General features: G+C 52.7%; 2 protein-coding genes across 4 annotated transcripts; one reads left to right on the top strand and one right to left on the bottom strand.

The window, feature by feature from the left end:
* Positions 1–38,789: 38,789 nt before the first annotated feature.
* Reep1 (receptor accessory protein 1) lies at positions 38,790–127,119 on the top strand. Of its 3 annotated transcripts, XM_046455923.2 has the most exons (9): positions 38,790–38,920; positions 87,715–87,787; positions 95,268–95,344; positions 98,374–98,494; positions 101,472–101,585; positions 113,892–114,069; positions 117,668–117,703; positions 122,564–122,715; positions 124,500–127,119. In XM_046455923.2, the coding sequence occupies exons 1-9, from the start codon at positions 38,889–38,891 to the stop codon at positions 124,569–124,571; spliced, it is 855 nt and encodes a 284-aa protein (XP_046311879.1). In that variant the 5' UTR covers positions 38,790–38,888; the 3' UTR covers positions 124,572–127,119. The 3 variants fall into 3 exon arrangements, with proteins under 3 accessions (XP_046311879.1, XP_046311880.1, XP_046311882.1); XM_046455924.2 differs by lacking the exon at positions 122,564–122,715 and having other exon boundaries at positions 38,791–38,920; XM_046455926.2 differs by lacking the exons at positions 117,668–117,703; positions 122,564–122,715 and having other exon boundaries at positions 38,792–38,920.
* A 3,620-nt stretch (positions 127,120–130,739) lies between these two features.
* Positions 130,740–137,532, bottom strand: Mrpl35 (mitochondrial ribosomal protein L35). The gene is made up of 4 exons (XM_046455979.2): positions 137,378–137,532; positions 133,758–133,935; positions 132,501–132,645; positions 130,740–131,066 (listed from the first exon to the last, which is right to left on the bottom strand). Exons 1-4 carry the CDS (start codon positions 137,418–137,420, stop codon positions 130,878–130,880), a joined length of 555 nt encoding a protein of 184 aa, XP_046311935.1. The 5' UTR covers positions 137,421–137,532; the 3' UTR covers positions 130,740–130,877.
* Between the last annotated feature and the right edge of the window lie 3,688 nt (positions 137,533–141,220).

Here is a 141,220-nt window from a genome sequence, read left to right as displayed (position 1 = left end):
CTTGTCTCCTCTTAGGAACACAATGATCCCAGACTGCAGCCCCATGACCCACCCCGAGGCCCCACCTCGGAACACTCTTGTGTGGGTGCCGGGGCTGGGGTGCACTTTCAGTCCACCACACCAAGCCAGCAGAGCCACTCAGAGAACCTCCTGGGCCTCCCCAGGCCACAGCTGCCATTCCTGCAGCCCTTGATCCTGTGATGGCTGCTGGGGCCTCCACTTCCTCCCCGGCGCCCTCTCTGTTCTCTTCTTGGCTCCCATTACTCCCCAGAGTCTGCAGGTCTGCTGTTCCCTGCACGGTAGCCCCTCAACCGTCACCTCCTGTGGGGCAGGCCCCAGAATCCCCCTCTCCTGAGTTTCAGTGCAGCTCCCCCGCTGCTCCCTACACATCTGCACACACACACACACACACACACATCTCCCAGATCTGTGGACAGCCCCCACCCTGCTGGCCTCGCTCCAGGCTGTCCCCTCTGGTCTGTCCCCCTGCTCTAAGCGCTTGCCTAGGCCTATTGGTGCTGCCTCCCAAGTTTTGCCTCAGCGTCCCTGCTCCCAACCCCATCCCTGCTGAGGATTGTGGCCATTTCTGGTCCTATCCCAGGACACCACAGAAGTCAGGAAGGATTGCAGTCCCAAGGTTCCCTCTGAAAACATCACTAATGAATTTTGTGGCCGTCACATCAGTGTGTCTCTAGTAGAGCCACATTTTGGTGTCGGTGTCAGCAGGTATTACTCTTGGGGTCGTGGGCCTCTGTGGTCATGGAACAAAGACTCACCCATTCTGTGGAGCTGAGGAGAGGTGACTCTGCTCTGCCATGGCTAACCGGCCTTCCAGATTACTACTGTGCAGATGAGGCAGCTGTGTGTCCTGGAAGTCCAGTAGGCTGTAGACCAAGGTGATTTGCTGAAAATCACTGGATCAAAGTGCTTTTGTTCTCTGACCCTTTGAATTAAGTGGTTTATTTGTTTATATCAAAAGGCAAACAGACTGTTGTAATTGGAAAAAGACATGACACCATCAAGACAGAGTTTTGGTGCTTTCTAATTATTTTACTGTCTTGTGTGTTTTTTCCAAAGCAACATGTGGTCAGCCTCTGAGAGGCAGAGAGCTATTTGCCCCACCTGCCTCTGCCACAGCCTCCTTCACCTGGGAAATGAGTCTGCCAGCAGGATACCTGCACACCGGCCCCCATGGCTATAGGTGGCATAAGTGGGACACTGATTCCCAAGGGCTTGGTCACCAGTCGGGACAGACATGTGACCTTGGCTTGGCCAATCAGAGCTTTCCTTGGGAGCTCTCCATTGGAACTGGGAGAGTAGCTCAGCTTGCTCTCTGGTCACACTGTAAGGATATATAGCTGGACTGCTCACATCCATGTGCCCTCACCATGAAGGAGCCAGAGCAGCCAGCAAGGAGACCAGAACCGACTCGAGTGCAGGAATAGTCCTAACAAAGCATGAACCTGATCCAGCCAAACCTGAGGCCACCCTTGCCTCCCCTTTCTGCAGTCTTGCCCGCTGTGTGCCTTGGCCAAATTGAAGAGATTTAACTGATAATCCTTGTAAGCAGAGCCATGTCTATATCGACTTGTTTCCTGTGGCACCTAGAGTGAGCCCAGGGAGGTTTTAATGAAGACCTGCTAATGGATTAAAACTACTCTGTGAGATACCTGAATCAAAGTCGACTGATTCCCTTTCTCAAAATCCCCAGAACAGGTGTGCAGACACACACGCGCAGACCCACATCACACACTGCCAACACCCAGACCTGCTTTGGTATTCCCCAGGCCAGCGGCCTGGATATGTGTGCAGACGCACTCAGACACACACACAATCAAGTACCACTTTCTGGGGCACAGAAACTCTTCACAGATCAAATTGCCCCAAGCCAAGCTCTTTGGGGAATGTATCTGGCATCATGTCCAAGATGGGGGAGAGAAACAGGTGTTTCCCAGCTCTTCAAACAGACATTTGTCCCAGGGATTGTGCTCTGTGTTGTAATCTGCTTGCACTTGCTTCCCACAAAACACCAGATAGATACTATTACCCCCTTACATCAAAGAAAATATTCAGCATTTGTTTTATTGGGATTGGCTAACTTCACTTAGCATTATTTTCTCTAACTCCATCCATTTACCTGCAAATGCCATGATTTTATGGATGATTCATAGTGGGGTAGGGAGTGGGATCATGGGAGGAATAGGCGAACACTGGATAGGGCAGAGGGGTTGGAGGGGAAGGGAGGAGGCGTGGGGTTATTAATGATGGTGGAATGTGATGATCATTACTGTCCAAAATACATGTATGAGGACACGAATTGGTGTGAATATACTATGTATACAACCAGAGACATGAAAAATTGTGCTCTATATGTGTAATAAGAATTGAAATGCATTCGACTGTTATATATAAATTTAAAAATTACATAAAAAGATACTATTATCCCCATTTCACAGATGAGGGAGCTGGAGGAGCAGGTCCAGGAAGGCATCTGCAGCCCAGCCAGGCCCCAGGCCCCTCCTACCAGGTGCTTACTCGTGGACTGTTGTATGCTCCTGCAGCAAATGGCCACAACAACCCGTTTCCTGGAACACACACATGGTTTCTGGGACCAGGAAGGATGCTTGGCTGCTTAGCAGGCAGATCTGTCTTCTTGGGGCTCATTTGCATGGAGGCAGAGGACCCCCTGTTTATGGCAGAAGACAGTTCTGGTGACCTTGAGACTCATTTGCTAAGCTCAGACAGGAAGGCAATGTCAGGGATGGTGGGAATACAAGGTCATAAAGGCTCGGCGGGCCTCAGAGGATTGCCGAAGCCCTAACCGCAGTCTAGGGCCCTCCACCGTGTCTTCCTGTTCCTGGGCCCTGGGGCCTCCCTGATCCTGTCCTTGGCACAGTAACTGAGATTTATAGATAGTGGCAGAAGAAGTAGTAGTCCACAAGACACCAGCCACTCTTCAACCTCACACAGATGCCCAGGAAGATGAAGAAAATAACCAGATCTTGCAGCAGCTCTGAAAACTAAAACAGCAGGCCGGGGGCTGAGGATGTCGCTCAAGCGGTAGCACGCTCATCTGGCATGCGTGCGGCCCGGGTTCGATCCTCAGCACCACACACAAACAAAGATGTTGTGTCCCCTGAAAAGCTAAAAAATAAATATTAAAAAAATTCTCTCTCTCTCTCTCTCTCCACTCTCTCTTTTTAAAATAAAAAATAAAAAAAAATAAAAAATGTTGAGAGCCACAGCCGAAGGGGCCCCAGCAAACTTCCAGCTGCCGGCTGATGATTGGCTCACAGCGGCCCCAGCAACATCTAGCTGATTGGCTCCTCTGCGGTGATGCTCATTGGGCTGTTTCCCTGACCTTTCAGACCACGGAGCTGCTCATTGGGGGACTTTTTTGGCTCCGCCCACGTGACCCAGCCAATCGGCCTCAAGAGCAGGAGGATTCTGGGAGGTGGAGAGAAGCTTGTGTGGGAGAGAGAGGCTTGTGGAAAGCCGGTGGTGGCAGTTGAGGCTCTGAGGGTTTTTCCTGAGAGGCTGTTTTGTTTGGCGTGTGTGTGGTTCTAAAAATAAAGTTAGTTTCTTTTGACAAGTGGCTCCTGATTGTGCCCAGCCAGACTGCGGCATTTGGTGGCTCGCACGGGGAGCGACTGAGGGCAGGGCAAGAGGATGGGTAGCCATTTTAAGATTCTTCTTTTGTTATTTTGTTTCACTTTTGTTTTAAGTTGTCTGTCCCTGGAGATGTGTAAGATGGAAGAAAAACCGCTCACATCTGAGGAACAGATAGGGAGAAAGGACGGATGGACATTTCAGGAGGCTATTATAATGATTTTGTGTTGTTCCAATTTTGTTTCACTCTGTTTCAGTTTTGTTAGGCGTTATCTTGTTGGGTTGTATTATAGTAGAAATACGGGATCAGAAATTAGTAAAAAACAAACTGAAAGAGTGTTAAGTAAATTGTTAGAGGAAGGAGGCATCTCAGTAAAATCAAGAACAATCAGGGCATACGTTGATACAATACAAAAATGTAGCCCATGGCTTTTTAAGGAGGAGTTGTTAAATATATCACAATGGAACCATCATGGTGAAGATTTAAAAAGAATAGAAAAGAAAAGCCCAGGGACTCTGCCAGTTGGCACATTGCCATTGTGGACGTTCATATCTTGTTTGCTTAGTCCAAAGCCTTCAGTTCAGACAATGGTAGAGGAAGAAGAAGACATAATGATTCAAGTAAAAGAGAAGGTCTCTCAAGTTAGTCAGACAGAGGAAAAGTTTCAAGTAAAAGAGAAGGCCTCTCGAGCTAGTCAGACAGAGAAAGAAAGTGTAAAACAGAAAAAGCCATCAGGGGGAAAGTTACAACAGGAGACTGCTACTAACACCTTTCTATCACCAGAGGGTGTAAGTGTCCAACCAACAGCACCACCTCTACAGGAGACTGCTACTAACACCTTTCTATCACCAGAGGACGTAAGTGTCCAACTAACAAGGCCACCTCCATATGCTGGGAGGCCCCCAACCCCCGCAGTTGATAGTTGGGATCCTGAGACAAGATCTCAAATATTAACATGCCCTGTATTTGAGGCAGGAGGGCAGCGATTTTACCAAGTTTTAAATTTCAAAACAGTGAAGCAGCTAAAAGAGGCTGTAACAACCTATGGTCCTCAAGCACCCTTCACTGTAAGCATGGTCGAATCCATTAACAACTTGAACATGACGCCAGCAGATTGGGCTAATATGTGTAAAGCTGTGCTAAATGGAGGACAATACCTGTTATGGAAGGTTGCCAATAAGGAATTTTGCAAGGAGACGGCTAGGCGAAATGCAGCAGCTGGTTATCCTCAGAGAAATCTAGATATGTTGTTAGGAAAGGGACCTTATGAGGATCAGCAGCAACAAATTGCATATGATCCTGGTGTATATGCACAAATTGCTGTAGATGCAATTAAGGCATGGAAGACTTTACAAGGACATGGAGGTTTACAAGGTCAATTATCTAAGGTAATACAAGGAGCTAATGAACCTTATGCTGAATTTGTAGATAGGCTTATTCAAACAGCTACCAGAGATTTTGGGAATACAGAACAAGCAATGCCATTACTAAAACAACTGGCTTATGAGCAAGCGAATCGTTGGTGCAGAGATATCATTAGACCATGGAAACATGAAGATTTAAACACATATATTAAATTATGTAGAGACATTAATGAACAAGGGCAAATTGTGGCAGCTGCAGTAAAACAGGCTTTAGATGCCAGGCCAAGAACATGCTACAATTGTGAACAAACAGGACATTTTAAAAGGAATTGCCCCATTGGAGGAGGGTTTAACAAAACTAGGTATCAAAGGAGTAGAATACCAGGTATTTGCCCACGATGCCGTAGAGGGAGACATTGGGCTAATGAATGCCGTTCTCAAACCACCATAGAGGGTACTCCATTATCAAAAAATGAACAAGGACCAGGTGTTTATCCACGATATCGTGGAGAAAGGCATCGGGCTCCGTTGCCAAAAAATGGACAGGGGGGACCAATGCTCCGGGGCCCAAAACCACAAATATACGGAGCACTGGAGGAACCCAGCAACCCCATCAGGGTAGTGCCCAGGACACATTGTCCATCAGATCCCTCATCAGACAAACCAGAGGGAGCGCAGGGTTGGACATCTGCGCCTCCGCCAGAGCAGTACTAACTCCAGAGATGGGAGTTCAAATCATTCCCACAGGGGTGAAAGGACCTCTTCCCAAAGGAACAGTAGGCTTATTATTGGGACGCAGCTCTTCTACTCTAAAAGGACTTATGATAAGTCCTGGGGTAATTGATCCCGATTATGAAGGTGAAATAAAAATTATAGCCAGTTCTCCAAAGGGTATATCAGTAATTTCACCAGGAGATAGAATAGCACAGTTACTAATAATACCCAGCCTACATGATAAATTTTCCAGTCGTACTGTAGAAAGAGGTTCCAAGGGATTAGGCTCCACAGGTGTAGATTGGGCTATGCTTTCTTTAAATTTAGATTCTCGCCCCATGCTAAAACTAAATATTCAAGGACATGAATTTAATGGGCTACTGGATACAGGTGCAGACCTTAGCATCATCTCTCGTCAAGAATGGCCAAAACATTGGCCATTACAACAAGCCACTCAAACGCTTCGAGGCCTAGGAGTGGCAACTAATCCCCATAGAAGTGCAATGGTATTAGATTAGAAGGATCCTGAAGAATGTGAAGGAACTATACAGCCATATGTATTGGATCATCTTCCCGTAAATTTATGGGGATGAGATGTCCTAGATCAATTAGGTTTGACATTAACAAATAACATCAACCAAAATGCACCCACTATTATGACTAGACAAGGTTTTAGGAAAGGAAAAAGATTAGAAAAACAAGAACAAGGTATAGCAGCACCAATACAAATAGATCAAGGAACAGACAGACATGGGTTGGATTTTCAGAAAGGGCCACTGAGATAATCAAAATTACTTGGAAATCAGAAAGACCAGTATGGGTTCCTCAGTGGCCCCTGACTAAAGAAAAGATACAAGCAGCCCATGACCTGGTCAAACAACAATTAGCAAAAGGACATATACAACCTTCTGTATCTCCCCATAATACTCCCATTTTTGTCATCAAAAAGAAATCTGGTAAATGGAGATTATTGCAAGATTTAAGAGCCATTAATAATGAGATGGTTATTATGGGACCTGCTCAATCAGGGATTCCTCAGTTGTCTGCTTTGCCAAAAACCTGGTATGTTTTAGTTATAGATATTAAAGATTGTTTTTTTTCAATTCCAATTCATCCTGAGGATAGTCCACGTTTTGCATTTACTATCCCTGCACTGAATCATGAAGGTCCTGATCAGAGATATGAATGGAAAGTACTCCCTCAAGGGATGGCTAACAGCCCAACTATGTGTCAAATTTATGTTAACAAAGTAATCCAGCCACTTAGAAATCAAAATCCTGAACTACAAATATTTCACTATATGGATGATGTATTATTAGCACACAAATCTAAAAACACATTGCTAGAATGTTATGCCACACTTACAAACTTATTAAAAAATTATAATCTAGAGATAGCAATAGATAAAGTACAATTAAATTTTCCAATTAATTATTTAGGAGTTCTATTATCCTCAACCATGGTCCGTCCACCAAAAATTCAAATACGAGTAGATCAACTCAAATCACTTAATGACTTTCAAAAGTTATTAGGAGACATAAATTGGATAAGGCCTTATTTAGGTATACCAACAGGAGAGTTGGGACCTTTATTTGATATCCTAAAAGGTCCATCAGAACCAAATTCACCCCGCATGTTAACGCCTGAAGCAAGAAAGGCATTAAAAATCATTGAAACATATATGGAAAATATGCATTTGGATAGAATTGATATAAGTTTGCCTTTATTATTTATTGTAATACCAACAAAAAATATTCCTACAGGAGTATTTTGGCAAGAAGGTCCATTATTATGGATTCATTTATCTTATTCTCCTAACACTATTCTTACTAGGTATCCTGAGGCTGTAGGACAATTAATACTCAAAGGAATAAAAGCAGCAAAGGGAGTGTTTGGAATTTCTCCCAATAAAATTATTACTCCATATACTATGAATCAAATTGATGAGTTAGCTAATGAGTTAAATACTTGGGCAATAATCATGTGCAAATCTAATGTTTCATTTGATAACCACTTACCATCTAATCCTTTATTGTCTTTTTGGTCATTGCATCCTGTAATTTTTCCAAAAATGACAAGAAAAACACCTATCATGAATGCTCCAAATATATTCACTGATGGATCAAATAATGGTACAGCAGCAGTAGTTACCCCTGATCAAACTCTTACATTTTTAGTACCCAAACAATCAGCTCAAAAGGTAGAGCTTAATGCAGTTTTACAAGCTTTTGTGATGTTTAAAGATTCCGTATTTAATTTATTTTCTGATAGTCAGTATGTAGTTAATGCTATAGTATCTCTTGAGGATGCTGGTAGGATTTCCCCTTCTTCTACTGTTTTCTCTTTGCTTTCCACTATACAAAGTCTAATCTGGGACAGAAAAGATCCATTCTTTATAGGACATATCAGGGCACATACAGGATTGCCTGGAGCCCCTAGTTTGGGCAATGATTTAGCAGATAAAACTACACATGACATACATATTTTCTCTACACTAGAAGAAGCTATAAATTTTCATAAAAAGTTCCATGTCAATGCTAATACTTTACAAAAGCGTTTTAAAATAACTAAGGAACAAGCTAGACAAATAATAAAACAATGTCAAAATTGTGTGACCTTTTTACCACAAGTTAAACTTGGAGTCAATCCTAGAGGATTGATACCTAACCATATTTGGCAGATGGACGTCACACACTTGCCAGAATTTGGAAAATTAAAATATTTGCATGTTACAGTTGATACTTCTTCTGGATTTTTGATGGGCTCCCTTCATGCCGGAGAAAAAACTAAAGATGTTATAGCTCATTGCTTACAAAATTTTGCCACTGTGGGTGTTCCAAAACAGTTAAAAACAGATAATGCCCCTGGTTATACTTCTACCTCTTTTAAACAATTTTGCTCAACATTTGGCATTACTCATATAACAGGAATCCCATACAATCCACAGGGACAAGGCATAGTTGAAAGAGCTCATCAAACTATTAAAATGTACTTATTAAAGCAAAAAGATGGAATTGGGAAGGGGTATATATTCCCCAAAGATAAACTTAAAATAACCCTTTTTACTCTAAACTTTTTAAATTTGGATTCATCAGGACTTAGTGCTGCGGAAAGGCATATGTGTCCAAAAAATGTACATAAGCCCAAGGTACTTTGGATGGATATTCTAACAGGACAATGGAAAGGTCCTGACCCAGTAATTGTCTGGAGTCGGGGGTCTGTTTGTGTGTTTCCACAGGGAGAACAGCAGCCGATTTGGATTCCAGAGAGATTAACCAAGGTCCTGACCCAGTGATTGTCTGGAGTCGGGGGTCTGTTTATGTGTTTCCACAGGGAGAACAGCAGCCGATTTGGATTCCAGAAAGATTAACTAAAGCGATTTCTACAGACCAAAAAGAAGATGATTTGGCTCAAATCCATAACAACTGATATCCAAAACTCCAGTTTGGCTATTCTTACATCTGCAACAGAACCAGGATGCTTTTTTCAATATCTATTTTATTATTGCCCTTTGCCATATCATGAAGTTCTATTTTGTTTTTTGAGCTCATACAGACCTAGGTTAATGTTTTGCTGATCAGTTCTATTTTTTGACTATAGAGTTTTTAAACATTGCAATGGAGATTTCACCTGTAAAAAGTTATAAGGCCTTTACTATAATGTTATGTGTTGTATGTATTATATTATGTGTGCACACTTGTGTTTTGTGTTATATGTTTGAATGTACGTATGTCCATATATCATATATGATGAGCGCTCATGATAAAATGGATCCAAATATTTTTTTCACGTGATTTATATGGTTTAATTTAAATTGGGTAAACAACTGTTGAGGATTGTTTTAATATGTAAACAAAAAAGAAGGTTAACAGATCTGTTTGTTTACTTTCACCTTTCCTTTTCATTATATTTAATAATTCTCTTAAAGATAATGTAAATTGTTAAGAAAATTGTTTTCTTTTAGTGCCTTCTGTAATGTTACATAATTTTTTCTTTAGCCATTATTGCCAGAATTCCTATCTTCATCCCAGTGCCGGTGAAGACAATGTAAATTGTTAAGAAAATTGTTAAGAAAAACAGCAGGCCGTCAGTGCACAGGGACCTGCCAGTAGACAGGAGGCAAGTGCAGCGTTGAGAGAAGGACACCCAGGCCACCTGGTGTCCCCTGCCTTGCCCCACGGACACTGGCTGTGGGAAAGCAGGTTGGGTTCTTCCATCCAGGTGTTGTCCCTGACAGAGGAAAACAGATCTGGCATCGAATCTGCCTGTTGGGAGCCCAGCACGCCCTGTGCATGCATCATCTAGGGCCCTTCCTCTCGGCCACATCCTCCACGCTTACATCCTCTGTGGCAGAGGCTCCCAGTGAGCGAAGCTGTGTGTGCGTTGGGAACGGAGCTGGGCAGCAAGTGTGCACGGAGCATATCCTGGAAACCCAGCTCCAGGCTAAAGAGCAGTCTGCAGGGAGCCCAAGGAGCCAGCAAGAGTTCAGGCAGGAGATATCCATCACTCCAAGAAACAGGAAACTATAGACAGGGAGCCCGAGGGGCTGCTGCCTCAGTGCGGATTCCCTGGCACAGGGAGGATCAGACATGGAGCTAAGAAATCAAGCAGCAGATGTAGAAAAGAAAGCAAGTGCCCAAGAGCCACCAACTCTCAGACGGTCCGTGTGATCACATGGTGTTTGTTGGATGTGGAGTAAGGAGAGAAATGGAATGAGATTCACAACAAATAACGACGAGCAGGGGAAATGAGGGGCCTTGGGTAGGATCAGAAAACCTCTGAAGGACCCAGAAGACAACGTCAAGAGACTGTAATCCCACTCTGGTCCCTGGCATAGGGCGGAATCCACATGCTGTAGGCGGCAACCCTGCCTCCCAGCCATCCACAGACCATCCCACTATTAAATCCAACTGGCTAATCCTGGGGGACTGTGGCACAGGTCACAACCAGCGAGTTCTGTGGACATGCGCCATGGCCCCACTTCCTTCACCATAAAACCTGCACTTTGGTCACGGGCAACTTGGTGTGAGTTTCCAGGGTGATGAGTCAGACATGCAGCCAGTCCACAGACAGGCTGCCAAGTCCCTGCCTGGAATGAGCCTCTGTCCCCATGAGACAAGGCACTGTCTCCTCCAGGCAGACAGGTTCCAAAGTCATCTCCCTGAGAAGGGGCTCAGTCCTCCAAGGACAGGAGTCGTAATAGGGCCTCAGTGTTCCTATCTGCTTCTGGGACATCATGACAGACCCCACGGACAGGAAAGGAATGATGAAGGAATGTAGGAATTACTCTGTGCCTGTAAATTTTATAACCTAAATGAAATGGACCAGTTCCTTGGAGGGCACTGTCTGCCAAAACTCATGCAAAAGGAAATAGACCATCTAAACAGGCCTATGACAGTAAAGAAATCAAATCAATAATTAATAAGCTACCAAGATAGAGAGTGCCCAGTCCAAATGAATTCATTGGTAAATTCTACCAAATATTGAAGGAAAAAAACTATGCCAATTTTCTATGATTTTTTTCCAGAATACAGACTCAGAGGGAATACTTTCTAACTCAGTCTTTGAGGCCAGAATCAATGCAATAACAAAATGAGACAAAGACATTAAAAGAAGATAAAACTATAGACTAGTACCTCTCATTAACATAGATGCAAAAATCCTCAACAAAGTATTATCTATTTTAATTGAACAGAGTATGAAAACATTATACATCATGGCCACATGGGATTGATACCAGGTATGCAAGACTAATTTAACATTAAAAATCAATTAATGCAATCCATTACATCAACAGGCTAATGAAGCAAAATGACACAATTCTATCAGTTGTTGGAGAAAAAGCATTTGGCAAATTTCAACACTTATTCATAAGACCTCTCTGCAAACTAGAAATAAAGGGGAACACCCTCAATTTGATAAAAGACATGTATGAGTACCATACAATAACATCATCGTTAATGTGAAAAGCCATTGGTACCAGCTACAAAAACCATACAACCATCATATTTATGGGGAAGCTTTTCTTGGGATCAGGAACAAGATAAGGATGTCTCTCTTACTACTCTTTTTCCATACTGGATTGGAATTTCTAGGTTATTCAATAAGTCAAGAAATATAAATATCAGAGGTATACATAGTGGGATGGAAGAAGTAAAATTGTCTTTGTTTGCAGATGACTCGATCATCTATAAATAAAATCCAAAAGAATAAGCAAAATCTCCCCTGGGACTAAGAAGGAGTTGCAGGACATGAGGTTCAAGTACCAGGCAATAGCTTTCCTTTGTGTTGCTAATGAACAAAAGGAATCGGAAGTTAAAAGCACATTGCTATTTGCATCAGCACTCCCCTCAAATGAAATACTTATGTATAAAACTAAAAAAAAAAAATGAACAGGATCTATATCAGCAAAGATACAAAATTTGATTAAAGACATCAAAGAAGTAAGTAACTGGATAGATGTTCATGGGTAGGAAGACTCCATTGTTCGGATGTCAGTTCTTCCCAGCCTGACCCATGGACTGACACAATCCAGATCCAAACCCCAGCAGGCTGTTTTTTGGATATTAACAAACTAATTCTAAAATTTTTATAGGGGGACAAAAACCCAGAAGGACCAACTCAACATTGAAAGGGAAGAAAGTCAGGAGATTGCCCTACACAACTTGAGGAGTTAATATAAAGCTACAGTGATCAAAACAGTGTCAAGTGGTGAAAGAATAGGAAAATAGGGCAGTGGGGGAGAATAGGGAGATCAAAGGCAGACACACACGAATACGGTTATTTATCATGGAGTAAAGACAGTCCTTGCAACTGCAGGTAATGGAACAACTAGATGTTAACATGCAAAAAACTTAATCTAGATACAGACTTTGTGTCCTCATGAGACTTAACTCAGAATGGATCATAGATCGAAATGTGAAATGCAAGACTATAAACTCTGAGAAGATAACCTGGGAGGAAATCTTTGTGGCCTTGGGCTGGCATGACACTTTAGTTACAAGCCAATGTATAGCCCACGAAAGAAAGAATTAGTCAGATGGACCTTTATTTAATTAATTAATTCCTGAAAACTAAGAAATTCTGCTCTGTGAAAAACCACGCTGAGAGAACAAGCAGACAAGCCACAGACATGCCAAAGGCAGACATGCCTTTGCCAAAGACATGTCTGATAAAAGACCATTATCCACCGGGTGCAGTGGTGCACGCCTGTAATCCCAGCAGCTTGGGAGGCTGGAGGCAGGAGGATTGCAAGTTCAAAACCAGCCTCAGCAAAAGTGAGGTGCTATGCAATTCGGTAAGACCCTGTCTCTAAACAAAATACAAAACAAACTGCTCTAAGAAATAAAGTATATCTATATTATCTTATGTAAACAGTAATCAGCTTAAAAAAATTTTTTAGTTGGCAATGGACTTTTATTTAATTAATTTATTTATGTATTTGTCTGTGGTACTGAGGATGGAACCCAGTGCCTCACATATGCTAGGCAAGTGCTCTTCCACTGAGCCCAGGCCCAGTCCCAGGAATCGACTTTAAGAGAGGGGAGGTAGGAGATCGGGTTCTGCATACTCAAATAAACATAAGTCTTGGTGTGCTGAAGCGACTTTCCTTAAGTCAGCCTGATTCTGGCTCCTCACCTCGTCCCTCCTGTGTAATGCACCTTGGGCTCCGTTGGGCACCTCTTCCTGCTGGGTATCACAGATGCTGCTACAGAGCCCAGAGAATCTGAGGACGGTCCCTGTGCTGCCACCCATCACAGTGGCCACTGCCTTCCTCATCGTCCAGGCCTGTAGCATTTCCAGGTATGTGCCTTTGGCTTCGAGGTCACATGTGGGGCACAGGGATCCCTGCTGGGGTCTCACCTCCCTCTTCTCCTTCGCCCCTTGCTCCATCTCCAGAGCCTGGTTGCCATCTCAGTGAGCTGGAGCTGAGTGGTGACCACAGTTCACAGGCCCCAGACCTCCTCCCTTCCCATCCAGGGGCGTGTGTGTGTGAGGGGACGGATCCACAGAGGCCCTGCCCTTGTGCACACCCATCTCGAGCCCTTCCATGCTGACCTGTGCTAGGACAGCAGACAGCCTCTTTCTTAACCCACGTGGGTCCTGTGCTCCAGGACATTGAGGTGGGAGGGACCACTCACCTGAGATCAGGGGAAAGCGGGCCGGCAAGCATGGGAGAAGCAAGCCTGGCCACAGCAGTGCCCGGGAACTCAGGACAGGAGGTGGGTGGGAGCCTCTGTGGGCTCCAGGAGGGCCCTGGCCTCACAGGGCCATGCCCCAATCACAGCACTCTGTGCCTGTGGCCCCGGCTGGCCTCGGTCCTTCTTGCTTGGCCTTAAGGGACAATAGTGACTTTCCTGCCACCTCTGCTACAGACTGTGAGCTTCCGCAAGTTTCTCAGGCTGGAAGCTGCCCTGGCTCCTGGCACATGTGGGAAGGGCACCCTGCCTGCTCCTGCCCAGCCCCACATGACAGCCAGGGGCACAGTTCTACCTGACCTGCTGCATGGTTGGTTGTGAGGTGTCCCCCAAAAGCTCAGGTGTAAGACAGTGCAAGGAAGTCTGGAGGTGAAGTGATGGGTGATGAGAGCCTGCACCCCATCAGTGCCTCCCTGATCTGGATTAGCTGGGGGGTTACTGCAGGCAGGCGGGTGTGGCCCGAGGAGGTGAGTCGTAGGACGTGCCTTGGGGTTTAAATTTTGTCCCTGGTGAGCAGTGCTCGCTCTGCTTCCTGCTGCCAGTTCCTGGGCTGCTTTCCCCCAAGTCCTTCCTCCTGGACGTTCTGCCTCACCTCTTGCCCAGAGTTACTGAGTTAGCCCACCATGGATGAAGTGAAACCCTGAGCCACAATAACCTTGTCCTCCTCTACATTGTTACTGGGAGGTCTTCCTCACGGCCATAAAAAGGCTGACTGAAACACCTGCCCTGCCCGGAGGCCCCAGGGGCAGAGGTCAGAGGCCCTGGCTTCCCCAGTGAGGCTGCCCTGCCAGACACTTCCCTCCTGACCCATTCTGAGGAAGTCCCTCTTCCCAGGTTCCCACCTGCACCACAGCAGCAGGCGCCAAGGCAACTGGAGAGAAAGGGGTGACCCCAGGGCACTAAAACTCCGTGGCCTCCAGGTCTCTCTTGCTGTAACTACCCGAACCGGCCCCCGCGGCTCTCCCGGAGCAGCTGGGCAGCGGGGCGGCGTGGCCTGCGGGAGCGGCCTTCCCGGAGGCCTCCAGCCTGCAGCCGCGACAGGGCGAGGCGTGCTCCTGCCCTGGAGGAGGGCGACTCAGGCAGCGGGGCTGAGCTGCCCCCTTCCCGCCCGCAGTCCCCGCAGGTGCACAGCCTCCTGGCCGGGCTCACCCCTCCCGCACCTCTGCCGCAGTGGTCGCACCTTCCGCGGGCCGCGTTAGGGCAGCCGAGGCGGGAGGCTGCAGCCCCGCGCCCGCCCCCCGGATCCCGCAGCGCAGCGCAGACCTGAACTTCCTGGGGCCTGCACACCTTCTCCCCGTGCCTCACTGATGTTCTGCCCACATTAACATCAACTCCCACAAACAGAGCTACTGGCCGCCGTAGGTCCGGCAGCGCCTCCCTCTTCAGAGCAGATCGGCCAGCCCTGGGGTGGACGCGAGAGTCGAGGTGCCCCTGGCGGCTCGGGCGGCCTCGAGGTGTGGAGCTCTGTCGCTCCAACAGCCCGCCGTCCAGTCAGCCTACCGGCCAGCAGTGCAAGAACGTGGCTTGGCCAGGGCGGAGCAAGCCTGCCGTGGCCACCTGGGCAGACTCCGCCTCCCCGATGCTGTGAGCCGAGCTCTGAACCCGGTGCCGGGCTCGCCCTGGTCCTCCGCGCAGGGTTCTCGGCAGCCGGGGCGCCCCGCCTGCGCACCTCACCAGGTAGGTCCAAGGTGAGGTTCACAAACCTCTGTTAAGCTAGACTCTGCGGGACCTGGCGGGGCCCTAATGAGGGGAAGCAGACAGCAGCAGGGACGCTCTGATTTTCTACAGGGCTGGCTGGGCTCAGTTGTAGCTCTGGCTGCCAGGCCAGGGGTTCAATCCCAGCACAAACCCTCAGGCATGTGAGTACATAATAGAATTTCATGAAAACTGCCACGCATCCCCCCCTTCTCTGGCAAAGTTAATTTTCTTTATTTTAGTGTATTTTAATTCTTTAAAAAAAAAGAAAAAGAAAAACAGGAAACAAAAGGAAATTTACCCATAAACTCCTGTTTTGAAACACAAAAGGATCTTAAATATTCCTCTTTCTGACAGCTCCAATTCTAGCTCCCAGAAGTAACTCCATCTAGCTTATAGTGTATCCTTTCCTAACTTTATAACTGCTTATAAAGATACATTGTTTCAAAAATATTTACAATTTCTGGGTGGGGTGGCACATGCCTGTAATCCCAGTTACAAAATTGTAGGAGGCTGAGGCAGGAGGGATCTTGAGTTCAAAGTCAGCCTCAACAAAAGCGAGGTGCTAAGCAACTCAGTGAGACCCGTCTCTAAGCAAAATAAAAAATAGGGCTGGGGATGTGGCTTAGTAGTTGAGTGCCCTGAGTTCAATCCCAAGTACCCTCCCCCACCCCAAAATACATACAATGTTACACTCACTTAATAGAATACTACACAGCAATAAAAAGGAATAAGCTATTGATCCAACCTGGACCTCAAGGGCAATCTGGTGAAAAGAAACAATCTCAAAGTTCCCAGGCCTTGTTATCCCCCTTCTACAGCACTCTTGAAACAGCAAAATCATAGTACAGGGGGCAGATTTATGCCACCAGGGCACATGGAGTGAAGTGGCGGTAACAAGGATTTGTGTGAAACGGTGTGCCCCTGCGCTGTGGCAGTGGCTCCGTGGACTTGTCTGGAACACAGTGGCCTAGAATCGCACGCCCACATTAATACACAGAACCTGACAGAATCTGAGAAGCTCCTCCTTGGCATGGTGAGAACGGCGAGTTCCCCGTGTCTGCATTCCATCACAGATATGTGAGATTTTACCACCAGGGAAACTGAATGAAGGGGACAGTCTTCAGTGAACTATTTGGGAAACTTCCTCTGAGCATATAACTATTCCAAAACTTAAAAATATGGAGTCTTTTTTTAACCTAAACTGGGAAATATTTATATACTCTGTCTGTTAACCTCTTTCCAGGTCAGTATCTATGGCTTTTATATCATTCTTTTAACATCAAAATAGGACTATCCATGTAGATATGTCATTTATCCATTTATGGTTTTTTTTTTTTTTTTGGTGTGTGTGTGTGGGGGGGGTGGTTTGTGGGGATTTTGTTGTTGTTTTGGTAACCAAGGATGAGGGATTGAACCCAGGGCATTTAAACACTGAGCCACATTCCAACCCTTTTTATTTTTTATTTAGAGACAGGGTCTCATTGAGTTGCTTAGGGCCTCGCTAAGTTGCTGAGGCTGGCTTTGAACTTGGGATCCTCCTGCCCCAGCCTCCTGAGCTGCTGGGATTACAGGTGGGCACCAGGGTGCCTGCCTAGCTATATATGTTTTGATGAGGTTTTAGATTGCTTTAATGTTAAAAAAAAATCACATGACAAATGCTACTTGTTAATATGACTTTCTGGACACTAAAAGTGGGGTGCTGGCTCTAAGTTAAACACGGGGCAAGTCCCCCCCCCCCGGCCCCCCCCCCCCCGGCCCCCCCCCCCCCCCCCCCCCCCCCCCCCCCCCCCCCCGTGCCTCTGACCTACTGGCCCTCGCTGCCCTGGGTGCTGTCCTACCTGGTCCTGAATGATCCATGGTGAAGTGTTTCTGGTTTCACTTCACATCTGCCTGTGTGAGGTGCTGCAGTCTGGCTGGGTATAAATAACTGAGCCGCCACAAAGCCTTGTAGATTCAAACAGCAACTCTGTATTCCCCAACTCTCACGGCACTGCATACACCACACTGGAACCACACTCCCTCCACTGGGCTCTGTCCAATCTCTGAACCCGGGAGAACTCACGGGAACGCCAAAGTAGCGCCAAGAGCTGCCCTATAGCCCGACAGTAAAGGTCAAATATACAATACAATCAATCCAGCATCACAGCAATTATATATAGCTTAACTCAAATCATCATCTCAATGGTTCGCTGGCGTCACCTTACAACCATTTCCTGTGGCAAATGCCAGGCATCATTCTGACTGGGCTGTGGCTCTCAACAGTGAGGATCCTATTTCTTTGTGGCCACCAGTATTTTGGTGTCTGTGAGTGGCCTGGGTGTGGTTCTGCCTATCACCCTGTCACTGATCACCAGCCTCCAAGGTGCCAGGGGTTTGGTTTAGCTTCTTGGCCACCCTGTCCTCAGCCCACACAATCTGGACCTCACTCAATACGTGGAGGAAGACGGCGTTAAGAGCTTGAATCTTGAGTGTCTTCTAGAGCCCATGTTCCCAGGAGGTGGGCAGTGGGGAGGTTGTAAGAGGTGGGCACGGGGAGGCCTTCAGGTCACTGTGCTGCCACTGGGGGCCAGAGTGTACCCCAGTCTCTTTCTTTGCTCCCTGACTATGAGGCAGGTTGCTTCTCCCCACCTGGCCCCAAGATGCTGCTCACCACAGGCCCAGAGCAACCCCATCTACTGGTCAAGGGCTGAAACTTCCAAAACTGGGCCAAACAAACCTCTTCTCTTTGTAAGTTGATTATCACAGTAATTATCATAGTAACAAAAGCTGAAACAGACAAATAGATGAATACTGTTTTCTATTAACTGTTTATCTTTTTCTTGTGGACCTATAAACAATATTGACACAACGGAGACATCAGTATTAATTTTTGTACTGCAAATACTCCCATTTTGATTGTTTATCTTTAAAAAAGATTTGCCAATCCTGTCATTATGTACAATTATAATGCACAATAAAATGTATGGGGAAAATATCTGTTTACCTATTGGAAAGGCAGTAAGACCACAGGGCACCGATGTGCGACATGTGATGAAGGTACTTTGAAGAGCGACCCCCCCCATGGTCTCTTGGCTGCCTGCCTCTGGCCAGCGCACACAGATGCCAGCTTCTTGTGTAATTTTCTGAGCTGTTCTAGGCTTAAACACATATGTCACCAAACCTGCTTACTGTATCTTCCATATTTCACAATACGCCCAGATGTTCAACAAGCCTGGTCTCTGTCCCTGCAGGATTTCTCCCTGCCTGGCATTTGCCCACAGCTCCCTATGTGGTCTTTCTAAACACTCCCCTCTCCACTGTGTCCCCTGTGGTTGAGTGAGGTCCAGCCACGCCCTGCCCAGGGACCCTCACTGGTTTCCTTACACATTCCTGGAAGGTCCTCCGGTCTGTCCTCTGGGTCTGCCCTCCAGGTCTGCCTCCGTGTGCTCAGGGGCCTTGTCCAGTGCTCCATGTTTTTGTCCCAAGCATACACTCAGTCATCGGTTCTGGGGTCTTCATTGCCATGAGCCAGCAGCTGGTCCAAAACCCATTCTTGAGTCAGATTCCTGGGACCACTCCTGGCCTCAGCTGTCCCCAGCCTGAGATGGAGCCGTGCACAAAGAGGGTCTGTGTCCATGAGAGCCCCACAGAAGGCAGGAAGGCAGGGCTGGTAGCCACCGAGGCCTTGGCACATTCCAAGGGACTGCTGGCTGGAACACCCCTCAGAGTTGTCCCAAACTAAATCAAGGGAGGCTGATGTCCACTGGTCATTGATGTGTGAGGCCTCCCCCACCCCAGGGCAATCCCACAGCTAGGGCACTTCCCAGGTAACACTGGTCAGCTAACAGCCCTTCCAGCAGCTGAGGATGGCTGTGCCCACTCTGGAGGCAAGGCCTCCTGGGTTGTGTCATCAGATGGCTGTGGCCATGCAGCTCGCCGACTGTCTTTTACCTACAGCATCTCCTCTTTATGACTAGGGGCACTGGAGTCTCCCCGGCCCCCTCCGTGACTTCTGCAGAGCCTCAGGAGGGTAGATAGGCTCCCAGGACCTCTTTGTCCTGGCATGTCATTCACCCATCATGACTCTCTGTCCCCCACTGCACAAGGGCACGGGACTCTCCAGCAAGGATAGCAGAGTGCCCTAGAGAAGGAGGGGACGGAGCTCCTGGGCGCTCTAGTTCTCCCAGCTTGGATACCTCTGTGTGCTGTCCAAACGGCAGCCTTGGCCAAGGGTGGGTATTTCAGCTTAAATTAATGTAAGCTCTGGCCTCCAGGGAGTTTCCGTGTGTGTGTGAGAGAGAGAGAGAGAGAGAGAGAGAGAGAGAGAGAAGAGACAGAGAGAGCGCCACACCCGGACAGGAGCCTAGCATGCCGTTCTGGCAGGTGGAAGGTGGAGGAAAGGGACCTGTCTTATCTGGTGACTGTTTGGGAGGGGACATCAACTAGGAATGAACCGGGCAGGGAGGCTGCGGGAAGGTGGGGGCTCTGTGTCGTGACCTCTGCAGTGAGTTGGCTGCTGCATCAGGACGTCTCTCAGGACTGAGTCACAGCCGCGCTGTGCGCTGCGGGGTTTTGTTCTCTTTCTGTTCTTGCGCGGGGGAAGGGCAGCATAATGATTCAAGAGATCATAGGCGAGGAGATGAAGTGGGCAGAAAAGCCCCTCCTCTTCTCCCCAGGGGCACCGCCCATAGGCACTTAAGGTCTGTGCTCCCAGGGAGGACTCCCCTCTTGAGCGTGAGCTTCCAGAAGCAATTGTGATATCCGGCTTGTCTCCTGCTGCTGAACACAGAGATGCACAGCCTCCTCAAGATGCCTGTGAGTGTGTGTGTGAATCCCAGGGCCTCAAGCGTGCAGGCAAACGCTCTGCCACTGAGCCTCCTCCCAGGCCTTTACAATGTCTTCTAATTATAAAGATAACATATGCTCGGTCCAGAAAACATGGAAAATATAGACAAATAGGAAGAAAATGAGAAAAATTAATCACCATCCAGAGACGGATTACCACATCCTTTTGGATTGTTATACGTGTCAGATCAGGCGGGGCGGGCAGCAACCAAAGGACACAGATTTAAAAGGGCCGCTGAACAGGCTTTATTGAGATATCACTCCCGGGCAGAACTCGATCAGTCCCACAAAGGGGACTGGAGAAGGGTCTGAGGAGAAACCGCGTGGAAGCTCGACCGGACTGGACTTTTATGGGGCTTACAGCAGGAAGGGAAGGGCTTGGGACAGGAAAAGGTGTTCTTAGAGTCCCTTGCCCCCTTGGAGTTGGTCAGGGGAGTTGGCTGAACTCCAGGATTGGCCAGGGAGGTCCTGTTGATTGACAGGCGTTAGTCAGGAGATCTGGCTGATTGACAGGCGTTTCCGCCGGCATCTGATTGATGTTCTTTTCCTGCACGGGCTACTTTGTTCTAAGTTGCCACTAAGTCGCCACCACCGACCTAACAATACGCACATCCATTTTTGATTATTTCAGCTTAGTTGGGAATATACAATGGACACATTTTTGTTCCTTTTTCCTTTTTACATTGCATCTTGAATATATTTCTGTTCCATTAGAATTATTTTAAATGTCCCTTCCATGAGCACACAATACTCTGTCTTATAAATATACCCTGATTTATTTTACTATTCCCCCCGGCCCCCGCCGCCGCCCAGGGTCAGACTTTGAACAGTTCTTTGCCTCTCTTACAAATATCCTGGCAATGAATAATTGGTGGCATCTGCTTCTTGTGAGTTCCTAGGATGGAAGTCCAAGTGGAAGGGAAGGAACATCTAGAAATATTTGACACACACATGGCGGGTGCCCATGGGGTGAGCCTCTGCCTGCTAACCTGCACCTGTAGCCCAGCCAAGCGGTCTCCTACCAGAAGGTGGGTCCCACACAAATCAAAGGATACCCTTTCTTAGTGTCTGGAACCTTGAAGGTGGTTGGTTATAGAGAATGTCATTTATCAATTTATCATTTTTCAGCTCCAACTTCACCCTTTTTTGCCTGCTCTATGAAAGCAGGGCTGGGACCCTCAGATACTCTCCTTTTCCAGGGCCACTAAAGCTCTGTTAGCAGAGGAGGCTGGGGAGGCTCCACAGGTGGGAGGTTCTGCTCTGGGTCCGGGTGGTTCTTCCTCAGCAGTGGCTTCTCTGCCCAGGCTCCGGTGGCACCCAGTGGCGGTTTCACAGTGGAGAGCCTCCAGCAACACTCCTCTGAGCAGCTGGTCTGCTCAAGGGGCTGGTCTCCAGCAAGATCTGCAAGCACGGGCCTCAGCAAGTCTGCCGTCCTGTTGGCCACCGCAGCCCCAAGATGTGATTGCTCCTCGAATATCCGCCATGCCTATAACCTATTTATTTATTTTGTGCTGGGGATGGAACCCAGGGCCTCGTGCATGGTACACAAGCACTGTACCACTGAGCCACATCCTTAGCCTGCCGCTCCTGTATTCTTTGGAACTATCTTTGCTTTTTATGAGTGAACCCCTTGTGATTCAAACCAAATTAATTTAACTAATTCTTAGTTAGACTTTCCTTGTTCAAATCACTGTGTGGTTTCCCTCTTCTGCTGGACCCTGCAACTCCAGAGACCTGAGCTCAGAGATCTCTCTCACTGGGTATTTCTCTTTTCTGTGTATTGCTCCTACTCAGAACCAGTGACATGTGGGACAATCTCCAGCCATAATCTTTGGTGGCTAGTGACCTTGTGCACAAATAAGGATCATTTATTTTCCCTTTCCTGTTATTATTGAGGGCAACCAGCTAATGAACCTGCCCCATGTGTCCAGTGAATTAAACAATATCCAGGATGACCACTATTCTGTTCTGGTCAGTGTCAGGGACCCCAGGTTGAAGTGACAATAAGTGCCTCCTTCTCTGCTTGCTGGACTTCGCACACATCTTTCAAGATCCAAATCACGCATCGCATCGCCGTCGTCAGTGCTCATGACCTCATCTTCCTCCCAGCTGTGGTGCTTGGCTTTGGCTGGACTGCAGGTCACCTGGGCCAGGCTAGCCCTTGCCTTCTGTGCTCTTGTGTCCTGGAGAGAAGGTGCAACATTCTTTTCATTTTTGTGGGGCTTCCCAGTAAATGCCTCATAGTGAGCTCGCTATAGTGAGACCATTACTGTTTTACTCTTGATTAACAAACAGGGGAAAACAGACCTGGTAACAACCCCTGGAGGTGAGTGGTTTTCAAATTTTTCTCTCGTCAGAGTCCTGGGAGGAGCCTGGGGACAGTTTCTCATTGAGCAGGTCTGGGGTGGGGAGTCCTAATTCTTTTTACCAAGGTCCTGGGCAGTGCCGAAGCTGCTGGCTGGGCCCATGCTTCGAGACCCACGAGGCTAGTGCACCCCTGTCCATCTCAGACGCCCCCACGTGCACTCTGCCACCCTCAGGTGCACCAGGCCTGAGCAGGTCCCCACAGCTCCCTCTCCCCAGAGCCGTCTGTCACTGTCCCAGAGCCCTGGCATGACCACCTCAGCCCGGACACATCAGGGCTTTTCTTAATTTTAACTTCACACCCAAATTGGGGATTCCTTTGGCCCCAGTGGCCCCAGTTGTCCCGTTTCTGTCAGGTGGGACCCTCTCAGGGCTAGACAGGAATAGTTCCTGCCTCACCCATCTGCCCCCCGTGGACCCAGGCTGAACGTGGTGCTGGGGTGCCAGTTGGGCAGCACCAGCCTGTCCTGCCATGCCAGTGCCATGGGGCCTCAGCTGCTAGTTTTACCCACCTGCTCCCGGCGCCCTCCATGCCTCACAGTCAGGCGAACACCACCAAACTATCCTCCCTCCCTGTGGATCTCCCAAGGCCCTGAGCCCTCACTCAGCTGCTGTGGGGGCCTTTCTGCCAACTCCCCCAGAGGGCATACAAGTCCCAGGCCAGGTCCCCAAGGAGTCCCTTCTCTGGACTGCAGAACCCAAGCCTTCCCTTGGCTTCCTGAAGGTCTAGTGGCCCAGGTTGGCTTCTCAGGGAAACAGATGGCAGGAGGCAGGTGAGTGGGGGCTGGTGGGGGCAGCTGTCAGCCCGGGTTGGGGTGCAGGTCTAAATCCTGCTCTGACACTACATGCCTGTGACCTGAGGCAAGTTACTCCCTGTCTCTGAAACCTTGGGAGGTGGCAGGCCTCGGGTGAAGATGTGGCAAGAAGCCACTTGAGGTGCTTCCCAGCAGCCCGGGACACACACTGCTGTGCTGGTTGCTGTGATTACATGTGGCCCGACTGATTTCCACTTGAGTTTGTGTTTTGCCATTGGACGGGCCTGCAGCTAGAGGGAAAGTGGGGTGGCTGAGGATGGGGAGAGCAGCCTGAGGGTGTGGGGGACAAAGCAAACTGAGGGACTATAGTGTGACACTTGTTAGGCACACGGTTCTGTATGATCCTTAGAGTAAAGGAAGCCACGGAGGCACATGAAACCATGCCTGTTGGGGGCGGGGGTGGAGTGCAGAGAGGCCAAGCTGCTGCCCAGGGCAGCAGGGGGCGAAGCCGGGGCTAGAGCCCAGAGCTGAAAGGCTATGCTGATTGGGTCCCCAACCATGTGGGAAGCCAGACACCCAGGAAGTTCAAGGTGGAGGCAGCTGGGGAAGCCCCCAAGGGGGCTCAGAAAGGAGAGGGCACTGTCCTCCGTGGCTACTCTGGGGGCTCTCCTGGAGCCCATGACGAAGGCCAAGTCCCCCACACAGCCTGGCGCCATGGAAATCACATCCGAGCCTCCTGCCTTTGTACTCTTACCAGCTGTCTCTCAGACTGTCTGTGAATGAACATGTCACCTGATTGAGGCAAAGTCCAACAGCCTAATGAGAAACGCCTGGGCCCTGCCACTAAGCAGCTCTGCAGCCTGGAGCAGGCCGCTTAGCTGCCTGGCCTCAGCCTCCTCATCTGCACAGTGGGGAGCTCACAGGTCACTCCCAGACTCTCAGGACATTACAGATTGTACCTGTGAGGCCCTCACACAGTGTCTGGCATACAGGAGATGCAGGTCAGCATGTGTAGTGGGTCAGCTGCTGTCCTGTCTTGGTTCTGCGACTCCTTGGCCTGGACCTCAAGGAGTTGTTCCTGTCCCTGGACAGCAGTGTCCTCTTCTACGTGACAGCAGAGCCCTTGGCTAGTGCTAGGTGTCTGCACATTCTTTGCTCTCGACACCCACTGATGGCTATGAGGCTCCTGACCACCCTCGGAGAGGGGTGCTACATTATCCCCATTTCTTGGTGGGGACACCGAGGCTCAGAGGGTGGGGAGATGTGGCCAATATCATGGGACTACAGAGAATCAAGTCTAGGGACCAGGGGTCTTTCTTCAGACTTAGTCCCATGATAAACTCCTGTGGGTAAAACAGCTTCACAGGGTCTGCTGGGGGGTGGGTGCTCCAACAAAAGACCCCCGCGCCAGGTGCAGCCTGCCTCCTCCTGCAGCTCAGGAGACCACGGGACACTTTCAAATGCCCTGTACAGTGGCTTATTAAGACACTCTTGTACAATTGTCCCTCTCTACCATGAGGGAGTAGTACTGGACACCCAGATCTGCGATGACCGTGTCCCTTATATAGAATGCTGTGGTATTCACATAGGACCTATGCACAGCCCCCGGGTGACTTATCGGACCTAATACAATGTAAAAGCTATGTGACTAGCTGCTATACCATGTTGTGTAGGAGTCACATGAGGGGAGAGAGCTGTGCATGTTCCGCACAGACGCAGCTTTTTTCCAGGATTCCATCCCCAGGGTGGCTAAGTCTATGGATGGGAACCGCAGAGACCAGGGCTGCTGCTCTCTTTCCCTTTCTCTGCTCAATGGCAGCACCTGGCTGTAGGATAAGTCTTGGAGCAGTCCTTCCATCTGGAAGGCTCTGGATCTCCACTCCACTCATTTAAAAAATAATTGCAACGGTTTTTTGTCTCCGGAGGGTTGTGGACGTGTTAGGAAGAGCCTGGGGAACGTGCTGTCCTTTGGCTTCAGAAGGACTCGGCTGGAACCACCTCCACCTGTTTTACAGGTTTCCCCCACTGCGCACTTGGCTTCTCCTGAGGATCGTGTTTGAAGCCCGTGCTATCTTCAGCTCTGGGGTTTTACCCTCTTTCTAGTACACACATCTTATCTGCTGTCTTTGTTACTTACTAGCTCTTTGACCCTGGACACATTGCTTATGTCAAAAGGCCTGACGTGAGGCTAAAACAGGACATGCTTACAAAGCATTCAGCACAGCACCTGGTAGGCAGGGCGCTCGGTGGACGGCACCATTATTAATGAGGTCTGTATCACAGCACCAAACGCTCTGGCCTCCTGGTTGTCGCCTGCACCCAGCTTTGCAGATATTATGCAGAATTCTGCTCATTCATGAGCACCACCTGCATACTTGGGCTCTGTGGTAGAGATGTCCCCTTCTGGGAAGGATGTCCCTGAGCTGACATAACCAACCCTTAAGCCAGTCTCGTGGGGTTAGCAAAGATGCGTGGATGCCAGGCTCACCCTTGGGGTCCAGGGCAGCTTCCTGTTCCCTAGAAAAGAAATGCAACCTGTCCCTTACCCCCTGCAGTCCCCCTTCTCCTGAATCCATCCTGGAACACCCAGCAGCTCTGTGGGTGCATCAGAGCCAGCATGCTGGCCGGGACAGAGCCTGGAGCCCTGAACCCAGAGCCCTGAGCCCAGCCTGTGCGGGGAAACACAATCCTGGTCCACAATAGGGTGCAGAGGGCCCCTAGCGGCACCGCCCAGCATGTCATTGGGCCTTGGTTGTACCCAGGGTCACCCATTTTAAGGATCCCAACAGCAAAAACACACAAAGCAACCTTCTCTGGGCCCTTTCTTGGGGCTCTGGCTCTGGGTTCCCAGGATTCTCTCCTGAATCCAGCTGTTCCCCAGCATAGCGGTTCAGTGCAGGGGGCAGCACCCACACAGCCTGGGCCTGCACCCACACAGCCTGAGCCTGCACCCAGCACCTCAGCACAACTGCTGTTCAGGGCCAGCCTGTTCAGGGCCAGCCAGCACGTACAACGGCTCCAGGTGGGTTAGAGTTCATGGTGGCCACTCACCTAGCTCCACAGAAGCATGTAGACAAAAGGGAAAGGCTGTGATTAATTCTGAATTAAAATAAATAACTAGAAAAAAACCTAAACTCTGGATCTCATCTACCCATCAGAGAAAAGAAATGACAGTGAGTCCAGCCACTGAAGCCAGAAGTCCTGCTCACAGTCAGCTCAAAGTCTCCATGTTGACCTTGTCTTAAATGACCATTTAACTAAATCAATTAAAAGATAAAAGCAAAAGATGATTTGGTTAAAATAATGGCACCTGGTTATTGAAAGGAAAGTATATAAACAGCAGTATAAATAAACATGTATGTGTGTATATGAAACCTGACTACGTGCATGAGGTACTTACACAACATTTATATCCTATGCAGATCGTATTGTATTATGAATGTAGGTGTCACTTATGTTTATTTATGTATCTATGGGCACACTCTCCTCACTTAGTGGCCTGCTACTGTCCTTTCTGTGTTGCTGGGCTGGCCAGGGCCTCATGTGTGCTGACCAACGCTCTGCCCTGAGCCACCCCCAGCCCTCAGGTGCCTTCATTTTATTAAAGCGAGGGTGCTGCTGTTTTGCTTCTGTGGCTGGGAAGCACTGAGATTGGGGGGGGGGCTTCCCCTGTCCACCCAGTGCCACCTGCTGCACCCTGGTGCTCCCTGTGTCACGCACTGGATTTGTCTTACCGTGGACATTCTGTGTGGACGAGCACAGGAGGTGGGAACGCTCGTTGACTATTATTACTAATCTTCAGGGACGGACTCTCCTTCCTGGAAACCTCAGTCCTGCTCCTGGAGGGCGTAACCAGCTTCCCTCTGGCGGGAAACCTGACTGCAGGAGGCAAAGCTCTCCCGTTTGCAGGGAGAACAGCGTGTTTTTCCGGACTTCTCAGCCAGTTCTGCGGAACAATGTGCGGCAGGGAAGTGTGGATTTCCTGCACCTCTCAGCGGGCCTTGCCCAGAGCACACCTCCTGGCCTGGGAGGAGGACCAGCCTCGCCCAACCAGCGTTGTGGAGGGTTGCCATGGAGGCTGCAGCTGCTGTTGAAGGATGCAGGAAGCTAAAGGGAGGCTGGCCGAAGCCGGCTGGGGCGAGAAGCCCATCACCCTGCTCCGGGCTTGATTTGCGCTCTGGGAACACAGTTCTCTTTCTGGGGCTGCCAACCTTGGGGATCAAGTCTGGGGCTGCGGGGGCCATCTTGTCTTTGGCCTTCTGTGCAGCTAACATAAATATCAGAGAGACAGAGAGAGAAGGAGCTACCAAGTTGACCTGGTGAAGAAGCCCAGGGTGAAAAGGCGGCATGCCCCACCCGGGAGCAAGCTCACAGGGAATGGGTGCCTGCCAAGGGCCGCGCGAGCAAGGAGCCAGAAACCACAGGCCACCAGGATTCCCCAGGCCCCTGGAGTCAAAAGCTGTGCGACCAGAGAGGAGCTGTTGCCACTGTGACCTGTGTGTTCTGGGAACAGCAGTCCTGAAGAAGCAAGTGCAGAGTGGCCAGGGACCTTGCAAGAGGCCGGGGAGGTGGGAGAAGCATCCTTCGGCCTTGAGCATGGCCAGGATAAGGCCCCAGTGGACACTGCTATGCCAGGTGACCCGGGGCTCTCGGGCTGTGCAGTCCAACCCTCTCCTCCCTTGCTCCTCCTCATATACCTGCTGAGGGCCTGCTGGGAGCCACTTTTCTAGGAACCAGGACTCGAACACACCAGAGGAAAAGGTAGGAATGTCTGTGCCTGTGAGTGCACATTCTAGTGGGGGACACCCAGCAACAGAGTCCAGCCCTTCTCCTGTGCCAGTGGCCTGTTCTGCGAGGTCACAGGGGACACGGAATTCGAGAACACTGAAACTTTGCTCCGAGGGCAGGTGCAGAGTGAGGTTCCCGCCAGCCTCTGAGGGACCCGTGATTGATGTGCAGTGTTGATTCATCTTCGCAGCTTTGGCTTTACAACGCTTGCAGGAAGCCAGACTAACTCACGGATTTTCCGCTTGAGGCGCATCAATCACAGTCTTCTTGCACCTAGAGTCACCGCACTTTGGCACTCAGCATGCGGCCAGTGTCAAGAGCAGACCCACCAACAGAGCTGAAGCACTCAGCCAAGCATAGAAGGGTCAGCAGAGAGGACCCTGCCAAGATGGGGACGCGGCTAGAGTGCATCTGTGACGTACTGTCGAGGGACTGTGGGTGACTCCAGGCATGCCTGTGCCCACCCTGCTGAATAGAGGCTGGAGTGGCCCCCAAACCACCCAGAGATGGGCTCTGGTGGGATCCCAAAGGAGGAGGCTCTAACCAGCAGGAACAGTCCAGAGCACTGTGGTGGGCCCCGGGGGCAGTGAGGGATGGGGGCATCCTGCCCAGGGTGTCTGTAGTGAGAGGCAGGGGTGGCATTTATACGTGCAGAAGGGAGGGTAGTGTTTCAGGGGAAAAATCTAAAAGCCACTCCAGAGTCTGGGAATTCAGGACCCTGCTTGGGCTCAAGCCTGCAGGACCTGCAGCCAGTGGTCATAGCGCAGCCGAGGCACTGTCCTCTCATTCGGGATGAGAGGCAAAGCCGGGACTGGGGGGCTGAGTGTGCAAGTAGCCATGAGGTCCCGGGTGTGTTGATGGGGGGTTCAGAGGAATTTTCACCACGAAGGCAGAAGGAGAAATGAGGATCTGCCAATCGTGAGGCTGGCTTAGGAGGCTGCAGAAGGAAAGGCCAAGTGGTCCAAGGGGAAGGAGGCCCAGGGAGGCCTCTGAGCTGTGGTGTGGGCTGGGCTGTGGGCATCAGGGCTGCTGCCCTGAGGGCCACCAAAGGGGTGTGCTCGGCCATCCTTGTCCCTTAGCCTCCAGGGTAGAACCCTGGTGCCCAGGGTCCTCTCACAGTCCCTCATTAAATAGGCCCTTCCTCATGTTCCCAGGAGCCCCCAGACCCTGTGAGCAGCACACCCCTGTCCACCACCCCACCCCACCCCACGGCAAGAGGCAACGTCTGAGGCAGAACCCCTTCTCTGACCATCCATGCCAGATGCCATGTGCACACACTCACGCCTTAAAATTAAGGATAAGCAGAGAGATGGAGGGGAGGCTGGAGCCCCCAGCTACAGGGGCTCTTCCCAGCAGGCTCTTTGTGCTGGGTCCATGTGACAGCGGTGTCCACATCTTCCCCAGAACAACATGTGCACAGGCTCTCCACTTGAAGGAGGGACAGTCATCCTGGCGATCTTCGTCAAGTCATGAAACTGTTCCCAAAGGCTGCATTCACTCGGCTTGTATCCCGTGAGCCTTGAGGCATGGGGTAAGACCAACCAAGAGCCCTGCCCCCAAGCGGGAGACCAGGGCCTCTCACAACTGTAAAAGGATGGCTTTCTCCTTTACTCCACATGGTGTCTTCCTTTGAGAACTCCAGAAACATTTTGTAGCCCAGGTTTTAGGCAGAGCATCAAGTTACATATAAACAGAAAATTTTTAAATCAATTTTATGAAATTATATTTTCACATAATAAAAGTCACAGAATTTCAAGTGCACAGTTTTTAGTTTTAAGAAAGTGTCTGTGTCATGAAACTGCCACCACAATCAGGATGTAGAAAAGTCACCCCATAATACTCCCTGCACATCTGCCCAGTCTTCTCACTCCATCCAAACGCCAGTCAGCTTCCTGTCCTTCTAGATTAGAGCTGTCCTCCTGGAGTTTCACGTAAATGGAATCAGACATTAGGGACTCTTTCATCACTGTCGTGGTGGCTGGGAAGGAGAGAGAGAGGACAGCCAGGGACAAGACACACTTTTCAAAGACATGCCCCTGACGAACTTCCTGCAATTACACTTGTTCCTGAAGCTTCTGTCTCCCCCCATAGGGCCATCAAATTGTGAATCTGTCATTGTATTGATCCACTGAGGAGCTCAGACCCTCAAGGGGCAATCCCTCCCTGAGAGCCCCACCTCTGAGCATTGCTGCATGGGGACCGAGCCTTTGAAGACATTCCAAGTCTAAACCCTAACAGTGGCCTCAGCAAAGCAGCACTCCTCTTAGCCTGGTGGTGCAAAGCTCTGAGAATGAATAGCAGCTAAGGTGGGAGCTGCGCCCTTTACGACCTCACCTGGGAATTCCTGCGAACCACTTCCCTGTGCAATAGGCCATGACATCCTCACCCAGATCCAGGGTACAGGGACAGACCCACCTCCCTCAGGGCAGGGTCAATGCATTGCAGCTGGTGTGTGAGACACCTGCATTGTGAGTGCCGCTCCACGTCAGTCTGCACAGAGCATGAGATGTGTATCACTAGCCCCACTCTGAAAATGAAGAAAACCAGGATCATGAAGGCCGAGAAATTCACCCCAAACTAGTAAGGCCCTGTGCTTGGTATCTGCTTCCCTGTGTGTTCTTGTGCTCAGGACTCTCAACCCAGGCCTTTAGGTCAGGGGCCCACAGCCTCCCCCACACACCTCCCTTCCCCTACACCTCCCCTACCCCACACCTCCCCCCTACCCCACACCTCCCTCTTACCCCACACCTGCCCAAGTTGTTGAAGACGGTGGGTGGGGCCTGCCTCCCCCTGCAGCTGGCTGTCCCACAGCCCAGCGTCTCAGCCTCCAGCTCTCCTGCCTGCTCTTGGGTTCTCACTGTTCCCTTCGTGCTCAAGGCTGGGCTCTGCCTCCCTGGATTTAACTGTCCGTCTTCCAGGATGCAGCCCTTGTTGTCCCTTTCCATTTTTCAGGCCAGCCTGACAGTATGGATACACTTGGCCCATGCTGGCCTGGCCTGTGGCCAGAGGACTTGGACCACCTAAGACGTCCACACCTCACCCAGTGCCTGTTTGATGGGAGTGAGTAGTGACACCAAGGTCTCGAAGAGGGCTGCCAGGGGACAGTGCGTTATTTTTCAGGACTCTTGCTTGCAAGTGCCAGAAGCTTTGGGATCACCTGTGCCCAAAGGAGGGATATGCTGGGGACACTTACATAGCACAGGTAAGACAGCAGGGACGCGGGCCCAGAGTCAAGAACCAAGGATAGAATACTGCTCTCCTTCTTCCCTTCGCTGTATCTGTGTCCACTTACATCCCTCCTAACCTTGAAGACCTTTCGCATGAAGAGGAGAGCAAGAGCAGCAGCCTGACCCAGACCTTCTCCATCCGAAGGGGATTGTCACAGTTCCCGGATGGCAACTGACAACTCTCAGGGGAGGGTTCTGATGGACATGCATGAGGAGGCATCACCCTGGACCAGGGAAGCCAGTGTCCACAACCAGACTGGACAGCTCCAGCCCCATCCTCAGACCTCTGGACTGGACTGCTCCAGCCTTTAACACACCGAGTATTAAAATGGCTTAGTTACAGATTTTAATTAAATGTTTTACTTTTGCACACGTGTCATGATGGGTAAAATTGTGACATATGCAGTCGGGGGGAGAAATAAAGAATGTCCGCACGCTTCTGCCCCTGTTCAATGCTTTATTCACTCAAATTACTCCATACATTTTCACTCTATAGGTTCTTAATCAAGAAAATGACAATCCTTAATGCTAGGCACTGCAATAGACATAATCAATTCACAGCAAACAATTCTAGATTAATTAATTCACAGCAAACAATTCTAGATTAATTCTAATCACTGAAAAACACCCTTAATCATTGATAGGCTAATGACAGGCATTCCCTCTGCATGCTAAGTTCAAAAGTCTTAAACCTTAAGCTTTATGTCCAGCAGATGCACACTCATTCAGACTGTGGTGACCAGGTCTGGAACCAAGGCAGGCTTTTCTTGGCGTGGAGTGGACGACCGGTTGAGGAGAGGGACATAGGGAGAAGTTGCAGTTCTCTCCAAGGTCCAGGCGAGGCGGTAGAGTTTGAGAGCAGTAGAGCGAGGATCACGCAGCGGATCTGGAAATGACGACAAGTGATGGGATGTCAGGTCCTCATCAGGCTCTCCAGCTCCAGTGCATCCTTGTTCCGGCTGCTGAATCCCTGTTCACTTGCTCTATTATTTATACTAATAATATACTTATCAGGGGAGGACAGCCTGCCTGAGGCTACACTCTGTTTATCAGGGTGAGGGGAAGTGACTTATCTGAGGCCACACAGGAGGGCTCCGTGGGTGTGCCTGGTGAGACTGCAGGTTTCAAACTGGAGTTTTTAAAATGGAGTTGCTTAGGCTCAGGCCTAAGGCCATTCTCACAACGTGATATTCACATCTGATCATGTGACCATAAGACAGGGTCTTACCCAGGGCCCTTAAGTAAGCACCCTGAAACTTCACCTTCATCTCTGGGTGTACCTGGACCTTATGTTGGGTTTCTGTATTAATATCAATATTTAAGGCAAAAGTCTGTTTGCCATCAAAATTCTTTATTCAGCCCCGAATGGACCAATACGGCCGGTTCTTCAAGGGTGGATCAATCTCTTCATATTTTTGTTCATTTGCAGCTGAAACACTGAAACCCCTTAGGATCACATCATACAAAAGATACAAATATGCAGGATGCCCCCCCCTCGGGATGTGAGAGCCCCATAGGATCAGGGCCTGAGGGAACAGCAGAACCTGGTCACACCATCCTGCAGGGCACCTTCCTACCAAGCCACTGGAGGAGGTCTGTACCCTCTGCTGCTTCCCCTCCCCCAGGGTACCTGCAGTTAAGTTACAGATATTAGTCATTATATGGTGAGGCCCATATTACTACAGGAAGCCCATTCAATTTTCAAAAATTGAAGGAACGTTTTTTGGAAACTTTTTGATAATATTATTTAGCACCAGGCATCAAAAGCTATAAAAAACGTGCATACCCCTAAACATTCGGTTTCTGGGAATTTATCCTAACAAAATCATCATAGATACACTAAAATAAATAGCTACCAATGTGTTCATTGCTAGGTTATTTTTTAATTGATAGAAATTGGAGCTAGGATTAGGTTTGCTGGTGCACATCTGTAATCCCAAAGTCTTGGGAGGCTGAGGAAGGAGGATTGGAAGTTCAAGGCTAGCCTCAACAACTCAGTGATATGCTCAGCACTTTAGTGGGACCATGCTCAAAAGTTTTATAAAGGGCTGGGAGTGTGGTTAGAGGCAAAGTGACCTTGGTGTTCAACCCTCTGTACTCCCCCACCTCCACAAAGGGGGTGGGGGGAAGAAACAGAAAGAAAGAAGGAAAGAAGTTAAGAATAGGATGGGGACATGGCTCAGCAAGAGAATGCTTGCCTAGCACCTGCAGGCCCTGGCTTCAATTCCCAGTGCCACCAAAATAAAATCAAATAAATAAAAATGGAGCTAACCTACGTGTCCACTGAGGACACTGGTTAAATAAATGATGACTTAGTTATGAAACTCAGTACAACACACTGATCAGAGCGGCAAGGTGAAGAACTGTGCAGGATCTACTTTAAGAGAAAAAAATTAAATACTCTTAAGGACACAGAAGAAGATCTGAGTGAATGAAAACAAAGAACCTGCTCTTGAATAGAAATCATATGTCACACCAACACCAATTCTTTTATATATGTTTAGTTGTCAGTGGACACTACACCTTTATTTTTTATTAATTTATTTATATGTGGTGCTGAGGGTCGAACCCAGTGCCTCACACAGGCGAGGCAAACACTCTGCCTCTGAGCCGCAGCCCATCTCCTGCTAATACCAACTCTATATTGATCTACAAATTCAGTGTCATTCCGACCAAGAAGAGAACAGTAGGACAGAGTGCAGAGGGCAGGGAGGCCTCTCAGGACAGCCAGCTGACTCCTCTAACATGAACCACAGGGTGTAACACTGCAACCATAAAAGCAGAAAAATGGGGAGTTTTGAATTTTAAACTATCAAAAAAAAAAAAAACATACAGTTTTAGTGTGGGAAAGGCCCCTGCAAAACACGATCTGTGTAATCCCAAAATTATGAAAATATGACTACATAAAATTTTGACAGGAAGAAATACCATGAGCCATCTGACGAAGAAAGTGACCAGCTGAGAATGACATCGGAGTGTGGATGACAAAGCCTCATTTCTCAATATGTAAACATTTAAAAATGAATCAATAAGGAAAACACCCCTAAGAATATGGGCATCTACCGTTACAGAGCTTCACGTCCCACGTGTTGGAACAATGTTTTTAAAACACTTGTACTTAGCTTCACTGAGGGGTGAGCTTCATCTACGGCTGCCTGTGCCAGCAGCTTGTGCCCTTCCCCTGCTGCCCTGTGTCCCTTGGTGGAGGGGAGGGAGAATACTGGGGACTGGATGGAGCGCATTGTGTTCCCTACAAGCCTGGTCCTGTCAAAATGAGCCCCACTACTACGTATGACTCTAATGCTCTAATAAACACACAAAAGGAGTCATTTCTGTTTATATAAAAACCCTACCTGACCATTTTCCAAACGTCGGTGTGCCACTCCGCCTTCCCACTGTGGCCAAGACACAGGCCTGAGATGGCCAACTTATGGCCACTTGACCACAGTTTGGAGGTTTGGTCCACCCTGCTGCTTTGGGGCCCCTGCTGAGGCAGCACCTCACAGCAGGGCCAGTGGCAGAACAAAGCCAGTCACCCCTGGCCAGAAAGCAAAAGAAAAGGGGAGGACTGGCTCCTCCTGGGGAGCTCCCACTGGACCCCACCTCTGAGGCTCCATCTGTGGACCGCCCACGCTGGGAACAAACCTTTAATACACAGGCCTGCAGGGGACAGTCGGGACCCTGCACCAGCAGCGGAGAATTCCAGCTGCTAGGTCAGTCCTTGTTATTGTAGCCATTCTTCGGTATCTGCAGAGAGGGACGCCTCAGGGTTCCCATTTTTATTTCCCTAATAATGGATAGTGCTAAACATCTTTTCATGCATTTTTATTTTGCCATTTTTATTTTTTTCTCGGTGAAATGTCTGTTCAAACATTACATAATCTAAGGACCCTGCCTTCTTAGTCCACCATTTCTGGGCCTGTCTCAGTTGACTGATTTCTCGTCTGATTGGAGTCAGGATCTCCACCTGATGATTCTTGTTTGTGTGTCACACTTTGGCTTAGCCTGTTTTCCTGCTGTTATGACAGAACATCACAGACTCCATCATTTATTTGAAAAGGAAATGTGTTTCTCAGAGCTCTGGAGATTGGGCAGCCCAAGGCTGAAGGGTCACATCGGGGGCCGGTCTTCCTGTGGCATGGTAACCCAGCAAGGGCCTCGCCTGGTGAGAGCAAGGGGACTGGGGCCAGAGAAAGCAGAAGAAGCTGCGTTCCCTATGGCTAACCCTCCTGGGGAGATCCACCTCAACTCTCTCGGGGCCCCACCTCCCCAAACAGCATGCGGCCAGGTAAATTTCCACCCACCTTCTAGAGGGATGTTTGAGCCATAGCAGAGCTGTGGATTTTATTTTAGTGGGTGCTCAATTTCTTTAAGGTGTATGCCTAAGCACATGTAAGGTGCTTGGGATCAGTTTGAGCCTTTTGAGGCTTGATTTTAAATTTTAAGGAAGGTCAGTATTTCAAGACTCATTTAGTCCCACAAGTAAGATGGTATCCTGGGGACTCTGTGTGCTGCATGCGTGGTGTGTGTAAGAGGCCTCTCTGTTTCGGCTGGTGTGAAGATAACCACCCGTGTTGCGTGGCCTCCTTCTTCCCAGTAGATCCCCCCCCCCCCCCCCCCCCCCCCCCCCCCCCCCCGCCAGTGGAATTTCATCCTGTGCCTGCTCAGGACTGGATTAGTTTAGCCCTGCTCAGGACTGGATTAGTTCGGCCCCTACCCTGTGCTCTGGGGGTCTAGCCACTTTGGCTTCTCTAAGCCCTGGTCTCTGCCTCCCCTGCTCTGGGCTCTGGGTTCTCCACCTGAGTCCAAGACTCTCCTCATTTCCACCTCCCTGATTTCTACTTGTTACAATAGGAGGGCCTTTCCCCTGGCGATTGGAGCTTCATCGGGAAGCAGAAGTCTTTTTCCCGTTTTCCATTTAAAGAATCCTAGCCGAGAACTTCACCCAGTTTGTCTGGTGACCCTCCTGCTTCCATGAGCCAATCAAGGTGGGGACGGCAAAGGGCGCAGAGTCAGAATTTCTAAGGTTGGAATGTGGGAGAATCAGTCCCCAGTAAAAAGTGGAGAGCCCTTTTCAGAAGCGGGAAGGGCGGGCGCGGGGGTGGCAGAAAGAAAGAAGATGCAGGTTCATACAAAAAGGATCTCAGAGTGGAGCAGGAGACGGGCTGTAGGAGCCCCATGGTCCAGAAGGCTGAGTTCATTCCCAGCCCACGTTTTCCAGGGTCAAGGACAACACAGAGGGCCCAGTGTGCAGAGATGCCTTGTGCAACAGTTGCACTGAGACAGATAGAGGGCTACACGGCTCTCCTCTGCCTCCCCTCCTCTGCCCCTCAGCCCTGGGCCGGGAGGAGCCCTCTCCCACCTCTCAGAGGAGAGCTGGGGCTGGTCTATTCTTCCAGACTACACACATTTGAACCCCATGAAGAATTTTATTTTGGTAACTGAAACTTCTGTTCTTTGCAACAGTTGAACCTGAGAATTCCACCTGAAGTATGGAGTGTGCTCTGGGAAGGAGGCAGTGTGGGTTCCATCCTTTTCTGATAATGCCCATAACCCATCTTCCAATCTCTCCAGGGTGTGTGGAGGGCCCAGGAAGGGCGTCTCAGGAGGCCACCTTGGTGCCTGCTCTCCTGGTCTGGTTTTGGCATTCCATCTGCCTAGTGAGTGTTCCAAACCTTCCTCTGCGGAGACTTGTTTAACTCTTTCCCCTTGAGTGAGGTATGGTGAGGCCAGAGGCAGACCAGGAGAGAGAAACTGGAGTTCCACATTTCTGTTCTCCCAGTTCCCTGGGGGATCAGGGCTCAAGCAGGGTCACAGTCAGAGGAAGGGAGGACCTGTCAGCAAACACCACCCTGTGGTTTAGGAGGGCAGAAAAGCGGCAGGAGGAATACCAGGTTCAGGAAGGATGGTTCTAGTGAGCTCTGGCCAGAGCTGTCTCCAGTGTCTGGTCCTTGACCCTGGGGTGTCTAGAGTGGCCGCATAGTGGCCTGGAGCGTGAGAATGTGATAAGAAGGGAACTGACTAGTCTCCAGCCAGGACCTTGAAACTGAGTCAAACAGCATTTACAAACCTCACATCTCAGGTGGGTTGTGGGTTCCCTGGAGACGCCTGGCCACAGAGGACACCAAGGTGCACCAGTCTGTCTCCAGCCTCTCTCCAGCATGTGCGTATATACACCTCCACCTCTATACAGCCTCTATCTGTCTGGCCCTTTTCTGCCAAGGTCTGAGTTCACCTTGCCTCTTCCCCAAAGCCCTCCTGGGCGGATTCCTTACAGAAGGCTCACACTGGGTCTCTCCTATGCTGCAGAATGCTACAGGCTGTGAGCATCAGCAAGAGAACAGGCGCAGAGACAGCACCACAGAGGACCGGGCTGCTGCAGGGTGGGAAGCTGGCAAAGCTCAGGACGAGGACACAGCTCTCCTGTGTACCAGAGGGCCATCCAGGCCCGCCACAGGGGTGAGCAAAACCCGGCTCCCGACTGGAGTGCAAAATCTAGGGGCACCACGAAATTCAGTGGTCAAGACAAATACTATTTAAAGCAGTGTTCTTAAAGTACATCAAAATGTTTACATCGGGTGTAAAGTACATTAAAATGTTTATGTTGGAGCCAGTGTGGCTCCCGACAGGGGTAGCGGCTTCCAGCTCACCCAGCCCTTCAGCAGAGGCTTGAAGAAACTAAAGCCAGCAGTGAGGCCCCGAGAGCATGGTGGCGGGAGGAGACAGCTCATAGGAAAGTCCGGAGCACCTGCGGCAACAGAGCTAGGGGCAATTTGGGAACCTATGGTGGCGATCCGGTTGTAGGCAGGGACGGGACTGAATGGGGATTCAGGAATTGTCTAGGGAGACACAAGCCTAGGGTTGTTTCTTACACAGTAATGGCCTCTGGGGGACAGAACGAAGAGGTCAGGTCTGGGTACAGGCCAGTCCCTCAGGAGACTAGCGCATTATCCGAGTGAGCGGTGACAGCATCCCATCCAGACAGGTGCAAATGGACTCCCAAAGACCCCGTGCGGACCTGGGTTTCTCGGGTGACACCAGGGTGGGCGGCTCCCGGTCTCCCGCAGGGTGCCCAGGGCGCTGATCCGCCCGAACTCGGCGGGGGCTGGGGCCAGCGGGCGGGGCGGTCCCGCCGGCGGCCTGACCGCGCGCCGCCCAATCGCTGCGGGCGCGGAGCCGGGGGCTGGGGCCGCCGCCCGGACGTGCCGCGGCTGCGCCGACTGCGCGAGAGCCGGGCAGGCAGAGCGCGCTCAGTCCGCCCGCGGCGGCCGTGAGCGCACTGACGTGCCGAGCGCCGCACCGCCCGCACCGAGCAGCGCCGCCACCGGGCCGCGCCGCCGCCCGCCATGGTGTCATGGATCATCTCCAGGCTGGTGGTGTAAGTGGCCTTCGCCCCCTCCCCTTCGTGCCCCCTCCTGTCCAGCCCCGGCCGCGCGCCCCTGCTGCGCCGGCCCCGGCGCCTGGCTATTAATACCCCGCGCCGCTAAATTTAGCAGGTACAGTAGCTGCCCCGGGCCCCGCGGGCCGGCAGGGGCGCGGGTACCCGCGTGCAGAGTCGCCGCGGCCGAGGCGGGGGCTGCGGGGCTGCGGGGCTGCGCCTTGCCGCGCCCCAGCCGCTTTGTTCCCGGTGGACAGACTGGCAGAGGCCCCGAGGGGCGCGCCGCGGTGACACACACGTTTCTGGGGGAGATGCCGGGGTCGATGGGCACCCGCCCCGGCGCCACGCTTTTGTCGGGTGGAGGCGACAGAGCCCAGACGCGCGAGGGGCGCTGCCTGGAGGGTCAGCACGGAGACAGTGGGGAGACGGAGGCGGGGCCCCCGGAGGTCGGAAAATACTCCTTTTTAGGTTTCTCAGATCGACAGCAGCAAATGCAGGTGGGACACAGGAGGACGGCTGTGAATCTTGGGGTAGACACCTGCGTCCCCCAGGTCTGATTTCTATTGCAGTGGGTGGGAGACGGGGCAGGCGTCTTCAGGAATGCTCAGGAAGTCTCCAGGTGACAGACGGCCCCCAGGGCGGTAGCACTGACACCTCCGGGCGCAGGAGAGCAGAGTCATCTGGGGTGAGGCCCGTGAAGTCCTTGGGGATGGGCGTGGGGGACGTTTTTATCCTAACCTTCCCCGCAGGGGGCAGGAGAGATGTGCCACCTGCTCAGAGCAGCCAGGGCTGGCATGGGCCTGGGGTGGCTGAGGGGCACGGGCCTCGGCTTTTCTTTGTCTGAAAAAGAGGGGTCTAGAGGATTGTGCCTCATCACTGCCTGCCTTTGACACATGGTCGCGTCCCCTCCTTCACTGATTCCAGAGCAGCAGCCGGGCAGCGCTCTCAGGTCCTTCCCAGCATTGTCTCGGGCACCTCCCCGCTCTCTTCCAAAGCCAGTGCCTTGCCTCTTGCCCCCTAGTCAGTCCCTCAAGGCCCCTCCACAGCTGCCGCCAACTGTCGTTTGGCTTGAGCTGTACCTTGAGAGGGCATGCTGAATGTTTAGAGGATTCCTGCAGGCAGAGCCCCATGAATGACACCGGAAAGCCTGGCAGCCCTTGCCACGCCTCAAGCCTGGCCAAGGCCCTTCTTGCCTTCAGGGTGGACCGTGATCTCTACATTTACCAGTGGCTGCTGCAGGACCCTCAGGGTGGGGCAGCAGAGGTTAGTGGGCCTGACTGGTGCTCTCTACAGGTCCACTGGGCTGGGGTGAGAGCTGAATGGGAACAGGAGACCACCTTCAGTTTTATCAGCACCACCTCCCAAAGAAGGGGGCGACCTTGCAGAGTAAAAAGCAGAGGCGGATGTGGGAGGGGTCTCTGTGACCTTTCTTTTCTCAAACAACCACACTCTGCAGAACCAGACTTCAGAGAATTTAAATGACCCTGAGAATTGCCACCCCCTCAGGTCAGGGGAGGGTTGGTGGGATTTGGGCTGTTGGTCCCACTGGACTCCAAAAGGTCAAGATGGGTATCACCTGTCCCCCAGTCCCCGGTTCACTATTTAAGCCCAGCATGAAGTATGAATTATTAGCTCCACTTTTAACAAGCAATAACACCTGTTTTACATAAGTAATACCTGCTCATTATAGGGTAACTAGAAAATGTGCATGGAAATCATGCACAGTAGCACTACACAGAGATAACTAACAATGATTTTGAGGGGCCTATTCTTTTTTTTAAATTTTTTTTGGTTGTGGTTAGACACAATACCTTTATTTTATTTATTTATATTATATGGTGCTGAGGATGGAACCCAGAGTCTCGAATGCGCTAGGCCAGTGCTCTGCTGCTGAGCCACAGCCCAGCCCTGAGGGGCCTATTCTTATGCATATATGCCCTTGTATTGACATTTACCATTCAAGGGAATGGTTGATGGCCCAGGACTACACACATCTAGGGGAGCATCTTAGGAAGGGGGAGGGATATTATGTTTGGACTCAGAAAACCCATGGTTCAAATCCTACTTCTACCTCTTGCCAGTGGTCCCAGGTCCTAGCCCAGATCACCACAGAGCTTAGTTCACAAGCTAATTAGCCCCATGTTGCTGTTGCATTGATTTCAGTGACACACAATGGGTGAACTCCCCAGCACCTGGAGAGTCCCAAGTCATTGGTGACTCCTTTTGTTCTCCTAGGTACACCACAAGAGCATGGAAGAGCTCTGGAAGGGCTTTTTCGAGCTGGATTCCCTAAGGGCCAGTAGCCTGAGTAGGTGGGCTCTGGCTCCAAGCCCCGGTTTGGCATGAACAGCTCTCCTTTGGCTCAATTTATATATTGGGGTTTTAGGTTGACTATGATGAGGAAGATATCTGGGTCTAACTGCTAATAAAAACCACTGGTCTAGTCTGCCCCATTTCTCTGTCCAACTGCGGAGGGAAGGAATGTCCCTTGCCCAGAGACAGAGCTGAGCTGGTGGAGAGGAAAGAAACTCTGGACTTTTTATTCAAAACCCCTTCCACCTTGGGCACCCGGGGGTCATGCTGAACTGAGCTCTGTCCGGCTCCTGAGCTCTCTGGGAGAGCAGCCTACGGTTCTGTCTCTAGTCCCATTTCCTGTGAGCAGTCTTTTCAAGGTTGTGTCAGCCCTTGTCACATCAAAGAACATTAAAGGAAGAGCTATCGCTGTGTTCTGAGGATGGAGAGGGAGTGCCTTCCTGTCTTTGTGGTCCCAGGCACCCCCTCCCCCCCCCAGGGGCCTAGAGAGGAGCAGATGGCCCCCGGGGACAGCTGCCTGAGTGTCCAAGGGCAGCCGTGGCTTGTCTCCCTCTCCAACCCCTCACCCCTCTGGGGGCTCTTTTTAAGGCACCTATGCCACCCAGCAAAGGTGGTTGCTTTGAAGAGATCAGAGGCCCTCGGGATAAGGAGGGACACCGTCTGGTGCTGTTCCCTGGGGATGGAGTCCCTGGGTGGGCATCATGACAGGCCTGTACCCACTGGGCACAGTTCACTGAGTGGGCATCAGTTTGAGATACTCCTTTCTTGCCAGTTACTATCCTCCTTGGCATACCTGGGAAGAATTAATAAAGAACTCTTCAGGTGGGCCCTGCAGACAGACAGTGGGATGTCTGCTCAGACAGGAGGCTCGGGGCTTGCTGCTCACCTTGTATAAAAATACTTTGTTTTCTTTACAAACAGTTCAAGGCCTAAGCTGCGTATGTTTCACCCTGGGGAGGATATGTTCACATGTACCTTGAGGGAGGGGGACACAGACGTTCTGTGACTTGGGAGAATGTGCCCTTTTGTAGCATTTGCTCCAAGAATCAAATGTTACTTCATTGTCTCTGGACCCAGTTTTGGCCAAGGTCCAGGTGGTTGGCTGAACAGAGCTTCCCAGCCCAAACCCCACTGACTGTGCAGGGAAACAGGCTTACCTCAATTAGGTTTTCTGAATGACCCACGGCTGGGCAGGAAAAGAATTCCTTCCACCCTGAACATCTTTTTAGTTTTAGGAAAGCACAGTGTGGTGCTCAAGACAGAAGCTTAGCTTAATGGCTGATTATCTGGCCACGTCCCAGGAGAGCACTGTGGGGGGCTCCTCCTGGGTCAGGATGTGAACGTGCAGGAGAGGAAGGAATGTGGGTTGTTCTCAAGACGTCCCGATCACAGCAAAGCAAGCAGAAAAACACAAACCCTTAAACATAGGCTTGGCCCCTTGGGGGCGCTGCCGTGTGGCCCCCACAGGAGCTGGGTCAGAGGAAAAGCTTGGGAGGGAGCGCAAGGGGCTCTGGGCCTCCCGCTCTTTCCTGGTCAGAGTCTAAGGGCACCGCCCACCTGCCCACCTGGGGACCAGGTCCCAGGAGTCCTCCTGGCTCTAGGGTTCCTGCTCTTCCAGGCCCCTTCCCCCACCTGGCCTGGCTGCACCACATCTATTCCTAAGCAGGAGGTGTCCTCAAGGAAGTGACAAACGCCAGCTTGGGCTTCACTGCGGTTCAGCTGCCTCATCGTTGCCCGCCTGCTGGGAAGTGGCTGCTGAGGCTTGTCCCCACTGACAAGGGGCCTCACCTGCTGGTTACCGGTCCTCCCTCCTTCCTTCTGAAAAGGGCATCTTCCTTGCAGGTGTATTATTAGGGGTGGAAGTTCATTGCCGAGGATGAGGACGAGCCTCACATGTGCCCTGGTCACCAGCCACCAACAAGAGCTGTAGGTGCCTGCCGTTTAGCTCTGAGATTGCTCTCCTCTGCTTCTGGGCTTTCGAAGGCCCTGAGGGATTGGTGGATGGATAATTATATACGAATCATTTGTTCCAAACCTTCAGATCTTGTCTGTCTTCACACAGAATTACATTGTTGACCCTTTGGGGAGTTTTAGTGACTCCTTAGAAAAAGGGAATGTTGATAAAGGACAGAATGTTTGGTGCATGGTGGAGGGGTTGGGAGGAGCCTCGATGGGCAATCAGGGCAGCCCTTCAGGCGTGGCGCGGGTGCTCAGGGCAGAGGTAGCACACCCGCTTCATCTCTAGCAGCGGCATGAGCTGCCTGGGAGGAGCACGAGGCTGGGCTGGGCTCAGTGGGGAAGAAGTCCCAGATCCTGCAGGGAAGGGGGCTTTCTTCCTGCATGCTGGTCCAGGGTGGGCTCTCCCAGGCCTAGCCCATCCCCAATCAGGAGAAGTGTGCCCACTGTGAGAGGTACCCAACTGATAACCAGAGTACCCGCTGCCCTGTTCCTATCCCTTCCCGTCCTGCCCCGGCCACACCTTCAGACACCTGGCTCCTCGGGTCCCAGAGGCTGCAGCCAGCACAGGGAGCTGTCTAGCCAGTGCTCTCCACGCCACCTCCTTCCTCTTAGGATCATGGTACAACTGAGTCCCCTCTCCTTTGTTCTCTTGACACTGAGAGCTGGGTTTCAGTCGGTGGCACTGCCCTGCGCACATTTGCAGGTGTGCTCTTTCTGGCTCCTCGTTGGGGACTGTGAATAGTACTTCAGGCTGCAGAGCAGTCCTGTTCTCTCTGGTCGTACACCCGTCCACTCCTGCTTAGTGGGAGGGGCAGGCAGGGGCTCAGGCCCAGGAGTGCACTTCCCTGGACACGGCATTGGTCCAGAGGTGGGCATGTGACTGGACTGAGCCAGCAGAGCTTCCCAGGGCTTCTTGATTTGGAGCTGGGAGAAGAGCTGTACCTACAGGGCACGGAGTTGGAAAGATGTGGCCGTGGGTGCTGGCACCTGCTGAGCCCCAGCCCCCGGGGTGGGCGGGTGGGCCAGAGTGGAGAGGGTGGGAAAGCAGAGGCGGGCAGAGGGACATGGCCGAGGGAGGAAGGGGCATGTCCACTGGTTCCCCAGGTCCCGTTCCTGTCCTTGCGTGGCTCAGTGTCTGTCCTAGGGCTGGGATGGAGTGGGCTGGGTGGTGGTGTGACTCCCACCTATGTGGCTCGAGATACAGAGGTTCCTTCTGTGCTCTGTGCTCTCTGTTCACCGTGGGCTGGCCAAAGCTCTGCCCGTGGTAACCTCGAGACCCAGGTGACGCCATCGCATTCTCTCGGGTGTTACTGCCACATTGGACACAGGATAGACCGTGGACTCTTAAGTACCTCCACTGGGAAGTGGAAGCGGAAGCCTGTTACCTCTGCTCTGGCCGTGCCTGAACTTGAGCAGTGGAGGGTCTTGTGGTCACCCAGGTGTCCATGAACAGCCGGGAACCTCCAGAGGTGAGCAGTGAAGGACCCCACCAGCTCTGCACACCTGGACCTGTCCTTGGCACCAACAGGCTGTCTGCCCCGCTCTGGGGCCCTGGCACTGCCTTTACCTTTACCTTGGAAATCTCTCGCTCCCTCCCTTTCGTTTCCTTTTCTTTGTTCTGTTTTGAAGTCAAAACAGGAGGAGGAAGCCTTGGTGGTCTTCATGGTTTTCTTATTCTTTTTAGCCATACATGACAGTAGGATGTATTGGAAATTCCACAGTATGACTTACTCTATGGCAGATCCCAGTCTGTGGCTAGGCCCTGATTTTTGGAGAGAGATCAGGGAGTTTAAGGGCTGATGCCGCCCATGGCCAGCGTGCTGGCCCCCCACCGCCACTGCGTGCCTTCTCGTGTCCCCAGCTGCCTTTCTCCAGGAGGCCCCGCTTGCTCTCCTAACTGGAGGAAGAGTCCTGTCTTCTGGGTCCCCAGAGGGCCTTTGGCACTTTGCACCTTGTGATATGGTGGTCTGTGCACTGTCTCCCCTTATGGGCCATTTTTTCCTCTCCCTCTTCTCTCTTTGCATACAGTAGGTGCCTAACATGTGCCTGTGGCTCACAAGTGAGTTACAGATTCCCTATTCAAGGTGTGGCCTGGACACAGGGTGTGGTCACCTGGAGTTCCAGGCGAGGGTGTGTTGGGGTTGGGGTACATGTCACCCACCCACATGAGGGTGCCCTCATTGGCTGCAGAGCTGGGGCATGACCTGTCCTCTCTAGCTTCCCTAACACGTGATTTCTTCCTCCCCATGTCTCACCCCATTGCCATTCACCAGGAAGTCACACAGCCAAGGGGCCCTCATCAAAAACCTGTGCAATGCTTTTTGGACTTTCAGCCTCTAGACCCTGAGCTCAGTAAACTCTTTTCCTTTTAAAGTGAGCCTGCCTCTGGTATTTTGTTATAGTAGTTGAAACAGACTAATGCAAAATGTAAGATGGGTCACCTCTTTCCCCTGCTGTTGAATAGCTGTCTGTAAAGTCCCACCCCGTGGAGAACCCAGCTCGGATTCCTTACCATTTTCAACAGGCCGGGCTCCTGTCCCCTCTGACCTCACCTTGGGCTGCTCTTCTGGGAAGGTGAACCATGTCCACCCAGCAGGCTTTGCCCTGGCTTCTCCCTCTGCCCCCAGTGCTGCCTCGGGCTGTCCATGCCCTCCCCTGTCCAGTTAGGGCTCCGCTCACGTCCCCTCCCCCAGAGGTCTCTACCATGATCACCTTCTCAGAACCCCCTCCCCTGGGGTTCGTGGAACTGCCCTTTTGATTCATTTTCTTGTTCACATCCCTCTCCCCCAGCATTGGTCTCCACCACTGTCCACACGCATCTTGTTCACAGCTGTTTTCCCAGGCCTGGAGCAGTCCTGAGCACACAGTAGGTCTTTAGAAATATTTATGACTATGAAGAATGGTTCAATATTTTCTTTGGGGTGAGAAGATCATTTTCAACACACAGTTTATAGAAATTTGATCTGTGATGGTGTCAGGAACTTAATCGCTCTACGCCTGGTTTTCTCATCTGTAAAAATGAAAGATTTGATTTCTGTTCCTAGAAATATGTAAAAATAAATAGTCTGCAAACCCTCCCTAAAGCTGAAGTTAAAATGTGTAAAAAACTTGGATGAAATATCACAGCAGCCCTCGTACAAGCTTAGCTGGACTTTTAAGTAATGACGGGTGGTTTCCAGGATACAGAGAAGAACCACTGAAGTTAGAAACCCAGAGGACAGGTTACAGTGATGAAGGACTTGGTGGCCAGGTGTGTGAATGTCATGTCCTTCCGCCCAGTGACCTCCTAGTGACTTGCCAGGATGGCAGCTTGAGCAGCTAGTCCCAGTTGGGGGCCAGGGCTCCACTTTCTGAAAATGTTTTAGTGTGGGAAAAGGAGAGCTGTGCTTTGTGGCCAGGACGTGGGCCAGGGGGCACTAGAAGGCTTGACAGAAAGAAAAGGTACCATTGATGGGCACTAACCATGCCTTGGGCTGCCTCACAAGGCAAGGCCTTCCGACCCGCAAGACTGTTCTGAATACTTCCTTTGTAGTGGTAGGTAGTGGTGCAGGGAGAGAGAAGAGTTATGGGGAAGATCTTGCTGGTTAGGACTCCACTCCTGCCCAGGAGTGATGATTGATTGATTCGCTCATTGCTGGGCTGATGGATTCATTGATTTGCTGCCCTTTTATTGACCATTTGCTATGTGCCAGGCACTACTCTGGGCACCAGGGATATAAAGATGAATGAGTTATGGTCCGCCTCTGAAGAGCCAGTTTCTGGACATGGGACCTGATCTCATGGGTACGTCCTGCCTGGCCAGGGCTCTTTTTACTATATGTACCTAAAATACGAACATAGGTATGTAACCTTCATTGTAAGAATGTATGCACTTACTTATCCTTGAGCTCTTCTGGTACTGGGGATTGAACCCAGGGTGCTTAATCACGGAGTCACATCTCCAGCTCTATTTTATTTAGAGACAGGGCTTTGCTGAACTGCTTAGGTCCTCACTAAGTTGTTGAGGCTGATTTTGAACTTGGGATCCTCCTGCCTCAGCCTCCTGAGCTGCTGAGATTACAGGCGTGCCCCACTGCACCCGGCTCCATTGAATTCTTGACCGACATTTGGGTAGTTTCTAGATTTTCCTTTCCCCCTTTGCTCTTGGAAAGAATGGTGCAGTGAGCTCGCTCATGTGTTCCGGGCTGCACAGGTGCCTTGGGATTGGAATGGCCGAGGCATGGGGCATCTGCATCTTCCCTCAACTGACTATGTAGCCCGGGAAGCCTTCCCTCCCTGGAATTGTGAGGATGTTCTTCTGTGTTACTCCTAATGGCTTTGCAGTTTTCCTGGCCCATCTGGAGTTGATGTCTGTAAATGACGTGAAACTGCAGCCAAAATTCTTTCTTTTCCATATGAGACCATTTGTCCATCAGCAGGTTCATCTGCATGGCAGGCCCCGCCCTGGCATCTTGAGTTGTGTGGTCCTGGGTCTGTTCCTTCTCTTCATGCTGTACACAGAGCCACCTGCCTGGCCCGCTCTAGCACCTGTCCTGATCACCAGTGCTCTGGAGGGGTCTCTGGATTATTGAGAGTTGGTGTTGAATTATGTGCTTCATTCGACACACACACAGCTTCCCAAACCTGTTGGTATTTGATTGGAATAGCATGGAAGGCACAGAGCGACAGAGAACTGACAGACAGGGGCACGCCAGTCCACAGTGTGGCATCCATTTATGTAAGTCTTCTCTGTCAACCTGCAATAAAATTTTGTAATTGTTGCTATAAACATCAGCCAGGCTATTCTTTAGATTTATTTTCAGGTGTGTGATGTCCGTCAGTGCCATCATATTTAGCATCTTTTTTTGGGGGGGGGTGTTACTGGGGATTGAACTCAGGGGCACTCGACCACTGAGCCACACCCCAGCCCTATCTTGTATTTTATTTAGAGACAGTGTCTCACTGAGTTGCTTGGTGCCTTACTTTTGCTGAGGCTGGCTTTGAACGCGTGATCCTCCTGCCTCAGCCTCCTGAGCTGCTGGGATTATGGGTGAGGCCACCACATTTACGGCTTGTATTTTGGATCTTTCCATGTGCAGCTGCCTATTGGTGAAGTGGCCTTCCAGGCCTTGGGTTCTCCTGGATTCTCCTTGGTCACACCCTCTAGGGTGTGTCTTTGCAGTCACACCGGCTGCCCTGCCCTTGGTCCCCAGCCCCTGGTGACTGCAGGTGGCGAACCCAGAGCCCCAGAAGGGCTGGGGTGACTTCTGGGGTTTCGAGGGTGAGCATCATTACTTGAGAGCCAGTTTGCTAAGAAAACTTTTATAAGGAATGGTGTTGTGTCGGGTGCTCCTCGTGAGATTGCTGTCGGCCTGTCAAGAGGCAAACTGTGCAAATAATCTTACCGTTAGCTCCACCCAGCCCTCCTGGATAGACTCTGGATAGTTTGTGGAGATTGGGTTGCTTTCTCCAATAGAACTGGCCAGTTGGATCATCAGGGCCATCTTGAGTTGGTTTTCATAAATGATGTGAAGCAGAAGCCCCCAATTTTTGTTCTTTTTTTAATATGAAAAACAATTGTCCAATTTGTAATGAATTTATTTATTTTATAACCATTTATGATTTCTTTTTCTATGGAAAGATTTTAAACTACGAATTCAGTTTCCTTAATGGCTGTAGATTTCCTGTTTCTTCTTGGGTCAACATTGTTTTAGGACTTAATCTGAGTAGATTTTTCAAATTTGCTGACGGATGAGAAAGCTGTGTCTCCAGCTGCTCCTCCTTCCGTGCTCGCGGTGGGCATGTGTCAGACCCGTTCCTGGGGCTCCGTCTGACATCTTTCTTTGCTACTGTTGCATTATGGACCCTGCATGTCCTCAGCCATGGCCAGTCAGCTGCTGAACACATCCATCCGTGTTGAAATCTCAATTGTCGTATTTTAGAAATCCTGTTTAGTTCAGTTCTAGACAGCGTGACTGCATCATATACTGCCTGTTCTTTTTATATATCTTAAATTCACTTTCGTTCCTCTAAACATATTTGACATGTTTATGTTGGGTTTGGGGGTCTCATTGTTCTGGCATCCCAAATTGTCTTTGAAGGGCAGTTCAGCCATCCCATCTCTGCTTCTGTTGGCTATGTGTGTGTGTGTGTGTGTGTGCGTGCACGTGTGTGTGCATGTGTGTGCATGTGTATGTGTGTGTATGCACCTTACTTTTGCTGAGGCTGGCTTTGAACGTGTGATCCTCCTACCCCAGCCTCCCAAGCTGCTAGGATTATGGGTGAGGCCACCACATTTACTGCTTGAGCTGTGTATGCATGTACATGTGTGCATGTGTGTGTGCACGTGTATGTGCATGTGTGTATGAGCGTGTGTGCATGTGTGTGCATGTATGTGCGTGTGCGTGTGTGGGGGGGAGGTGTGCTGCTGGAGATGGAACCCGGGCCGTGCATGCCAGGCAGGTGCTCTGCCACCGAGCTGCCCCCAGCCCCTCAGAGTCAAGGTAGGCTATGAGTTCTGTACATCCTTTCCCCTGTGAGCTGGTGTTCCTCAGGACTTCATCCCTGGGAGTCCTTAGAGGCCTGGGATAGAGGCCAGTTCTTCAGAGGAGTTTCGCTTTGGCTTCCGCTGGGTGTCCAGGAACACTTCCCATATTGGACCACTGGAAAGCAAATTCCTGAAAAAAAATATTTTTTAAAAGTTTTTTTAAAAAACTTGGGCATGTAAATTGGGGCTGCTAACGTATATGAGGGAGACTGCTGGGTGCAGATTCTCGGGAAGTCTTCTCTCTGCTACTGTGGGACCTTCCTTTCCTGGACCTCCAGGCAGGTCATGGGCTCTTCTCTCTTCCCCCTTCACTGATGGTGTAGATCTTTGGAGTCAGTATTAGTCCCCTAGAGCAAAGGCCACAAACTGGTGGCCTAAAAAGGCAGAAATGTGTTCCCTCCCAGTTCTTGAGGAGGCTGGACATGAGCATGTCGCAGGGCCGTGCTCTCCGAGGCTCTGGGGAGTATAGGACTTTGGCTTTGCTTCTGGGGCTGTCAGCAGCCTGGCCTCCCTGGCCTGCTGACACATCCCTCTGAGGGCTGCCTTTGTCATCACATTCTTCCCGGGTCTTGTGTCTCCTGCCCCCTTTCCTAAGGACACCAGGCTACCGGGTTACAGCCTACCCAGCGACTTCCTCTTCACTTGATTACAACTGTGGGGACCCTGTTCCCAAGTCAGGTCACATTCACAAGTGCTGGGGCTGGAACTTTGACGTGTCTCCTCAAGGGATGCAGGTCCAGCCTTACAGAGGGACATCCTGAGCCAGCATTGCCCTGTGTTCTGGGGACCCACAGCCTTACCTCGTGAACCGGGAGCTCCTTAGAACCGCACATTCCCAGGCTCCACACCTATGAAGGAGGACACCAAGGTGGCCCAGGACCCAGCGTGTTGATCCCCTCTCCTGACTAAAGCCTTGCCGCGGTGGCGTCTCTGCACCCAGTGGTCATGCCTGCAGTCTCTAGTTCAGCACGTCACCTCAGCGGGAGCCTCACTTTCCTGGGGCTCTCCTTGGACCTGGTTTGCTTCTCGGCATCCTGGCGTTGATAATAGTATGTTGAGTTATTTACATTGCTTCCATTTTCAACTGTGAAAACCTTTGGCTCTCACAAGGAGTTGAAGGCTCGGCATCAAGCGCACCTGTTGGTTCTTACCTGGTGTGCTCCCTCTTCTGCATAACCCACCCCTCCTGCTGACCTGGGCCCCCCAGCACTGCCACTTGTCACTCAAGGATGAGATTATTCCCTGAACCCAGGCTTTCAGACGTGTTGGTCTCAGGACCCCTTTACCATCCTAAAAACAAGATGTCCCTCAAAAGCTTTTGTTTATGGGGCTTATACCTTTTCAATATTTACCATGTTAAAACCTAAGATGGAGACATTTCAGATATTTATTTATTAGTTGAAAATAATAAAAACCTATTTATTTTACACATTAAAATAAATAACACATGTTTATGAAAAATAGTTACATTTTCTGGAATGAAACAGAGTGGCAGGAAGAGGGCATTGTGCCTTTTGCAGGTGTCTTTTGGTTGAGGGCCTCGTGGAGTGGCAGGCCAGTCCCAATTGCTCATACCATCCCAGCATCTACACCTCCAGAGAGCCAGCTGCTTTGAGCTAGGCAGACCCTCCTCAACTCCCCCCGAGTCTTAGGACACTGCAGTCTTTGAGGTTTATGAGGAGGGGCTGCAGGGTCAGGAGAACATAGTAGACACTGATACTGGCTCGTTGTGCACTCCCCAGGGAGAAAGAGCAGCTGAGGAGGGCAGGATGGGCTTCCAACCATGTGGGGCCAAGAAAGTGAATTGAAGGAGCCGTTAAGGATGCCCTTATCTGTCCACCTGTGCAACAGGTGAGCACTGTGGCTAGGCTTCCTGTCCTGGCCAGCAGGTGCCCCCAGCTTGCTCAGCCCGCCTGTCTCAGGAGAGGCTGGATCCACAGTCTGAGGCCAAGGTGGGCCAGCCCCGCCCCACAGCGCCCTGGGGAGCCACAGGCTCAGCCCCTGCCTGGAGGCACTCATCCAGTCTAAGCAGGCTCCGGGTTGGGAGGTGGTTTTCCTGCAGTGGGTGGATACCAAGGCCGCAGAGCCCATGCCCTGGGCTGGCAGCAGAGTGAAGTCACCTGGGGTTCTGCATTCCTAGCACCAGGCGAGGAGCCATGTGGCTGGGTGACATCGCTTGGGGTGGGAGCTCTGATCCCAGAAGGAGAACCAGAAACTGTGCCCGTCACAGTGGGCCGGTCTCCCTACCTCAGCACTCTACTTGGAAGTTTGCGACCTGCTCTCTGGTGTTATCGTGGGATCCAGGGTCACAGTGTGGTGGCTCCTGGGCTGAAACCAGCCCGAAGATGCCCATTTGGCTTGCAGTGCTTAGATTTGAACAGTTCCCAACATTTCAGCGGCAGAGGTGCACCTAGGCCAGATTTCTGACTTCCCCTGAAGACTCCGCAGACCTGGCACTGCAGGACGGCTCCTGGTGGGCACCATCAGCAGGCGAGGGCTGGCTCCCTGGGTGCCTGCTCCCACTCCCTCAGCCCCCGGGGCCCAGGCTGTGAGGTCACTGTCTTACCTTCTGCTGGTCTCTCTGTCCCTGGCTGGGAACTCACCGGGCATCTCCAGGGCAGCCCCGGAGGCCGTGTTCCCACCCCTGTTCTGCTGTTGAGGTGACCAACAGTCACACTGGCTCCACGGAGTTATGCAGGAAAGCAGTCCTAGCTCTCGTAATGGAACACCTGTTCGGGGACACCTGTGGAGGAGGGGCACAAAGCACAGACACACACACAGGGAAGGTGCAGACAGAGGATGGCAGACAAAAGGGGTGCCTCCCCATCTCTGCTGTCATCTTTAATAACCCCAAAAGTTACATAGTGCCCCCACCAGTGACTACTTCAGCCAGTGTTCCTCTAACCCTGAGTGCTGGCTAACTGAGATAAGGTCCAGGTGGATGCAGAGCCCCTCTCCTTCAAAGGATGTCACTGTGTAAACCAGGTAGTGCATCCACACAGTTATCCTAATAGCCTCAGCAGGGAATCGCTGGGCATTCCAATCCTGGAAATCAGGGTGCCCTTTACCCCCTGGGAGTTTGCTCACTAGGGGACACTTCCCTGTCTATTTCCATGGTCAGAATACCTACAGGCTCTGCCACTGAAGAGCCCCGTGGCCTGTGTGAGTGACTTGTCCTGTCTGGGTCCCAGTCTCCCTACTCAGAACAAGGGGGTTGGGTGCTACTTATCACACTGCTTAGCTCAAGAAATGGGGGGAATCCAACAGAGCTGCGAGAAGAGAGGGGAAAGAGGAGGGGTGATGGGGCAGAGAGGCCAAGCCCTCTCCAAAGGGTCTCTGATATTCTGCTTTAATCCGTTTGCTTTGCTGTGATATCAACTCTTCTCCCAGAACTTTCCATCAAATTGACTATTGGCACTAAGGCAAAAGGGAAAGGGCTAAATGCTCACCGGGCTTTACACCTGTGCTGACGCCTGTCACTCCTGAGTGGTCCCCGCAGCATGCAGGGAGCGGCCAGTGTCACAGTATCTGTGCCTCATTCCCCTGACCTAAAGGCACACTTTGGTGTATTTTCCACAATGAAATCAAGGTGTACTCTGTGGACAGGGACCTGCATTGTCCCGAAGCAGTCCCTGGGCTGTCTGTGCACATGGTCTCACTTGACCCTGGCAGCGGCCCATGGGGTGGGTGAGCAGTCTGAATTTAGAACAGGTAAGGGATGTTCCCAGCTCTTAATCTCAGAGCCAGGACCCCAGTGTGAACCCGTCTGCAGCCTGTGTTCTCCTTGCCTGAGCGGTGCTGCCAGTCCGTTGCCCCGTGAGGAGGAGGAGCCCTGGGAATGCAGGAAGACTGCAGGCCAGACTGCTGGTCTGCTGTGGGAAGGGGGTACATGCTCTTCCACATGTTGGGGTCCTATTCTCCAGCGAGGGAGGCATTAGCCAGGTGGTTTGAGAGGAGATGCAGGGAATGTGGTGGGTGTGTCTGAGAGACCAGGCTGGCTTGGGAATTCCTGTGGGGTCTTCTGGGAGCTGGAAGGAAAGGTAGCCCCTGCGGTCAAAGCAGAGCCTTGTGTATAGGGAGAGGCCAGCAGTGAGGAGGAGAGTGGGAAAGCCGTGTGTCTGTGTCAAACTTGAAGCAAGAGTTGACCCAGGGTCTTGGCAGAAGGAATGGACAGAGGCTGAGTTGGCAAAAAGTAGGGCAGAAACAATGGCAGGACTTGAGCCACAGATGTATACAGGGGAAGGCATGTTGGAAGTTGCAGCAGAGTGCAAGGGCAGGCACCTGCCCTTGGTCCTGGAGCCGGTGACAGAGGGGCGACAGGCACCAGCATCTGCCCTGGCTGGAGAGTGCCCCGTTCATGTCCACCTAGTCTCCGAATGTGCCCTTATTTGGAAAAAAAGTCTTTGCAAGTATGGACCTAGTTAGGGTGCGTTCATACTGGATTGGGGTTCTTCCTGATCCAATGACTGGTGTCTTCATAGGAAGGAAATTTGGGCACAGTCTGAGACATGCAGGAGAACACCTGAGACACCTGGGCCAGATTGGAGGGAGCCACCCCAGGCCAGGGCATGCTCTGCAGCCGCCAGAGGAACATGGCCTGCTGCCACCTGATTTCACACTCCCAGCCTGAAGAAGTGTGAGAATAAATGCCACCAAGTTTGTGGTGCTTTGTTATGGCAGCCCCAGGAAGTAAATGCAGTGTCCCTCGTCCTGAAACACCCCTGAGCCCTGGCCTTCCTATTGCAGGAGACAAGGACCACTCAGCACAGCTGTCCTTGCAGAACCATCGCAGGCCCCGGGACTGTCCCTCTTCTTCCCAGTCCTCTTAATGAGGATCTAGAACTCTGCCTTGGTGTGCGGGACCCTTCATGGTGGGACCCTAGAGGACCTTATTCTCACTGTTCCTGTGACTATCCCTGCCTTGCCTGAACTTCCCACACCTTGACTGGGGTCACTGCTGCCCCTTCCTGATTGCCATTCCCCATGCCCCTCCGCAGCTCTATCCATCCCCCTTTGCCGCCTGCCTTCCTCCCCTGGACCCTTCTGGTTAACATGGATTCTTTGTTCTGCAACCTCCGCACACACACCAGGTGCTGAGCAAGCAGCCCCCACACAACTCTGGAGACAGTCTGCAGCTTCCCCATTTCCTAACTCGTGGATTAATTCCTTAAATTTCTCTCTGGCCTCTGGGGCTCAGGGCTTGGTTGCCTGAGGGCAGACAGCTTGTGTCTGCTTGCTTTCCTTATCTACACGCTGTGCACACTGTGATGACTTAACAGGTGGAGATAAGAGAGGCGGCTCAGCAGTGGCCAAAGATAATCTTCCTGGTCTGGGAAGATTAGAAAGAGGAAAGGTCAGCTGGGCACAGCGGTGCACCTCATTCCTGCTACTCGGGTGGCTGAGACAGGAGGATCCCACGCTCAAGGCCAGCCTGGGCAACTAGCCAGACCCTGTTGAGATAAATAAATAAATAAACAGGACCGGTGTAGCTCAGGGGTAGAGTGCCCCCCATGTTGATCCCCAGAATTTTACCCCAAAGAAAGCAGAAAGGAACTTGATAGACTCCTTCTTGACCGTTGGGGTAGATGGCATATCTGTGTCCATCCCTGGACCACAAGTTCCCATCCTTCTGGAATTCCAGGCCGCTTATCTGTGATGCAGCAACGGTGTCCTTGAGCACCTTCCCTGTACCCGGTGCTATGATGGGCCCAGGGGAAGCCCAGGCCAACACCGCAGCCTGACTCCTACTCTCCACATGCTGGCCTTGTTGGAGGTAGGCCAGGAGCCAGTGGATACTTCCTGACCCGCTTCCCAAGCCGCTCCCAGGCGGCAGAGAGCAGGCAGTCCTGGAGGGGAAGAGGGCCCCGGCAACCACGTGTGTGACGAGTGGTGGGGAGTGGGGGAGGCCGACCCACCAGCCAGGCCAGTCCTGTCTCCCTTCCCTGGACGCAGACCTGGATGCAGAGGTCTGCTGTGGACCCAGGTCATGTTTGGGACCCTGGCTCCTCTGTGAGGGTGTTTGCAGGTGGAGCCTGTGGGCATGGAGGAGAGGTGGTCGGAGCTCTGGGGATGGCTTTGCCACAGGAGGACACCTAGGCCAATCCTAGCCCAAGAGTCCTCAGCACAGGCATAGCCCAGGGGTGAGGGGAAGTAACCTGTGCTGCAGAGGAAGCCTTGGGTCCTATTCTGCCCTGGTGCCTGAGCTGCCCAGCTCAGCGGCCACGTTCTGGGTAAAGGCCGCTGCGCAGCACACGCCTGCCCAGTGTCTTTCTCTTTGGGTCTCTCTGCAGAGTGGCCCTCGGCCAAGATAGCCTCTAGGACAGCCTCGGCAGGCCAGTTGAAGCCCAAGGCAGGCGCAAGGCCTGGGGGGCAGGGCCTGGGCTCGGCTGGGACCTGCAGGAGGCCCAGAGCTACAGCGAAGGTGGGCGAAGGGGCGGGCGGGGGAAGAGAGGGTCTGTGGGGCTCCCCTAAAGGAGGTGCTGAGGGGAGCTCACCGCAGGCCTGGGTGTCGTGCTGGTCAGCAGCTGAGGGGTCTGTTGGGTGTAGGTCAGTGGGAGGAGCCGACTGCGTTAGGGAAGGAACTTGAACCAGGCCACCTTGAAAGTGCAACAGGCTTGACTGGGTCCTAGCTTGCAGATGCCCAGGCAGCAGCCGTGCTGAACATATTTATGGCAATGGGGCAGCAGGGACAGGGGGATGGCCGAGACGTCCTGAGAATATCCAGGCTGCAGGGGGCCTGTGTACGCTCCCCAGGACTCTCTGGTCCTGGGTTCTGGACATCAGAAGGCCCGCTGCCCGTGGGTCCACTCCACAGTTTCCCTCGCTGACACCAGCTCCAGTTCTGTTGCTTCCAACCTAAAGACCCCTCCCAGGCCCTCCCATTCTACCTGGGAGGAGGGAGGGCAAGGGCTGGCCCTGGCCATCAGGGAGGGACCTGCAAGCTGCAGCCTGTCCTAGGGCAGCTCCTGCCCCAGGCCATGACTGCAGCCCCGGGGCAGTTGCAAAGCCTGTCATCCTGTGCCACAGGAATCCCTCTCCTATGTCAGTTGTGCCACGCAGTGGAGACCCACGGCCATCCTGGCTGCTGGTCCATCTAAGAGGCCAGGCGGTGTGCACTGGCCACAACCAAGGGCTCCCTCTTTGCATTTCTCTCCCTCCTGTTCTTGTGATGTGACCCACAGTGACATACCAAGAGCAGGGGACCTGAGCCCTATCATAGGGAACACTTAACACCTGAGCCCCATTTGGTTCCCGTGGTTGTTTTAAGGTATATTTTTAGATGAGTTCATTAATTGGAATCTGTGTAAAAATGGGGAAAATCACCACCATTTCCACCTTGCCTCAACTGCAGGGACCAAAGGGAGCCTTCCTGGGCTGTTCTACTTGTGAGTTAATTCATAAAAACATATCGTTGTCACCATACACATTAAGATTCTATATTCCACTGTCCCCTTAACATGGTCACAGCAACAGTGTCATATGTCTCATGAATCTCTCTGTTTTTTGGAGGTCCAGGAACTTGCCCTGGGTTTTGACCACTGAGCTGCTCCCCAGCCCTTTGTTTTCATCTTTATTTTTAGCTCTTCAGGCATATGCAGCAGTAGGCAGAAGCCATGTGTTTGAGCCTAGTCCTCATTTGAATTTTAGGAAACCCCAAATGTCAGTGACCTGCAACTGTGACAATATACACACTGCCTCCTTACGCAGACGCCCAGGCAGTGCAAACCTGAGCCAGTGGACACTGTTACGTTGATGTGCAGAGTGATGACCTTAAGCCAGTTTCTGTGCACACACTCTGATACTTCTTCAAATCTGTTTCAGTCAAGAGTATGAAAATGGCTAGATCTGGGCTAAAAATAATTCCTGTAACCAAAAATAACAGCCTGGTGTTAATTCCAGCTGAGCTCCTTACTAGACCACCGTATTTTCCACCTACTGAGTAGCACCTTGACACACAGGTGTTTGCATCAAAAAGGCCACATGCACAGTGGTGTGTCCTGGCTTGTTAGGTACAAGCTGTGCCCAGGGGTTTAAACTGGACCCTGTTTGCACTTCCACATGCTCCAACCTTCTAACAAGTACTTTCAAAGAGGGCAGAACCGTTTGGAGTCACGGCTGTCATTCATTTCCCTTCGGACCAAGGATGTGACCAATGACCTAGTGAGAGGACTTGGCTCAGCTTAAGGCAGTCCTGTCCATCTGTATGTGCCCTCTTCACAGTGACAGTCCCCTGGCATATACCAGTGTTGATCCAGGGCCTCTGCATCCACGGCAGTGCGCTATCTCGTCCTCGTGCTGTGTGGGTGGAGCGCAGGGCTCCATCCTCATGGCTACCTGCATGCTGCTGGCCCTGCCATGGGCTTGTTTGGCCCCACTATTCAGGGCCGTCACCAATGACCTCAAGTTGAACATCCTTCCCAGGTCTTCATTGTGAAGGCATTGATCCCTGGGGTGTGGTCCCGAGGGAAGTCACCCACTGGAAGCCGGGCGCTGTTTCTCATTCCAGTTCTGACATCATCTCTTGATTGTCAGCTGCTTCTCTCCTCTTGAGGACCTAGGGCTGCCCCTTTCATATCTTCGGTTTGGACGTCTGGGCTACTGTAGCAAATCTCTCACCATCTTATCCTGCAGGGTGAGGATGGTTACCTGGCGGATGTTCAGCCATGCAGTCTGAGTGTGTGACGGGGGCTAGGAGGGTCCAGTGCACAGGGCACAGGGGCTTCTTTCTTGGGTTTGGTTCTTTATCTTCCCTGACAAAACCTTTGGCCCCTCCCCTACCGTCAGCAGGGCAGCCACCAGGAGCAGTAGTGACAGCAGGAATCACATCCCTGCCATTGACTTCACATCACATCTGCTCTTTATATTCATGCTGAAAATGTGCTTCCTGAGGTTTGCAGAGGAAGTGACAGAATCCACTGTGGGTGGGCTGGGCTGTCGTGTCCCAGAGGAGCACAGCTCCATCCCCGGTACTGCTACACAGACTCCCACCCTCTGTGGTCTCTGGAAAGACTCTTTAAGACCTAGAACCCTGGTCCTTCCGACCCAGCTGGCTTGTCCATCTGCTGCCTGGGATTCTTGCCGCTGCGCTCCGCCCAGTACCCGGACCAGGAGGCTCCCCACTGTCGATAGATCCCTGATCTCATCCTTAACAAGCTTGGTGAAGAGTTTCACTGGATCCGTCCTGGTTGACGTTGCCCATTCCTCTGTGGAGATGGGTTTGATGTCACCATCTTCGTTAGAGGATTGAGCGCTGGCTCCAGCTGCTGTTGGTCAGCGGTCGGGTGACACTCCCCAGCAGCATCTTCCTGGCCAAACAAACGCTCTGCCCAGGCAACACAAGGAACAGGCTCTGAAGGGGTGTTGGGAACCTACAGCCAGGAAGGGTTTCTCGGTTGGCTAGGGCAGCTTTGTGACACTCAGTCCCTCCCTCCTGGACGGCAGTTCTTATCCAGGATGACCACACTCCCCCCTCAGAAAGAGGGACACAGCTGCCAGATGCGTCCCACTCACGTGGCTGTGCAGCTCTGTGGTCTGATGCGTTAGAAGCTGGACATTCTCTAGTCGGGGCCATGTTGCTGTCCTGGCAAGCTCCACGTTCACTTTCTCTGGCCACCTGTGCCTTCGACCTTCCAACAAGTCTCCTTCGAAATAAAGGCTGCCCGTGGAGACTGCTGGCATCAGTGGTGTCCAGATCAATCAGGGGAAGAATGTATGAACCCTTCTCCACAGCATCCCTTATTCAGGCTCTGCTGTCACTCATACATTCATTAGGAAGCTGTCTGTCACCCCACGTGTCCAGGACACCTTCACACACTTGAAACTCACATCCAAGCTCCAGGTGGATGAGGGAGAAGTGGTGACCACAGGTTCATCAGACTCACAGCTGATATCACCTCTGCCCACCAGCACCGGGCCCTGCCACAGCCTCAGCCAGGCCCCTGGGCAGCCCCTGGGATGGTGCCATGGTGGCCACCCACGAGCCATGGCAGAGGCCTTATTTTTTGAGCTGGATCTCACTAATTTCTTAGGGCCTCACCAAGTTGCTGAGACTGGCCTTGAACTTGGCCAGCCCCAACTGAGTCGCTGGGATTACGGGTGGTTATTTCCATTCTAGAAGGCTGAGCACAGTTGACTCAGCTGTCACACAAGCCCCTCGGTGTGGGAGAACCATGAAGGAGCACAGGAGATGTCAGATTCGAGTGTCAATTGTGGCCGTCGATTGTTGTCTTGCTCTGTGTGTGTGACTGCACGTGTAACGGTCAGCTCTCAGGTTTGCCTGGGGTCTTTTCTCCATGCTGGAGTCCATGCAGTGGAGTTGTGGATAGACACATGTGGCTCTTTCAAGGGCTTCTGGTGCATGTCATTGAATTCTTCTCAAGCAGAGCTGGTTTTCCCACTGCCCGCCCCCCCAGGCCCCAGCCACAGAGAGGCTGTCAGAATCTCACTGTGGGTCTTCTCGCCGAGAACCTGCATAAGTGATGTGTGGGATGAAGACATGGGTTCTGTTGGCATCCTCTGAGGTTGGGTAGCAGAACTGCTCCCAGCTACCAAGGTGTGGCTCAAGTGACACTCCACAGGGAAGGAAAACGCACCTGATAAGGTTCCAGGAGCTGTCCCTGCTGGTGGGAACACAGTGCTGGTGTGAACTGGAGTGGAGAGTTTCTCTTGGAAATCATTCAGTGGATAGTGTTAATTGTTTTGGGTGATGAGTAGACCAGGTGACAGGCTGGGACTAGGTTACTACAATCACATTTCTCTGCTCAGATGTTTGTGTGTCCTGGGTTTGGGGAGAGGGAGGTTGGGGTTTGACTTAGGAGACCTGAGGATGCAGGGTGCACATGGGAGACTTGGCCAGGACTCGCGCCCTCTGCAGGATCTGGCTGCACAGGTAGGTGTGGGCCAGGTTGTGGGATCCGGAGCAGCCAAGCTGGGGTCCAGAAGGCGTTTGCTCCTCTGTGGAATTATTCAGCAGCTAAGAGCAGAAAATACGGTAATTTTAAAAGCTGTGGGCAGGAAGGGAATGCCAAACTGAACAGCTAATTTAGAAAATAGTCGGGCAGGGCTTTTCATTAAGTAAAATGTATACATATGACACGTTTGGCATATGACCTGAGCACCTGGCCAGGAGGAACGAGAACATGTCCACGAGGCACAGGATGCCGCTCGCGTGGCCTCAGCATCCTATCTGTCATGGTCAAGGGTTGGAGTGGGAGTGGCCTGAGGACAAGGCACTCAGGCAGAGGACTCTGGCAGTGAGGGGCAAGCTGGTCACAGGTTCTCACGGTCCCCCAGAAGTGGCAGGAGGAGGCCAGGGCTGTGGAGGACCAAGGGCTGGCTCCAAGAGAGGTGGCCACAGAGGGAAAGTTCAAGGTGTGGAACCTGCTGGATGGCACTGCTGAGGGAGAGAAGTAGGGGTCACACTGGACAGGAGGCAGATGGGCACCACAGATGGACGGGCAGCGGGCTCTCAGGTGGGGTCCCTGTGCCCAGCTCAGACACGCAGAGGGAGAGAGCCAGGGGTCACACCAGACAGGAGGCAGAGGAGTACTACAGGTGGACGGGCAGTGGGCGCCCATGTGCCCAGCTCAGACCTGCTGAATGGTGGCCCAGAGGTCTGTTCCACAGGCTCTCCTGGTGAGCCACGCATGTCCTCGTGGGCAGTTGTTGAAGATGGAGAACTGGGTGGAGGTGAGGGTGTGCTATCCGAGGAGATGCTGGAGATGGGAGAGAGCAGGGGGCCAGTGTGGACGCTGGCCATGCCCAGGTGACAGAGAGGGCAGGAGTGCCCTGAGAGGGGACTTGGGCAGAGAGGGACTGAGGCCCTGGAGGCTCCATGGGTCAGCTCTGTGAGTAGCACCAACCTGCATCAGACCATCTTGGGCAGAGGGGACATGCATAGGAGGGGCTGGGACCAAGAGCTGCCCAGGTCTCGAGGAAGCTCTCTGCCCTGCCCCTTTTTCTCCCCTGGGCCAGTGTCCACTCAGCTTCCCACCCTGTGCCTGCCTTAGGCACCAGTGAGGGCTGGGGCAGACTTGTCTGTGTCCTTCTTCTTCCCTCCTGCCCATCTGTCATAGCACAAAGGGGGACCCTGGTGTCAGTTCTGCTCTCCTCTGCAGACACCTTCCTCTGCTCTGGGGAGTGCATGTCCAGGTGCGGCCACCCCACAGCTGCTCAGGTTCACACTGGGGAGTGCGTGTCCAGATGCAGCCACCCCACAGCTGCTCAGGTTCACACTGGGGAGTGCATGTCCAGGTGTGGCCACCCCACATCTACTGAGTTCACAGTCTTTATTTTCAGCAACCCTCAGCTGTCTCCACCCTGATCCTGAGTTCCCGGGGGTGGGGGACCCTAGGGGCCCAGCTTGGGCTCCACCGTGTCCACAGTGCCTCTGGCTGGTCCCTGGTAGCCCCTGGCTGGGTGGGAGGAGGTAGTCGTCATGGGAGGAGATGGTTGTCGTGGGAAGAGGTGGTCGTCACAGGAGATGCGTGCCAGGAAGTTCTGTTGTAGGCGTCTGGCCCATCCTTGCCAGCACAGGCTGCGGGAGGAGATGGTGGGCGTTTGTCCTGAGAACAGAGCCGCTCGGCGCCTGGAGCAGGCCCGGGGCTAACCGGCTCCTAACCCTTGGCCTGGGTGCATGGGGGGCACTGGGGGGAGAATTGGATCCCTGTTCATCTCCTGGGTGCAGCCCCCCTCCCCTGAGGGTCTGTGACTCAGTGGGAGCACCTCGGCAGTGGACGGGGTGGACAGTGGACGCCTGAGCCTACGTTCTTGGCCAGGGGAGAGGATGCTGCTGGCTCTCTGCCCTGCTAGGCTCAGCTTGCTGCTGGCTTAGTGCTGCGCTGAGTCTGGGCACGTTCTTCAGGGCAGCGTCCAGGAGCCGTTCCTTGGATTTGCCGAGGGGGAGGGTTCGCTGGCCCCTCTCTGGATTGTGGTGACCTACTGCCCTCGCTCATCCATCTGTCTGTCCACTCATTCACATTCACTGCAGCCCTACTGTGTGTGCCTGTGGGTCCACCTGCTGGTCATCCAGCTCCACCTGAGGTCAGTGAGGTCCAGGGCCATTCCAATTATCCCCAAGTCTTGCTGGTGATGGATGGGCAGTGAGTGTGGCCAACAGGAAGGGGAAGGAAAGGAAAGGATTTTAAACAAGTAAAAACCACAATTCCAGGGCTGGGGATGTGGCTCACGCGGTAGCGCGCTCGCCTGGCATGCGTGCGGCCCAGGTTCGGTCCTCAGCACCACATACAAACAAAGATGTTGTGTCCGCCGAGAACTAAAAAATAAATATTAAAAAATTCTCTCTCTCTCTCTCTCTCTCTCTCTCTCTCCCACTCTCTCTTTAAAAAAAAATCACAATTCCACTACTCGGGTATGTTTTGGAGGGGCCCTTATGAAATTTTGAAATTACCGTGTCTTGCTTTTCCACTGAACATTAATACATTAATACTGTTCATTGTCCACAGGGTTCCAGGATAAGATTCTAGTGACCTTTTCATGTCCTATGGCTGATTCCGTCTTTCTTGTTGGATGATACTCAATTTTCAACATGGAAAACATTTATCCCTTAATCTCTGTTTGCCTCTGATGGTTTCTTTTGGATGAATTCCCAGGAGTGCAGTACTGGCCAGAGGAAGGCAGCGCTGTGACGGTTGAGAAGGACCTGCCTCTCCAGGACGCTCTGCCAGCCCTTCCCCCTGTGGGGTCTGAGGACTGGCTTTGTGGGGTCTCTGTGTGTTAGGTGCTGGGGTGGAGCCCACCGAGCCACACCCAGCCAGGTTGGTGGGTTTTAGAGAAGACAGGGAGTAAGGAGCTGAGCAACGAGGGCCTCCTGACTGGCCCTGGCTTCAATTTGGAGGAAGGGGCCGCGATTCTCATGATGGGAGCCGGGGGTGGAGGAAGGCCTGTCCTGCCCCGGCCAGAGGCCTTGGGTGACAGGGACACTACTGCTCTGCGCCTTTCCAGGCAGGGCTGGGCCAGGCGCCCTCTGCAGCCCTCAGCCGCGTGAAGTGGCCGCACGTCCATTCAGGTGGAACCTGGGCTCTGGAAGCCCAACTGGGTTTGGAGACCCTCTGGGAGCTAGAGAAAAGGGGTGTGGGTGAGGCGCAGGCAGCTTTCCCTGTTGGAGAGGCCACGCTATGTTCGATTGCATGGGCCTCCTGGCCGCGAGGGTCCAGCAGCAAGTGTGGGCTCTGAGGCTGAGTCACTTGCCCGCCACTGGCCTGGGAACTCCGCTGCTGGCCTCTTGGGTGTGCATGTTTGTCCAGGCACCAACAATGCCCTTGCTTAGTCTTCCGATGTGGGTCGGAAGGAATGGGTGCCTTTCAGAGGACACTGAGAAACACAATGAGCTCTGACCAAGCTTCATTTCTAGCTGGTCACTTATAGTGACGCCTTTCATGAATCATGTTTTTAGATGACATTATGTTGTTGTCACTCGGTAAATTAAGAAGTGAATTAAGGGCTGCACATGAGTAAGACCGAGAGGAAGCCGCCGGCTGGTGAGCGCCCTCATGCAGGTCCTTTTAAGACTCTTGCTGCATGTGGTCCTTGAAGTGGGGATCACTGTCATTTCTTGTTTTGAAGAGAAGGGGATTGAAACTAAGAGAAGTTTAATGACCTCATGTCATCAAGCCCACATGTGGTAGACGTGAGACGGGCTCTTCCCCCAGTGCCATGCCTGCCTGGTGTGCAGGGGCTCTCCTGCCACCCCCTCTGCTCCCAGGGTGGTGGGGCCAGTGCTCTGGAGAGCCTGCCGAGGCATCTGCCATGCTGCTCTCTGCTGAGCGCATGGAGCCGGCCCCACGGAGCTTCAGAGAGGAGCCCGTGGACAGCACCCAGCTTCTCTGATCTCAGCTCTTGTGCAGGGAAATGGAAAAAGGAGGTCGTTTTAGCTAAAGAGGTGAAGTCTGCACTGGATGAAGGAGAGAAAGCTGCAGGTAGCAGACTCAGGTCAGGGGATTGGTCTGCGGGGGCTGGCCTGCTGGGCCATGGCGCTTCTGTATCAGTAGGGTCCAGCGTCCTCCAGGGCCTGAGCTTCAGCTGGGTGGGCCGGCGGGACTTCCTGTGGCCATGCCAGCCTGGTCCTGGTGCCACCTCTGCTGCAGATGCTTCCGAGCTTTGGAGGAAAGATGGGAGCGGAGAGTACCCAGGCATACTGGTGGGCTGTGCTGGAGGGACACGCCCCATGTCCAACAATCTGACTGCCATCTCTGCTTTGTGGTAGAATTGCGGGGTCGCTTATCTTTGTATTTTTCTTGTCCATATTTAATTCTTTCTGCAGTGCACACAAGTGAAGTATGTTTATGTTAACTCTGAGCAGGTTGAGTCCAGCGGTTGGCTTTGCCTAGGTCAGTATCCATTGGAGGTCTGCTCTGGGTGGCCCTGGGCTCAGTCCTTGCCCTTGAGGAACGTGCAGCCCCACGTGGAGGGACAGTGTGACTACAGGGCCAGCAGGCTGTGTTAAAGGCTGGGTGGGGCGTGACCCTCCTGGGGCATCCCCGAAAGGCAACACTGGACCCTGGCATAGTGAGAGGTCCTCAAGCAAGGGCTGTTTCATCCTCGGGACACATCTTGTTCATTGCCACTAATATGGGTGAAGGAAAGGCCATGTCCTCTAGTGGGTAGAGCCTGGAACAGCTGTAAGTGTCCCACCAGGCACAGGGCAGAACGCTGCCTGGCCTGGATGTCAGAGGGCCACTGCTCTGACCCATACTCCGGAAGCACACACAGGACTTTGTCAGACAGAGGTAGAGAAAGAGCTCTCGAGGTCTGGAAGACAGTGGCCAAGCCCAGTGGCAGACACACGTGTGGACCTGGGGGTTGGTGGAGGGCAAATGAGGCTGGTGGAGCAGCTGCAGCTGTGGGGTGGAGGCCTTTGGTGCCACGATGAGCAGTTTGGACCTTCTACTTCGGGCGCTGGGCCCCTGGCAGTTCAAGCAGCGGGATTTCTTCATCAAGAGTGCTGTCCCTGGCTTTACTGTGGCTCGCTCCTCTGCACGGTCTGGAAGCTCCCAGGCCAGGCTTCCGGTTTGCCTCCCTGTCTATCCATCCAGAGGACAGCTCCGTCAGCAGTGCGCCCTGCTGACCCGGGATCCCGTCTGCTGGTGACAAGGGTGCAGGACACCTGATCCCTCTGAGCACTGTGCTTCCTGCTGGATTCCCAGGAGCACACCCCAGGGCGGGTGGCTGTCCAGAGCTCCTCCCGTGACCTCGGCACTGAGCTTGGTTGTGCCAGTGTTGGCAATGTCTTCTCGCCACCTCAGGGTGCAGTGTGGAACGTGGGGGGCCAGTTCATGTCCAGCGATGTCCCCGCAGTGGAAGCCAGTGCAGAGGCCAAGGCTGGACCTAAGTCCAGTGGAAGAGCTGGGAGTTGGATGCCTGTGCTGGGGAGGCCCTGACCTGCACTGGGTGCACCCGTGGTAGCACCTTACCAGCTCCCACTGTAGCTCACCCAGTGTCCCTATCGGCCACACCTGGGACCACAGTGTTTTAGAGTGAGGGTTTCTTCAGATTTTGGAATGTTTGCATATATTTAATGAGCTATCTTGGGGACAGGACTCAAGTCTAAACACAAAGCTCATTTATGTTTTGCAGACACCTTATATACACAGCCCAAGGCAATTTTGTTTGGGGGGGGGTACCAGGAATTGAACCCGGGGGGCACTTAACCACTGAAACGCAACCTTAGCACTTTTTATGTTTTACTTAGAGACAGGGTCTCACTAAGTTGCCATCCTCCTGCCTCAGCCTCTGGAGCCACTGGAGTCATGGGGGTGGCCACCGCTCCGAAGGCAGTCTATACGTTGTCAGACCGTCTGCATTTTGACGGCGCCCGTCATGTGAGGTCAGATAAGGTGTCGTGCACCTGTGGTGTCATGCACCTGTGGCGTCATGCTGGTGCTCAAGGAGTCCTGGATCTTGGGGAGTTTCAGATTGGGGGTACTCGGCCAGTAGTTTTCAGATGTTTTCTGAATGAAAGAAGAAGGGGGTCAAGGTGCGGGGAGAGTGTGATGGCCTGGGATCACCCAGCCCTTGGGGTCAGGGCTGAGCCTAGAACCAGGGTCCTTAACCCCTGTTGCCCTTCCCTGGGCCACATTTCCCTCCATGACAGGGACCCAGTGCCGCCTCCTAGGCCCTGACCAGGCACTGGCTCTGCCCTCTGGGCCCCTCCTGTTTTTTGCTCCCCAGACCAACCAACTAACCTAAAAATACCCTGCCTTCTGTGCCTGCTGCTGGATTGCTCTGAAGGTGGGGACCTCTGGCTACCTTAGCTACGCCCCCCAGGTGTCCTTAGTGGAGTCTCTGCCCAGGTACTGATTGGCAGGCCAGGGAGGATGGGCTGGGAGGTGGGATGCTTCAGGGTGCTGAAGTTTGGACCAGCCACATACAGGGAAAGGGCGTGGTATGGACTTGTTGGTTGTCTTCTATTTGGGGAGGGACCCAGGCTAGATCCCAAGTGTCCTTGGGACACTCCAGAGCCTTCTAGAAAGAGGTTCCTCCCTGAGAGCAGACGGCAGAACCAGTGGATGGGAGGAGGGTGCTTCTGGTTCCATGGAGACCCTCCCCACACCTGCAGAAATACCAATGGAAAATACATTCTCCTCCCTGCCTGACCCCAGGGAGGCTCTGTCCTGCAGGCAGTGCTGTCCTGGTCTCCAGCCATGTGGCTCTCCTGGGTCTTAACAGGTGCACGGGCTGACAGCGCCCCCACAGGACTTGTTGAGGAGCTCCCACCCTGGCTCCGTGCCATGTCCCCTGGTGCTGGGGCATCGGAGTGCATGTGCTGTGCTGGAACCTCCAGCCTCCCGGCCTCCCGGGAGGAAGGGCTTACAGATGTTTGTTGCATTTCCAGCTACTTTAGGGCATGTCATCCGCTTGACCCTCCCACCCTCACCTGCAGGGACAGCAGGTGAGCTCCTGGCTGGTGTCCAGGGTCCAGGTCTGCTCAGCCCTCAGCAGGCTCATTGGGCCCCCACACTCCACGGTCTCTGAGGTTGTCCCACTTCCTGGGCTGTGGCTGAGAGTTCAGAGGCTCACAGCCGGGCAGGAGGCCGCCACATCCCCCTCCTGTGTGCAGGCCACTCTGGGGCAGGGAGCCTGGAGCATGGGCAGGTGGAAAGAGACCAGGTGGTGGCTGGAGCAGGACCCAGGGAAGTGCGCTGGGGCTGCCTGTCAGCTGGGCACCAGGCTTGTGGCTTGCACCCCGGCAGGAGGTCCCCAGGGGTGGGGTGGACCGATCAGGTGTTGGCTCTCCAGCCTTGTCAGGTGGGCTTGTGTGTCAGGTGACCTCATGTCCAACAGCCGGCCCTCAGCATGGCAGGACGTCTCTGCGAAGCTCACGCTCATGGTCAAGATGCATATTCAGAATGTTCTCCTGACGATGTCCAGTTGAGGTCAAGACCTCTGTGGTTTAGTACCAGACTGGACCTGGAGTCCTGGATGCCTGGGACTTAACCTGGGTGACCATTTCACTCCCCATATTCCATTTCTGTCCTGGGCGGTGGATGGTAACTGTGAATGCCTGAGGTCACACACGTGTGGTGCCCACAGGCTGCCCACACTGTGGCGACCCAAGACTGCCCTGCTCACCACAATGACAATTCTTACTTCCAAATGAGGCTCCCTGGTGACAGGACGTGGCTCCCCGGGGTCATCCCATATGCCACCTGTAGCTATTCTTTTGCTTCTCACCTCCCCATGCGCAGAGCCAATTCTATCTGATATTCTTAGAATGTTCCTCTCCTTCCTATTGACCTAGTTATTTCTGTCCTCAGATTTGCAAAAGCAAATGGCACAGCCTCTTTCTGAGGCAGTTGAGAGGAGCCTCTATTTTCTCAACAAAGCAAGCTGTTTGTTTTATTTTAACCTCTTAAACAGCATTCCACCAAACTTAGATCAGTTCCAAGGATCGTTATTTAGAGTATTAAAAAAAAAATAGTTATTGTTGAGACTGGGCCTCTCCTTGTGCACGGCGCCCAGGAGCTGGGACCTGGGCCTCTGGCTGGCGTCCTCCCAGAGACGCTGGGCCTCCTATGTCAAAGCAGGGCAGGTTCGCAGAGCTACCTGTGCCCCCTCTGCCCCCTGCCACTGTGCTACGCTGCCCCTGGACCTCCGCTCAGGAGTAGGCACAGGAGGACCCCAGCCAGAACCTTCCTGAGCAGCATCTGTGTTTGCTGACGGCCACACTTGCTCAGAATTAAGACACCCCGGGAAGCCTCTCAGAATCTGAAGAAGCCCTGGCGCCTTCCCAGCCTGCCTCTCCTGGGGTTTTGTGGCCTAATCGGGTGGCACTGGACCTGAGCCGACATCTCTCTGAAGCCGCCTTTGTTCTTCCCGAGCAGGTGAGACTGGCCAGGTCTGGGCTAATCTGCTTTCCCCTAATTCCTCCCTCCCCTGGGTTAGGTGGCAGGCCATTGTTAGCTTCCCTCAACATGCATGCTGACAGCCAGTGTCCTGAATCCCGTAATTACTTACAAGCTGCACAGTTATTTATAACCAAGCCACCTCGGATCCTTTGTACAAAAAACACCCAAGATATTAGGAACATTTCTTTCCTTCTTTTGTGCTGGGGTTGGAACCCAGGGCCTCACGCTTACTGAGCACGTGCTATCCCACTGGGCCACCCTCAGGTCCAGTCTTGGAGTTTTTTTGGTACTGGGGATTGAACCCAGGATCACACTACCAATGAGATACATCCCCAGCCCTTTTTATTTATTTATTTTTTTATTTTGAGACAGGGTCTTGCTGTTTCTGAGGCTGGCCTCAAACTTGTGATCCTCCAGCCTCAGCCTCCTGGTATGTGCCGCTGCACCTGGTAAAATAACTTCAAAGAGAACATATTACATAGCTATGTCGCTCTCTACAGCCAGAACCATTTTTAAAATATTTGTGTTGCCTACTAATCTCCGCTTCTGGTCAGCATTGGTTTGCAGGTCACAGGCACACACTGTGCAGCCAGACTCAGGACTTCTTCACTTGTGAGTTGCACTTAGAAACTCTGCCTGCTTCCTGTACCTGCTGACTCTGTGCACTTCCCCTGCCTGGCCCTGGCTTCAGTGGGCAGGAGGCCCCTCTAGAGCGCGTTCTCATCAGTTGACCCTCTCAGGGCTTATCCTTGTGCTTGGCTCATCTCCCCAGCACCCTGTCCTCCTGGTCACCCACGTTGCAATGTATGTCAGAGTCTCCCCCTCCTTGAGGCTGAATGACCGTCCGTTCGTGCACTGGTGGATCTCTTGCTGCAGTGGGCACAGGCTCCTCGAGGCAGAGCCGTCTTTAGGTCAGCTCTGTTCTGCTCTCTGGCTTGGTGATCTGGCAGGTGAGGACTTAGCCCTGCAGCCTGCCAGCCTCTCCCAGCACCAGGGGGCAGCAGGAGGGGGGTAGCCTCTGGGTCCAGGCGAGGGGATGGGAGGACCTGGGCTCCCGTCTGGGCAGGAGAGTCTGGTGCAGCCTGAGCTGCAGTAGCAGCTGGACAGGGAGCTGCAACCTTCAGCTACAGGTGCAGAAGGTGAACTGGCCTCCCTGAGGCAGTGGGGTCAGTGTCCTCTGGAGCCGCGAGGGTGCCAAAGCTCACTAGCACCCAGGGTTCCCACGTGCCACTGGCCGTAGCTGTCCTGTCTGCCCAGGGTTGCTCGGTGTGGTCAGAGGGGCCACACCAGGACCTGTGTAGAGCAAGCTGCAGACTCCTGGGGACGAATGGTCACTGGGGACTTGGGAGAGGCCCTGTACCACATGCTGGCCATGCTGGCTGCGCTCCTTGGGTGGCTCCTCCTCTCCACCAGAGCCAGCTCCTGCCCGTCTCTTCCGGCATGAGGCCGGCCCCGAGGGAGCCCTCTCCTTGTCCCTTCATGGTATCTTCTCCATCATGTCTGGGGGCTCACGGGCGAGGTTTCCTGGGCCTGAGGCTTTTACAGTGGCGGGGGGGGGGTCAGAAAAAAGTCATAAAAACATTTTATTTGGGGCAGAGCTGGGAGTCCAGTGCACAGATGCTGATAAGCAGGTGCTGTACTGCTGAGCTACCCCCACCAGGTTACAGGAATCCTGATGGCCTCGTGGCTGGGACTCAGGGTCCAGGCAGGGGGCCCTGGTGCTCTGCTTCTCTCACGTTCGCTTGTTTCCTTCTCTATCTTTCTCTTTCCCCCCACTTTAAAGATCAGGGCACAGCTGGCACACAGTGAGGCCTCTGCCTCTCTACTGCCTCGGCTGCGAGCCTTGACAGACGGGCACGGGGTCAGCTCTGCCTCGTCCCCAGGCCTGTGCCCTGTCAGCCCCATGCCCCGACAGCCCCGTGCCCCCGACAGCCCTGTGCCCCATCAGTCCCGTGCCCCGAAAGCCCCGTGCCCCGAAAGCCCCGTGCCCCCGACAGCCCTGTGCCCCGTCAGCTCTCCAGGCTGGCCTGGGGTGGGCGTCTCTTTCCACCTGTCTTCACCTCCTGGAGAATGTCCTGTGGACTTCAGAGTCCACACCTCGTGGCCGCTGTTTGGCCTTGCCCTCCTTGCCTGTGGCTTTTGGTGTCACCCAGGTTGGGGTATGTCACCCTCTGCCCAGCAGTGGAGATGCTGAGAGGGAAGCCGCGGTCCCCAAGAGCTCAGGGCTCTGCATTGGAGGCACCAGGCTGTCACCTTGCCAGGTCCCTGAGAGCCCAGGGCCCCACAATGGAGGCACCAGGCCAGTCCCCCTACACTTGGACCACGCATGTGCCTCACCGCCCGCCCTGGGGTGAGGCGCCTGCCGCCCAGGGTTCCCGCTTCTCTTGTGTCTGCTTGTTTCCTTCTTTCTCTTTCTCTTTTATCCCACTTTAAGTATTGGCACAGCTGGCACACAGTGAGGCGCCTGCCTCAGGAAGGAGCTCAGGCCTTCCTGAGGCGTGGGTGGGATTGGGCAGAACCAGCAGTTTGAAGCTGGGATAGTTTGGAGCCAGCAGCTCAGCAGCTCTGTGACTCAGGACTTTAGGGAGTGGAAGAGGTCTGCAGGTGGTGACTGAAGTCCCAGGTCCTGGTGCCACCTGGTGGCAGCAGGAGAGGACTGTCCCATGCCCCTGCCTTCCCCAGAGACCACGGGTACCAGCCTCCAATGGCCCATGCATACGGTGCAGACCTCTGGCTGTCCCCACAGAACTACACCCCCAGTCCCTGCCAGGTGGGAGCCAACAGGACACCTGCTGAGCAGGGAAGGCCCCAAAGACACCAAGGCCAGTTCCAGAGCCCTGCACCCTTGTGCCCCCCTTTCATGGGAAGACAGGAAGACCTGTCCCTCTGGGCTTTGCAGAAGCCCTCTGGGAGGAGGAACCACAGCCCTCTTGTGGGGGGGCTCTCAGATCTGGGAGGGGGCAGCAGAGACTGAGTTTGGCGGCCCAGACGGTCACTGTGCACAAACCTGTTCTCTTCAGCAGGACCATGATGACTGTTCTTAGTTAGTTTTGTATTTACATGTGTGCGTGGCTGCCTTCCCTTCAGGGACCCAGAGCACACAGTAGGTGCTCAACAAATAATCAGTGAGTGAAAAATGTTGTGGTGAAAAGAATTGGCATTTGAAGCTGGGTGGGGTTGGTGGACACCTGTAATCCCAGCAGCTTGAGAGGCTGAGGCAGGAGGATCACGAGTTCAAAGCCAGCCTCAAGCCAGCCTCAGCAACTTAGTGAGACCCTGTCTCAAAATAAAACAAAAAGAGCTTGGGATGTGGCTCAGTGGTTAGGCATCCCTGGGTTCAATCCCTAGTACCCAAAATAAAAAAGGATTGTCATTTGAAGTTGCTATTTCTGTAGGGAAATAGGGACAGGAGCAAATAGCTGCCGTGCATGCACCTGTCTCTGGGGCCTGAGTCTCCAGCTAAGGTCCCCTTGTTTAACTTCCACAGTGGCTGCTGGGTGCCAGCGTTCTTGTCTCCCCACTAGGGGGAGGCAGGGCAATGGGAAGCGTACCCACGTGCCTACGGGCGTCAGTGCTGGAGCCGGTTCACTCTGCAGTCTGACGTCCAACGTCAGCCTCTTTCTGTCCCACACCATCAAGCTGAGTTTCTTAAGAATAGAAATCTCTGTAACTTAAAACAAAAACAAAAATGAGCCGGACGTTTGAGCAGGATTTGGAGGGGCTGGATGATGTTGATGAGCGGTGGGGACTGGGGATGTGCAGGGTGGTTGTTCCTCGCTTACCTTGGAGGACTCTGTTTTCCTCATTTGTAAGCAGGGCTAGGAGCATTTCCACAATCCAGCTGAAGTCGTTTTTTGCACACAGCTCCAACTAAGCCATAAAAACCCTTCTCGAGCTCAAAGAGGCTGTGTGGGCTGGGAATGGCTGAGGCCTCGGGGGCCTGGGTGTGGGTCTCGTGGGGCAGGGGATGGGCCCCGCAGGTCCCTGACTTGAGGCTCAGGCTGTAGTTTGCAGTTGGTGAACGTGACCCCAGTCATCTCGGGGTGCCATGCAGATCAAATGAGCAAGGAAACCAATGCAATGCTTAGGATGGTACCTCCCAGCAAGAGCTGTGTAGGTGTCCCCTGTCCTGTCTGCAGGGAGGAGCAGCAGGGAGCTGGGGACAAGGCTGACTGAGAGATAGAGGCCTGCAGACCCTCACGTCAAGGGAAGGAGAGTGGGGCTCATTTCTGCCCTGCCAAGTTCAGCTCTTCCGAGAGGGCCCCTGTTTGTGAGCTGGGCCCTGGGATGTCACCTGGTGCATATGTAGGGCCCAAGGGAGGAGGTCCGCACCCTCCGCTAGACCATGTCCACGCAGAGACCCCTGTGGGTGGTGGCTGGCAGGCAATGTGTCCTAGTGGGGCAGAGATGGCTAGGGGCTTGGACAGAACTAGTCCAAGTCTGGCCGTCCTCTGACCAATTGTAAAACTCAGTTTCACTGAGCCCCATTTCCCACCCACATTGTGAGGAAAACCATGTCCTGGGAAGGTCAGAATTGCTGATGCCTATGGGTGAGTCTGCGCATCCCTCGGGCACCAGGAGTTCATCGAGGCATGACCTCTGGAGCCAGACGCAGAGGGCTGGTTCTGGCTTCCTCCCCTCCCCTCTAGCCTTGGATTAGAAGGCCTAGCAGGGACCTGTGGCAACCAGGGCCCAGGTGGTTTGCTGTGCCTTGGAAACCTGGGCCCTTGGGCCAGACCTGGGAGCTCTGCGTGCTGAAGCTTCTGGGTCCCTGTCCAGCATGTGTGGCAAAGGCCAGTCTCCGACCATGTTTCCCACCCCAGCCCACCGTGTTTCTGAGACCCTCCCAGCACGTGGGTATCGGTGGACCTTGGAGATGCCGAGTGTGGTGGGTCCTCTTCTTGTCACATTGGGGTCCCTGACAACCAAACGTGTTGTTGCTGAGAGCTCAGAGGCCCAGCCCAATCCAGGCCATCCATCTGGAGACACAGCTCAGGGCAGGCGTCAGCTCCTCCAGGTGCCCTCGTGCTGAGGTGGAATAGGTGATGTCCACCCAGTTCCCTGTGGGATATCGGTGTGAGTGTCAGTGCCGAGTTTTGACCATGGGCACCGTGCGCAGCCAGCACCAGGTCCAGGGGCAGCTTCTCAGCCCAGCACCCCTGTAGCCGCTCCGCAGAAGCCAGCGCTTTCCGCACCTCCAACCAGGGACGTGGCTTTGGTCCCTTTAAGTTTGCCTTTTCCAGAAAAGGCAAACTTAAATCCTAAAAAGGAAAATCCACCTGGGGGGAATCACCCTGCACAGGCCACCGCAAGGCCTCGAAACTCCGTGGCTCCTGACTCGGCAAGGCCGGGGCTCTGAGTGCGGTTCTGGTACCATGAGGAATCTAGGGGGGTCAAGAGGCTCTCAGCACCACCCATGGCCAGAGGGCCTGGAGCAGACAAAGCAGACCTCGCCAGGGAAATTCACAGCGCATCATGAAGAGGCCTAAAGGAAAGCAGGAGGAAATGGAAGAGGCCACGTTCAGGAGGAGAGAGCCTGGCAGAGATAGCGGCTCTTCCCAGCCAACATTAGAAATTCAGGGAAATCCAAATAAGATTTCCCAAGGAACTCGACAACCTATGATAAAACAGGCAGGAAAAGGGCCAAGAATGGTCACGAGGATTTTAGCATCTCCCGACTTGCTCTGAAGCTGTGGTCATCACCACCACAGCTGTTCTTAAGACGCTAGTGGGGTGGTGCTCACACGGTGGCCATAGAACCCCTGCATGTCAGAAGGCTGACCACACAGCTGCACCTGGGACAATCGGACGCCTACACAGAAGAATGGAACCAAACCCCAACTCCCATGAACTCCAGATGATAAAAACCTAGTAGTGAAAAAGCAAAAGTTAAAAACTTTTACAAGAAAATATGTGTGAAGCCAGGCACATTGGCTATGCCTGTAATCCCAGTGACTCAGGAGGCTAAGGCAGAAGGATTGAAAGTTCAAGGCCAGCCTCAGCAACTCAGCAATACCTGTCTAAAAAAAAAGGGGGTGGAGGGTGCTGCAGATGTGGCTCAGTGGTTAAACACCCCTGGGTCCCACCCCTGTTACAAAAAAAAAAAAAGTCAGGCATGTTAGTACATTCCTGTCATCGCAGCAGCTCAGGAGGCTGAAGCAGGAGGATTTCAAGTTCAAAGCCAGCCTGGGCAATTTAACAAGATTTTGTCTCAAAAAATAAAAAGGGCTGGGGATGTGGCTCAGTGATTAAGCACCCCTGGGTTCAATCCCCAATACCCCAAACAAAAATAAATAAATAATAAGAGGAAATATGTGAGCAGGTTTTCTCAGTAAGATATGTTTAAAAGAGTGATATATTTGTTCATTTACAATTTAAAAATTTCTACACCACAAAAGGTATTACAAACAAGTTAAAAGAGTTTGTGCTGGGAAAAGATTTGCAGAGCATCTGTCTGAAGCAGATCGTCACCTAAAGATCATTAAGAAGGTAACTTAAGGGAGGGACATCAACAGACCAGGTACACAGCCCAAGTGGCCCACAGGCTTAAGAGGTCAGTCGACTTCACCTGCAACGAGGAGATGCAAACCCGGGTTCCATTTTGCACCCATCAAACTGGCAACGAATTTCAGATCCAACTGTATCCATCTGGCAAGAGAGGGGGCATCAGGACTTTCACTCAGGAGGGAGTAAAAACTGGTGTCACTCTGCTGTGGGTGGGTGTCGCCTGGTGGAAGTGCTGTGCGTGTGACCCAGCAGTTCCATGCTGCTTGTGCCCTAAGGAAAGTCCCCAATGTGCATAAGGATACATGTATGAGGATGTCAGTCACGGCCGTGTGTGTCATGGGGAGAATTGGAAAGAACTTACGTAAGCCGCAATGTGGTCATATAGTGAGGTGGCACATGGGTTCAAGAATGATCTAGAAAGACAAGTCTCAACAGGGATCACATTTCAAAACATAAGGTTGGATGAGAAGAACACAATGCCTTGGAATCCATCCAGGGAGATTCTGTTCCTTTGCCCCAAACAGGGAGAAAACGGTACTATCTATGCATAGCTCGTGTAGTGTGTAGTTAACCCATTATGTCCCATCATCCTGGATGCAACACCTATAGAATTCTACAGTATCCCTATAAATTGTTCAATATAGGTTATTACAAGTGTCCTATGCATAGGATTGATGGCACATAATGGGCTTAATAAAATAAGGTGTGGATGATAAATACCAAATTCACAACTTTGGGGGCAGGGGAAAAGGAACATAGCAGGAAAGTGTGTATGAGGGACTTCAAAGGTGTCTCACTTAAATTTTTTCCCATATTTAAAATAATTGAAACAAAATTAAAACAAAATTAAAATAAGTGAGACACCTTTGAAGTCCCTCATACACATAACAGGAAAGTGTGTATGAGGGACTTCAAAGGTGTCTCACTTAAATTTTTTCCCATATTTAAAATAATTGAAACACATAATATTGGAATGCCAAAAGGAACTCGGGAACCACAAAGCACCCTTCCATTGGAATAGAGAGCAAAGTTGGGCATGGTAGTGCACACCTGTGACCCCAGCACCTCAGGAGCTGAGGCACGAGGGTCACAACTTTGAGGCCAGCCTCAGCAACTTAGAAAGACCCTAAGCAACTTAGCAAGCCCCCAACTCAAAATAAAAAAGTCAGAAGGGCTGGGGATGTGGCTTGGTGGTTAAGCACCCTGGGTTCAATCCCTAGTAACAACAATAACAACAAAAAAAGTGTAGGCAGCAAAGCAGCCCAGGAGAGTCACTTCCATTCAGGTGAAAAAAACAGATTCATAAGTTTTTACCAAAACCCTCAGGGAATAGTAATTATAATTTACGTATTTTTAACATTAAGAACATAAAGCACAAAATATAATCAGTGTAAATTTATATTGCTTTGGATACTCAGAGGAAACAGGATGAACTTTGTGCAAACTTGTTTTTTTTTTCAATGCAATATACCATCTTTTAAAAATTCTTAACCATAACGTGCATCCCGAGTCCACAGACCATGTGTGTACCAACATGCACACATGTGTCCATATGCCAAGTGTGTACCTGCATGCACACGTGTGTCCCTAGACCATGTGAGTACCTGCATGCACATGTGTGTCCCTAGACCATGTGTATACCTGCATGCACATGTGTGCCCATGGACTGTGTACACATATGCACATGTGTGTCCATAGACCATTGTGTACCTACATGCACACGAGTGTCCATAGACCATAACCAGCACGCAGGGGAGGAGATCGAGTGTGGGAGTACTGTTTCTTTAGGGTGGTTTGTTTTATGGTGGAATAAACACCTGTATAAATAGGCTCATTATTCTGCTTACACTTCACGTTTTAATTTTAGAAAAACTATTGTTAGTGTTGATTCTACAATGGTCAGTGCAGTTTAAACACTGGCTGGTCTGGTGGTTTGCGAGTCTTTGCCGCAGTCTGGCTGGGCACAATCAGGAGCCACTTGTCAAAAGAAACTAACTTTATTTTTAGAACCACACACGCCAAACAAAACAGCCTCTCAGGAAAAACCCTCAGAGCCCCAACTGCCACCACCGGCTTCTCACAAGCCTCTCTCTCCAACACAAGCCTCTCTCTGCCTCCCACAATCCTCCTGCTCTTGAGGGCGATTGGCTGGGTCATGTGGGCGGAGCCAAAAAAGTCCCCCAATGAGCAGCTCCGTGGTCTGAAAGGTCAGGGAAACAGCCCAATGAGCATCACCGCAGAGGAGCCAATCAGCTAGATGTTGCTGGGGCCGCTGTGAGCCAATCATCAGCCAGCAGCTGGAAGTTTGCTGGCAGCTGGAAGTTTGCTGGGGCCCCTTCGGCTGTGGCTCTCAACATCTCCCCCTCTCTGTTTAAACAAAAAGCATGTGGCTTAGGGACCGTGCCTGCCTTAGGTTGTCCAATAGTACATATGGTCCTTACCCTTTAGGTTGGTACCATTGCAATTGGATCTTACCCGTCACTGACTACCGGTCCAGTATACAGCCACACCTGTGGAGAGGTCTTTGTACCAGCTGGGGGGTGAGGTTCTTTGCCTCACCTCTGTTGGCCCCCAAATTTTAGCTGGACGATCATGACAAGCAGAAGGGAGGAAGATACACCAAGCCAATTGACGGCTCCTTTTGGAAAAATTGTAAGACCGATGACATCATCAGCAAAAATACCCCAACACTACCACAAGTCGCTGCACCAACTGATAGTTCACAATGCATACAGGTGAATTCACAATGTGTCCAGGCAAGTTCTGCAAGCAGTTCAGTGATGGCTATTGCAGAAGCTGTAGATTGGTTTTATCTTTGACTTCACCAGCACTGGGATGAAGATAAGAATTCTGGCAATAATGGCTAAAGAAGAAATTATGTAACATTCCAGAAGGCACTAAAAGAAAACAATTTTCTTAACAATTTACATTATCTTTAAGAGAATTATTAAATATAATGAAAAGGAAAGGTGAAAGTAAACAAACAGATCTGTTAACCTCCTTTTTTGTTCACATATTAAAACAATCCTCAACAGTTGTTTACCCAATTAAAATTAAACCATTTAAATCACGTGAATATAAAAAAAATTTGGATCCATTTTTTCATGAGCGCTCATCATATATGATATATGGACATACGTACATTCAAACATATAACACAAAACACAAGTGTGCACACATAATATAATACATACAACACATAACCTAATAGTAAAGGCCTTATAACTTTTTACAGGTGAAATCTCCATTGCAATGTTTAAAAACTCTATAGTCAAAAAATAGAACTGATCAGCAAAACATTAACCTAGGTCTGTATGAGCTCAAAAAACAAAATAGAATGTGGGAAAGGGCAATAATAAAATTGATATTGAAAAAAGCATCCTGGTTCTATCGCAGATGTAAGGATAGCCAAACTGGAGTTTTGGATATCAGCTGTTATGGACTTGAGTCAAATCATCTTCTTTTTGGTCTGTAGAAATCACTTTAGTTAATCTCTCTGGAATCCAAATCGGTTGCTGTTCTTCCTGTGGAAACACACAAACAGGCCCCCGACTCCACACAATCACTGGGTCAGGACCTTGGTTAATCTCTCTGGAATCCAAATCGGCTGCTGTTCTCCTTGTGGAAACACACAAACAGACCCCCGACTCCAGACAATCACTGGGTCAGGACCTTTCCATTGTCCTGTTAGAATATCCTTCCAAAGTACCTTGGGCTTATGCATATTTTTTGGACACATATGCCTTTCTGCAGCACTAAGTCCTGGTGAATCCAAATTTTAAAAGTTTAGAGTAAAAAGGGTTATTTTAAGTTTATCTTTGGGGAATATATACCCCTTCCCAATTCCATCTTTTTGCTTTAATAAGTACATTTTAATAGTTTGATGAGCTCTTTCAACTATGCCTTGTCCCTGTGGATTGTATGGGATTCCTGTTATATGAGTAATGCCAAATGATGAGCAAAATTGTTTAAAAGAGGTAGAAGTATAACCAGCGGCATTATCTGTTTTTAACTGTTTTGGAATGCCCACAGTGGCAAAATTTTGTAAGCAATGAGCTATAACATCTTTAGTTTTTTCTCCGGCATGAAGGGAGCCCATCAAAAATCCAGAAGAAGTATCAACTGTAACATGCAAATATTTTAATTTTCCAAATTCTGGCAAGTGTGTGACATCCATCTGCCAAATATGGTTAGGTATCAATCCTCTAGGATTGACTCCAAGATTAACTTGTGGTAAAAAGGTCACACAATTTTGACATTGTTTTATTATTTGTCTAGCTTGTTCCTTAGTTATTTTAAAACGCTTTTGTAAAGTATTAGCATTAACATGAAACCTATTATGAAAATTTATAGCTTCTTCTAGTGTAGAGAAAATATGTATGTCATGTGTAGTTTTATCTGCTAAATCATTGCCCAAACTAAGGGCTCCAGGCAATCCTGTATGTGCCCTGATATGTCCTATAAAGAATGGATCTTTTCTGTCCCAGATTAGACTTTGTATAGTGGAAAGCAAAGAGAAAACAGTAGAGGAAGGGGAAATCCTACCAGCATCTTCAAGGGATACTATAGCATTAACTATATACTGACTATCGGAAAATAAATACAGAATCTTTAAACATCACAAAAGCTTGTAATACTGCATTAAGCTCTACCTTTTGAGCTGATTGTTTGGGTAAAATGTAAAATGTAAAAGTATGATCAGGTGTAACTATTGCTGCTGTACCATTATTTGATCCATCAGTGAATATATTTGGAGCATTCATGATAGGTGTTTTTCTTGTCATTTTTGGAAAAATTACAGGATGCGATGACCAAAAAGACAATAAAGGATTAGATGGTAAGTGGTTATCAAATGAAACATTAGATTTGCACATGATTATTGCCCAAGTATTTAACTCATTAGCTAACTCATCAATTTGATTCATAGTATATGGAGTAATAATTTTATTGGGAGAAATTCCAAACACTCCCTTTGCTGCTTTTATTCCTTTGAGTATTAATTGTCCTACAGCCTCAGGATACCTAGTAAGAATAGTGTTAGGAGAATAAGATAAATGTATCCATAATAATGGACCTTCTTGCCAAAATACTCCTGTAGGAATATTTTTTGTTGGTATTACAATAAATAATAAAGGCAAACTTACATCAATTCTATCCAAATGCATATTTTCCATATATGTTTCAATGATTTTTAATGCCTTTCTTGCTTCAGGCGTTAACATGCGGGGTGAATTTGGATCTGATGGACCTTTTAGGGTATCAAATAAAGGTCCCAACTCTCCTGTTGGTATACCTAAATAAGGCCTTATCCAATTTATGTCTCCTAATAACTTTTGAAAGTCGTTAAGTGATTTGAGTTGATCTACTCGTATTTGAATTTTTGGTGGACGGACCATGGTTGAGGATAATAGAACTCCTAAATAATTAATTGGAAAATTTAATTGTACTTTATCTATTGCTATCTCTAGATTATAATTTTTTAATAAGTTTGTAAGTGTGGCATAACATTCTAGCAATGTGTTTTTAGCTTTGTGTGCTAATAATACATCATCCATATAGTGAAATATTTGTAGTTCAGGATTTTGATTTCTAAGTGGCTGGATTACTTTGTTAACATAAATTTGACACATAGTTGGGCTGTTAGCCATCCCTTGAGGGAGTACTTTCCATTCATATCTCTGATCACGACCTTCATGATTCAGTGCAGGGATAGTAAATGCAAAACGTGGACTATCCTCAGGATGAATTGGAATTGAAAAAAAACAATCTTTAATATCTATAACTAAAACATACCAGGTTTTTGGCAAAGCAGACAACTGAGGAATCCCCGATTGAGCAGGTCCTATAATAACCATCTCATTATTAATGGCTCTTAAATCTTGCAATAATCTCCATTTACCAGATTTCTTTTTGATGACAAAAATGGGAGTATTATGGGGAGATACCGAAGGTTGTATATGTCCTTCCGCTAATTGTTGTTTGACCAGGTCATGGGCTGCTTGTATCTTTTCTTTAGTCAGGGGCCACTGAGGAACCCATACTGGTCTTTCTGATTTCCAAGTAATTTTTATTGTCTCAGTGGCCCTTTCTGAAAATCCAACCCATGTCTGTCTGTTCCTTGATCTATTTGTATTGGTGCTGCTATACCTTGTTCTTGTTTTTCTAATCTTTTTCCTTTCCTAAAACCTTGTCTAGTCATAATAGTGGGTGCATTTTGGTTGATGTTATTTGTTAATGTCAAACCTAATTGATCTAGGACAGCTCGTCCCCATAAATTTATAGGAAGATGATCCAATACATATGGCTGTATAGTTCCTTCACATCCTTCAGGATCCTTCCAATCTAATACCATTGCACTTCTATGGGGATTAGTTGCCACTCCTAGGCCTCGAAGCGTTTGAGTGGCTTGTTGTAATGGCCAATGTTTTGGCCATTCTTGACGAGAGATGATGCTAAGGTCTGCACCTGTATCCAGTAGCCCATTAAATTCATGTCCTTGAATATTTAGTTTTAGCATGGGGCGAGAATCTAAATTTAAAGAAAGCATAGCCCAATCTACACCTGTGGAGCCTAATCCCTTGGAACCTCTTTCTACAGTACGACTGGAAAATTTATCATGTAGGCTGGGTATTATTAGTAACTGTGCTATTCTATCTCCTGGTGAAATTACTGATATACCCTTTGGAGAACTGGCTATAATTTTTATTTCACCTTCATAATCGGGATCAATTACCCCAGGACTTATATCGTAAGTCCTTTTAGAGTAGAAGAGCTGCGTCCCAATAATAAGCCTACTGTTCCTTTGGGAAGAGGTCCTTTCACCCCTGTGGGAATGATTTGAACTCCCATCTCTGGAGTTAGTACTGCTCTGGCGGAGGCGCAGATGTCCAACCCTGCGCTCCCTCTGGTTTGTCTGATGAGGGATCTGATGGACAATGTGTCCTGGGCACTACCCTGAAGGGGTTGCTGGGTTCCTCCAGTGCTCCATATATTTGTGGTTTTGGGCCCCGGAGCATTGGGCCCCCCTGTCCATTTTTTGGCAACGGAGCCCGATGCCTTTCTCCACGATATTGTGGATAAACACCTGGTCCTTGTTCATTTTTTGATAATGGAGTACCCTCTATGGTGGTTTGAGAACGGCATTCATTAGCCCAATGTCTCCCTCTATGGCATCGTGGGCAAATACCTGGTATTCTACTCCTTTGATACCTAGTTTTGTTAAACCCTCCTCCAATGGGGCAATTCCTTTTAAAATGTCCTGTTTGTTCACAATTGTAGCATGCTCTTGGCCTGGCATCTAAAGCCTGTTTTACTGCAGCTGCCACAATTTGCCCTTGTTCATTAATGTCTCTGGCATCTAAAGCCTGTTTTATTGCAGCTGCCACGACTTGCTCTTGTTCATTAATGTCTCTACATAATTTAATATATGTGTTTAAATCTTCATGTTTCCATGGTCTAATGATATCTCTGCATCAACGATTCGCTTGCTCATAAGCCAGTTGTTTTAGTAATGGCATTGCTTGTTCTGTATTCCCAAAAACTCTGGTAGCTGTTTGAATAAGCCTATCTACAAATTCAGCATAAGGTTCATTAGCTCCTTGTATTACCTTAGATAATTGACCTTGTAAACCTCCATGTCCTTGTAAAGTCTTCCATGCCTTAATTGCATCTACAGCAATTTGTGCATATACACCAGGATCATATGCAATTTGTTGCTGCTGATCCTCATAAGGTCCCTTTCCTAACAACATATCTAGATTTCTCTGAGGATAACCAGCTGCTGCATTTTGCCTAGCCGTCTCCTTGCAAAATTCCTCATTGGCAACCTTCCATAACAGGTATTGTCCTCCATTTAGCACAGCTTTACACATATTAGCCCAATCTGCTGGCGTCATGTTCAAGTTGTTAATGGATTCGACCATGCTTACAGTGAAGGGTGCTTGAGGACCATAGGTTGTTACAGCTTCTTTTAGCTGCTTCACTGTTTTGAAATTTAAAACATGGTAAACTCGCTGCCCTCCTGCCTCAAATACAGGGCATGTTAATATTTGAGATCTTGTCTCAGGATCCCAACTATCAACTGCGGGGGTTGGGGGCCTCCCAGCATATGGAGGTGGCCTTGTTAGTTGGACACTTACGTCCTCTGGTGATAGAAAGGTGTTAGTAGCAGTCTCCTGTAGAGGTGGTGCTGTTGGTTGGACACTTACACCCTCTGGTGATAGAAAGGTGTTAGTAGCAGTCTCCTGTTGTAACTTTCCCCCTGATGGCTTTTTCTGTTTTACACTTTCTTTCTCTGTCTGACTAGCTTGAGAGGCCTTCTCTTTTACTTGAATTTTTTCCTCTGTCTGACTAACTTGAGAGACCTTCTCTTTTACTTGAATCATTTCCTGTGTCTGACTAACTTAAGAGACCTTCTCTTTTACTTGAATCAATATGTCTTCTCCTTCCTCTACCATTGTCTGAACTGAAGGCTTTGGACTAAGCAAACCAGATACGAACGTCCACAATGGCAATGTGCCAACTGGCAGAGTCCCTGGGCTTTTCTTTTCTATTCTTTTTAAATCTTCACCATGATGGTTCCATTGTGATATATTTAACAACTCCTCCTTAAAAAGCCATGGGCTACATTTTTTTATTGTATCAACTTATGCCCTGACTGCTCTTGATTTTACTGGGATGCCTCCTTCCTCTAACAATTTACTTAACACTCTTTCGGTTTGTTTTTTACTAATTTCTGATCCCATATTTCTACTATAATACAACCCAACAAGATAACACCAAACAAAACCGAGATAGAATGAAATAAAAGTGGAACAACAAAAAATCATTATAACCTTTCTCCCTATCTCTTCCTCAGAAGCAAATAGTTTTTCCTCAGATGTGAGCAGTTTTTCTTCCGTCTCACTCATCTCCAGGGACAGGCAACTTAAAACAAAAGTGAAGCAAAACAAAAGAGGAATCTTAAAATGGCTACCCATCCTCTCGCCCTGCCCTCAGGGGCGAGCAGTTTACCTTATCACTTACCCTCAGTCGCTCCCCGTACGGGCCACCAAATGCCGCAGTCTGGCTGGGCACAATCAGGAGCCACTTGTCAAAAGAAACTAACTTTATTTTTAGAACCACACACGCCAAACAAAACAGCCTCTCAGGAAAAACCCTCAGAGCCCCAACTGCCACCACCGGCTTCCCACAAGTCTCTCTCTCCAACACAAGCCTCTCTCTGCCTCCCACAGTCCTCCTGCTCTTGAGGCCGATTGGCTGGGTCATGTGGGCGGAGCCAAAAAAGTCCCCCAATGAGCAGCTCCGTGGTCTGAGAGGGCAGGGAAACAGCCCAATGAGCATCACCGCAGAGGAGCCAATCAGCTAGATGTTGCTGGGGCCGCTGTGAGCCAATCATCAGCCAGCAGCTGGAAATTTGCTGGCAGCTGGAAGTTTACTGGCGCCCCTTCGGCTGTGGCTCTCAACAAGTCTTGGACTCAGTTGGCAATGGCAGCACTGGAGCCTGTAGTGGAGCCCCAGCCTGTGTAGCATCTGTGGCCCCGGGACAGCCCAGTGCTCCTCTGGGCACCTGGATGGTCACTGTGTGTGAGCAGCACCTCCTCCTGCTCAGAGCTCCAGGAGGGGCCGCAGAGCTGTGTTCCCCAATGCTGGCCCATGGGTAGGTGTGGTGCCCACCATCTTGGACTGTCCCCTCCTACCTGAGCACTTGCTGGGACACTGGACATTCTCTTAGGGAAGATTGGCCTGGAGGTCAGGGAAGAGTCCATGGTGCGAGGACCAGGAAATAAATTGCTGGGCCAGGGTTTCCAGCATGTCCTGTGGGCTCTCGGCTGGAGAAGGCCTGTGGGGCGTCCTGTTCTACGCCCTGTGGACATGTGCTCTCCAGAGGCCAGCAGCACCCTCCTGGCTATGATAACTGAAGGAGCTCCAGGTGCCGCCCAGATGCCCCTGGGCAACAGGATCGCCCTGCTGGCACCTGCCGCCTGGAGTGTTGTGCTCCTAGGAGCCTCCGGCCACCCCTGCTTTCTGGAGGGCGCAGGTGGGTGGTGTGGGAGGAGCAGCCTGAGGAAGGGTCCTAACTGAAGCAAGAGGGGCAGGGGCACAGACAGGAGAAGGTGGCAGCAGGCGGGCACCCCTGACCTCTGGAGGGGGCTGCTGGCCACAGGCACTGACATGAGGAGGAGGAGGGTGGGTGCCAGCCCTGGGCCCCTGGCGCTGTGAGGCTCTGTCATGGACACCCTGCTCTGCCTGAGCCTTGATGGAGCCTGTACACATTTGACCACTCTCCTCCTGGCCTCTGCAGGCTGTCACTGGAGAGTGGACTACGTTCCTTGGGGATAAATGACAGTTGTTTGATCATTTTCTCAAAAGACACATATCAGGCACCCACCTGGTCAGGGGCTCTTCCAGGCGCTTGGACCCCAGTGAACCCAGAGCTGGGTGTGAATGGGGAGCCCCAGGGCCTTGGTCTGTGAAGGTCGTCCAAAATGTCCAGTCCCAGGTGACAGAGAATGGGCCAGCCCACTGTCAGTCCTAGCCCTAGCCCTAGCCCTAGCCCTAATCTGCAGTCAGCCCACGCAGGTGAGCATGCCCAGTGCCAGTGTTGCCTGAAATGTCCCTAGGGCTGCCAATACTCAGGGCCACAGGCCTAGAGGGGCTGCAGACACCCCAGAGGGAGGAGCGCAAGGTTTCCCAGTGGGGCTTCCTTTGAGCTCCTGAGACAGGCCTTAAAGGGTCAGTGGGCTTTAACAAACCAGTCTTGGGCTGGGGAAGATCCTGCATTCAGATGGGGGCTCTGAGAAAGCCGCCAGAGTCACGGGTCGCTGGCACCTGGCACACTGCTGACTGGTGACCGGAGGCCTTGGGGCTTGGGGGGTGGGGGGGCTGGAAGGCACAGTACTGCGTGGAGAGGTTCTTGCGGGGCACCTGGTCTGAGGACACAGGCACCAGTGCCCCCTGGCTGGGACTGCTGCATTCACTGCTCTTCCTCCAAAGCAGATTAGGAGGGTTGCAAGCCCCTCCCCCAAGGGGTGAAATGCTAATTATCATTGAGACCAAAATGCAAATTCGTCTGTGGTGGGACCCAGGGGCAGGGGCTGGCTCCCAGCTGACCTGCCCAGCCCCAGCCTCCAGGCAGGGGGAGGCCTGCCTGGTGGACACAGGTGACATTTCCTCAGAGTGGATAGTGAGCCTGAAGCTTTGCTGATTCAGCCCACGCAGGGCCTCCCTCTGGATGCTGAGACCTCAGACCCAAGGTCAGGAGTGTCCAGGATGGTGTCCCTTCACCCTGGAGCTTTGTGCAGTGAACGCCTACTTAGCGAGCACTTTACCCTGTGCCGCTCACATCAGACGGAGCAGACCATCCGGTGCTGTGGACAGGGCACAGCAGTGAAAGCCGATGACCACACAGTCCCACTGGTGCTGTGGTCCCTGCGCCTGCGTTTTTCCCCATGGTGTGGGGGTGGAACGCAGGGTCTTGCATGTGCCAGGCAAGCGCTCTACCATGGAGCCACACCTCCACCCTTTCTATTTTCTTATTTTGAGGTAGGGTCTCACTAAGTTGCTGAGGCTGGCCTTGAACTTGTGGTCCTCCTGCCTCAGCCTTCCAAGTTGCTGGAATCTCTGGGTGTGCTGGGATGGCCACCCTGCCTGGCTTGCTTCTGCATTTCGGGAACAGTGGTTAATGTGGGGTGGGGATGCGCTGGGGTTGACCAGGTTACGGTTACAATGGGAGAAGCTTATTCTGGCTACAGGATCAAAGATCAAGTCCAGTTGGGCAGGCTTTGTGGGGCTTCAGAGGGGGTCAGCAGCCGTAGTGGAAAGGTAGCCTTTGATTTCAGGAATCTTGGCTGCTCAGCTGGACCCCCACACTGTGGCCTCTGTGACCCCCAACCATCCTTTCATGTTGACAGACCACAAGTTGAAGGAAGCAGGGGTGGGCTGGGCCAGGGGATTTCCAGGGACAATTGCCATCAGCAGGAGGACCTAGAGGCCCAGGCAGGAGGGACCCAGTCCTACAGCAGCCTTTCTGTGCCTGGAGGACTGTTCTTGGCCCCAAGACAGACAGCTTCCCCCAAGTAAAATGAATGGAAGCCACACTTCTGCTTTCCCTCTCTCCCATCCAGGCTCATATTTGGCACCCTCTACCCTGCATACTACTCCTACAAGGCTGTGAAGTCCAAGGACATTAAGGAGTATGTAAGTAGAGCCCTTTGCTGCACGGTGGGGGGTGAGGGCTGGGCGCAGGGTCTGCCCTCGGGAGTGGGCCTGTGGCTGGTGGAGATTCCTCTGCAGTGGGTCCCAGTCTGGGCCCTGAGTGTGGTGGGAAAGCACAGCTGCTCAGCCAGAGGACAGGGTGCCCATGAGTGAGTGACCTCACCGCCCTTAGCCTCAGTTTCCTTGTTGGGACGCACTGTGGACCCTGGGGTCAGCCTGGCATGGCGGGCAGGGCACCTGTCCTGGGGTCTTCCTGGCGGTACCGCTCCGGCCCTACTCCAGCCTGCGGTTCCTCCTACTCCAGGGTGGGCCTGTTGCTGTGTCAGCTGTTTGAGAGCAGGCGCTGCTCACCACCCATCGGTGTCCCCAGCAGCTTGCAGAGGGCTGAGCACGGGAGAGGCTGCGGAGGACCCCTGGTTGGAGGGTCCTCTGGGCACTGTCCATGGACATGCTAGGTCCCTTCCACAGAACTGCTAGGCCACCCTGATTGACAGGCATGTGTGGTGGAGGACAGAAGGTGCCCTCGCCCTGGAGGACACACCCAGCTCTGTTCAAGGTGGTGGACTTGGCATGGGAAGCCTGGTCAAGGCTTGGCTCTGAAGTTCAGTGGCTGCAAGGTTAAACCAATGCCTGAAGTTCCAGGAGCCTCTGTGTCCTCCCTGGGCAGTGGGTGGGGGACAGCAGCCGTCTCTTGCTCAGACATTACCTGGCAAGTTTGATGCAGGTAAGGAAATCATTCAGAGTGGGCCTGGAGGGCATTGCTGCAGGTTTCCCAGAGCCCTGATGAAGAAGCCGGCCACCCCGGCCGCCAGCCACCTCGGTCCTCTCTCCCAGGTCCCCAGTACTCCCTGCCTGGCTGGTGCTCTGCTGCTCCTAAGCAGGGGATCGGAGGGGTGGTTCCTCCTCTGGAGACAGTCCCTGAACTGTGAGTCTGTCTCAGCGAGCACACTGTGGATAGTGGTGACGCTGCTGGCACAGGACTCGCAGGGCTTGACTGACTGGGCCAAGGCGAAGCCTCGGTGGCCTTTCCTCCCAGCTCTTCCACTCACAGGGCAGCTGGCCAGGGAGGGCCTTATGGGTCAGCACGGGCAGGGCTGACCCTCCACTCCCCAGGGCAGAAAGCCCCAGCTGAGCTCAGCCTGGTGTGCTGCTCTGTGTCACTGAACTCGCGGGGGTCTGGCGTAGCCGGGACTGGCAGCCCGTCAACACAGAGTGGACACTGATGCTGGGCAGCTGTCCTATGGGCCCCAGGGGAGCTTCGAGGTCGGAAGGCTTCTGGGTGAGAGTGGGGCGGAGGAAAGTGGAGCATTGGGGCCCCTTTCTCTGCTCACACTCAGGTCACACACCACACGCTCAGTGTCACACACAGTCACAGTGTCATAGCCAGCGTCACAGGCACGTGTGCTCACATGCCCACACTTGCTCTCATGCACACACACACACATTCCTTTCCCAGTGGCCCATTTGTACAGAAGAGGAGCTGGGGGACCTTGACATTCTCCGGAGCCTCCACCTCGCAGACACACCTACTGGAGACACTCCCTGGGCTGCCCTGGCCTCTCCAGCTCCCTCCTGCTCCCTGCTGGTGACTGTCCCTGGGCTGCCCTGGCCTCTCCAGCTCCCTCCTGCTCCCTGCTGGTGACTGTCCCTGGGCTGCCCTGGCCTCTCCAGCTCTTCCTGATCCCTGCTGGTGACACTCCCTGTGCTGCCCTGGCCTCTCCAGCTCTTCCTGCTCCCTGCTCCCAGGCTCAGCAGAGCCCCTCCCAAGTCCCTGCAGGGCTCAGTGGTCTCCTTTTCCCTGTCAGGTGGCAGGTCACCAGGGACCCCCTGCAGGGTCTACAGGCACAGCCTCTTCTGGGCCTTGTCAGGCAGGCTGCCTCCTTGGCAGACTCTGCAGGAAGCCTGGGTCCAGCCTCCAAACCTCCTGGAGGCCACCTGCACCCTTGGCTGTAGTCCCCACTCCAGAGCCAGCCTCCCGTGTCCCTGGGCGCTCTGCCACATCCCTTCTCCCTCTGACCAGCCAGGACGCTTCTCCTCTTCTAAGGACATGTGATTACCTGGGGCTGAGGACACCCTTCCCGCGTAGGGCTTGGGTATTGGTGTCCTGGGGAGCTGTGCGCCACACCCTCCTCCCCTGTGTCCGAATGGCCAGCGCCCTGTGGGAGAGAGCACAAAGTACACGAGTTAGGATCACTAAGTGATGCAGAACACGGGAAGGGAGAAGGTAAACGCTGCAGTCCGTCCTCACGAAGCCGGTCAGGAGATTACAGCAGTGTTGGAATCTAGTGTTCAAGATGATTTCTAAAGGGCGAATCATGACTCTCAGACAAATGAAAATAAGGGCATATTGAAGATTTTCCTGAAATCCTTAATTATGTGGTAACCCATAGGGTGTAAAGTGGCTCAGGGGCTCCGGTTAACACGCCAGATCCCTGCAGAATCAGGATGCTCAAGGCTCGTGCTGGGCACCCCGCACTCCACAGAATCCATGCCTTCCCCTCCCTGGGTTCCCCTGGCCCTTCCCTCTTCTGTCACCCTATTCATGCCCGAGTGGCCTTGGTTGGCACTTGGTGAGAGGGCTCTCTGTGCACACTGTGAGAACGAAGGCCGTGTGATCTCGCCTCTGCAGGGTTCAGCAATGAGCCATCACTTTTACCTCCATTGGGAACAGTGCAGGGAGCCCCCACAGTGGACCCCCGGTCCCTCTACCCTGGTCCCCCTGACAATCAGGATTGTCACTGCATTGAAGCCTGCAGGTTGCCCTGTACCTATATTCCAGTGAGTGTCTTGAGGTGGCCAGGTGACATTTTGTTGGAACCATCTCGTATTCCTGGTGGATGCAGCCACCTCTCAGGTAATAAAGCCATTGAAAAGCAGTGTCAGAGATTTGGAGGTGAGGGCAAGAGTGCCATGGGTAAGCTGGACCTCAGCCTGTGTGCATGAGCAGGATCCCATCAGATGCCAGCCCGGGTCCAGAGGGTCCCGGTGGGTGGCACACTCTCACGTCGGAGGCGCTCCGAGGCGGTGCTGGTGGTGTGGCTCTGTGAGCCGCGAGGAGTTGCCATTGGGCTGAACTAGGAGACAGGTTGCCCTAGCTGCTTGGTTCCTGAGCCTGGAGGCCCTGGCTAGGAAGCAGGGCCATGTGTCGGTGACAGAGTCAGAGAAGAAGTGCACCCAGGACAGCACGCCCACCCAGCAGAGGCCGAGCATTCTGTGGGGCTCCCCACCTCAGGGCCATGCTGTGCGGTGCACAAGAGCGGAGGCTCCCCAGAGCGTCACCTTGTCACCCCATCTCTGTGCTCAGAGGAGGCCCCTGACGAGAAGCAGCGAGTGGGGTACAACACTGAGAAGGGCCCTCCCTGAGCCCCTGGCCCCTGTGCTTGGGGGGCCTGGGTGTGGCCCCCTCCATGAGGCTCTGTGGGAAGGTAGAGGGAGGCAGGCCGAGGACCAACTGGGAGCCGTGTCAGCTGGTGCTTGGCCCCAGTGGCGGTGGCTGGGGACACGGGCTCCACTGGTGAACACCCCATGGAGGCAGTGGAGAGGATGGCCCTAGACGAGCTCTTGTGTGTGGAGGGTGCACACGGGACGAGTCTTGCTACTTCTACATGCTGTCAGTCCCTGGGAGGGGCCCACCTACTGTCAGTGAGGCCATGGAGGCCCGAGCATCAGGAGTGCCCACTGGGGAACCCGTTTCCTTGTGGTCACAGGCGAACACGATTCCCATCTCCAGGGCACCCTGTCGGGCTGTGTGCGACCCCTCAGGTCCTGTTTGGGGGAAGCATTTTAAGGTGGGGGGCCATGATGGGAGATTCTCCAGGCTGACAGCCCCCCATGGCTCCTCGTTTCTGGGGGCTCGGCCTCCCTGCTTTGTCTGTCCTCCGGGAGCCTGTTGGGCCCCCTGGGTGTCCTCTGGATGCTCAGTCCATCCTTTGCCCTTCTCCCTAATTGGCTTTCTTCGCCTTCTGTTGGGTGGTACTGTGTCCGTCTGTCACTGGTGCCCGGCTTTGGCGGGTATCTCACAGCCATGGGCAGGGGCCCTGGCAGGGAGCATGGGTCACCTCCCAAGCTGTCTTCTTCTCCAAAAGCCGTTTGGACGTGTTTCCCAGTATGCTGACCCCCTGTGCACCTTTGGGAGCCATCTTTTCTTTCCTACCCACAACACCCACATCAAAATCATGTCCACCCAGTGCCCGTTGTGTGCCAGGAGCCAGAGGAGTGGGCAGGCGCTGGGGACATAACTACTTGCGAGAAGGGCTGCTGGCCACCTCGGGGAGTTCTGTCCACAGAGCAGCAGAGCAGCAGCAGGCACCTTCGCAAGGCTCAGTGAGCACTGGACGGCCAGAGGGGCACTTGGGGAGGGACAGGCCACCTGGGCTCCAGGCACTTCCTAGAAGCTGAGGCTGAGGCCAGAGGCGAACCTGGAGACAGAAGGCGGCACTCTTCAGGGAAGTGGAGTGGGTGGGCGTGGGCGGGGTGCAGCGGGAGCCTGGAGCAAGAGGCCGGGGCCGTCAGTGCTTTTCAGAACCAATGCAAGGAGTTTGGGTTTTTTCACAACAAGGAACCACTGGAGGGTTGAGCTAGGCCAGAGGATCGCCCATCTGGGATCAGGTCACTGTGCCTGGAGTGAGAGGGCAGGGTGGAAAGGAGGACGGGGCAGAGCATGAGGGGCATCCGCGCTCTAGACAGGTCTGAAGTGAGGCCAGTCAGTGGGTGGGGAGAAGATGGGGTCAGGGGGAGCTGGAGGTGGAGGGTGCCTGATCTAAGGTAGGCCAGGGGTCTAGAAAGCCCCCAGCAAGGGGTGGAGAGCCCGAGAAGCGGCCAGTCAGGCAGAGGGACACCGGACAGTTTGGCCTTTGGGGCTTTTCAGGGGTGAGGCCACCAGCATCCCTGGAACCCCTTTAAGAATTACGGGGTGGAAACCCTGTGCTCAGGGGGTGCCATGTGCCCTGCAGGCGGGGGACAGGCCGGCTGATGGGAGGGCAGGTAAGCTGTAGAAGCCTGGCTGACCACTGTCCAGGAAGGGATTTCCCGCCACTGGTCTTCCTGGCGTTTGCCTGGTTTCTCATCGGGGTGTCTAACTTTCCTCATGTGGACTTCCTTTCAACAGGTGTCCTTAGCTGTGTTCCCAAGGGACTCAGGGAGAGGGTAGATGGCCTTGTTTTCCTGGCCCTGCCCTTGCTCCTTGCTGCATGGGGAGGCGAGGGGAGTGCACAGTGTCCCGACCCATCCTTCAGCGCCCTAGTCCTGGAGGGTTCCCGACAGCTCTCTGTTTCCTACAGAACCTGTGGCATTCCCAAGGACTTCCATGATGACATGGCCTGAAAGTGGCGGGGGAGAAAGCCTCGCTTGTCCCTGGGTCTTGAGGGCCACGGCCTGTTTCCTCAACCTCGGGGATGGGTTTGTCACAGGACTTTCTCTCTTTCTTTTGGTAGATATTTTGTTATCAAGGTGGGCAGGTTCCCTCTCCCCATTTTGCCGAGAGCGCTCATCACCGTGGTTGTTAGGTTGTCCATCACTGTGGTTGTTAGGTTGTCTGTCACCGTGGTTGTTAGTTTGTCTGTCACCATGGTTGTTAGATTGTCAGTCACCATGGTTGTTAGATTGTCAGTCACCGTGGTTGTTGGGTTGTCACCATGGTTGTTGTCTGTCACCACGGTTGTTAGATTGTCTGTCACCGTGGTTGTTAGGTTGTCACCATGGTTTTTAGGTTGTCTGCCACTGCGGTTGTACTCATACGTGGCTGTCTGTTGCCCTCTTCTGGACAGTGAGTGTGCCAAGCAGGCAGTCCAGATGTGACAGGGCCCCTCCACCCTGGGGCAGTTCTTACCTGTAACAACCTGTCACCTCAGTTGTTATTAGGTTGTTCGTCACCGTGGTTGTGAGGTTTACTCTCTGTTCTGTTGTGCTGCTGTGCTGTGGGGTTTTGTTTGTCTTGTCTCTGTCTCCTGGTGCTGGGACGGAGCCCAGGCCTCGCGCATGCTGTGTGTGTGTATACCGTTGCCTGATGGCCCTGCCCAGACTTATTCCTTATCGATTCAGCTTTTTTGATAAATAGGGGCCCTTTGTACCTTCTCTTCCTTTTTGTCTTTTCTTATATTTTTAAAAGCTTCCTGCCAGTTTTAACATCTAGGTCATCTATGGATCTGTTTCTGTGGACACTTCTTCTCATATTGGGGACTGTATCTTCCTGTCCCTTTGCCCGTGGGGATTTTTATTGTGCTGGGCTTTATGTAGGACACACGGTAGAAACTCAGCCGTCTGTTGCCCTCTTGTGGAAAGTGAGTGTGCCAAGCAGGCAGTCCAGGTGTGACTGGGCCCCTCCACCCTGGGTCAGATCTTACCTGTATTTCAGTTCTGCCTTTAGTCCGAGAGCTGATCCCTTAGTGCTGACATGCAAATTTTATTCCTAAAGTTGGCCCCCAGATGTCTCAGGAGAGCTTCCAAAATATTGCCTAGGTCCCTCAGTGAGACAGGACTTGAACTCCACGCGTGCTTCTCCTGCAGTGAAGAGAAACAGAATTCCTGCCCAACTCCTTCAGCTTTCTGTTGATTTGCTTGTTTCTTTAATGCCAAAGTAAACATTTCAGAGTCTCATTGGTTCTGTGCCACTCAAGAGCCGGCCAAGGATTTGAAGGCGCATTAAATGTAGACTTGGGGGCCTCCCGACTCTGGGATTTCCTCCTCTCCACTCTGGCAACTCTGGGCCTCACACTCCATTCTCCAGTCTTCACCCAACAGGCTGCTGAGTCCCCGGCCTCGGCCTGGATTGTCCTCAGGAGTTCCAGGGGGGCTCTCCCTCACGGCTCCCCCAGGGCTGGCCCCTCCTCTCTGCCTCTGCCTCTTTGCTCGGGTACCTTCAAGTAGTGGTTTTGAAGGGCTTTGCTGAGGCTCAGCAACGGCTGTCAGGAGATCAGCCCAGCCCTGGCCACTGCACAGGGCTGAAGGGGAAGGGGCCACAGGGGAGCCAGCTGGCAAAGGAGCACTCAGGGGCATTTTGCAGGAGTTCAAGAGAGAGGGAGAGGGGCAGAGGAGAGAGAAAGGATGTCACCAGGGAGGGACTTGAACAGTCTTGCAGGTGGCCCTGGGGCCTGCCCACAAGAAAGGGTTCTAAATGACCCTTGAGGATGCTTGGCCTGGTACAGGTCCATCCTGGGGCATCACTGTGGAGGCTATGGTGTTGGATCGCCAGATGGTAGTCCTAGCACAAGGGCCAGGCTGTAGCCTGGTCACTCCTGGTCTCTCCCTGCTCACCTGAGGCTACGAAAGGCCACCAGGGTCTAACAGGGTCGGATCTGACCTTGAGCCTGGTCGGCTGTGGGAGGGCCATTTGTAGGCCCCATTTCTAGCCCCAGCGTATGGAGTACAGCTGGACGTGAGCTGGGAGGGGCGGGGAGTGGACAGGGGCCACCTGGGCGCCACCAACACCTGCCCTTTCTCCTAGCTCTGTGCTGTCTCCCTGCAGGTCAAGTGGATGATGTACTGGATCATATTCGCACTTTTCACCACGGCTGAGACATTCACAGATATCTTCCTGTGCTGGTAAGGACTCTGGGAATGGAGACATTTCCAGGATAGTTTTGCCTGGTGGGAGGCGGGAGGAGGGGAGGGAAGGGAAGTCAGGGCTGAAATCCAAACCTTGGCGCAGGTGCAGGCCTGTTAATTGGATTACTTTTGATGATGAGGTCTATAAAATTTGTTCTTCAAGTATATATTTATTGAATGACCTTCAAGAGCAAGTGTTGTCCAAGCTGCTAGGGATACGGGCAATACAGGCCCAGTTCCCCCAATTAATGCACTGGGTAGAGGATTTAAATGTCAAAAGAAAAGAAAAAAGGAACAGGGGACGCAGTGGTGCTCACCAGTCACCCCAGCAGCTACGGAGGCTGAGGTAAGAGGATTGCACTCTGCTACTAATGTCTTTTTGGTGGATATTTAATTTGGTTCCTATTTTATAAGCAATACAGCTATGCTTAGCAATGGAATAATTAAAAATCATCAGTTCTTTGCATTGATGTGTTGTATCTTAGGTGAAGGGGCTGTGAGTGGTGCCTAGTATCTTGTTTATGGTTAAAGGGCTGGGACACACACACAAGTGAGAATGTGTTTTGAAAGGGAATAAATGGGGCCTGAGCAGCTCAAAAGCACTTTGCAGTCTTGTCCCACAGGCCCTAATCTCGCAGCCTAGGCACAGGCTCTTAGGGTTGGCCATATACCATGAGGGCGTGGCTGTGGGAATCAGGTGCTCTTCCTCGAAGCTACACGGAGGGGTCTCCTCTGACTACAAAGCTCATGCAGAAGTTCCTCTTCCGGGCGTTCGGGCTGCACATGCATTCACGTGGTGTGTAAAGAAGCACACACCAGCCAGGCATGGTGGTGCACACCTGTAATCCCAGCCGCTAGGGAGGCTGAGACAGGAGGACCACAAGTTCCAGGCCAGCCTGGGCAACTTGGGGAGACCTCAAAATATAATTAGGGGGGCTGGGGCTGTGTCTCCGTGGTAGAGCGCTCACCTAGCATGTGTGAGGCCCTGGGTTCGATCCTCAGCACCACATATAAATAGAGGTATTGGGTGTAACAACAACTAAAAAATAAATAAACATTTAAAAAAAAAAATATATATATATATATATATAACCTGTACACTCAGAAAAATGAAAAAATTATTTCCCATCTGATTCAAATGTATGATGTCAAGATCATTGTATTGTCATGTGTAACTAATTAAAACAAATTTAAAAATGGGGAAATATATATATATATATATATATATACATATACATATATATATATATACACATATATATACATATATATATATAAAAAAATTAGGACTGAGGATGTGGCCCAGTGGTAAAGTGCCCCTGGTTCAATCCCATTAAAAAAACATAAAGCACAGGAGGCTTGCTCGCAGCTTCTCTGTAGACCCGGCCACCCCAAGACCGTCCATCTCGGGGCCTGGGGGCAGCCATTGAGACAGGGCTGTGTGAGGCGCCCCAGGGCCTCTGTCCACTGTGCTTGCTGGGGTGCGGTGTAGAAGGGGGCATATGGAAGGCTGAGGGCTCCTGGAGGGCAGGTAAGGGAGTCTTCGCACCTGTGATTGTGTCGCCCAGCACCGTCCCCCAAAAGATGCACTAGCAGGGGATGTTCTCACTTAGGAAAGGGTCAAGGGATGGGGTCTAGGGGTCTGGTGGGAGGAGACTCTTCCTCCTACACTCCTGGGCCTTTGGCTTGGTTTTAGCTTTGTGCTGCCTGACCTACTTCTTTTACATAATAAATGAAAGAGCTGCAGCGTTATAGGTGCCCCTGGGCTGCTATGTGACCTCTGTGGTGCTTGAGCTCAGACTCACCGGCTCTCCCTGGGCCTGCAAAGACTGTTTTCCAAGGTTCCTCCATTGTTGATCACCAGGGCACTCCTGGGGAGGTGGTCACGGGGGAGGTGGGGGGGAGGTGGTCATGAGGGAGGTGGTCACGCTGTTCTTTCAAAGCCTCCCTTTTCTGGGCGAGAAACATGAAACAATCCTGCCAGGAAAGTGCCCCCTCGTTGCTGAGGGAATATTCTGGAAGACCTTATAGAAAGCAGAGGGGTCGGGACCTTGGTGAGGAAAGGAAGAGAAGGCGGAGCTGCAGATTGGGGTGGGTATTCTGTGTGAGCAGAGCCTAAAGCGACTTGTTAGGAATTGTTCCTTTTTGGTGGTGCACACCTATAATCCCAGCATCCCGGGAGGCTGAGGCAGGAGGATTGCAAGTTCAAGGCCAGTCTCAGCAACTTAGTGAGGCCCTGTCTCAAAATAAAATAAGGGGTGGGGTGTGGCTCATGGGGGCTCCCCTACCTGAGCAGGTACCTGGGGAGGACTTACCTTTCTGACCCCTCAGACTGTAACAGGTGACCCCAACATAGCATCATGTTTTGTTCTAATCAGGTGTGGTGTGCCGCAGAGACATGGAGATGACTGTCAGGAAGGAAGACGTCAGTTATGCTCAGAGATCCCTAGAACAGGAGGAGGGCGTAAACTACCTGGAAACTAGAAGTCTAAAATAATTAGTGAAGAACAAAATACAAAGAGTCAGAAATACATTTATGAAAGCGGAGCCCTATACATCCAGTCCCTGTGGGTGCTGGAACGAGACCAAGGAAAGATGGCTCTGGAGGGTTATTTAAGGGGGACATCAAGGGCAGGGGCAAGGTTCCAAAGGCGAGTCTTGCTTCGTGATGTCAGTCAGCAGGTTGATTGGCATCTCAGCAGGTCACACCCGTCTCAGGTGCTGTGTGGGCCCCCGCAGAGCAGAATAGAAATTCACACTGTCCCTGGGCAATTGACGAGAGAGAATGTCCACTGGTCATTCCCAGACACCAGATGTTCCTATCCACTAGGCTCGATGTGCGGTGACCCACATGCAGCCCATGGAGGGCTCATGACCCAAGAGACTGAGCCATGGGTACATGTGTGCAGGCCTTTCGTGGGCAGAGGAGGAGCTGGGACTGGCCTCCCCATGAGGGCTGAGGTGTCCATGTGCCCAGCCTGGAGTTGCTGGGAGCCTAATGGAGGCGTGTCTTCTCGTCTCCCCAGGTTCCCATTCTACTATGAACTGAAAATCGCGTTTGTGGCCTGGCTGCTGTCCCCCTACACAAAAGGCTCCAGCCTCCTGTACAGGAAGTTCGTGCACCCCACGCTGTCCTCGAAAGAGAAGGTAATGTGCGTCCCGGGAGCAGAGGATGAGGACAGGGCCAGTGCGAGGGGCAGAGCACCAGGTTGCAGGAGCCCCTTTGCTGGGTTCCTGGAGCCCGATAAGCTGTTCCTACTAATCCCTTTTTAAATTGTTTCTGTAACACTTTGTTTTTTTTTTAATTGTTTACTTATTATTATTACTTAATTGTGCCACGAGTGGGAGACAGCGTAGAACTCAACACCTGGATGCAGTGTGCAATGATCAGCCAGGGTGGTGAGCGTTTCTACCCCCTGAGCATTACTCAGCCTCTGAGCCTTTCAGCTCCTCTCCTGGCTCTTCCTAAAATATACCAGGGCCATTGTGAACTGCAGTCGCCCCACCTGCCACAGAACAATAGCGTTTACTCCTACCTGTGCATCTGAACCCAGCTTCCCACTTGCCTCCACCCCGGTCTCTATCCTACATTCAGATGGCTGTGTTCAGCAGCCACCTATGAGGCAGAACATGAGGTGCTTGTCTTCCTGTGTCTGACTTAATTCACGTAACACACCATCCTCCAGTTCCTCCACTTAGCTGCAACACATTTTTTTTAAGGCTGAATAATATTCCATTGTGTATGTGTACCACATTCTCTTTATTGATTTTTCCTAGATGAGGTTTGTTCCATAGCTTAGCTTTTGTGAGCAACAAAATGAAGGATAGAAGCTATATGATCATCTCAACAGGTACAGGAAGAAGCGTTTGACAAGATCCCACATACCTTCATGGTAAAAACTTCATCATGACAAAGGCCATCTAAGCAGACTCGCAGGCAGTGTCATATGAGTGGGGGAGGCTGCGAGCCTTTGCTCTCAGATCCAGGACAAGAGAAGGGAGCCAGGTGGCCCCTGGAGGTGGAACACCTAAGGACTGGTCAGAAGCCCTGAGAGCCGACAGGCAGGAGGCAAGGCTATCCTGCTAAGGGGGAGGCGCTTCTGAAACCAGGAAGAGGCCCCGGGCTCCGAGTCGCTGGCGTCACAGGCCTGCGCCACTGCGCCTGGCTGATTTCTTTTTTTTTTTCAAGTATGATTTTGGACATGTTAGGAGTAGTGGTGAAATACTATACAGATGTTATTTATCATTATGGATTGTAACATTTCCATCAATTAAAATGAAAAGTAAAACATCCATTGCAGTTCACTGCCCCCAGCTGAAGCCCCTCCCCTTGGCCGTGGTTGGCCCTCTCCTTCTGCAGATGGGATTTTAATGTAACTATTTACAATTTTACATGGAATCCTTTTTGAAAAGACTTTTAAAACACAAGCTGGGAGTAGGGGGTGTGTGTGTGCCACCCACACGTGGGAGACAGAGGCAGGAGGTTCCTGAGCCCAGGAGCTTGAGGCCCAGCCTCCAAGCAAAATCAAACCCCTTGACATGAGTAGCAGTATTTATGTTCTGAGGTCTCTGATGTGTTTGCACATGATACACGTCCACGTAGTCTCAACAGTGCCCGCCATAGTGGGACTGTCCCTTACCACTGCCCACACTGTCTCATCTTTTCCTGGGGAAAGTGATTCTGCAGTGGACATCACCAGGTGCACAGTGTGGTTCCTTCTCCATCTTGGAGTAAGATCCCAAGGGCAGGATTATCGGGCCAAAGGAGTCCAATATTGTGTAATTCATTGGTTTTATTATTTTCTAATAGAACAGGCTCCATGGCACACATCTGTAATCCTAGCAACTTGGGAGGCTGAGGCAGGAGGGTTGCAAGCTCAAGGCCAGCTTCAGCAACTTAGGGAAACCCTGCCTCAAAATAAAAAGTAAAAAGGGCTGGGGATGTGACCCCTGCTGGTTCAATTTTCAGGACCACAAAAATACAATAGGAGCCCCGTGGGTGGCTGGGAGCTGCTCCCCACAGCCTCTGGAGGTGGAGAGCCCTGTGCTCCCTCCTGGGGAACTCTGAGCGGAGGCCAGGCAGTGGCTGAACAGGCTGCTGTGTAAGTTTCTGGAAGCTCTGTAGGAGTGGAGCACTGTTCCTCAGTCCCCTAAGGGGGATTAGGGGAGTGGATCCATCTGGACCTGGCCTCTAGTCCTGCTCGTCCTCCCCCTCCCCCAGCGCTGGGCCTCCCCTGCAGCCTGATTTCCAAGTGCAGGGCCCTGCCTCTCAAGAGGTGCTGAGTCACTTCTGGGGGATGGCAAGGTGGGGCCGTGGGACTTCCTGGGAGCCCACTCCCTCTGAGCACAGAAACACTGCATGCTGGGCTTTGAGCCAGCCTGAGGCCAGGTGTCATCATCTGGCTGAGCTCTGAGATGAGCTCCTGAGCCTCAAGCAACCCAAAACCAGCCAAGAAACCAGTGCCTCCCTTGGCTTTGTGTGGAGGAGACCTCAGCCGGTCCCTCACCTTTGCCTTGTTGAAGGGCACCAGCGCCTTCCTGGTTCTGCTTTTGCTCTGGAATCTGTGAAACAGTCACCCTGGTCAATAAGTAGCACCCGTTTCCTTCTTCATCCTAACCCTCCTGTCCCCACACACTCGGCCACGCTGGCTCATAGACCTCAACAGAACAGCAGGACCCCAGGGCCACCTGCAGGGGTCAGCAGACCACATTTCCACCTACAAATCCAGCTCCATGTGGTGCTTACGGAATGATCTCGGCCAGGCCTGTTGAGCCACGGGTTCCGTGTCATGATTGTCCCCTTTCCCCAGGAGACTGTGGTGGCCTTGCAGCCATGGTCTGCAGGGTGGGGTGGGAGTCTGCCCCAGCTTCTGGCCGTGGCTTCTGGAGCAGCCGCGTGCAGGAGGCAGGGACTTCACAATCCCAGGCCCTGCTGGGCCAGCCCCGGGCTGGTCTCTGCCCACTCCCCGCCCCTCGCCCGTGTCCCTGTGGTCTGCACAGCCCACGGCGGTACCGGTGGCTCTTGGGCCAGTGAGAATCCCACGGGGAGCTGCCAGCCTGGGAGCTGGGAGGGCAGGAGGTGGCCGCAGCTGCCTGCTCAGCGCACCCGTCTTCCCTCTGACAGGAAATTGATGACTGCCTGGTCCAGGCGAAAGACAAGAGCTACGATGCCCTCGTGCACTTCGGGAAGCGCGGCTTGAACGTGGCAGCCACAGCCGCTGTCATGGCTGCTTCCAAGGTACCATGCTGCCCGCCACCTGGGCCCCAGCCTGCCCTGCTCCAAACAGGTGCCAGGTGGGGCAGGCTCAGGGTGTCAGGGCTCCTTGTCCTTCTGGGGTCCTTTGAGAATCTGACGGGTGAATCCCGCCATCTTTCATACCCACCACCCATGTCCACAGGACTTGGACCATACCCTGAGCCCTGAGGTCCCAGCCGGCCCCGGGGTAAGGGCCCTCACCTGCTGGGAGCTGGGGAGGCCTGGGGGGCAGACAGGAGGGCACGTCCCTCAGCTCCAGGGTGCACAGGGTGCCACCTGGACTCCAGTGGACGGCTTCACAGACCACCTGAGCAAGGGGCGGTCTCCCCGCTCCTGTGGCCCAGCAAATGCAGGAGAAGGAGCCCAGGGCCCAGGGTGAGCTGCGGGTCCCCACGTGAGGGGGACGGGCGAGCCTGGCAAGGAAGAATGCCTGGAGGAGCCCATCCATGGGACGGCGATGTCACCCACGTGCCCCCTTTCCCCCCCCCGCCCTCATCAAGAGCCCTCTCTGCCCCTTCCTGGCTCCTTCTCTCCTTCACTGTCATTCCTCTTGGTCATTGTGTCAGCTGCTCTTCATGTCCTCAGACCTGAACAATTAATCCACCCAATATGTCCTCTAGGAGTAAATTTGGCATGTGGCCCCAGCGTCTCCGGGTGACAGCCCCTTCCCAGGAGCCCAGGTGGGGGCTCGAGGTCTGCTGTCAGCTGGCAGCGGGAGAAACAGCTGCTGTGTGTTGGGGGAGATGCGTGGACAGGAGGTGGCTGTCTTAGCAGAGGGGTGCTCTGGTCTCCCATGGGGTGGCAGGGCTGGGGACGGGTGTGCAGCTGTGGGAGGGTGGAGACTGTGCTCCATGGGTGCACGGCAGGATGAGGTGCCGAGTGCAGGCAGGAGGGTGGTGAGAATGCGGGCAGGTCTGAGGCTAAGCTGGCCATGCCCCGTGCCAGGCAGAAGCACTGGCAGGTTCATGGGACTGGGCGCAGAGGCTGTGGCTCTTTAAAAGCACCTCTGCCTGAGGCCAAGGAGCGCTGCAGGCAGGCTGGGAGGAGAACCGCATGGTGGCCGTCCACACGTGACCGGCTCCTTCTGTGACACAGACCGCAGGGAGGCATCTACCGCACCCAGCCGGTCCCCACAGGGCCCTGCCCGCCCTCCTGTTAAAGCTGCCCACACTGCCAACACGGTGAAAGAGCCCATGAGTGGCTTTGCAAGGGGAGTTCTGGGCGGTGTCCCAAGGAGATCCGTCAGGACCCAGGAAGGCCCTGGATCCCCAGTGCAGCCGGCGTCGAAAGAAAAGAGAACTTCAAGGAATCGTTACATTCTCAACACATTAGGATGGCTTTGCACCGGGAAGCCACAAAGCCCCTCCTGGTCCTCCTCTCACCTCTTCTGGTCTCTCGGAAGGAAGACGGGCATGGCTGTGCTCAGTTCAGAGTGTGAATGTGGCGCAGTGTGGGGGCGTTGTAGGTCACTGCTGGTGACTTCCACAGGACTGTCCTTTCAGGTCTGCCTCAAGCCGGAGTTGCCAGAGCCTTGTGCCACCCTGGATGGGTACTGCTGTCCCCAGACCACCAGGGGGGTTCAGGGCCCACAGCTTCCCCAGCCAGGCACCTCCAACAGCTCATCTGGGACTGAGCTCTGGAGAGAACCCCTCTGGCTCCTTCCAGGTGGACCAGCAGGGCCCACAACTTCCCCAGCCAAGCACCTCCAACGGCTCATCTGGGACTCAGCTCTGGAGAGAACCCCTCTGTCTCCTTCCAGGTGGACTGACGCAGAGGAGTCTGGTTCAGAGGAGAGTGTGCTCTGCTCTGTGGGAGCTTCACCGCTTCTCTACATGTGAATATCTGCAGAGAAGAAAATATCTGTCTTCCAAAAACAAGGCCCTCTGCTTTTGAAACAGATGTGTACTTAAAAAAAAAAAAAAAAACAAAGTAGTCAAATCCAAAACTCATGGCGGCTGGGGTGCCCATCGGTGGCTTCCATAACAACAGTGGATCATGCCAGGCAGGGTCAGAGGTCGGTGACTCACCAGCCAGTCCAAACCTGGCGTTCATGTCCAAATCACCTCGAAGCTTTGTTTTATTTTGTAGTAGATTCTCAGATGCGCTGAATGAGACTCTCAGGCCGTGCTCAGGTGTGTCTCTATTTTAACAACTTCCCCAGGTGATTTTTAAGGGGCTGGCCCTGCACAGGTTGCAGAGCCAGGAGTTCAGGTGACTAGGGTGAAACAGCTCACTCTGCACCTTTCCTGGGACTCAGACTTAACTCCTTGAAGCATGAGGAGTGAGGGCAGTTGTGTGTGTGTGTGCGCGCACGCGTGTGTGTTTCCCCAAAACTTAATGGCAGTTGAGGAACGTGCGCACGTGCCAGCTAACTTTGGGGACACCACGTGTCAGCTGACTATGGGGACACTCAGAGGTTCATCAGAAGGCGCAGGCTCAGCGCACATACCTGGCCTGTGAGCCTGCTGTGAGCCATAGGTACCGTCAGCATGTGTCCTCACTGACTGACCTGTCCCTGCACAGCGTGACTGTGCTGAGGACTGCAGATGCTGGCCAGGTGAGGCGTCCAGTCTCTCCCCTCTCCCTTTCCATCCTGCCACAGCTCCCAGGAGGATGCTATGAAGCCTAAGGAAAGATCAGGAGATCTTGCAAATTCATCATCATGCAAATATAGATTCTTATTAATGCTAATATATCTTAGAACTGAAAAAACTAAAATGAAACAACTAGACACAGGGATCCCCCAGGACTGCTGACCCCTCCTGCGGGTCTGCATCCCTATCCCGGGGGATGCACCTCTGTCCAGGTGTCCTCTGCTGCTTGGCTGGTTTTGCTCCTGGCCCCTGACAACACCAGGGGAAAAACTGAGTCCCAGGACTTTTCAGGACTAGAATTGAACATCTCTTTTTAAAAAATAACACTTTCTAGGGGGCTGGGTAGAGTGCTTGCCTCACACATGTGAGGCACTGGGCTTGATCCTCAGCACCACATAAAAACAAATAAATAAAATAAAGGCATTTTGTCCATCTACAACTAAAAAGACCCTTAAAAATAATGTTTTCTAAATTTATTTGTTCAGCAAAACACATTCTCACAAGAAAGGGAGACCCTGGGAGAACTAATGGAACAAGTTGCACAACTGTGAGTTCTCAGGCCACCTTAGGCCCCTTGAAATCTGAATGGCACACTAGTCCCTTCCACCCACTTGCTGTCAGACCTGGTGAGCCAACCTTGCTTTGATGTGAAACTCGAAAGGCGACGTTGTTTAGCCCCTGAAGACCCTGACCCTAGAGCAGTACTGACAACACCAACCATTATAGTTGCCCACTGAGAGCGCTGCCCAGAAAGACCCGCATCCTCTCAATCAGGGACTCTTCTCCCACAGTGGGTGTCCAGGTGTGGGGTCCCCAACCCCCAGGAGTCCCGTAGTTCCCTCCTATGGAACGACAGTGTCTCGAGGTGAGGGGCTCTGCCTTCCTCTTTGCTCCCTGCTTAGAACGTGAATAGCAACAGGATGATGCCTAGCTGCCTACCTCATCACACCTGGTCGAGGGCTCTGAACATACACTTCTTTGATCCCTTCCTTCCTGCTGTGTCCAATACGACAGCCACATGCCATATCTGGCTATTTAAATTGAAAGTAATTAAACTAACCCTAAAATTTGATTCCTCAGTCACACTGCCCCCGTCCGGAGTCCTCAGTAGCCATGCTGGCTGGCACAGCGTATCACATTTCTATGGCTGAAGGAAATTCCACTGGGCAGGCCTGCCCCAGTCCTCTGTTAACACTCTTGGGTTCTCCTCCATCTTGTTTCCACCCTGGACCTGTAGCTGCTTTGGCTTTGGTAGGACACCCCCAACCCTTACCCATTGAGCTCTTGGGCCTCTCTTTATAAGGTTTTCCGGGAAAATGGAGAAGCTTAGCTGTAGCGGCTCCCATGCTGTGGCCCTCCGCCTCCCTGGTCCACCCAATGTGGCTCCACTCTTCAGACCTGCTCCCCAAGCTCAGGCGCTTTGCCTGCAATTATGGCCAGCAGCCACCAGGGGGTGACCAAGCATCTAAACAGCCAGGCCAGAACCACCAGGAGATGAAGGATCGTGTTTTCTTCTAAAAAAAAAAAAAAATTCTCAATTTGCCATAAAAGATAGTTACAGAATCAGGCTGAGTCTGTGGCTCCGTGGCAGAGCACTTGCCTGGCATGCGTGAGGCCCTGGTTTCCATCCTTAGCACCACATAAAAATAAACAAAGCCATGCTGTCCATGAGGGACTATAATAATAATAAAAAAAGTTTTAAAATAGTTATAGAATAGTTTAACATAAATAGAAAAAAAAAAAGTCCCCTCCTTGCCTCCCTCCTGCCCCCACCTCTTATCCACCAGTGCTTTATCTAAACCTCTAGCTGAGTGAAGTGCTGCTTTTGAGCCACAAGCAGACTTTATTCTTGGGATCGGAGTCAGTCCAGAAGCACGTGCCCTGTGATTTGGACTCCTGGCTGACCAGTTGATTCCTTGCCTTTGTTTTCTCTCTAGCAAAGAGCCACCTGTCCACAGCTCACCAGAGGGCAGGCACTGATTTTACTCCCCCACCTCAGCCTCTCCAAGGAGGGAGAGAAAGCAAGGGCTGTGCCTCTCCAGGTGCCTTGCCCTTTCTGTGCCCACCTGAGACTGCTGGATCTGTGGGTCTGGGCTCCTGTCTGCCTCTCCCTCGGGGGAAAGCTCCCCGGCGGCTGTGCCAGCCCACATTGCGATAACCCTTCTTGTTCGAGCGAGGACTGTGGGACATGGGTTAATATTTAGGACTCACCACGGCAACCAGCTGTAAACACCAGCATGCTCTGAGAGGTGTGGACAACCTGCAGAAGACACTTGGAGGGGCTGCCTGCCCTCCAGCCCCCGCTGCGCTCACACCCAGCTTCTCACCTCAGAGCTAGTCTCCGTGGGACCCAGGAGGCTCTTCCCGCTGCCGCTCGCTCCCAACCTGGAAGACCTGGCCTTGCAGCCAGCCAAGCAGGAGGCCGGGGGCAGGAGCTATGGCCCAATGGACAGCCCCTCTGTTCTGTCAGCCTGGAGGGTTAGCCTGCTGAGAGCACTGGGGAAGAGGCTGGCCCAACCCACAAGGTCCAGAAGACAACCTAAGGCTCTCACCAGGGGATAGCCACATGGCCTCTTGGCTGTGGGGCTTGGAACCCTCTGCCCTCCACACATGCCCGCTCCTCCCTGGCGCCTCCCCTGCATGGTGGGCTCTCTGCCCCTGGCCCGCTCCTCCCGCTCTGATACATCTCATGCTTGTCCCTTCAGCAGCCATAAAACACCCGGCTCCCCTACCTGCTTCTCTGCCTGAGGCTTGGGCCTCGGCACCCTTAGTGGACACTCCCTAGTCCCAAGTCTGCCCTGCCCTGGGCCTGTCTTTCTGATGACCACGCAGTCACCATCTCTCAGGACCCGAGGCTCCAGGTCTTGGCCATTCTAGAGGCGCCACCCTTCCCCACTTGACCTCCAGGTCCTGGCCATTGGACTTCCCTCTCCTCCCCCTCCTCCCTCGGCTTGGACAGGTGCTGCAGCCACTCAGAGTCCCTGCCCTTCCCACTTCCTGCCTGAGGCCTGCCGTCCGACTGCTCCCAGCATCGGGCCTGGCTCTCCTTCCTTTGCAGCCCTTGGTACTTTCCCACAGCACCAGCCCCTGTTCTCGGAATCGCCACTTTCACTACGCATAGAGCCGCTCTCCTGCCTGCCTTTGCCACGTTCCTCCTTCTGCTTCTCTGAAATCCTGCCCACGCCTCAAGGTCCTGTCTGCCTTCTAGAGCCTCCTGTGCTCCCAGGTGGAGCTGGGCTCTCACACCCTGGTCCTCTTCTATTGTGGTCACTTACGTTTTGTCCTGCCCACGTCCCTGAGAGGTGCTCAGTGAGTGCTGAAGGAATGGAGAGTCTTGTGTGTTCTTAGCTGCCTCCCAAGGGTGGGCTTCGGGGACAGCAGACCCCGGGAAGGGGCCACCCCTCCTCCTGTGGTGTCCCGTGAGCCTCTACTCTGCCACGGGGATGGCGTGGTACCTACGGTGGAGCAGTTCTGAGCCAGTGCACAGCAACCTCCTGAGGGCAGGGCTCATGGCCAGTGCTGCAGAAGGGCCACCTGTCAGGCTCCTGCTCCTGGGTGAGGTGGCCCTCCCAGACTGGTCACGACCTCTTCACTGTGGAACAGAATGACACCAGATAGGCACTGGCCCTAGGCAGCTGCAGCACAGACTTGGGCGGGGAGGCCATTTCCACTCTGGTCCCCTCCCACATGCCCTGGCCTCCTGGCTGGGCTTTCCCTATCAGGGCTTCCTCCTTCAGCTCGACTGCTCCAGGTGGAGGGTCCCTGGGGATACCTGCCATCTGCCCATGGAGAAGGAAGGCAAAGGGGTGCTGCTGTTCAGGAAGGGCCTCAGCCGCCAGGGCCACAGCCTCTGCTTAGGGAAGCAGCAGAGCTGGGCGCCTCGGCAGGATCTCCCAGCTCTACCTGCTGAAGTTCCCAGCCCATGCACCACCCCACCCACCTGAGCAGAGCCGAGGGACCACCACCCGCCAGTGAGGGTCTCAGAGTCGGCCACAGCCAGGCTCTGCAGGGTGGACTCCAGCCTCTGACCATCCTCTGTCAAACCCCTAAGGAGCTCGGAGGGTACATTGTACCCCAGGGCTGCCAGCCAGGGCCACCAGCCAGGGTACCAGCCAGGGCCGCCACACAGGCTCCCGACCCGAGGCAAGCATGGCAGCATTTAGATGCGAGTTAAAGAACCTGGACCCCATGCTGTGTTTCCATAAGATGCTTCCATTTCCGTGAAGCTCTCTCCTGTGGAAAGACGTTGGAACACGCATGACCACAGCTGCACTTTCCACTAGGGATGGATGTTTTGTCCTGTGGATGTCTGTCCTGTCCTCTCTCCCTTCTCACTGTCCACTCACTAACCCCCTGGGCCTTTGCTCTAGGGCGGCTGGGCCAGGTAGAGCGTCCAGCCAGATGCCCATCTTGACAATCATGTGTGCAGGTCCCTCCAGGTGGTCTTGACACCGTTACTGCCCATCACTGGGCACGAGCAGTAGACCCTGGCCCTTAGTGCTGCCCTGACTCCCTGCTTCTCCCTCTCTGGGGCTCTGTGGGCACCCCACTCCCACTGCCCCACCAGCCTTGAGGGTTTGGTTTGCCTGCTGTCTGTCACCAAGGGCACCTCCCAGAGGGAGCCCGGGAAATCCAGTCCTTCTTCCCCATGTCCACGTGCCAGCTGCAAACTGAGGGGAAAGAGGAGGAAGCCCTTGGGCCAGTCCTCCGTGTGTGCGGCCTTAAGTGTCCAGAAGGTTTTGACTGTTCTAACATCTGCTTTCAATACCCGCCCACTGCTTACCTCCCCGCCCCCGCCAGGGATGTGTTCAGGTTCTGGTCAAAGAACACACCTTGCCACCGAAGCCCGGTTTTCCATTCCTATCCCGTGACCCACACCAGGGCCTCCTCTTCAAGGTGGGGGCACACAGTGTTCTGAAGGTGTCTTGGGCTTCCCACGCTCACACCCTGGCCCTGCCCATCCACCTGTGCAGAGGCCTCCACTGATGGCCCAGTGTCCAGCCAGCAGTGTGACCTCCCCCCACCGCCCATCATGTATTGCTGTCCTTATTCCTGGCCCACACCTAGCTAGAGCTGACCTCCTTGGGCAGACCCCATGGCCCCCACCCCACCCCTATGCAGGACACCACAGCCCTGGCATCCCAGCAGGGCTGAGCCAGTGACGGGGAGCCAATGACCAATCCTGGGTGTCCCAGGGGGGCTGAGAGAGTAACCAGGGAGCCAGTGACAGCCCTGGGCATCCCAGTGTGGCTGAGAGAGTGACCGGGGAGCCAGTGACCAACCCTGGGCATCCCAGCAGGGGCTAAGAGAGTGACCAGGGAGACAGTGACCAACCCTGGGTGTCCCAGGGGGGCTGAGAGGGTGACCAGCCCTGGGCATCCCACGGGGGCTGAGGGTGACCAGGGATCTAGGGAGCAGCTCTGGAACCCCAGCAGGCTGAGCACTGACCAGGGAGCCGGGAAGGAGGGCAGGAGGCGGACATGGCTCTGGCCACTCCACATGTCATCTGTGCCCAGAAGGGCTGCCTCTTCATTTGTGTCCCCTCTTCCCCTTCATCAGGTGGCTCGACTCTTTCACTTTGCCTCCTCTCTGGACCACAGGGAAGGGCAGGTAACCCTGTGGAGAGGTGTGACTAACCCCAAGCTGACCCAGTTGTGGCTGAGGCCTAGCTGTCCCTGTGGCCCTGGTCTGGCTCAGCGGCGGTGGCCTCCTGCCCCATGTGTGCGGTGCTTGTGAACCTGTGGTCCTCCGGTGCCTGCCGGTGTGTCATTAGGTAGTGTCTAACGCCTGCGTAACCTCCAGGGTTTCCTCCCTTGCTGCCTGGACTTGCCGGGGCTGCCGTGGTGGGCGCCTGACTCCCTCCCGGGCTGGTGGGTCCCATCTTCCTCATGAGCAAGGCTGGCCTCTGTGCAGCATGAGGGGGCTCCTGCCTGGCTCTGGGGGGCGTGTGCAGAGCAGGCCTCACTGTCAGCGCGGGCGCCAGTGGGGGGAGTACTAACCTGTCCAGCTGCGGGAGGGACCTGGTCTTACTAGTGGCTGCTGCCAACTGCTGACCACTAAACAGGTTCCCTTACCGTCACTGTGCCCATATAGCATTAGATTCCGCGTGGTGTGGATAGGCCGATGCTGTGTGGTGCCTCTCCTGTGGCTCGTGGTTCCCCGGGACGAGCGCCTCCTGGAGGGGGGCAGTTGGTCCCTGGTGGAAACCCCATGTCCTCCCTCTCGGTTCTGTTTTAACTGTTTCCTTTGCTGTTTCCAACCCTCCCTGCCAGTGTCTGGTATAGGGGCATATGTGAGGGTCACACAAAGCCTGTGCTCATGAGATGGGGACCCCAGAATGGCCTTGAGGACTGACGGGTGAACCATACTGCTTCCTTAAAGGGAACACACGTTCTCAAATTCTTCAGGGACAAGAGGGGGTGTGGTGAAGAGTGAGGCCCACTCCTCCCAGCCGCCTGCCCGGAGGCCTGGGAAGCACGCCTCCTTGGTCAGATGTTTGCGTGGCCTCCACCCTGTAGCACACAAAACTGCACAGACCCCCACTGTGGTGGGTGGAGGGTGCTGCTCAGGGGTGACCCAGGCTGAGAAATGCTTCTCTTTCCGCCTGGTCCACATCTTCACCTAGCCAAGCCCTCCAAGGCCAGTTCAAGGGCAGGACCCCAGGACTCCTGGCCTCTCACTCTGCACCCCCTGACACTCTCATGCACTCCTGTGGCCACACCCAAGACCCCCCCCCCCTCACAGGATGCTGTCTGGGACCTGCAGATGCATCCAATGGGGTGGGGTCTCCTGCTGCACTGTACTCAGGCAGCAGCTCAATGAATGGTGACACGGACATCTGTTCAGCTCCCTGACCCTGGTGTTCATCAAGCAGAGTAGGGGTCCAAGTCTGCAGTAGCCAAGCTGGAGGGGAAGCACAGCAACTAACCGTGCTGGAGTTGAGTGACCGGCATTTGGCCAGACGAAGTGCCCGGCTGCAGTAAGAGCAGCCCTGAGCGCAACCGTTAGCCAAGGTGGCTCTGCCCTGTGCAGCCAGAGTCCATCGTGTCTAAGGACTGTGGCTTCTGGCACGCTGCCATCTTAACTACCATCTAAGAAGGCAACTGTTGCCCATGAAATTGGGACACAGTGCTAACTCGTTTTCAGGAGCCTTCTGATTTCCTCAGGGGACAGGGTGGATAGAGAGCTACTCCTGTCCTATGTATCCTTGGCCCTGCCCCGTCAGTCTTTGCAATTCTGGTGACATTGGACCTGGACTGGCTGGCTCCTGGGAGAGCAGATGGACACTTGTGAGGCCCACTCCTGCTTCCCTCAGATCTGAGCATGTGAAGAACCGGCAGCCACGCTGATGGAGTCTGTCCCTGGCCATTTATATGGGCTTGGGTTCCTGGGGCCCCTCCTGGTCTTCTGGGCCAGAACGATCTTCTCCAATTTCAACAGCAGCTTAAGTGCCTCAGAACGTAGTGGGGGGCTCTGTAGGGGTGCCTAAAGGGGTCATCTCACTGAGTCCTCACCAGCACCCAGCTGGGCAGCAGCTCCTCTGCAGATGGGCTCTGAAGTGGAGAGGCGGAAGGCACCATTTGTGCCACAGTCCAGTGGAGTACGGACCCCGCCTCCCCACAGCTGTGTCCTCGTCTCCTCTTCCTGTGGCCTCTGATGTGCACTTGGGTTCTTATTTGCACTTTTCTCTTTTTATACTTTGTCGGACACTGAGCTGTCTTTTTGCCCCTTCTTATTAACACCCGATGCAGGGTGCTGCCATGGAAAGTGCCCAATAAATTGCTGCTCAGTGTGTGAGTGAATAATAGGGAGAGAGTGCACCGGCGAGCAGCCGCCTGGATCTGCTGTGAGCCTCACACGGCTGCACTCAGGCATAATTATCCGAATATCTGCTCACATTTCCAGAATCAATTTCAGCCTTCCAAACTCCAAATGGCAGGCTGGGGTGTGGCTCAGTGGTCAGCGCTTGCCTAGCATGCCCGAGGCCCTGGGGTCCATCCCCAGCACCACAAAAATAAAGAAATACATTACACATGTCACAGAAACATTTCTGGGTAAAGTGAGCTAACCATGGCTGCTGGCTGTGAGGTTTGGATGAGGCTCCAGGAAGTAGGGCCTGAGAGCCTGCCTCCTGCCATCTAGAGCAGAGTCTTAGTTCATGTAATATTCTCCAAGCACTGCGTGGCTTGGGCTGGCGCACCTGGTTGTTGGTCTCTGATTATTTAGAGTTTTCTTTGGGTTACTGTTGGTTTGCAGCACACAGTTTTTGTACTCTGGTAGGTTGGGAGCTGCTATCTCACCTTCTGAAGAACTGCTGCTTTATTGACCCTGATGGTTCTCCTAGCCCCCTGTCAGCCCTCCATATGCTCCTGCCTTGGCTTCTTTATCCTGTCTGCAACTTCGACGTCAGCGAGTCAGTGTGCTTGGTTGGTTTAATTATATTGTTATGATTTTTTATTAAATAACATGAAAAAATATTAGGCCTGTAATCCCTGTCACTCGGGAGGCTGAGGCAGGAGGATCAAGAGTTCAAAGCCAGCCTCAGCAACTTAGCAAGACCCTGTCTCTAAATAAAAATAAAATGGGCGGGGGGCACATACCTCAGTGGTTAAGCATCCCTGTTACCCCCACAAAAAAAGGAAAAAAGAAAAAGATCTCTGCAAGCCCTCCCCCCATCTCTGACAGCCCCTGCCTCACAGCGTGGGCCCGGGCTTGTTCATTGAACTCACAGAGGCCTGAGTCCTGCCCAAGCAGCTCTGACCAGTTCTTGCTGATTTGGGCTCTGTTATTTCTGTGTGCTATACTGTCCCCACCTCCTGTGGACCTCCAGAACCATTCTTCCCTCCATTATCCAAGTAAACTACCTCTCCTGTCCCCACTACCACGGGCACCTGAGGCCATCAGCACGGGCTTCTGAGCTGCCTCAGTTCACTGACTTGCCTGAGCGTTGCTGCCCATCACCCTTCCCCAACCCCAGGCGTTTCTCAGTCTCCTGCCAGCCCTGTCCCACCCAGCTGAGGCCCAGCTGGGTGAGGCTGGCCCTAGGGTGCCACCAGGAGCACCTTACTCTCCATCGAGATGCTCCTCCTACACAGCCAGTATAATGATTTTTCCTGATTTCTTAAAATAATGATGCCCCTCCCAGGACTCACTCCGTGGCTCCTTCAGACAAGGAAGTGATCATGATCAGTGGGTTTTAAAAATAGACCATTTTCCTTCCCGGCCGCACCTTGTGGATATTTTGCGAAGTGCAAACGCACAGCGTGAACAACAAGCCTCATGAACAATGACAGCCGCACAGACAAAAGAGGCGAATGTCACCATACATTAAAAACCTTGTTCTATTTCCCTTGAAAAGACCGAGGACTGAGCACGTCAGGGTCTGGCTTTCTGATGAGATGCTTGTGTGTTGAGAACCAAGGAGACGCAGCTGGATGAGGACCTTCCTGTGCGAGTCCAGGGAAGCCGCGTGGCCCCTGGTGGCAGGTCCTGAGGCGTGGTCCTCTCGTGGGGTCTGCTTGGGTCCCCAGCTCTCTGTGGGTGTCTGGGCCGAGCCGGGCTGACCGTCTTGTGTCCAGCACTGCCCTCTGCAGGGTCCATCTAGGCCTTGACTCCCACCTCGCTGGCCCTCAGGTCAGGACTCCTGGCCTGGCATGTCTAGCCTCTGATGTGTGTCCCCCTGTGTTGTGCCCAGGGCCAGGGTGCCTTGTCAGAGAGACTCCGGAGCTTCAGCATGCAGGACCTCAGCACCATCAGGGGAGATGGCGCCCCTGCTCCCTCCGGCCCCCCTCCACCTGGGCCCGGGCGGGCCAGCGGCAAACACGGCCAGCCCAAGATGTCACGGAGCGCTTCTGAGAGCGCCAGCAGCTCAGGTAGGTGTGCTCCACTGCCCCTCTCCCTCTACCATGGCCTTACTTCTCTGAGAGGCCTGTCCACCATGGGCCGTGCACTCTGGCCCTGGCCCCTGGCCCTGCCACCAGCAGAGGTGTCCATCAGACCGGGCCAGGCCAGCCAAGGGGCAGTGCCACTCACCTGGAAGCTGGTCTGGGATCAGCTCAGGGGCAATTAGGTCACCTGCATCAGAGGGTCCTGCCTCCATTTGATCCCCTGGAATTTTGGGGAGGCAGTAGTGCCAAGCCTCAAGGCCACAGAGAGATGGACGGGGCCCTGGAGCTCCCCCATTGGTCTATTCCTCTCTGGCTCCACACTCCCAGGGTCTCACCATCTTGAGCACCTGAGTGCCTCCTCTTCACCCCACCTGGGCGGCAGCCCTTTTCCTTTCCTCGCTCTCTGCTCTCCCCACTCATCCCCGGCCACCCATTCACTGCAGGCCCCTGTCCCCGGACTGGCCCACCCCCCAGGGTCTCCGTAGGTCTCGGGTGAGATCAGATGTGGGTTTCTGTAGAGGGGCCATGCGTTGGGGACCCCAGGCATCTGACCCATCTTTGTGGGCTTCAGGCTCCTGGACAGCGGGGCATGGATGGGGGTGGAGCACTGGGCCAGAGTGCACAGTGTTCCAGATGTTCCCAGGAGCTGAGGGCAGCCTGGGCTCTCAGCAGAGGGTCCACGTGGGGTGTGGGGGTGGTGCTGGGTCAGCTCTCCCCTCTGAGGCATAAGGGGTGGGAATGGGCCATTCTTGTGCAGTCTGTGGCCAGGACATGTGCCTGGTGTCTGTCCTGCCTTAAGCATCCCCACGGGACCCCCGGCCCCCGAGACCTCCGTGTGCTGAGGCCTAGCCTGCAGCAGGCTTCCGTCCTGCAGACCTGGCTGAGCCTCAGGGGTGTGGAGCATGAGCCCTGTGCTGCCCTGGGAACAGGGACTCAGTCAGAGCCAAGAGCCCCCAGGTGCCCTTGGGATGTCCCCTGTGCTCCTCCGCGGGTTGGAAGACTGGATTTTTTGGTGAGAGGTATTTTAATCCTAGAAACAGGGCAGAGCTGCGGAGAGGGCCTAGCCACAGGGTGAGGGGCACCTCTGGAGGGTTATCTCCTGAGGGGCCCCTCAGAACCCTGCAGGACGGGCCTTGGGGATCACACAGTCTAACCCTTCAGGCGGAGCCCAGGCAAAGGACTGTCACCAGGGTCACCTTTGGTGGGCTGCAGGTGGGCACAGGCTCCTGGCTACCAGGCAGTGTCCTCGGGTCGTCACCACACCAGGCTTCACCGTGCACCCAGCTTCTGACCCACTAGGCACTCCCCAGGAGTGGCATCACCTCTCCCATGATCAGCTGCTGAGCCTCAGGAAGCTAGAGAAGAGGCCCAGAAGCCAGTGCAGGGACCCTCGCTGGCACGTGATCTGGGCAAATGCTCGTCCTCTCTGAACCATGGACTCCTCATCTACACACAGGAATGCCACTCTGGACCCAGCCAGGTGGAGTGCTTAGGACTGGGCCTGGGGCCAACGTGCAGAGACCACCGTTACCCATGTTGGTATTTATCTCACCCAGGAGAGCGCTTTGTAACACCGAAAGTGTCCAGGAGGGAAGGGGGCTGCCGGCAGCAGGGAGATCCCTGGTGGGATGAGCTGAGCTGGAGTCCTGCTGTGGGAGGAAGTGGTGTCTCTGGCCCTGCAGCCCCTGTCCCCATAGAGTCAAGTAGAGGAAGCAGGCCCAGAGGGGTCATGCACCATGCCAAAGCTGCATAGCACCGGAACCCGGGCCTCCTGCCTGGAACTCCCTGTGGGTGTTCAGAGCAGAACTGTGCGTGAGAGGCTTGGGTGTCTAAAAGAGGATGTCTCCTGGGTCTAGAGCATGCTCTCTGCCCAGCTCCAGGTAGACAAGGGCTGGGGATGATTGGATTGGGAGTTGGTCTGCGTCTGGCAGCAGAGCCACCCTGGTGGCTGACGCTGTGCTGCAGTAGCCACTTCCGCGCTGCCCTCCCCTGGGCTGGTTAGGGGACAGGGAAGGGAGATGCTGACCCACAGTGAGGCTGGGTGGTGCTCTTCCCAGATGTTGTCGGGCCTAAAACAAAAGCCTCCTCAGCGAGGAAAGGTGGCCCAGGCCCAGGGCAGGGGCAGGAAGTCAGCCCAGCCTGCGCAGCCTCAGATCCACAGGGATGGGGCAGGGCAGAGCTGGGGAGCCACGGGCTTCTGTCAGCTGGGCCTGGACTCCAGGACTCCACCAAGCAGAGGCTACACTTGTCCCTACGGGGCCAGGCCTGGCCACGGAGCTTCTCAGGACAGTCCCCATGGGGCTCTAAGGAGCCGAGTGTGCAGCTTCTTTACAAAAGGGCCAGGTGATCCCAACCGGCCGCTCAGCACTGTGAGGAGGGCACAGGGACAGGTGCAGGCTGGGAAGGCTCCTGGAGAGACACGGGAGAGGTGGCAGCTGTGCCCACGGAGTCCTGCGGACACTGGAGCCACGGATGGGATGCACGGGTGGGTCCTGAGCGCGCAAGGCCGTGTGAAGAAAGGATGGAGCAGCGTGAGGTTTAGGTGACGGTTCACACAGGACAGAAGTGTGTGCCCTGCCACAGGCAAGCCCGCAGGGATACACTGAGCAGGAAGACGCCCTTCCAGGCAGGGGGCTGCTGCCTAGTGAGGAGGAGAGCGAGTGAGTCTCAGGAGGAAGGCCGCCAGGCCCCAGCAGGAGGGAGAGCTCTGATGGACCCATGGGACCACTGGGGAATGAGGAAGAGCCCTGTGCGTCTTGAGAAGAGGCGCAGGAAGCTGTGACGGAGGGAGGCAGACGGCGCCTATACGGCCCTCCGCTCTGCAGGCTCCTGGTAGGGGACCCAGGCTGCCTCCCTCTCTGGCTGCCCTTGCCCCCTGCACAGGTGCCCAACACACCTGGCACGCGGGGCGCTGCCTGTGATCTGAGGAGGATGCAGGCCCTGCCACTAGGGATGGAGAAGGACGGTGCTGCCCTGTGTCCCACGCCCAGGCTGGTGCTGCCAGTGCAGCCACCCCACCTTCTCAGCGTGTGGAGCTTCAGGCCCTTGAAGGGACAGGGCTGGCAGGGACTGAGGTTGCCCTCCCTGCAGAGGGGATGGGAGGGAAGGGGCACTATGCGTGGGACGCCTAGCGCTGGCCACAGGAAAGGGCACACAGGGAGTCGGAAGAGTGGATTTGGATCACAGCAAGTCCTTAACAAGCACCCACCATGTGCTCCAACAGCCAGGGAGCAGGCGGGACAGCAGCCAACCAGGACTTGGGCCAGATGGCCAGACACTGCGCACTTGGGGTTCAGGGACTAGTCTAGGCAGGTGTCCCAGAGAACTTTCTGAACCCGACGGTCTGGAGGAGAGGCTTCTGGGAGTGGGTGGTTAGAGCGATTTCCTGGAGGATACCTGAACCTGCCCACACCTGCCCTAGGGCTGCAGGACGCGAGGCCGGCTCTGGGCACCAGGGGACGGGTGCTTTGGAGCAGAGACCCCCTTCCTGGGAGCCCCGTGCGCTCCCCACCCTCTCGGCCTCCCTGTGCCTGGGGCTGGCTCCTGGGTGGGGTCCTCACTGACGCTGCCCCCGTTCCCACAGTGTGCACCTGCTGCGCCACCTGCAGGACCCAGAAAGGTGAGTAAGCAGTGTCTCCAGCCCCCGCAGCTGCTGGCTCACCTCAGGAGGGCCTCTAACCTGAGCAGGGACCTTGGCTCCCTCCCAGCTGCATGGTCAGGGGGCCCAGTAGGGTCACTCCTGCAGAGCAGACACACTATACTCCTGTGGTAGTGTTTGGGGCGTGTGCAATGCCTTGGGGGCTGCAGTCAAGATGGCGGCCAGTGCGCCCTCATCTGAGGGGTGGAGCTGGAAGTTCACATCAATGTGGCCTCTAGTGGCTGTGGGCCAGAGGCCTCAGTTCCTCTCCACATGGCTCTCTAGGGCCGCTGATGTCCTTGCAGCGTGGCAGACGACTTGGCCCAGAGCAGGTGACCCCAGAGAGAGGGCAGGCAGGAAGCCACAGTGCCCTTCATCACCTTGACTTTGAAGTGGCCAGTTCAAAGTTCTCATCCTGTTTGGTGGAAGTGAGTCACCATGTCCATCCCACATCAAGTGCAGAGTTAACTTCCAGCTCTTGAAGAAAGGAGTAACACAGCCAGGGGCTGTAACCCCAGCAACTTGGGAGATGGAGGCAGGAGGGTTGCAAGTTCAAGGCCAGCCTCAGCAACTTAGTGAGACCCTGCCTCAAAATAAAATAAAAAGGGCTGGAATGTGGCTCAATGGCAGAGCACCCCCTAGGTGCAATCACTAGTGCCCCCCCTAAAAAATGTGTGCTGTTATTGCTCAGTCACCACACAGTCATGCCTCCCTGTACTGTGGGAAGTAAGGCCCAGGAACTTGCCAAGACTCTGCAGTGCTGGAGCCCTGTGGTTCCAGGGGTGTCGTCCTGGTGCAGCCAAGGGAGCCCTGGTCCTGCTTTGCCACTTACGAGCTGTGCAACTTTCTGTGAATCTCCTAACTACTCTGCACCTTAGTTTCTTCATCTTAAAATAGAGACAAAGGTCCCTGCTTTCCTCGCTCTCTGCACTGTTGTGAAATGGTTGTGCAATGGTTGTGCAATGGTTGTCGAAGGACTACTGTTTCCAAGGACTGCCGTTAGTGGAAGCACTACACACTAGAGTAGCCAGGAGACTCCAGGGAGGGAAGAGGCCTCCAGTTCTGGACAGGGATGCCTGCTGCTGCCTTCACTATGTGTGACAGCTTGGTGGCCAAGTTGTTCTCCCGTGACCTGCTCCTGTTTGCCTGGCCTTAACTGGACACACCAGGGACTAGACGGTGCTGGACTGTCCAAGCCCTTGTGGCTCTCGCTGCTCCCCAGGGAGCATGCGGCTTGGCTCAGAAGGAGGGAGGCCCCAGCCTGCAGCCTGCCGACTGCGTGAGGACACGGGGCGGGCATACACTGCCCACTGCTGCCTGGCCACTGGCTCTGGTGCTGCTGGGCCAGCACAAGCAGGATGCTGTTAGGTGGTGGGTTGGGCTAGATGGCCTCTGCAGTGACAGCAGGTGGTACTGGGGAGGTTCGCTGGGGCCATGAGAAGGCCTCAGTGCGCAGGATGCTTCCCTCCAGGTCTCCTGGATTGGTGTCCTATGGGGGCCGCTCGGACCGAAGCCTGGGCCACGAGTTGTCCTGAGGACCCCTGAGCAGAGCAGGAGTCTCCTAAGGGCTGTAAATGCAGGTCCCAGCACAGGACGGAGAGTGGAGAAGGACGAGGGGCGGCTGGGAGGCTGATAGGCGTGGGGGGCCACGAGAGCCACCCAGGAGCGGCAGAGGCAGCCGCTGATCTGTGCTGTCCTTTCTGCCTGTGCACCTGGTTCACTCCCCGCCCCTGCAGCCAGTTCCCTCCCCACTGCCCGCCTCCCTTTCTCTTCCTCTGCCGACAGGCCCCACCTGCCCCCCTGGACAGAGAACTACACTTGGGATGGCCGCCCGAGCCCAGGCACAGAGCACCCCTGACACATGGTTTTGGGGGGTCCTTCCTCTTGCCATCTGCTAGGGAGAGCGGCGGGAGGAGACAGTTGCGCTGGGCAGTGTCTTTCTCCTGGCCACGCAGGAGGAGCTGTGTGTGTGTGTGCACACGCGTGTGTTTTCACACTCGCACGTGTGTGTGTGTGTGTGTGTGTGTGTGTGTATGGGTGGGTGTGGCTCTCGCCCCAGGGCCTCTCCTAACTGTGTTCTTCTCTCTCCACGGCGGTGGCGGACGTGGATGTAAGTGTCGCGGCCTCCTGGGCATGCTCTCCAGACATGTTTGCTGGCTAACGTGTGCCGTGTGGGGTGCTCACTAACCCGGGGGGGCTCTGCTGCTCTGTGGGGGTGGCCCAGGGCTGGCTGGAGCAGAGGGTCAGGGAGGAGCAGGAGTTCAGGGAGGAGCAGGAGGCCAGGGAGGAGCAGGAGGTTGGGGAGGAGCAAGAGGCCGGGGAGGAGCAAGAGATTAGGGAGGAGCAGAAGTTGGGGAGGAGCAGGTGGCCAGAGAGGAGCAGGAGGTCAGGGAGGAGCAGGAGGTCAGGAGGAGCAGGAGGTCAGGGAGGAGCAGGAGGTCAGGAGGAGCAGGAGGTCAGGGAGGAGCAGGAGGTCAGGAGGAGCAGGAGGCCAGGGAGGAGCAGGAGGCCAGAGAGGAGCAGGAGGTCAGGAGGAGCAGGAGGTCAGGGAGGAGCAGGAGGTCAGGAGGAGCAGGAGGCCAGAGAGGAGCAGGAGGTCAGGGAGGAGCAGGAGGTCAGGAGGAGCAGGAGGTCAGGGAGGAGCAGGAGGTCAGGAGGAGCAGGAGGCCAGAGAGGAGCAGGAGGTCAGGGAGGAGCAGGAGGCCAGGGAGGAGCAGGAGGTCAGAGGTGCTTGCCCTCCTGCTGGAGTGTGGCCAAAGTCCCTCTTCCCCCCAAGGAGGAGGAGGACAGGAAGCTGAGACTCAGACTCACCAAGTAGCCCCCTGAGGCTCAGAGGCTGGTTCAGGACACTCGCCCTCGGGAGTCCTGGGGGAAGAACATCACAAACACTCTTGCCATCAATGGCTAGGGCCTCCGTGGCCAGGGGTGTTTCTCTTCTGGGAGCTGCTTCCGGCCCTGACTACCCATACCAGTGTCCCTTGCTGCAGCCTCTGCTCCGCTGGGCACTAGCTCTCTATTCCTGCTTGAGTAGCTGGGCTCACCTGCTCTCTTCAGGGTCTGGAGGGTCACTCACTCTGACCCTTGGTCCTTGCTGAAGGGTGCAGTGTGGAGAGCACGCAGGAAGCCCCTCTGGTGGTCATTGTTATCCTGGTAATGTGTGAGTTCCTTGTTCAGCCACAGCACGTCCAGGCCAGGAGAGTGGGCTGACTTATGAGATCCCCTAGGATCTTGAGGGGACACTGGGCCACCTTGGTGCCCATAGGCATCAGTACAATGAAAGCCCTGGGGCAGGACTGAGAGGGAACCACATGTGGGTGTGCAGAGGCACAGACCCCACTGCACTCAGCCCCAGGCCCAGGATGGGGATGGCCTCTGCAGGCCTGCCTTGCTCTGGGGGCCTTGGGTCCTGGGTTATGTCTCATGCTTCTCCTGTGTGTCCAGTTGATGGGTGCCAGCTCTGACTTGGGGCCAGCACATCAGAGGATGTGGCTGCTGTGCACCCAGCCCTGGGCAGGTGCTCAGAGGGTATGCGGGAGGACCAGCATGGCCACACACCTCAGGACACTGTTGCTGGCCTGGGCTGGGAGCCCACAGGAGAGCCAGGCTGTGTAGCACCAACGGCTTGGTGCAGACCCTAAGCTTTCCAGGTCTGTGGTGCAGGAAGCCCTTGGAGGGTCAGTCTTCCCAGAGGCCTGTGAGATCGTGGGCGTTTAAGGTCCTGAGTCTGGCTGGACTTGGGCAGGGAAAGGACCTGAGAACAGCCTAAACGCAGGGTAGACAGGCTGAGGGAGGCACAGACTGAACCGCGCCTGGGAGATGGATGCCTCAGGCCCTCCCTGAGGTGCAGCCTGGGCAGATCCCTCCCCAAGGCAGCCGTGCTCTGGTGCTGCCCCCCGCTGGCTGCCACAGAGAAGGGCAGCAGAACGGAAGAAGCTGTCCAAGATGAGGTGGTGTTGCTTTGCTGGGCCCCTGGGCCCCTGGGCCCCCTCTGCAGCCTTGGTGGAGACAGTGGACTTGTTGGCTGAACTTTTTTTTTTTTTTTGGAGCAGTATCAGGTGTCCTAAGAGGAGCTCAGGTTTCCATCTGCAGACAGAAGGGTGGTTGGACGAGATGGGTGAGGTAGGCAAGGGGCCCTAGCTCTGCCTTCTGTGATTGGCTAAGGCAGTGTGTGAGGCATAGGAGGCCGAGACTGTGGACATCAGATGAGCTGGGCGGGCAGGGACAGCTAACATCTCAAGGCAGGGCGTGGGCAGACTCTGTGGGCCTCCTGTGGGTTCTTCAGGGCAACCTGAAATAGGACCCTTGCTGTCTTGTTTTTCCAAAGCGGCTACGTTCAGACTCCTTCCTGGGCTCCTTTGCTTTCCAGGGCGGGGGCCTTGGAAGTGAGGGTCTGTGTGGGTCATCACTATGGCTTCCAGGGTGCTGCCTCCTGTCTCTAAGAGCGCGGAGCTGGCCACCCAAGTGCAATGCAGTACCGTCACGGTTGCACGTGTGACGTAGGCAGCTGGGTTCCCGCGCGTCACCCAGCTGTACTGTCTAGAGCACAGCCTTCCCTGGCCAGCCGGGACAGCCGCAGGTCTGGACCACGGGGATGCAGCATGCCCACCTCCTCGGCTGGTGTGGGCTGAGCGTGGGTTGCCCTGTGCCCTGTGCCTTGCCATCGTCCTCTCACAGCCCTGGCCCTGCAGGGAGGCCCCAAGTCCTTGGTGCCTCCTAAACCCAAGCTGTAGCTGTCCTAACAGGCCTGGCGTGTGGTGGAGCCTAACCCTACCCTGCCTGCCCCTTCCTCGCTGATGCCTCCTGCGCCCTCTCTCCTCGTGTAGACTGTACACGCACATTCAGTGGTTGAGGGAGATGTGGACGAGGGTGGTGTGAAGGCCTGGGAGCCCCTCCAGGCCCACAACCCACTGGCGTTCTCTGACGAGGAGGAGGAGGACCTGCTGGATTTCATGTACAAGTATAAAGCACCAAAGAGGATGGATCCGCCCCTGGAGGTACCGGCGTCGGGGGCTGCGGGTTGGAGAGTGTGTCTGCCCAGGCGCTTTGCTCTTGAGACCTGGGCGCCCCAGCAGTGGCCTCTCGGGATACCCAGCACCCCCTGGTGCTGGGGTGACAAGATCTCCCTTCAGCAAACAGGCAGGACCCACCTAGGCGCCAAGGCTGGGGCAGTGGGAGACAGAGAGGAGGCAAGGGGTCTCGTTTCCCTTGACACCAGCCGCTCTTAACTGCGGCGATGTGTGAGGAAATCGACCTGGAGAGTCTTGGGGAAGGGAGAGCCCAGACCTCGCTGCTTGGTGTCTTTACAGATGGGCCTTCTCTCGTCATCTCCAGCATACCAAGGCACCTGGTGCAGAAAGGCTGGTCATGAAACGGCCTCGGGGCACAGCCCTTTAGAGTTAGCAAGGCCAACATGACCACAGGTGTGGACGGGTGTTGGCAGCAGGAGGGCCACACAGGAGCTCATGGGCCTTGCTCTGAGACATGGTGGGGACTCACCAGTCATGTCTCGGGGGCAAGGCCAACAGACTCAGGGACCCCAGAGACATCCTCTCTGCCCCCTCAGTCTCCTTTCCAGTTCCCCATCTGCTGAATCCTGAGGTCAGGGTGGGAGTCCCTCCCCAGAGTGGAGACCCCTGGAGTGAGATGAGGAGGAGTTGCGATGTCCCCGCCTAGCACAGTGGCCAAGTGTCCTGGTCACTCCAGAGCCGTGCTGGGACCACCCCCACCTGCAGGGTCCACCAGGCTCCTGCTGAGATGAGGCACACATGGGCCAGTCTTTGAAGAGCTGGGAGTGGCTGGAGCCCCACCTGGCCTGGCCTCCCAGGCTGGTGGCCGAGCCCCTCTGCTCTTGGGTTCTGAAGCCACACAGCCTCCTCACTGCCTGCTTTACCTGCCAAGAGGCTGGAGTTAGGAAGCGGGGTCACCCCCCTATGGGCCTGTGGCCAGTGGTGGCTGGTGAGGGGGCCCACGCCTGCTCTGGTCCATCCGCTCCCTCCCTTGGAGCAACTGCCAGGCACTGACCTGGACGTGGGCCTGCCCCCAGGAAGCAGAACGCCCCCCACCCATACTCAGGTGACGAGCCATCATGGGCAGCTCGGTGGGCCAGAGGCAGTGAGGCAGACTGCTTGCGTGTGGCGAGGGCTCGTGAAAGCCTCCGCAGAGGGGGCTTTCCAGGTGGTGCCCAGGGGCGAGTCGGGAGGTGTGAGAGGACGCAGAGTGGACAAAGCCCTCCTCCCTGGGACATGCACAGGCACAGGCTGAGGGGCTCTGCAGGAGAGGCCTTCCCGTTCATTTCCCAGCAGCTGGGGTCTATGTCCCATGGAAGGAGGGCCTTGTGAGAATCCCCTGTGGGCTGAGGGGACCCTTGGTGCAGTTCACTTGCCTGTGAGCTGTGGTTTGTGGAGCACAATGGCTTTGCATCCTGAGTGGGCACTGGGCCCTCGAGGCTGTCCCAGGGGACGCAAGGCCAGCGCGGAGGAAGTGCAGACGTGGCAGAGGCCAGAGCAGAGCAGTTCTCCTCTGCGTCACTGCTCCCCTCTGCGTCACTGCTGGGGACAATGAGACAGTGCCCTCTGCACAATGCTCCCCGGGCAGCCAGGGACTGGGGCCCATGGAGCAGCCCTGTGGGAGGCTCCGCTTCACGGGGTGCGTGGAGGCCCAGGGAGATCCCTCTGCTCACTGCCGCGCTCCTGCTGATGTCCCCACGCAGCCCTGGTGCTGTCCTGAGGTCACACGTTCGTGCCACACGGAGGGGTGTCTGTTCTGTTCTCTCTGCCAGGCACCGCCTAGACTCCTGCGATCCCGCTTCAGGAAGAAGAGTACCTCGTCCTCAGCCACCGAAACCACGTGAGTGAGATGAGCCATCGGCACCGGATCCACAGAGCGTCTCTCCTCTGCCTTAAAGAGCTGGTCACCATCCAGATCCACGCGCGGACTCTGCCTTGCCTCACGCCCTTTGCCTCTCGGGATTTCTCTTTCTTCCCTCCCCTTTTCTTCTCTTCTTCCTTTGTTTTGCTGGGGAGAGGCTAAGGGAAAGGTGATAGTGGGGTGACTGTCATGCCTTCTGAGGTCGGTATGTCCCCTCCACTGGATGGTCACTACAGAGAGCAGTGTGCTTTCAGAACGTCAGAGATCTCCCCTGTGCTGCTGAGTTGTACACTTGTAATTTATCTGTTGCAGACTTAGTTTTTAGTCCTGTAAATGCAAACAAAGCAATTTTTTTAAAAACTTTTTTTTTTCTTGGTACTACTCCTTTGGACTCTGATGAACATATTTATGGCTTTGGCTTAACATAATGAGCTTGCAAGGGCTGCCAGAGGTTCCAATAAGTGAGAAAACTGTAAAAACAGAATTGTTAAAAAAAAAAAAATCAATTCTAGATCATGTCTTTTATGTGCTTTTAAAGCTTTCAAATCCAGCTACCCTGAAGGAAGATGGTTCCTTCTTGCCACAGTTGTGAGGCGGCAGCTCGGAGGGCAGGGGCTGGAGAGCCCAGCAAAGCCCCAGGGCGGGGGGAGGGCACAGGAAGCTCCACTCCTGCCTGGGTCTGGGGGGCCTGCAGAACCCCTGTAGGGCTCACTTGGCAGTCTTCCTGGGCATGGGCACTTTGCAGAGCTGCTTGAAGAATGTCGAGGGTCTCGAAAGTGCTTGGCAAAGTACTGTTTCTCCCTCGTAGTGATCAGTGCTGATCTCCCCAGGCAGAGGAGCCTCCACTGAGCACCTTGCAGAGAACAGGCAGAAACAAGTGCTGTTTCAGATACGCCCCAGCAGGCGGACACACCTCACCAAGGGGGCTGGAAACCCTGGGCAGCTGTGGCTCCACCTTCTGCTCCCTTCCTGACCTGTGGGATGTGAGCGGAGCCAACCTTGGAGGTTCCACACAAGCCAGGACTCCTCCCAGGGCAGTCCAGCTCTGAGGGAACTCCCTGCTTAGACTGGAATTTTGAGCAGCACCTGGATGAAGTGACAGTGGGTCTGAGGTAGCTGCCACCCCAGAGCTGAGCCAAAACGTAGGACTAGTGTATTTGTGCTTAGAGTTGGTGTCCCTGTGTCTTGCATGCCTTGGCCACTGTGCAGGTCTCATACAGTTGGATTGTGTTTGTTCTTAGACTCACCCTCAAGGCTAGAGAAGTAGTGTCTCAAGTCACTCAGAGCTGTCAACCCGGCTGCAAGCAGGCCCAGTTACCGAGACCCACCCAAGGCCTGCACACGGGCTGCCGAGGGTGCTGTCGTGCAAAGGGGTCTAGTCCAAGTTGACTGTGGCCAGACATACACACTGGAATCCCTCCTTCCCACAGGGCCTCTGATGGTGATTCTGAAGTTTATAAGGATTTACGAAAATCCACCTAAAAGTAGTTTCATGGCTGAGAGGTCAGAGGCCTCTGCTCTCGGTCTCTGGCCCACACCCCCCAATTCCTGAACCTGCTAGGGAAGAGAATCCCTGCGTGGTCCCAGACGAGGAATGGTGTACCCTTTACAGTGTGTTTACTTAGTTGGGCATACTCAGTGTGACCAGAAACAAGTGCAAAAAGCTCAAGTGAGGCAGCTTTCTACCAATTTTTTTTATTATTTTGCCAAAATAACAATAGCTTTAACAATGGGTCATGCTGTATTTTTTGATTCTACAATGGAAAGGTGGACAGGTCCAGACTATCAAGTGTGCCAGAACCAGCAGGGTGCACCCCACCTTGTAGAAGGCTGTGCAGTCAGTCCACGGTCAGAGACAGATGGGAGGCACCTGCTGCCGAGTGCCCTGTGCTTTCCCGGTGCCAACTAGGGAGTCGCCTCTTGGGGACACACACGCACACCTGGGAGCAGCCATCATGCTTTTGGCAAACGTGTTTCCTCACCCACCACGCTGTGTTATCTGTGTGAATGCGAATGCCTATCAGTGTGCAAGCAGCGGTGCGTTCTGTTTAGAAGATGCCACCGGATGATTTCAGTGTGTGACTTACGGACACACTAGCTCGGAAGTCTGACTTCCCCTTCATGACGGTTAGCTGCTGGCCTCCAGCACCTGTTGCTTCTGAGGTGAGCGGGATCTCCTGCTCTCCATCCTCAGCAGAGCCTCGCCACCACCCCCCTCCCCAGCCCTGCTGGCCTTTACATGGGTCCTCTGTGATACTGTCCGTGTGTCTGTGCAGTGCGTGTACACCACCGCCATAAGCCCTCCCCTGGCCCCACACAGCACTCGAGTGGCAGAGGACGCGCTTCACCCTGTGGCAGGACACGCAAGGAACAGGCGCTGTGGACAGCGACTGTGCTCCCTGCCGTCTCCATAGGACCATCGGAGATTGGACCGTGCATCGAAGGGATGTGAATGACAGTATTCCAAAAGCTGACGTTTGCTGTTTTGTTATAATGCTTGAATAAAGTCTTAACATCTTTCTTTTAAGAAATGTCCTTGTAATATTTGGCTTATGAGGAAAGAGGAAATGTTCCTTAAAAATCTGGAAAGGCCAGGACCAGTGGTATGCCTGTGATCCTGGCAACTTGGGAGGCTGAGACAGAGGGATCACAAATTCAAGGCCAGGCTCAACAATTTAGTGAGAACATGTCTCCAAGTAAAAAAAAAAAAAAAAAAAAAAAAAAAAAAAAAAATTGGTCCTGGGGATGAAACCCAGGGGTGGTTTCACCCCTGAGACACATCCCCAACCCTTCTGAGACAGGATCTTGCTAAGTTGCTGAGACTAACCTTGAACTTTCGATTCTCCTATCAGCCTACCAAGTCATTGGGAAAACAAACATCTACCACTGCACCCAATTCAAAGGAAAATTTAGAAAAGGGCTGGGGGTATGCTCCTGGGTTCAACCCCAGGACCACGTGTGTGCACACACACACACATGGAACCTAACAAGGATTAGAAACAGAATGCTCAATCACCAGCTGGCATGGAAACTTGGCCCCATGTGAACTGCGTAGGATTACGGGAGGAAGAAAATTAAGTGATACTGTGTTTGCAAAACCAGATGATCTCCCTGAAAGCATCAATTTTACAGTCTAAAGATCATCAGTGGAGACTGGACAGCTGTGAAGACAGAGTAGCTGGCTGCGATTCTGCAGAGACCTGTGGTCTGTTGCTTTCCTCCTGAGCACTTGTCCACCTGCAGACGAGGGCACCTGTGCAGATGAGGAGAGCGCCGTGCATGCACAGCACACGAGGTAGAGTAGTGATGACTCAGCCCTGCAGGGCCTACCCTTCAATAGCAACAGGTGGGCTCAAGCCTCTTGGGTGGCCACGGAGACTTGAGAATATCAAAGCCAGGCCCATTCTCGTTGTTCTTATAGTCCCAGAGTCTACCTGTCTGACACAAGGACTGTGCCTGTTTGACAAGAGGCAGCAGAAAAGAAGCAGGTTCAGAGGACAGCAGGGAGGAGGGGGGATGGGAAGGCTGGAAATCCATTCTGTTTTTCATTGAGCCAGATCCAGTGCCAACAGATTAGTATTGACAAACAGCCAGGCACAGTGGGGCACACCTGTGATCCCAGCAGCTCGGGAGGCTGACACAGGAGGATCAGGAGTTCAAAGCTGATCTCAGCAAGAGAGGAACTAAGCAACTCAGTGAGACCCTGTCTCTTAATAAAATACAAAATAGGGCTGGGGACATGGCTCAGTGGTTGAGTGCCCCTGAGTCTAATCTCTGATACCCCACCCCCCAAAAAGAGTTGACAAATAACAGAACAGCAGTTATAAAATGTCAAAGATGAGCTGGGTGTGGTGGCCACACCTGTAATCCCAGCAGCTTGGGAGGCTGAGGCAGGAGGATTGAAAGCTCAAAGCCAGCCTCAGCAACTTATTGCACTTCAGTGAGACCCTGTCTCTAAAAGAAAGAATAAATAAATAAAATTTCAAAGATGAACTAGGCATGGTGTAGTGGCTACTCCTGTAATCTCAGTTATTTGGGAGGCTGAGGCAGGAGGGCAAGTTCAAGTCCAGAGCTGGGGATGTGCTCAGGGGTAGAGTGCTTGCCTAGCATGTGTGAGGCTCTGGATTTACCCAGGACTATAAAAACAAACCCAAAACAGGTGAAGTAATAGTGTTACAAATGATTTAGTACTTACAGTACTACATCAGTCACTGTTGATTTAGATTAAGAATTTCCTTTCGCTGTCAGAAGACTAAGGGCGACAGAGAGGACCCCAGGAATCTGACTCCTGTCCTGGGACGCATGAGCGTACTTTTGGGAAACTTATTTAATGCTGAGCTTCTGTGTCCTCTAATTTAAATCAGGAGTCCACGGCGATTCCTCTGCATGGCTGGCATGGAGTTCAGCAGCTCTGTGATTTGGGCCCAGTCTTATAACTACACTGGGACATGGTGGGTGTCCAATAAATTCTATACTTGAATAGACTATCCACACACTTTCTGAATTACGAGCATGCTTGAATATCATTTAATGAGAGCTGTTTTACTGTCAAACTAGAAAATAGTTTTTTTAATATTTATTTTTTAATTACAGGTGGACACAATATCTGTATTTTATATTTATGTGGTGCTGAGGATGGAACTCAGGGCCTCACGCATGCTAGGTGAACACTCTACCTCTGAGCCCCAGCCCCAGCCCCTATAAAATGGTTTTGATAAGCCCTCCTACCCCCAGAATGGAGTGCCCACAGGCCCGTTCACGTCAGCCCATCTCTGGATGCTGAGGCCTGCCTGCTGGTCCTCCTCTCTCCCCTGCTGTCCCTGGCCTAGAGAAGCTAAGTTGCTCTGAGGCCTGCAACAGACACTAGTCGTCCATGTTCACATCACCATGGAGGCTAGGAAAGGGTCCTGCTCCCTGGCTTTTAAGACACCTGTTCACCCCGCAAGAGGCGTGCCAGAGAGCAAGAGCCTGTAACAGACACACATGGCCCTCTGGCCTCAGAACATTCTACTGCTGCCCCTTTTCACTCAATGACCCCCAACTTCCTGCTGATGCACCTTGACTTCAATGTGCTTACCTCCCTGGCAGAAGAGGAGCTCATCTTGCCAACCCTGGAGGAAGGGGCCGGCACAGCGACCCCCCTCGTTCTATTTAGCAGTGGCTTTGACACAACAGTGCTTTCTGAAGCGCCTCCCGAGGAGTCTGGTGAGGGAGCTGAGAGCCACTACCAGCCCTCTCCACAGAAAGCCTATGTAGCCACCTGCATCGCCCCTGAAATCACCTCCCCCTCTTAATTCTACAATGCATTTTTGGAGTATTTGGGGAAGAGTTTACTCTTACATATGAAAATATGAACCCTCAAGAGGTCAAACTGAATTTGAGAAATACAGTGTTCCTTGAGACGTGGGTACAAAGTCTTTGTCTTGTACAGCCCCGTCTCAAGAGGGCACCTCACACTGAAAGGTTATGCATTTACTCTTCTATGAATACATCCCGCACCAAAAAACTGCATGAGAACCTCCGTGAACCATGCACTCAGAACTCAAGAGGCCAGGCGCGCGCCTCCTGTGCTCACCTCTAAGCAAAACTGCTCCTGTCACCAGTCTCTGCTCCCAGTGAAGCGGCAGACAACCGAATGGGCTGGGAGCTCCTGACCTAGGAAGAGCCGATCCCTACACCAGAGGTGACACCAGTGAGGCCTGGGTATGTGGGAGCCCCCCAGCTGGAGTCTCTCTGCAGATGAAGGTCAGGAGGTAGAACCTCAAGGCTACAGGCTGCAGTTACTGAGAGGGGATGGGAGCTACTCCCAAGCACAAGCCCTGCAGAGCGAGGGGAGCAAAGAAGGCAGGCTGCCCACGTGCTGAGCCAGTAGGAGTGGTGAGCCAGGCGCCTGCAGAGTGGCAGCCTCCCCCCCGCCCAGGTGGGGCTGCTGAGAGGGTCCCAGCTCCTCTGAGGCTGTGTCCTTAGATGGGGTCACTGCTGGGGCTCACCAGCTGGCGTTAGTCTTCTGACCTCGCCCTCAGTTTAGATTCCTTGCAGCTAAAGAAGCCTAACTGGGGTGACTAGTGAAACCAGCACTGAGGTGAAAAACCACGCACAACCTTGAATTCCAGTTCCCTGGCCAGATCCCAGCACGCGAAATCACTCACTGTAAGACTTCCTCAGGTTTAATACTGGTGTTGTGTGTTTGACATCAGCCAGTACAATTCACTTCAAGTCCTAGCTCACTCGTTAGCAAGGCGTCACGAGGACAAAGAGGACATTCAGGGACAGGAGCCGAGACTCTTCTCTACACTCTGAGGTTGGTGCGATCGTGGTACTTCTGATAGGGGTCATCGACGTACCAGTTCCGCCTCTTCCAGAAAGATGTCGTCATCTTATCTAGGAGTTTACTCTGGGTTTTATTGCAGAACACGAATTCCCTCAAGCGTCTTTTTCTTGCAGCTGTCTTTTTCCATAATTTTTTTTTATAACCAGCCTGCGAGATAATATTACAGACGTATATCACATTATGTAGGAAATGACAGGTTATTTTCACAACTCACGGTTCATGGGCCCAGTGGGAACAAACCCAGACTTCCACAGGGCTGAGAAGCTTTGGGGAGACATTTTTAGTGGGGAGAGGGTAGAAGAAGCATTTGCAGTTTGAAAAACATATATATTAACAGATAATTTAATGTTTCAGAAAAAATTATTTAAATTAAAATCACAGAAAATAGGCTGGGCAGGGTGGTGCATGCCTGTAACCCTAGTGATTCGAGATCATGAGGCAGGAGGATCACAAGTTCAAAGCCTGCCTGGGCAACTTATCGAGACTCTGTCTCAACATAGAAAATAAAAAGGGCTGAGGAGGCAGCTCAGTGACAGAGCACTCCTCGGTTCAATCCTCAGTACTGAAAGAGACAGAAAAAGAAACAGATAAACCTTTTAGGCAATTTCTAAGAAATGGAAGGAGGGAATAAATAATGAACATTAGCCACACCTGGGTGGAGCTATGCCAAAGAAAATACTTTGTTTTCCTACATTAGTATGAATTAACCAATGCAGGTTTTTTTGTTGTCTTTTTTTTGAAACATTTCTTTGAACCAGGCATGGTGGTGCACGGGTAGACTGAGGCAGAAGGATCAATCTCAAGTTTGAGACCAGCCTCAGCAGTTTAGTGGGGCCCTGAGAGATTTACTAAGACCCTGTCTCAAAACTAAAAATGGTGTGGGATGTGGCTCAGTGGTAGAGCACCCCTGGGTTCAATCCTCAGTTCCAAAAGAAAAAAGAAAAAAACAGTTTGGTGAAGCAGGTTGTTCTGCACACAGTATACCGCTGGGGGCACTGAACTGGAGCAGGAGTTATGGCTGGAGAGTTTGATCAGGCCCTTTATAGTCACATGAGGGGTCTGGAGCCCAGTAAAAGGGATACAGGAAGGAAGGAAGGAAAGCCAGCCATTCTACGCAGGACCAGCGAGGGCTGGAGATAACTAATATGATCACAAAGGAGAGCAACTATCTCTAAGGACTCCACAAAACTTGACCCTCAGAACTCAGTTCAGCTGCTCCCAATGCTGACTGCCATGGGAGACGGCCCACCACTCTGCTCCTCCCTGGAAGATGGCGCTGCTGACTGCTGTGGGACACGGCCTGCCACCCTGCTCCTCCCTGGAAAAATGGGCTCAAGAGTTTTAGCCAACCGTTTACCAACAAATCCAGGACCGCTTCTGAAATGGAATGATCTGTCAAACAAGGAGGGGCCCGCCCACAGCAAACACTGTGGGCAACACAGGGACGCTGTCTCATGGGATCACTGCAGAGGCCTGCCAGGCTCCACAGCCAGAAGAGCTCCAGGTAAGGCAGGACACAGCGTCGAGAGGTGGAACTCTGCATCAGGATGTACTCAACAAGGCAACAGCAGAAAGACTCACCTTTCTCCTCAGCCAAAGGCCAGAATGAAGTCGAAAAAACCGGTAGATGACAGCTTTCACAGTCTTTCTCTTGCCCTTCCGAGTACTGCAGTACGTCAAGGTTCTGACGGGAGGCTTGAGGATGTTGGGGAGCAAAGGGGCCACTCTAGAATACATTTTAAAATGTTAACGAGTGATCAGACTGATTAAAGGATAACATCTAGTTCCATACAGCATTCAGGAGTAAGGCTGCTCCACTTAAATGGAGGGGAATTTTTAATATACAATATACTCCAATGATTCCATGGACTACGTGCAAATAAGAACAGCAACTACCAGCTGGGCCAGTGGCTGTGCCTGCCATCCCACTACTTAGTAAAAGAGCAAGTTCCAAGCCAGCCTGGGCCATTTAGCCAGACCCTGTCTCAAAATAAAGAATAAACAGGACTGGGGATGTAGCTCAGTGGCAGAACACCCTTGAGTTCAATTTATTACTGCAAAAATAAATTCATAAATTTAAAAAGAATATCAACCTTCACCAACTGCAAGCCTTCTAAAATCCACCCCGGCTGGAGACGCAGCTCAGTGGTAGAGCACATGCATAGCACAAGCAAGGCCCGGAGTCAATCTCTAGCACCAAAAATAAATAAAACCCATTCCTTCTTCAGACCCTGTGAAAGAACTTATCCGACTATATTTTAATTACCTGATTTCTAATCCAACTACCCACCAGATATAAACTCCTTGAGGACTTTAACGTGTCCTTTTGTCCTTTCTGCCAAGTATGGTGCTGGGCACCCAAGGGTGCTTACTTGCTGACCAGGTAAAGAACACACACCGCCCAGCCTTATAGGCTGAGCCTCTTGTCCAGCCTCTGATTTGCCTGATGCTTCTATCAGGAAACCACTTGTGCATCAGAATACTCTGGGCTGGGGATGTGGCCCTGGGTTTCATTCCAGCATTGCAAAGGGGGAAAGAAACAAACTTTTAAAAATGTGCTCTGATTGGCAGTTTCCACTGCTGGCACCTGGGTATGTGGATGTCAATCTGAGCCTCCCACTCGGTCAGGCATAGCCGTACAATCAGCTCCAGACAGGCAAACCACATCATTTGGTTCTCTGATGTCTGACAGGAATGAGTATTTTTTTATTTTCTGTGGTGCTGGGGATCGAACTCTTGGGTATGCTACACAAGTATTCTACCATGAACCTCACTCCCAGCCCAGGCATGAATGTTCTTAAAATTTTCATGCATTATATTTATTGAAACACACTCTACCTATTAAGGATTGTAAGATGCCCACACATCAGGTTTCCCACAAGCCTGGGAGCAGAGCAAATGACGGGTGTTTGCACGTGACTGAGCCGCCCAGTGGACAGCACAGAGTCAACACAGGCACTCTTGGCACTGTTCCTACAGGCTGAGGATGCCAAGATGTTCAGGGGCCGCAGGAGTCCTGTGAAAAGAGGGAGTGCATGTGCTTACTCTGGTACTCCAAAACCAACATCAAGATAAGTTTATAGTCAATACATCACAGCAGCCAAGGGGTGAATGTGGTTAAAGTGTTCTGCGCATCAGACTCACCCAGGGAGCTTCCCCCTTTATTACTGAGGTGTATCTTACATATAGTAAATTTAACCCATTTTATGTGTTCAATTTAATGATTTTTAGAAAAGTTAGAGAACTGTACAACTGTCACTGTGGTCCAGGCTGATGTGTTTGGTACTAAAGGACAAGGTATGTGGGAGATTCATTCCCACAGATCTTACAGCCTGGGGAGGGGGAACAGCAAGCAGGTCAGACACCCCAGTGGAAAGAACAGAGTTTGAGAGCAGCATTAGTGGCAAGAACAGAACAGGCACTTGAGCTTCCTCTCAGAAGTGCACAGAGCCGCTGGCTGTGGTGAAGCACAAGTGGGGAGGCTGAAGCAGGAGGACATAAGCAACTTAGCAAGACCCTGTTTCAAAATAAAATATGAAAAAGGGCTGGGAATGTAGCACCATGATAAAAAGAGCCCCTGGGTTCAATCCCCAGTCCCAAAAGGGAGGAACAAACTTCAGGTAAGATGAACTGCGGCAGCAAAGACCTGGGGGTGGAAACAAACACAGGGGAGGAGACCAGATCTGTGGTGAAGCTGCATATTGCTGGCCAGGCTGCAGTAGAGAGGCCTGGGGACAAGCAGTGGGAAATGAGGCAGAGCAGGTCAGAAGGCAGGATGGAGAGGACAGAGGTGTGTGGGTGGGTACAGTTTTCGTCACTGTGTGGCCATTATGCAAATGAGAACCTCTCTGAGCTGTGACTGCACTAGTCCACTAGACTGTGTCTCTTGTGGGACTCAAGAAGGCACCTGCTGGCCAGGCGTAGTGGCACACGCCTGTAACCCCAGCAGCTCAGAAGGCTGAGAAAGGAGAATTGCAAGTTCAAAGCCAGCCTCAGCAACTTAGCGAGGCCCTAAGCAACTCAGTGAGATCCTGTCTCTAAATAAAATACAAAATAGGGCTGGGGATGTGGCTCAGTGGTCAAGTGCCCCTGAGCTCCATCCCCGGTACCCATTCTCCAACAAAAAAAAAAGAAGGCACCTGCTAAAAAAGTTCCAAAGATGACTGAAATGTCCTAAAGCTGGAGTGCATGATAGCTGCACAACTTGCTAAACTTATTAGAAGTTCCATTAACTTGAACACACAAAACTAGTAACTTTAGGCAAATTCTACCACAATGAAGGTGGTTTCTAAAAAAGCTCCACATGAGTCGGATGCTCAGCCAGGACCCAGAACCACTGCCTGTTGTCCACTGCACTGGTCTCACCTGACAAACAGGCATGTGGGGCGGAAGCAAAGTGCCAGGGTTTGATTCAGAGGGTCTGCGTTCTGGTTTTAGCTCTATTACTTGCAGTGTAACTATGGGCAGATTACTTAACTCCCTGTGCCCCAGTTTCCTCAAATTTAAGTTAGGTTAGTTATGGAGTGATAATGAGAATTAAATGAGATAAAACATTAACGTGATTGGAGGAGTGGTTGGCCTAACAATACATTAATGAACGCCAAGAGCTGCAGAGTCTGACATGGTGGGGCACGCCTTCAATTCCAGCTACCTGGGAGGCTAAGGCAGGAGGGCTGCAAGTTGAAGGCCAGCCTGTCTCAAGAAAAGGGGGCAAAGGCTGCAGGTGATTCAGTGGTAAAGTGCCCACCTGGCAGTGCAAGGCCCTGGGTTCAATCCCCAGCATGACAAGGACAACAGAAAAAGAAAGAAGAAAAAAGACAGGCCAGGGTTAGAGAAGACACTGGACACACCTAACCAAAAATGAATACACATCCCCAGAACACATGAGGCATTGCTAAAGTCAGTGAGAAATGCAATGAAAAATGAGCAAAATATTTAAGTGGATATTTCATAAAATAAATTCAAAAGGCCATTACACATGTGTAAACATACTAAGGCTCATTACTAATCAGAGAAACACATATTTAACTTCACTGAGACACCCCTACATTGTCATCAGACTGACAAAAATGTGTAGGTGTGACAATACTGAGTGTTGGTGAGGATGAGGAGCCTCCACTACTGGGGTAACCATAAATGAGCACATGGTGTCGGAAAGCATTTTGGCAACACCAGGCAATGCTGAGTATACACACATACTCTGGCCCAGAAGTCCCACAGCTAGTTTTACACACGACACCCTTAGAAACACTTGCACTTGTGCATGGGGACACAAGATCAATCAGCTTTGTGAATGGCCCCCAGACTGTAATCACCCGAGTATCTGCCAAGAATAGAATGGAGGGTCAAGGAGTAGTCACATAAGAGAATATTACATCTAGCAATGGGAAAGCACTGCAGCTACGTGTGACAGGAACCATCTCATACAGAGGCAGATGCCAGAGCGTGTGCTGTACGAATTCGCCTGACAGTTCAAGACAGGCAAGGGAACTTCTGGTGCGTTACCAGGAGGTGCACATAACAGATGCTAAAGCCACTAGGGAAAGGCCAGCCAGGTAACAAGCGCGGAAGCAGGGCACTCTGGGGAGGTGGGCAGGGGCGGAGGGGCTTTCCTGAGAGGGTGTGAGCTACACAGGTCTGCCTCGAAGCTGGTAAGCCACGTGAATGATCTCTTATGGGTGTTATAATCTGTGCGCGTGCACACAACACACTGCTGCCTTCTCTTCTCGTGCACACTCACACACACACACACACACACACATTGTCCCATGTAAGAGCTCTCCCCTGTGGCAGGGAACTGCGTGCAGCGGTGCTTCTCTTCTCATGCACACTCACTCATACTCACACTCACACACACACTATCCCATGTAAGAGCTCTCCCCCATGGCGGGGAACCGTGCGCCGCTGCCTTCTCTTCTCTTGCACACTCACACACACACACACACACACATTGTCCCATGTAAGAGCTCTCCCCCGCAGCGGGGAACCGTGCACTGCTGCCTTCTCTTCTCGTGCACACTCACACAATGTCCCACTTAAGAGCTCTCCAGCAGCGGGGAACCGCGCACTGCTGCCTTCTCTTCTCGTGCACACTCACTCACACACTGTTCCCCCTGAGAGTTCTCCTCCGCGGCCCTCTCCTTCCTGAGCGCTATCCTGACACACAGGGTCAGCCGCTCACCGGCCGGTTGGTCTGGACTGCAGTCGGCAGGGACAGGCGCGGCCTCTCCTTCTGCTCCCGACGCACCCCGGCCCGCGGCGCACCCCGGCCGCACGCGGCGCTCCGCGACCCCGAGCCCCAGGACCCCGCGGAGGCCGTGTGCGCCCGAGTCGCCCGCTCGCACCGTGCTCCGGGAGAGCGGGGACATTGCCTCTCCGCTCAGCCTCCGGCCGCCAAGCCCACCCCGTTCCGCCGGGCCCCTGCGAAAGCAGGAGCGCCGCGCACCGCTCTCACCGACCCGAAGCTGATCTCAGGACACCAGCCAAGACCAAGGCGGCCATGTTGCCGCCCTCGCTACGGCGGCCGCGCTGGGTCTGAAGGCGCCGAAGCACAGGGGACAGGCCAGCCCCGGGGCCGAGTAGGAGGAGTTCGGAGGGACGAGGGCGTGGCCAGCGCCGCCTCCCCGAGGTAGGGAGAGTGAGCAGGGGGAACCGAGAAGGGAGGGAGAGCACCGGAGTCTCGCTGGGATGCTTGAGCGTCCTCCGGCCTCGTCCTCCCAGCAGCTGGGACTCCAGGAGCGACCGCCGCACTAGGCTCCTCAAAAAAGTTCTGAATGTGTGATGGAAAGATCTATTTAAAGTTCACAACGTACTGGAAACAACTTTCTTTCCGCTCTTTTATTGAGCTTATTTTGGAGAATAATACTTGTTAATCTTCCCAAACTGGAAGATATTAGGATACATGAACGGGAAAAAAAATAGCAATGTGATGAAAAATCCTTTTGGAAAAAAAACTGAATGGCAATTATAAATCAAGTGAATGTAAATATCCTAGACATCTTGCACACTTTTAGTTTTGTTTTGGGGCTTCTCTCTACCAAGGATCTAAAACCTCAGAAGCATGTGTATTTTTAAAATTCAGTAACACGCACTTGTTATTTTACAGTAGCATCTCAACTGCTTCAATCATCCTACATTCCTTATTTTATTCCTGAAAATTAGTAATCATACATACTTTTCTGATATTCATTCATTCAAATGGGGAAAACCAGCAATGAAACCCTATTCTGTGACATCTTCTTCGTAAGAAACACCCAGAGATAGTCCATGCATATACAACATTTATTGACTGGTGGAAATGGGTAAGGACCAAACACCTTGTCTCAAGAGTCACACTCAATAAGGTCACAAGTATAGAACATAATTAAGACAACATAGGGGCTCACTGGGGCAGATCAAAGGAGAGGAGGGAAGCTTCTGGTTGGAGCGATCTGGAATGAGGAGGTACATTGTAAGATGGACCTTAACAATGGGGAGGATTTTAACTAAGGTAAGGACATTCATTTAGAGGGGTGGTTCTTAAATTTTTGGTTTTAGAACCTTTTACACTCTTAAAAGTTACTGAGGAGCGAGGTATGGCAGTCTGTGCTTTACAAGCAACTTGGGCGGCTGAGGCAGGAGGATCACTGAGCTCTTGAGTTTGAGACCAGTCTGGGCAAAAAAGCACAGTCCCATTTAAAAAAAAAAATTCATCCTCAAGAACTTTCACTTATATGGATTGCATCTATTGGTATTTATGGTATTGAAAATTGAGAAAAATTAAAGTTATTGTGTCAATTTCCTATGACTGCTCTATCAAGTTGCCATAAACAGTTGCTTAAATGACAAAAATTATCTTATAGTTCTGTGGTAAGAAGTCCAAAATGAGTTTCACAGGGCTAAAATCAATATATGCCAGATGCTGATCTCTTGGTGTCTTGTTCTCAACTTTTTTTTTTTTGGTGCTGAGGATCGAACCCAGGGATGCTTTGTCACTGAGCTGTTATCAGCTTCATATTTTTTTGTTTCGAGACAGGGTCTTACTAAGTTGCTGAAGTTGGTCCTGAATTGCAATGCTTCTCCATCAGCTTCCCTGGGATTAGAGTCCCTGAGATTACAGGTGTGCACTACAGAGCCCTGCAAGAGATCATTAATCATATCTACAGAATTCCTTTTATTATGTAAGATGACATACTCCAGAGATCAGGAAAAAGTAGACATCTTTGGGGGACCATTATTCTGCTTGTCACACTTAGTAATTTATTTAAAAATGATAAGCCAGTCAAATTGGCACACACTTGTAAATTCTAGCAACTTGAGAAGTTGAGGCAGGAGAATCAGAAGTTTGAGGCTATCCTGGGCAATTTAACCAGAGTCTGTTTGAAAATAAAACATAAAGGACAGGGGATGTAGCTCAGTGGTAGGCATTCCTGTGTTCCATTCCCCACTACAACACTCAGAGATACAATTATAGACCCATTACATGTTAACCTAACATTTTTATAAATAATATTCCAAAATAAAGTGAGTGGTATTGTTTTACCTTTTTGAAAATCTTTTCAAGTCTAGGATAACAAAATACCAGATTCTTGAAATTTGCTTCTGCATTCGGTTTCTTGGAATAATGTAAGTCAGGCAGTCTCTGGTGAAACTGCTATACAAATATAAGATGATGAAAGCTATGGTTGTAGCTCAGCGGTAGAGCACTTGCCTAGCATGTGTGAGGCACTGGATTCGATCCTCAGCACCACATAAAAATAAATAAAGCAAACATATATTGTGTCCATCCACAATTAAAAAACAATTAAAAAAAAAGAGATGTTGGGGCTGGGGTTGTGGCTCAGAGGGAGAGTGCTTGCCTTGCATGCATGAGGCACTGGGTTTGATCCTCAGCACCACAAAAAAATAAATAAAAATAAAGCAAAGATATTGTGTCCACCTATTAAAAAAAAACGAGATGTTGAGTATAAAAAGGCAAATAATGCCTTATATTATGTAAAGTTTTCACTTTATGGACCCTCTGAAAGGTCCTCTGGTTCTCCAGTGTCCCCTGGATTAAATTTTAGATGATTATGCTTGAGTTTGTCTGAGATACAGGGTGTATAAGTGGATGATGAGCTTGGAACTATTGCTGCCATATTGCTTTCACATTTATGGTGGCCACTGAATCCCAAAACATTTATATATGCTGAAAATTATACTGACATCCACAAAGGCTTTATGAATTGGAGAAGGAGTCACTGGGTTGTTTTTATTATTTTTGCAGTGCTAGGGATTTAACCTAAGAACTTTTACATGTTAGGCAAGTGCTCTACCTCCATGCAAGATCCATATGCTGCCTCATCCTTTCTTTTAGTATTATTTTGAGATACAGGGTCTGGCTAAATTGCCCAGGTTGGCCTCAAACTTTCCAGGACTTCTGCCTCAGCGTCCCAAGCAGCTGGGATTATAAGTGTGTCCTACACCACTGGCTCAATGCATGCTTTTACATAAGGAAATGATATGACTTCAATATCCAAGTTACTTTAGTAGAGTCCTGATAACATTTTATGGTAAAAAAAAAAAAATCATAACCTGCACATGGAGGCTGAGGAGTAAGGATTTGATATCACGAGGAATTAGAAAATTAATTAATTTTTAGGGCTGAGATCTTGAAGCTGAAGAGGTTGCTAAAGAGGTTGAGGTGTAAGTTGTGGATGTGGCTGGACAGGGCCATAGGAGTACGTAAGCGCTCACTGGCATGGAGAGGTTCAAGGACGAGTGTTGGGTCTCAAGGACGGGGCGGGACTGTCAAAATACTAAACAACGGGAGGCTGCTTTGGAGCCTTTAGGTGATGGGATTTGAAAACCGAGTATCATGTGATTTCTAAACACACGGAACACACACAGCCATAATTATCTTACTTCTAGATAATTTCCAAACTAACTTCTGTTTTGCCAACGAGTGGTAGCGCGGTTGGCCTCTGTAACACACTCCCTCGCCCTAAGTTACTAGCAAGACCTGAACGTGCTGGCGAGCACAACGGCAGCCAACACCGGTGGTCTCTAGGACATCAGGCGATGGCACTGGTAGTCCGCCACGCTGGAGCCTAATTCGTGTTCAAGCCCACGTGCTGGCCTCACCAGGATCGGCGGAACGGCGTGAAGCGGGGACCGCGCCGGCTCGCCTCCAGCCCACCCAAAACCGCGGCCAGCGTTCTCTTTAGGCTCACCCGGAGCGCGTGAGGCAGAGGCCGGCCCGCACCACCACCCCAAAGCGAGTCGGCTCCATTGTCTACGCAACTCGGCAGAGTAGCCTCCCTCCTACAGAACCTCCACCTGTA

This window comes from Marmota monax, unplaced genomic scaffold, assembly GCF_021218885.2.
Source record: "Marmota monax isolate L192 unplaced genomic scaffold, Marmota_monax_Labrador192_F-V1.1 WCK01_AAM20220418_F8-fsc00238, whole genome shotgun sequence".
NCBI lineage: Eukaryota > Metazoa > Chordata > Mammalia > Rodentia > Sciuridae > Marmota > Marmota monax.
The sequence above is the reverse complement of the archived record's forward strand: the minus strand, read 5'-3'. Positions and strand labels throughout refer to the sequence as shown.

Excerpts from the sequence above, each read along its gene's own strand:
- Reep1 (XM_046455923.2), top strand. The coding sequence starts at position 38,889 with ATGGTGTCATGGATCATCTCCAGGCTGGTGGT. Across the intron at positions 117,704-122,563 it reads CACCTGCAGGACCCAGAAAG|TGGTTGAGGGAGATGTGGAC; the intron begins GTGAGTAAGCAG and ends ACGCACATTCAG. Across the intron at positions 122,716-124,499 it reads GGATGGATCCGCCCCTGGAG|GCACCGCCTAGACTCCTGCG; the intron begins GTACCGGCGTCG and ends TCTCTCTGCCAG.
- Mrpl35 (XM_046455979.2), bottom strand. The coding sequence starts at position 137,420 with ATGGCCGCCTTGGTCTTGGCTGGTGTCCTGAGATCAGCTTCGG. Across the intron at positions 132,646-133,757 it reads CATCTTACAATCCTTAATAG|AGTGGCCCCTTTGCTCCCCA; the intron begins GTAGAGTGTGTT and ends AATGTATTCTAG. Across the intron at positions 131,067-132,500 it reads GCCTTTGGCTGAGGAGAAAG|GCTGGTTATAAAAAAAAATT; the intron begins GTGAGTCTTTCT and ends ATTATCTCGCAG.